Source organism: Panthera uncia, chromosome B4 (genome assembly GCF_023721935.1).
Source record: "Panthera uncia isolate 11264 chromosome B4, Puncia_PCG_1.0, whole genome shotgun sequence".
NCBI lineage: Eukaryota > Metazoa > Chordata > Mammalia > Carnivora > Felidae > Panthera > Panthera uncia.
Window position 1 is genome coordinate 37,916,498 of NC_064809.1, and position 144,179 is coordinate 38,060,676.

Consider the following 144,179-nt stretch of genomic DNA (forward strand, 5'->3'; position numbering starts at 1 on the left):
TGCCCCCCAACTCCATGTGCTGCGCACACATTCGCGCACACCTGGCTGCCCCCGGGGGGGTACAGAGAGGAAACGCCGACTCCCGGGCTGCACCGCGCACAGCGGGGAAAGAGGAGCGCGCACCCCTCGACCCTTCAACCCTCCTCCACCGTACCTTGGGCTTCGCTGCCTTCCCTCTGACCCGCCCTTGCCGTGGGTTCAGTTCACAGCTGTCAGGTGGCCTCTTGCCAGGCGGGGCTGCTCCACTTTCTCCGCCCCAACCCGTGTACCGGCAGCACCAGCCCACGGCGCCAGAGAAGTGGCGGTGGCGTGCCTGGAGCCCCCCACCCCCACCCCCGCTGCCGGCGCCGCCGCCCCCTGGGCACCCTCCAGGATCCGCCCTCGCCGCGCGGTGGGGTCTGGGCCGGCGGGAGGCGACCTCAGCCAGCCGGGGAGCCTGGGTGGTGAGGGCGGGGCTGCTGCTGACATAGCCTGCCTGACTGGTCAGACTTCCCGGGCCCCTCTGCTCCAGTGCCCCTAGGCCCCTCGCCCAGGTTTCAGAATGCTTACAGACCGCACAGCCTGGTAGGGCCCTGCTTTTCTCTCATTTTGGATATGCACCCCTGAAAAACTCCAGGTCCACCCCAAGCCCACCCCTGCTGTTCAGCCTGCCTGGATTTTGTCCTTCATACTCCCCTGCCTCTTCTATACGGTGAACTGTGGGCATAGATGCCCACATAATAACATCCAATACATATGTATTAATAAAGCATTAAATAAATCTCCAGAGGCCTCCCAAGGTTCAGGCTGACGGATGACCCTCAGCCTGGATATAAAACCTTCCTGGGCAAACTGGCCACATGCTCATTTTCCAGCCTCAACCCGTCTGCCCAAGACACACACATGCACCCCAGCTCTAGGCACCCAGGCTGTTGCCAAACAGCAGCCTCTGGGAGTTCTTGCTTTGCCTGGAACACCCTTCCCCTTTCTTGTCTGAGTTTGGAACTCTTATTCATGCATCCAGGCCCCGCTGAAATGTCCCCTTCTCCTGGAATCCTTCCCCATACACTGACCCCAGTAGAACACCCCTGAATCTTCTCTCTGGGTGCACCATTCTGGTGCTGCTCATACCAGCACCCCCTTTCTCCCTTTCCTCTGGTCCTACAACAGGGGTTTTGTTGTGTTGTGTTGCGTTTTGTTTATATTTGGGAGGAGTGCTGAATGCCTCAACACTATGGTTTGGGAGTGAATGGGAAGTGAGGAAATGGAGGAGTGAGGAGGGGCCCCTCTCAGGGAGGCTGGCAGCAGAGGGAAGGAGATAGTGTGCAGGGAGGGGGAGAGAAATGTAAAGGAGACAAAGTGTTTCTAGATCGAGGTCAAGAATCTGATGAAGAAAGAAGGAATGGGGAGAGCAGAGGGGTCAAAGGCCCTGGTTCCAGAAGAGACAGGAGGGCCTGGAGAGCACGGGTGGGGGTGGGGAAACCCCTAAGTCCCAGAGACTGTGGAAGAAGATAGCAGTGGGTAAGGGTGGGGAGTGAGGCCCAAGAGGAAGGTGGAGGGATGTCCTGGGTGACTCCCCGAGTTCTCTAGAACACAGGAAAATAGGTGATGGTTGGAGGGTCTGGGGTAAGCCAATGGGGTGGGTAGCATTTAGACACTTATGCTGCGAGGTGCTGCCTCCTTTGCTGGGGGAGTGGTGGGGGGACACCCAATAAGGGAGAGTAGCAAGTAGGCTTAGAGGGCACGGGACACTTCCAGGAGGTGTGCTTCCTGAGTCACCGTTAAGCTTCATGGCACCCTCCTCCTGTCATCTCTGTGTCTTCTTGCCTACACGCTGTTCTCAACTATAACTGAAGGCGGGTTGGTCTCTCTTGGTACCCCCCAGGAGAACAGTGGAAACATTCACTGTTCCAGTACAGGAATTCCCCTGCTGTCCCTTCTTCCTGATTATGAGTGGCTGTAATTATAGAGTTTCCAACAGGTGGAGGCTAGAAAAACAAACAGACCTTTCAATATTGACTCTCCAGGGCGGCGCCATGCAGAATGGCAGCATCTGCCCCACCTCCCAGAGCCTATCCAGCAAAGTCCAAAGCAAACAGTTGCTGAGGGGGCAGAGGGTTAGTGAGCTCGACTGGAGTAAGTGGACTCCAGGGAAGGTTGCCCAGTATCCACATCTGCCATCTTTCTCCTCTTTGAAAATGCTGGGCTTTGCAGAGGAAAGACATTTTCCATGAGGCTGCAGGGGCCAAGTCAGGCTCATGGCTGTTATTGAAGCATAAAGCCAGAAGTTAGGAAAAATGAGGTCTCCTTGAGGAAATTTATGAAAGGCATGTACTTCCCCTGTGGGGTTCACCAATCTGGAATCCTTCAGAAGCAGGTCAAGCAAGACATGAGCAATGGCTTTCTGCCCTCCCTCCTGCAGCAAGATGGGCTTCATCATTCAGATGGGGTTGTAGTTAGGGAGCTGGAAGAAAACTAGAGTCACAGAGCCAATCCCATCTATCATAAAGAGGGTAACTGTGGTTCAGGGCGACTTGACCAATGGCAGTGGTGACATGACCACTCCTGGCTGTGAATGCAGGATGTCATCCCACCTCCACCCTCTTTAAGTGTGGCCTCTGATGCCACCCTGGGTAGGAGGTTGTACTTTTCTATCAGGCATTTCTGAATTTCACATTTATGGGGCAAGGAAAGAAAAGGTACCATATAGTCAAGTGTGTTTCCTAAAGGACAGTAGAAACCATATCATTACTTCTGCTAAGAAAAAAAAAAAAAAAAAAGTTGAAGAGTCTACCATAAGTAATATGTTACCCAAAAAAGTACAGGAAAATTCAGGTAGAATTAGCTCCGTGGGGATGATTAAATTAATGTTTTATATCTACTATTTTGCTATTTATAAAATGTTTGAAAAAGGAAAGGACAGCTCTTCTGTCCTCACGAGTTTGCTTTCTCGCGCATGCGCACACATTCATGCAAAACCACCTTACCCTGGATACTGACGTCGTAAATAGGGCGATGAGAAACACAGGAAAGTAAAGCAGGGTTCTGGAAGCCAGGAAATGTTTGTAAGCGGAGTTTGGTGGATGGAGCCCCCTTCTAAGAGCAGGGACAACAAAAGGAAGCTGCTGCCTCATGCACCGTGGGAGGCTCCGTATTACCTCATTCCTCCACCATCTACAGCTTGTTAGGAACGTCGCCATTTTGGGAAGATGTTTTGTTTTGGTAAAGGAACAAAAATTGTTGGTGCTGTCAACCAATGCTGGATTTTAGATATCAAAAGTTATACTAGCTGACAATCTGGAATTTGAGAAAATAAAAGTCAAAGGACCTATTGAATAAATAGCAAGAAGAACAAAGCAGCAGAAACATTTGTGGATGCACATTGCAGGGGAGGCAGACTTCACCGATTTAGTCGAGGCAAGTTATTAAACACACACACAAAACAGCACTCAGCGGGGAGACTATAATATGTAGCTACTACAATATACTGTAGCTGGGGTGCAGGGGTACAAGAGCACCTGGTTCTAGGGGTTCAAAACAGATGAGGTTTGGCCACCTGCCATTGGAAAAAATTCAAAGAAATAGAAATGATGGGGCACCTGGGTGGTTCAGTTGGTTGAGCGTCTGACTCTAGATTTCTAGATTTCGATCAGATCATGATCCCAGGATTGTGGGATTGAGCCCCACATAAGGCTCCTTCTGAGCATGAAGCCTGCTTGAGATTCTCTCCCCCTCTCTCTCCCCCTCTAATGGGAGAATGAGAAAAGACAAATAAGTGGAGGTGAGACAGGAAAATAATTTATTTCAGTGATACTAACCACAGGAAGACAGTGGACTAGTATCTCATAGATGGTCTTCAAAGTGCCCAAAATACTTTTGGGTTTATATAAGGAAAATGTGGGACAACGGTGGGTGGGTACATGCAGGCTGGCAATGAAGGTCAATCTGATTGTTGTCTTGGGGTCTTGCTGCCTCAGGGAAGTCCTTACTGCTTGAGGGGATAGTTTTGGTTCCCATCAGGGGATGGTTTGCTTGCACAGTCTTTTGCCTGGGATAAGAAATAAGCTGAAAAGAACTTAATCAATTAGAAAGCTTGAGGTCAAAATTAGAGTAGTTGAAGTCCTCTTTTAATGCTATGTAAAATATGCAGTTTTCAACAAAGAAACTGTAACACAGGCAAAGCAACAAGAAAGTGTGACCCTATACAGAAAAAAAAAAGTCAGTAGGGACCATGTGTCCCTAAGGTGTCAGCTCTATTAGACTAAATCTTTAAAGCAACTGTTATAAATATGTTTTAGGAACTAAAAAAAACAAAACAAAACAAAAAACAAAAAACAAAACAAAATTACTCAAAAATTTAAAGAAAGTAAGACAACAGTTCAACGAATAAAAACAATCTTAATAAAAAGATAGAAATTATACAAATGAATCAATCCTGAAACAATGGATACCACAAAGCAGTGGAATGACGTATTCCAAAGTGCTGGAAAATATCTGTCAACTGAAAATTCTATATCCAGCAAAACCATCCTTCATAAATGTAGGTGAGATAAAGATTGTCCCAGATAATGAAAGATGGAGACAGTGCTTTGCTAGCAGACACACCTTGTAATAATATGAAAGGAAACCCTTTAATCTGAGAGAAGGTGATAACAGATGATGCTTGAATCCACAGTAAGAATGAAGAGCTTCAGAAATGATAAACATGTGGGTAAATATAAAAGACCCTATAAGTATAATTTCTTAGTTCTCCTCCTAACTTGTTTAAAAAACAAAAATTTTACAAAGCAAAAATTTTTATGACGCTGTATTAACTATATAACATATGTAGAAATAGGTATGATAATAATGGAACAAAGGAGGGAAGAAAAGAAAATATACTGAAACTTCAGGGGAGCAAAATTTGTCACCCCAAAAATATGCCTCTCCAGCATAAAGATTATTTTAGGCTGATTATTTTTAAGAAACTGTAGATTCAGGAAAAGCTCTTTACCTCCCCCTCAACTGCCTAAATTTACATTGGAAAGGAGGCCTGTACTAAAAGAGAGCTATTATCAAAGATACATACCTTTTTACCTAAGAAGCTCATGTGTGTAACTGGACAACCTGTTTTCCAAACGTCTCCTCCCATCTTGTGAACGATCTGCCTCTCCTTTGTATTTCCAGACCCCTAACGCCTTTCCTTAACTTAGGATGTTCTATAACTTAGCTCCCCATTGGGGCTCATATTTCTATGGGGCCACCATACGTGAAATAAAATGTGCTTCTTTTTCTTGTGTTAATCTGTCTTACATCAATGTAATAATTAGACCAGCCAAAGAACCTGGAAGAGAAGAATGGAAATTTTTTCCACCCCTACATCTGGCAACTGTGAAAGGGATCTTCACTGGCTGGACACCACTGGTTCTGGGGCTGCTGCTGCTGCTGAGAGATCCTGGGGCCTCTGACAAAAGCTGGCAGAAGGTAAGAATTCTTACCACATCAGTCTCCTGGATCCCTGTCTACAGGGTCTGATGGAGGGGAGAGTGGTGAGAGTCCTCTTCTTTTTGTAAAGTTAGATTGGTAAGAAAGAATATTTGTGTGAACTAGCTCCTTGGGGACAGCAACTCTGCTAAAGATTTGTTATGGGGGTGTCTGGGTGGCTCAGTTGGTTGAGCATCTGACTCTGGTTTTGGCTCAGGTCATGATTTTATGGTTCATGGGTTCAAGTCCCACACTGGACTCCACACTGATAGTGCATAGCCTGCTTGGGATTCTCTCCCTCTCTCTCTGCCCCTCCCCTGCTTTCTCTCTCTCTCTCAAAATAAATAAACTTTTCAAAAAGATTTGTTATGAGCACTTTATTTTGTATTGATCCCTTTTGTCCCAGAGATGGTCATTTTTTTCCTTTGTCTCTGTCTTTTGTGTCATTTGTCATAAGGAGGAAAACCATAAGTAGAAGACAGGCATAGGTCCTATAGCCGATTGTCCAGACCAGCCTTACAGACTGGTGAATTCATGGTTCTTCCAGACTGATATCTGTTTAGACAAACTTTGCTGTGAGTGAACATGCAAATGAGGTAAAGGCTATTGCTAAGGCAATCTTGGAAGTGAAAGCGTGTGGTGGTCAAATCAGCACCTGAAAGCTGATAGAGCTCTGGCCACCTAACGCTATGTCTCTGAGCTAAGATAAGTTGGTCACAAAATGGGTTAGACTGACACTGGGTCGCCTGTCAACCTCAAGAAAATTTCTATGCAGCAAAGTAGACTGTAAAACAACACACAATCCCAGACCCAGCAGCACATCGCCCTCAGATATTAATTTGGTGCTAAGAAACCCAAGGCTTAACTAAAGCTGTTAATGTGAACAGTTTCCTCCGTGTGTGTGTGTGTGTGTGTGTGTGTGTGTGTGTGTGTGTTAAGTAGGCTTCACACCTAGCACGGAGCCCAACTCAGGGCTTGAACTCACAACCCTGAGATCAAGACCTGAGCTGAGATCAAGAGTCAGATGCTTAACTGATTCTTCCTCTCTCATCTTGCTCTATGTCTTGTGAGCTTGGCTTTATGACCAGTGAGTATATTCTCTCTTGTCTCCACCAACCAGAGGATGCACATACTGACGTGCACTTGCTCTCTTGTCTGACTCCCAACTCTTGGACAGTGGGGGATTTGTTATAATGGGTCCAGGCACATACAGGACTTTTGTTGTCTCAACCTCATTTCCACATTAGTCTCATGGGAAAAGGGAAACAGCACTTCACTAATTTGGTAAGACAGAAATGTGGGTTGCATCCCATTTGTGGCTAGATCTTTGTTACACTAACCCTGAGAGTGAAATTTGTGGAACTTTGTGGAAATGGGGAAGGCTGTATCTTTTGCACTCTCCTTGAAGGATGCCTCTTGTGTTCATGGTAAAGCCATAAAAAAGCTTTTTGGTTTGAGTCCTTGTAAGATCCAACTCACTCACTGCCAGATGATGGATCCTTTGAATTGCCTATATTTCAAAGAAAAGCAAATTTTTCAAGAGAACACTCATCCTAAACAATTGTCTCACTAGTACTGTTACGGAACCAGGCTGGACTGCTGGTGAAAAAACCAAGAGGCACTTGGAGATCTTGGTGGATCGGAGATTTATTTAACACCAGTGAGCTCAGAGGAGACCATTTCTCCAAAGACCTGACCGTTGAATGCAAGTGGGAAGGGTAATTTATAGTTGTCAGCTTCCATATCTGTGGGGGTTTTCGCACGCTCAGCAAAGGAAGAAGAACTGGAGGAGGGGTCTCTAAGCTAAAGACCAGAGTTTGTTTTAGCCCCATCGGCCATCTTTGGCGTATTTTATTCACTTCTCCAACAGTACCTGTGGAAAGATCAAGTTAAAACTGGACACAAAAGAGTATGAGGGCTAACCCTAGGAGCTTCCTTATTAAGACAGAAGAATAGAAACTGTACTTAAAACGAAAATTAAAATCCACATCTAACATGAATTTCCTTTCTCCTCATCCCCAGCTCCCTGTCCCTGATGCTCCAGAAGATATTTTGGGTCACTGGGCCCTTTCTCTCAAATCTAGCCTATGACCTCATCAAATTCCCTTAGATCCCCCCCCAATTCCTCCAGTTTTCCCAGAAAATCCTTTCAACACCCAGCTGCTTGGTTTGACTTCCCTTTCTTTGCAAGATTTATGAACAGCATACTCCAGGCCTGGGGTATGCAGGTTACCCACATAAATATGAAAATCAAGAAAGTAATTTGGCAGAAGCACCTGAGATGGGCAGTAAGGCTCACTGTTCTGTCCCTTCTAACTCCTACTTTCTGGGACTCTGTAATCTGGTTCTGCAAGATCAGCCCTTCCTATGCAATGTCTTTGCAGATGTATATTGGACACCCCCCTATCTTGCAAAGAATTCATGTCCCCTGGACAGCAGCTGGTATTCTAAATTATAAAACCCTTTTACCTCCACTTTCGGGATAACCTAACAAATTTAGACAAGGGTTGAAAAGATTAGTGGCCATTCACAATCCCACTCACTGAGACCCCAATTCGCTGTTAAGGGGTGTTCTCTCAATGCATGATTACACTATAGTTATCAGACAAGCCAGATAGCCCCCTGGGGAATGCCCTCTCCCCAAAGGATAACTAGAATTTCTCCCAGGCCTTCCTATAAATGATCAGGAAATGGATCAGCTGGAAGCCGATATTCAGGGACTGATAAAAGCAAATTAAATTCTTCCCCCCTACCCAAGGTGAATTGACCCAAGGTTGAATTGTGTACCCAGAAAGAATGAGAGCACTCGAAGTCCTTTGTTGAATGATTTACACAGATTTTTTCTAAAAATTTTTAATGCTTATTTATTTTTGAGAGAGAGTGAGAGAGACAGAGAGTGCAAGTGGGGGAGGGACAGAAAGAGAGGGAGACACAAAATCTGAAGCAGGCTCCAAGCTCTGAGCTGTCAGCAGAGAGCCCGATGTGGGGCTTGAACTCATGAGCCATGATATCATGACCTGAGCCCCTCATGGTTTAACCAACTAAGCCACCCAGGAGCCCCTGATTTACACGGATTTTTAGAAAGGCATTGTGGGGGCACCTGGGTGGCTGTCATTGAACGTCCAACTTCAGTTCAGGTCATGATCTCTTGGTTCCTGAGTTCTAGCGTGGACTCTGTGCTGACAGTGCAGAGTCTGGAGATTCAGATTCTGTGTCTCCTCCTCTCTCTACCCTTCCTTGGCTTGCACTCTGTCACCATCTCTAAAAATGAATAAACATTAAAAAAATTAAAAAGGCATTCTGCATTAAAGAAATTAATCCTGAAGTTTTAAAACACAGAAGTCTCTGATTTCCATCTTAGTTGGAAATCTCCCTGATATAAAGAAGCAAGTCTGGTTGGATAGGTGGGTTGTTCTGTTGATATTCAAGCTGCAGTTCAATTCTTTGAGGAGTTAGAAACAATTTACTGTCTTACAAATCTCTACAAAACCATAAATGTAACTCTAGAAGCAATGCAAACCTCACTTATCCTTACCAATCCCCAAGCCTCTCCTATTCATCTCAAAATGCTTGTTAGGTATTGTAGAAGATCATATCACTACAAACAGAATTGTCCTGCCCTTAAGAAAAAGAAGGAAAATTTTTAAAAGTAATTACTCTAGACCTCTGATAATAGGCAAATATACCCCAAAATTCCTTAAAGAAAATGTGCTTTTTTGATGTAAATTTTCTACCTCCATCTTCTCTAAGACTAAGAGCCATTCTTTGAAGTGAAAGCTTTAAGGGAGAAGTTTCTCAAGAGAAGGAGGGGAGAAAAGAAGGACTGATTTGGAAACTGGGCTAATGAAAAAAATCTTAAATGTCTTCTCGACAAATATGAGTTAAAGGCTTTAGCTATCTGAGCAGGTGAATTTAATTTATTCCAACTGGCAAAACAAATTTTGGATTCAACTATTATTTTATAAACCAGTTAGTTTTGGATTATTGTACCGGACTCATGGCTAAAAATTTAAAACAATAGCTATAAGGTCTCTCTGTCTGTCTGTATGTAAGTTTACTGTAAGAAATAAGCCTACCAACCCAATCAAAGGAGGGACACAGAGACTCAGAACACAGTGAAGTGAGGCTTTCTTTAATCAACATTCTTGCAAGAGGGGGTGTCTGATTGAAAGGCATATTAAGGGACAGTCACGGCCGGCGACCATTTATCTCCTAGTGTGCAAGTTCCTCCCCTGGTTCCTCATTGGCTGAGTACTACAGAGGTTACAGCCTTACCGGAAGTTGCCTGTGCCCATGTAAGGCAAAAGGTTGTCTGATCGGAACAAATGTGCATCATTCCGTGAGGTGATGCAGAAACTTTCAGTCCCTCCTCCCTTTGTTTTTTGGCACATGCTCATTGCAAAGCCAGAGAAAATAAGCCCGAGAAACAAGAGAGGGGAAGAAGAACCAGGAAGTGAAGTGTCTAAACTTTTGGGACTCCATTGTGGTAGGGGGTTCACGCATATTTCCAATAGGTTGTAAACCTACTGTTAACTAGACAGCACATTTTTATTTGGTATTTCTGAAACTGAATCATCTCCTTTACTTCTCACATTTCCATGTCTCTGGATGTACATATAGTAGATGTGTGACATTTTCCATCTCATTTCCACCTTGGATGGTATTGCCAACTTAATTTATGAAAAAGCTCTATTTAATTGGCTTAAAATTAAGTGCTTATAAGTAGAGCAATCCTAAAGGTCTCAGAAATATAACAGAAACTGACCCAAAATTTTTTCAGGTTTGCATGATCTGGAAAAATATTCACTATTAAAGCCAGTTTAAGTTCATTGGTTTAATTGAAACATACATGTCTTTAGATTTATCAACATTAACTATAACACAAGTAACTTTTATTCGACTTGGGTTTACTAGTCAAATTCATGTTATCTCTTATAAAATTTGTCAGCAAGAAAAATCATTTTAGATGACGGCTGACTTTGTCCAATGTGTCATGAAGTTTTTATAATTAGCATACACATAATTGTTGGGAGCAGTGATTTAGATGCAAACAGGATAAGAATTTATAGGTGAAATTTTTAGCAATAGTTACATTATATGGTATGTGTACTTAAAAATAGCTTCCAAAATCTGTTTGGTAGCTTGAAACTTTAGAGTTATGTGAAGTTAAGTTAAATAATACAAAATTATTGAATATCTAGACCATTTTCAAATAAGGTAAAATAATAAAATATTAATTACTGAGCATAGATTTATATACTTTTGGCTTCCTATTTCAAAGAAACTAAAGATATTTGGGACTATTTGTAAACATGCCCTGTGCCAGAGATTGTGTTATTATAAATGACACATGCAAAGAAAAAAAAGGGCACAACCTTCTAAAAATTATGAAATGAATTCATATATCTGCCAACATAGAGAATGCCAGTGTAACAGTTGAGAAATAGAGATACAGGGAAAAGAAACTAATTTGGTTCAAAAGTGAAATATCAAATGGGAAAGGAGAGAATCAAGGACAAATCAGATAGAAAGCTGGGAAGAGAGGAAGAGAGAGAGAATCTGACCTTGTATGATCAAGTTGGCTTAGATTGAATAAATGTATTATAATGGTTATAAAATTCAGCTTTAAAATCAGTGGTGTTCTTATATAAAACTAAAACTTGATTTTCTCTCATCTGCTAAAAGGACAAAGTTTTCTTGGACTATTGGTCTGCTCCTGATAAGAGATTATGAAAAGTTCCTCTTTACCTTTTAAGTAATCTGCCTAGGAAGAAAAGAGTTTATGTTTTATCAAAATAATTTCTTGTGCTTCATGTTGTCTTAATCAGGTCTTTAGTACTCAAGAAAACAGAAACTTCTCAATATTAGAAGATCTAAGTTTTGCTCACAACTGTGTGACCTTCTGTGTTTGCCTTTGAAATTTGTATTGTTGCTTTGGTTAAATAGATAACTAAGTATTGTTTCATAGTGATCTGTGATCCTCATTAATCAAGGATCTAAACCTTTTGATATTTGTGATAAACTTTACCAAATCAAATTCCAAATGAAGTTTTTTTGACCTTGAACCAACTGTGGAATTTCCCAGAGGATCCCTAGAGGGATCCTTAAAAAGGTTTGTTCTCTCTCTTTATAAATAGGAAAATATTGCACTAATTAGGCTTCTTTAATATATTAAATTACATGAGAAAAATTGTCAAATAAGAAGTAACAGTAAGTCTTCTTTATGTTGTATTTGTTTAGATATAAAACCATTCCAGAATTGTATGAAATGCCTAAAATTCTAGTATGTCCTAGTGTAATAGTACCACTTGTAATTCCAGTTATATCTTACAATATGTGTGTCACAGAAATAACCAAATTTCTTTATCAATAGTATTATAATGAACTCTCCTCAGATTTTTAGCTTTGGCCATTTGTAAGTCTTTTGTCATTTACAGTGATTGTTTTACTATGGTGCATTTACAAAACCATACCCACAAAAGTGCTTCATCTTCAAGCGAATTCATGGAAAGGACTCTGACAAGCACAGGTTTCTGATCATAAAACGGAATGGGTAAGAATTTTCCAGAACTAGTAGGAAAACTGGATTCAAGCAGAACAAGAATTAATGGGCTGAATAAACTGATGAAGATGATTATAATTTTTATGACTTTTTGTTTGAAACTGTCTTGTTTTTCCAGATTTAAGCAAAATTTTCTCTCTCTCTCTCTCTCTCTTTTTAAAGTTTGTTCATTTTGAGAGAGGGGGAAAGAGGAGAGAAAGAGAATCCCAAGCAGGTTCCATGCTGTCAGCACAGAGCCTCATGGGGGGCTTGATCCCATGAACTGCAAGTTCATGACCTGAGCCAAAACCAAGAGTCAGATGCTCAACCAACTGAGCCACCCAGATGCCCCAAGGAAAATTTTCTCTTAAGCTACCTGTGTCTTAGAGCAACTTTGGTAAAGTGTAGTTTTGCATCAAAGATGAAACAATCACATTTTCTCCCTAACTGATCCCTCCAGGATTTGGAAACTCTCAGTGAGTGAGTATTCTTATTTTCATGGCAATAGAGTTATGTGCAAAAGTTCAATAAGAATCTGCTCTCCTTGTAACAGGACAAAATTGGAAACATCTGTTATATTACCAAGGCTTTGACTGGAATGACATATTTGAGAGAGATGTGCATAGAATCAGATACGCCGGACAGCTTCAAGGAACACAGGCTGCCTTTTATGGAGCCAATAATGCCCCTTGGAAAAACAGGCTTGTACCTTGCTTACAGGATTCCTGACAGTCTAAATAGGTGAGTAAGGTAGGTCACTTCTTGGCAGATGAAGGAACCTCAGGATATCTTTGGGACCTCAAAGACAGGAATTTACCCAAATCTATGGTATTGTAGGCAAAGTCTGATGGTAAGCCTTTGGCTTGGCTTCCTAGCCTGGAGAGGCTTTTAAAAGTTCAGTCTGAGATTCCTTATGATAGTTCCAGTAAAGCAGATTTAAAAGAGTCTATGTGGTCAACTGCTATTCTTGCCACGCTTGTGTAAATAATCAGGCCAAGTTTTTTGAACGTAGACCTATTTTGCAAACAAAATAGTCTTAATTTGGCTATCTTTGGTAAAAATAAAAATGATTTTATGAGAGTTGTATATAAATGATGAATCACTGAATTCTACCCCTGAAACCAATATTGCACTGTATGTTAACCAACTAAAATTCGTATATACATAATTACACACATACACACACACACACACACACATCTATATCTGTATCTCTATATCTGTATCTGTATCTCTTTATCTATATATCTGTAAAATGAAAGTGATTTTAGAGAGAAAAATTATGTTTCAGTAGCTCACCTTTGTGGCTATTAGATTTCATGATTGCCCATTGCCTTTGAGGTTTTGTTATTTATCTGTAAACTGGACTAGATCCTGAATTCTTCTACTCTCCTCAAATATCGGGCTACAGATCTTTAATGTTTCCAATTTTTTCCCATCCTTTGACTTGGAATCATTGAGAACTTTTCCCTGAAGCCCTGCAAACTGAAGCTAGACGAGTTGATATAAACTTCAGAAAAATTTCCACAATAGCTCATGTTGAGACAACCTTCATGCCCATTGCTGAATGGGCCACACAGAAAGCTGACCAGTACTATAGCAAGATTCTCTCTCAGATTCGTGACACCGAGGCTTTTTAATTTCCAGGAAGCAACTTTATTCGTGCCAGCACCGCTCAGTTGGGTTCATACCCGAAGAACTGAGAACCAAACGTCATGTGGCAGGTTTTTTTTTAATACCTTTTCTATTTCTTTGTCTCCCATATATGATAACACACACAAACATGTAGTCTGATTAAGTGGTCTCAGTTTACAAGGTCATGAGGGCTGTTGTCACATAGGTGCATAATCAAGTTACCTTGAAGGTTGTTGGTTTTTTTCCTTTTCTCTATCTCTTTTTTTTTCTCTCCTTAGGGTGGTGACCCTACCACAGTATGCCTGATGACATCATCAGAGACATTCAAACTGCAAACCAGGAAAATCAGTCAAATTGTCTCTGTCTGCCTTCATTCCATCTGAAGATGCTTCAAGCCTGGCATTTAGAAATATTCTTGATTGGCAGCTTTCAAGACTCAGGCACTAGGTTTATAATTTGCTGCAACCATTAACCTTTGTTTTTCTTCTGTTTACCTGATTGCTTGCACAACAGAGGCCTAACTTTGGGAGCCCACCTGCAGGACTGCTTCCCAAAATGAGACAACTCTTAAACTGAACTGATCTATTCTCAAGACTGAGTCTGGTTCAAAGAGATTTGGAGCAATCTGTCAACTTAATTTCTGGACTGTGAAACTTCTTATTTGAAGTTTCAAAGACTGTATTGCAGGGGAGCAGAATATGTCTCTTTGTCATCAGGATTATTTTAGGTTGATTACTTTCAAGAAACTTCAAATTAAGGAAAAGCTCTTTACCTCTCCCCACCCCTCAGTGGCCTAAATTTACATTACTTGCTCCTTATATGCTAGGAAAAGAGCTATTGCTAGAGATACCTTTTATACCTAAGAAATTACAACAGGGCAACATTTACTTTTCAAACATCTCTCACTTTCCTGTGAATGGCCATCCTTCTCTTTCTATCCCCAGACTCCGGTACCTTTCCTTAGCTCACGATGTTCTATAAGCCTTAATTACCTGGCTGCCCTTTGGGACTCATATTTTTATGGGACTCCTATACATTCTGCTACTAATCCATCTTATATCACTTTAATTATTGGATCAGCCAAAGAACCTAGAAGGGAAGAAGAAAACATTTTTCTGTCCCTACAAAACAGTTTCTAGAATTAATTATTATTATTAATTAGAATTCTGAATTAGATTGTCATAAGTTGAAATACATATTGTAATATTTAGAGCAAGCACTAAGAAAGTAACTTAAAAATTACAGCAAAAAGGAAAAAAACCAGAAGAATTAAAATGACATACTAGAACTATTTATTCAACACAAACGAAAGAAAGGAGGAGAATAAGAATAAAAAGACAAAATAGAAAGCAAATAGCAAAATAGCAGATGGAAGTCCAACCCTATCAGTAATTCACTAGATATAAATATGGTCTAGGGGTGCCTGGGTGGCTCAGTCGGTTGAGCGTCCTACTTCAGCTCAGGTCATGATCTCACGATTCGTGAGTTCAAGCCCTGCATTGGGCTCTGTGCTGACAGCTCAGAGCCTGGACCCTGCTTCCAATTCTGTGTCTCCCTCTCTCTGTCCCTCTCCCCTTCACGCTCTGTCTCTTTCTCTCAAAAATAAGTAAACGTTAAAAAAATTTTAAAATATATATAAACACAGTCTACTGTGATAGTGTGAGTTATAATAAGAAATATAGATTTGGTCTCTGTCCATAGCTTTCAGCTCACAGGTCCCCAAACTGTTGGAATTTCCTAAGTGAGGAGAGCAATGGTGGTATCTTTCATTATAATATGTGGTCTTTTGTCCTCAGTTCCTGAAATTGTTTCCGAGCCACAAAAGTGAATTGGATGTCTTGTTATTCATAACAATCCCCTTTCCACCACCACCGAGTTTCTGTTAATGAGGTGACTTTTAGAAATCCCCTAAAGATGAAAAGGAGTAGCTGGTTGCCAGGGCAACCAACCATGATCAGAAAGTTAGAACTTTCAGTCCCAACCCATGATTTTCAAGATGGGGAGAGGGGCTGGAGGTTGAATCAATTATCAATGGCTCATGATTTAATCAACCATGCCTATGTAATGAAGCCTCCATAAAACCCAGAAAGGATGGGGTTTGGAGACCTTCCAGGTTGCTGAGCCAGAATGCTTCCACATGTCACCATGTCAGGTCCCAACCATGAGGACAGAAGCTCTTTTATGTAGGACTTCATTCTATGTATCACTTTATCTGGCTATTGATGCATATCCTTTAATATTCTTTGCAATAAACTGGAATCTAGTGAGTAAACTGGTTTCCTGAGTTCTGTCAGCCACTCTAGTAATCAAACCCAAGAAGGGGGTCAGGGGAACTTCTAATTGCCATCCAGCAAGTGGGAAGCACCAGACAACAACTTAGGCTTGCAGTTGAAGTCTGAAGCAGGAGGCAGTGTTATAGGACTGAACCCTGGACCTGCGGAATCTGATGTTGCTTGTCTCCAGATAATAGGTGTCAGAATTGAGTTGACTTGTAGAACATGCAGCTGGTATCCAAGAATTGCTTGGTGGTGTGAGGAAAAAAAACCCACTCCACTCAAAAGACACAGATTGTCAGACTGAGTAGAAAAGAGCAAGACCAAATTCAATGCTGTCTCCAAGAAAAGCAGCTTAGATTCAGAGAAACAAGGAAGAAAAAAGAAAGAAAGAAACAAGGAGATTGAAAGTCAACTATGACATGTAAAAAGCTTGAATTCATCACTTCCATCCTTTTAACAAGATAAAAGCTCAACAAACCAAAGATAAATGACTTAGTTCTAAGACCCATCAGAAAACTGATGTCACAAGGCAAAGTGTCAGCCTGACATCTGGAGACACAGGTAAATACAGAGACTCACAGCCTCAATCGCCTTACCTAAAGGAAAAGCCACTACAGCCATAAAATGGTAGGAATACTTAAATATTTTGATGAATTGCTGGAGGTGTGGATTTGCTGGAAAGTGAGAAGCTCCTGGAGGTGCGGGCAGTTAGGAAAGCCCCCACACCTACATTGGCTTTACCTTTAGGAACCCCATCAAAGTCTCAAGGTGAGGATCCGACAAAAACTCCCTCATGTTTCCAGCAGAAGTGAGGGGGAAAGTAACCATTTTAATATATGCTTCACAACAAAAATCTGCTCTCCAAAGGGCCAACTTTATCAGAGCTTCATCCACCTGGGGGAAGCCAGCTCTAGCTCTGTATTGACTTCCTGTTTCACCTTAAGGAAATTTTCAAAAAGACAATGAAAAACTTCCAAAGGTCATAGCCTAGAGACTCAGGCACACTAAAAGACTGAGATTTAACCATAAGATTACAGAAATCATCCCTCCTCAACACCTTACCAGCACATCAACAGGGCTCTGGTATAATAAAAGCAGACTGCAATGGAAAGGGCTGAAAAACACAAGGACACAGGAGGTAACTGAAGCCTCTGGTAGCCACAGCTACAGTAAACATTAAATACAGCCCAGCAACTAGCCAGATTGACATCAAATCTCACACTAGGGGTCCCTGGGTGTCTCAGTCAGTTAAGAGTGGGACTTCAGCTCAAGTCATGATCTCACGGTTCACAGGTTTGGGCCTTGCGTTGGGCTCTGTGCTGACAGCTGGCAGCCTGGAGCCTGCTTCTGATTCTGTGCCTCTGATTCTCTCTCTGCCCCTCGCCAGCTCAGGCTCTGTCTCTCTGTCTCTCTGTCTCTCTCTTTCTCAAATATAAATAAACATTTTTTTTAATTAAAAAATAAAAAACCTCACACTAAAGGTTTATTTACCTCAGTTCCTATTGCTTAATACATTATGTCTGCTTTCAACCAAAAACTTATAAGTCATGGTAAAAGGCAAGTGAAAACAATCTGAAGAGACAAAGCAAGCATCAAAACCAGACTGAAATATGGCACAGACTTTTAAATTCTGAGATATGGAATTTAAAATAACTATGATTAGGGGTGCCTGGGTGGCTCAGTCAGTTAAGCATCCTACTTCAGCTCAGGTCATGATCTCTCAGTTCATGAGTTCCAGCCCCATATTGGGCTCTGTGCTGACAGTTCAGAGCCTGGAGCCTGCTTGGGATTCTATGTCTCCCTCTCTCTGCTCCTCCCCCACTCACACTCTGTCTCTCTGTCTCTCTCTCTCTCTAAAAAATAAATAAACATTAAAATAACTATGATTAATATGTTAAGGGCTGTAATAAAAAAGTGGCAATGTGCAAGAACAGATAGACAACATGAGCAGAGAAATAGAAATTCTAAGAAAGGATCACAAAGAATGTTAGAAATCAAATATACTGTAACACAAATGAGGACTGCCCTTGATGGGCTCACCAGTACACTGGACACAGCTGAAGAAAGAATCAATGAAAATGAAGATACATCAATAGAAACTGCCCAAACTGAAATGCAGAGAGAAAAAATGAAAACAACTGAAGAGAATACCTAATAACTGTGGGACAATTACAAAAGGTATAACATATGTGTAGTGGGCATACACAAGGAGAAGAAAGAAGGAAAGAAGCAAAAGAAATTGCATAATAATGGCTGAGAACTTTCCAATATTAATGACGGACACCAAACTACAGGAAACTCAGAGAACACCAAACAGGATAAATACCAAAATATCTATATGTAGGCATCTAATATTTAAATTTCAGAAAACCGAAAGCAAGGGAGGTCTTCAAAGAAGTTAAGGGCAGGAGAGGGGAGGGACACTTTACCTACACAAGGATGGAAATTACATTGGACTTTTCCTCAGACACCATGCAAGCAAGAAAGTAGAGTAAAATATTTTAACCACTGAAAGAAAAAACCCACCAACATAGAATTCTATGTCCAACAAAATTTTCCTTCAAAAATGAAGGAGAAATAAAGACTTTCTCGGGTGAGGGAATTTATCACCAGTAGGCCTTCCCTGCAGGAAATGTTTTAAAAGAAGCTCTTCAGATAGAAGGAAAATGATATAATTTAGAAACTTGGATCTATATAATCAAAAGAAGAACCTCAGAGAAGGAATCAGTGAAATACCAAATCAAATTTTAAAAAATAATAAATAAAATTAAATCTTTTACTTCTCTTATTCTTAATTGATTTAATAGACAGCTAAAATAATAATAATAATAATAATAATAACAATATACAGGGTGATTATGGCATTTGGCCAAGTGAATGACTACAATATTGTAAGGAACATGAGGGAGGAATTGAAAATTAAAAATATAGACCCATTTGAAAGTAGAGTTAGATTATTTGTAAATATATATTGTTAACTCTGGGATAACCACTAAAATGTTTCAAAAAGAAGTGTAATTGATGTTAAGATAGGAGAGAAATGGAATATGATAAAATTCTCTATAAGGGGCACCTAGGTGGCTCAGTCTGTGGAGTATGCAACTCTTGATCTCAGGATTGTGAGTTTGAGCCTCACGTTATGCATAGAGATTTCTTAAAAATAAAATATTAAAAAAGATAAAGTAATAAAAATTAAATTCTCAATAAAAACCAAGAGAAGGCATTAAAAGAGGAGAGGTTTTAAAAAATAAAGAAAAAAGCAAGTGCAACAAATATAAGACAGTTATAAATGTGGTAAATATTAATCTAACTATACCAAAATCACTTAAAATATGAATGACATATACAGAAATTAAAAGACAAGAGATTATCACAACAGATAAAAACATAAGATCCAACTATATGTTCTCTATTAAGAAACCTATTTTAGGAGTGCCTGGGTGGCTCAGTCTGTTAAGAGTCTTGATCTCGGCTCAGGTTATGATTTCACTCTTTATGAGTTCGAGCCCTGTGTCGGGCTCTGGGCTGATAGTGCAGAGTCTGCTTGGAATTCTCTCTCCCTCTCTCTCTGCTTCTACCCCACTTGTGCTCTCTCTTACAATGAATAAACTGTAAAAAAGCTTAAACCAATTTTAAATGTGAAGGCACCGATAAGTTGAAGAAGTGAAATAACACTAATCAAAAGAAAGTTGTATTAGCCATGTTAATTTCATACAAAACACATTGTGGAACAAGATAAATTATCAGTGATAAAATAAAAAAGGGCATTACCTAGTGATAAAAGGGTTAATTTCCTAAGAGAACACAATGCTTAATATATATGCACCTAACAACGGGGTGTCAAAATACATGAAGCAAAAACTGATAGAACTGCAAAGACAAATAGACAAATATACTATTATAGTTGGAAACTTGAAACCCCTCTATCAGTAAATAATGGATTTAGTCAGCATAAAATCAATAAGGATATTGCTGAACTGAATAGCACAATTAATCAGCTGGATCTAATTGACATTTATATAATACTTCATCCAACAAGTGCAAAATACACATTCTTCTCAAACTCACATACAATATTCAGTAAGACAGACCCCATTCTGAACCTTTAAGGAAACCTTAACAAATTTAAAGTAGAAGTCATACAAAGTATGTTCTCACCACAACGAGATTAAACTAGAAATCAATACCAGAAAGACTGCTGGAAAAACCCAAAATATTTGGAGATTAAATAACACATTTCTAAATAATACATGGGTGAAATAAATCTCAAGAGAAATTTAAAAATATTTGGAACTAAATGAAAATGAAATACAACTTATCCAAATGTGTGGAATGCAGTAAAAGCAGTACTTATAGGGAAATTATAGCACTGAATGCATATAGTGGAAAAGAAGAAAGATGGAAAATCAGTAATCTAAGTTTCCACCTTAGGAAACTAGAAAAATAAGAAATTAAATCTGAAGTAAAAATCTTAATAAATGAAGATGAAATGTTCATGGATTGGAAGAGTTGATATTGTTAAGTTCTACCTAAATTGATTTATAGAAGCAACTTATTAAAATCTAGGGGCTCCCAGCTGGGTCAGTTGGTGGAGCATGTAACTCTTGATCTTAGGGTTGTGAGTTCAAGCCCCATGTTGGATATAGAGATTATTTAAAAGATAAATAAATAAATAAATAAAATTTTTAAAAGTTTAAGTCTTACCAGGCTTTTTGGCAAAAATGACAAGCTGATTCTCAATTTATAGAGAAATGCAAAAGACCTAGAGTACCAAGACAATTTTGTAAAAGAAGGAAAAAGTGAAAGAATTTACACTACGTGATTACAAAATTTACGAGAAATTTCAGTAATTGATGAAATGATGTATTGGCATCAAGATGGACATATAGATTATTGGACCAAAATTTGGAGTCCAGAAATAAAATGTTAGTATGGTCAATTGATTTTCAACTAAAGTAACAAGGCAATTCACTGTAGATATGATAATCTTTGCAACAATAGGCTGGGATAGGGGATATCCATTTGCAATAACATGAATTTGGATCCTTCTCTCACATAATACAGAAAAATTAATTCAAAATGTATCATAGCTCCAAGTGCAAGGGCTAAAACTATGAAACTTTTCAAAAAAAATGTAGAAGAAAAATCTTTAATAAACTTTATGAAAGTCTTCATGGCTCCAAAACAGAAGCCGTAAAAAAACGGATGCATTGCACTTTATTACAATTAAAATATTTGTTCTTCAAGAAACCTCAACAAAGTAGAAAGACCAGCCATAGGCTGGGCTAAAATATTTATAAAACATATATCTGAGGGAGGACTTATATCCAGAATATGAAAAAAATTTTTACAACTCAACAAGAAGAAGACAAACAACCTGATTTTTTAAAAAAATTTTTTTTAACGTTTATTTTTGAGACAGAGAGAGACAGAGCATGAACGGGGGAGGGTCAGAGAGAGGGAGGCACAGAATCTGAAGCAGGCTCCAGGCTCTGAGCTGTCAGCACAGAGCCCGATGCAGGGCTCGAACTCACAGACCGTGAGATCATGACCTGAGCCGAAGTCGGCCACTTAACCGACTGAGCCACCCAGGCGCCCCAAACAACCTGATTTAAAAACAGATAAAAGATTTGAATAAGCAAGGAAAATATACATGAGTAATAAACACGTGACAAGGTGATCTACATCATTAGTTATCAGTAAATGCAAATTAAAATCCAAATGTGAATCCACTACACACTCAGTGGACTGCTTTATTCAAGAGGACGGTATTGATAAGGGTATAAAAAAGTGGGAACCCTCATACATTCCTGGCAGAAATAAAAACAGTCCATCTGGTTTGAAAAACTGTTTGGTTATTTGGTTATTTCGTTAAATTAAACATAAACTGGGGTGCCTGGGTGGTTCAGTCAGTGGAGCATGCAACTCTTGATCTTGAGGTCAGAAGTTTGAGCCCCACATTGGGTATAGAGATTACTTAAAAATAAAATCTTTAAAAAAATAAATTAAACATAAACTTACCCAGCAATTTCACTCTAAGGAATCTATCCAAGAGAAATGAAGACATGTCCACACAAAGACTTATAAGTGGGTGTTCATGGCAGCATTGTTCACAATGGTCGCAAATTGGAAATAATTCAAATGTCTACCCACTGGTGAATGGTTAAACCCAATGTGGTATATCCATACAATGGAACACTGTTCAGCAATAAAAAGGTATGAAATACTAGTACATGTAACAACATGGATGAACCTGAAAAAAATATACTTAAACAACCCAGACTATATATATTATATAATTTTATTTATATTAAATGCCCTGAAAGGGCAAATTATAGAGACAGAAAGCAGATTAGTGAACACTTGAAGCAGGATGTTGGAGTTAGTATTGACTGCATATAAACTTAATAGAATTTTAGGATAATAGCCATGTTTTAAAACTGGATTGTGATGATGGTTGCAAAACTCTATAAATTTATTAAAAATAATTAAATTGTGGGGCGTCTGGGTGGCTCAGTCAGTTAAGCGTCCGACTTCAGCTCAGGTCACGATCTCGCAGTCCGTGGGTTCGAGCCCCGCATCGGGCTCTGGGTTGATGGCTCAGAGCCTGGAGCCTGCTTCTGGTTCTGTGTCTCCCTCTCTCTCTGCCCCTCCCCCGTTCATGCTCTGTCTCTCTCTGTCTCAAAAATAAATAAACTTTAAAAAAAATTTTTTTAAATAACTAAATTGTATACTCACAATGAATGACTTAAGGTCTGTAATTTATACCTCAATACATCTACAACAAAAGGAAATCCGATGTTCAGTACAGATTTAGCAATAGACACACGACTTCTGGAAGATCGAAGCCCAGAGTGACAAGCCTCTTATGTGTGTAGATAATACCAACCTGCTGTGACACAAAATCTCTCTCCTCACCTGCCTCCCCTCCTGAAGGCACCATGTCCCCAGCCAGAGCTGGTCCTGTTCAGGTAGTGTCCTTCCCAGCTGTCCATTGTCCCCATGGACTCATATTCCACTGCCAGGATCTCTGGAACAGCATGCCAAGTTTCCAGCCACCTGCTCAATATTTCGCAGCATCACAATATGTAGACACTTCTGATACCAGTAGGAGTCCCTGGGTATTATAAATCTAACAAAAATCAATTCTTGACCACTATCTTGGCCTTTGCAAAAAAGAAAAAAGTGAAATATATGTAATATACACATATTCTGGGTGATACCTTCTGCCCTAACCAAGAATACAAGGTTCTAAAACATAGGTGATGTTTGTCCACCTGAAATGAGTGTGTGTGTGTGTGTGTGTGTGTTCCAGAAAACCTAGGTGAAAGATGAGGAGATGTTATACTTTAGTGTCTGAGCCATGGAGTTTTACTTGAGTGATACATCTGTGAAGGAATAGAAGGTTGACATCATCACTTCCTCTGCCAACTTTGTTTGCTGGTTTTGTTTTCATTTTTTTGTTTTTGTTTCTTAAGTATTTCATTGGGGCTGCAGCTGGCTGCCTCCAAAGAGAGATCAAACCAGCACATTTCCTGCTCTTGCCTTTCTCTTTTACTCTGGACCTAGCCACCAGCTGAGTTTTTCAGGGCCCCAAAATGTCTTAACTACTCATTTTATGTTTCTTGAACTACTCGTTTCTTGATTCTCATTCATGTCCCAAAAGATGTTTATTGACCTCCTATTAGGTGCAAAAGACTATCTTAGATGTTATGGGGGATACAGAGATAGCAGAGAATGACCTGCCATTGGGTAGTTTACAGTTTAATTAAAGCAGGAGGTAGATAAGCTATGTGCTCAAATAACTAAACTGTTAGGTAACATGAGATAAAAACTGAGCTATTGAAGTTTTGAAAAAGGGGAGAGCATTTTAGCTGGAACAAATGGGGAAGTCTTTATGGAGAGAGTTATTGAAATCAGACATTAAGGCTGGATACAACTTTGAGCTGCAGAGCTGAGGGAATGGGGGAAATACAGGCTAGGGAGAAGGATATGTGCCTGGAAGAAGAGGTTTGTAGAAATGGGAAAGCGCCATGTGTATTTGGGAAATTCACACAACGTGTAAATGGGAAAGCACACAATATCATTTGGTTAAAATGCAGAATATGCTCTGGGGAGCAGTGGGAAATTGAAACCCAGTGAAGATTTTGATTCATCTCCAGACAGGTAATGTTAGCCTTCTCATGACTCAAAAGCATTTAAACAATGGAGGCACAGGCTCAGGCTGTACCTGGATAAGATCCGTAAGTTACTAGAGGAAAATATGGATGGTTGTACTGGATAACCTTTCCGTCCCATCCATGCTGAGACTGGAGAGTTTGGTGGTTTCTGGGAGGTCATGAGCAGAAAACGAATTCTTGCCTTTTGGTGCCCTGTGTGGCTGGAACTGTGTCTGGCTCCTGAAGGAAAGATCTGGCCTCCCCAAGAGGTGCCAAGGGCATGATTTGCTCAGAAGTCAGTCTGTTCTGGAACTCACCCGCCTAGTGTCTCAAATACCAGGCGGGCTGTCTCCACTGCTAGCACCACAGTAGACACACATGTGGTGTGCGCCATGCTGTTTTCAGGTCTGTCTGATCACTGTTTATTTCACTGTGCACACAGAGTCTTGAGTAATACCCCGTGGAGGAACATGCAGCCCCAGGCGGAATGTCAGAAGACTTTGGGAAGTCTGACAACGCTGAAGACATGATTCAGCTCTCACTCCGAGGGTTCTTCCGAGACTACATGGGTGGCTGGTGCAGTGGGTACAAAACACCCGCTGAGGCCAGGCATCCTGCATCGGAAGCAGAAGGGAAAGGGAGAGAAGGGGTTCATCTATCAGAAGGAATAGAGAGATGGAATAATAACTTGGATGGCCGACTTGTTAGGCTATTAGGCGGGATGAGGGTGGGAGGCTAGTGTTGTCATTTAAAACAACAGAACACACATTTGCTAAAGGCAGTGACTTCTCCACAACTCCCACAGCAGCAGCTGGAACAACCCTGAAATGGAAAGTAATGAGGTTTGGTGCCGTCTATGAAGGTGGAAAATCAAACTGAGCTGATGTGGGGACAAGAGACAGCAGCACCAAACATGCGACCAGTATTCTGAAGATTTCTGCTACTGCCATAGAAAGCTGAGTTCAAATTCAGGGCGTTCAGTGGATTTAATTACCTACACTTTCCTGGGTTCTCTTCCTGATTCATGCATTTGATGAGCCATATTTAACTTGGGCACCTTTTTCCTTAGCCAAACTAAATGACCTCTGAAGTCCTATCCACCTTTAAAACTGTCCATTTCTGGGGCGCCTGGGTGGCTCAGTCAGTTAAGTGACCAACTCTTGATTTCAGCTCAGGTCATGATCTCATGGTGCGTGGGATGGACCCCCGCATCAGGCTCTGTGCTGAGAGCACAGGGCCTGCCTGGGATTCTCTCTCTCCCTCATTCTCTGTCCCTCCCCCACTCGTGCATGCATGTGTGCACGCGCTCTGTCTTGAAAATAAAGAAAGAAATAAACTTTAAAAGGATAAGTAAATAAAACTGTCCATTTCTTTTAGTAAATTTTGCTACCTGGGCTCAAAGTACATGAAGGATCTGAAAAAGTTAAGTTGTTCAGGAGATTTTAAATGTTTTGAACTCAAAACACTTTATATTTTTTTAAATGGGAAAAAATAGCAGAATCTTGATCAGACAGTTAAGTGGGGATATTCACTTGCTAGCATTTTCTTTGATTGTATCACACACACACACGATGCATTTTTAAAAGTAGGAGACACGGAATTGGGAAGTAGAAAAAATCAGCCAATTCAAAAATATCTTAATACATGCCTAAATTGCACAAGTCTGGATTTCAAATGAAAATATGTATCTACAATCTAATTCTACTTGTAAAATTATCTTGGAACCCTAGCCAATTTTACAGATCAAGTCATTGTTTTTCTTAATCCTCTCCAGCCTCGCAGCTCCTACACATGCCTGGTTCATTCTTGCTCCTCCTTCTGAATTTTGCGTTACATCAATGGCATTATTATCCACCCAGAGCAGAAATATCTTTTACCCTTGGTCCCCACCCCCACCCTTCTCTCAGTCACCAGGTCTTACTGATGCAATCTTCATGTACACTGACTGTAACCTCCTCTGGTTCCCATCCTGTCACTTACTGATTTAGTTCAAGCCTTCATAATTGCTCATCTGAACTGTTGCCACGCCCCCCTAAATCACCCATGGTCATTTATTCAAGACACACATTTTGCACCAGGCTCTTTTTTAGGTCCTGAGGACACAGTGATGAGTAAGAGAGAAGTCCCTAGTCTCGTGGAGCTTCTATTGTAGTGGGAGAGCCAGACAAGAAAGGCACTAAATAAGATCCACATATATATATGCCATATATATATATATATATATATATATATATATATATATTGCTGAGAGAATAAGCAGAGCAATGTGAGTGTGAGAAGGAGACTGAGGGCAGAGGGGGGCTGACTCCAGAAGAGGAAATGTGGGAGCTGAGGAGAAGAAGCCAGCCTTGCCCGGGGCATTCCAGAGTAAGTGCAAAGTGTTGGAGGGACTAAGGAACAGGGAGTCTGGAGTATAGTGAGCACAAGCTCATGACTCAGAGCAAGGCTGATCAGACCAAATAACAGAAAGCCCTTTGTCCTCAGACTGGAGCTGGGAAAATTTTTTTTCTAAGTGCATTAGGTACTGATGGATAGATTTTAAGCAGCGGGGCGGGGGGGGTGGTAACATAATCTGACTTGTGTCTTTTGGAAATCCCTCTGATTAGTGTCCGGTCAATGGACTGGGTGGGGGTGGGGTGAAAGGAAGGTAGAGCAGGTAGGAAGCTGGTGTAACAGTACAGGGTCATGTTGGCTTGGGTCAGAGTGATGGTGGGGAAAATGGAGAGAAGTGGATGAATCTGGATATACTTTGGCAACGGTGCAGACTTAATGGATCAGCATGGGACATTATGGAGAAAGAGTGTGTCTGATGGGATGTCCTCGGTAGCCTACCGGATGGGTGGTGGTGACATTTACCATGGTGGGAAAGATGATGGAAAGATTAGGTTCCAGACAACCAAGTGGAGGTGGAAGAGGCTTTTAGGTATTAGCTGCTGTAGGTTGGAGAGATGTCTGGGCTGTGACACAAAATTGACAGTCATCGCTCAGTAGGTCTTGTTTAAAGCAGCCGGACTAAGTGTAATCATCTGACACAGCAGTGGAACAGGATATGGCTAGAGAAGGAAAGGGGAGAAGAGAGAAAGCCCAGGACTGAGCCTTGACACCCTCCAGTGTCAGAAGCCAGGAAAAGAAGGGAGAGCCAGCAAAGGAGGCTCTAATCTTCACAGCCTAAATCTGTCCTACACGTTGAGGCCAGAGTAATCTCTCCAACAGTCAGATCTGATCCCGACTCCTCCCCTGCTTAAAACACGTAAGGGGAACAATCCACCACCTTCCATGGCACACAAGTCCCTTCACAATCTATTTTATTTATTTATTTATTTATTTAGTGTGAGCGTAGGGGAGAGTGGCAGAGGGAGTGCGGGAATCTTAGGCAGGTTCCATGCCCAGCACAGACCCAGAGACAGTGCTCTATCCCACAACCCTGGGATCATGACCTGAGACGAAATCAAGTGTCAGACGCTTAACAAACTGAGCCTCCCAGGCGCCCCAGGTCATGACCTAACTTTCCAGGTTTATCTTCTCGCATCTAGCATTTGAAAATTGTGTTATGATTATCTGGATACATATCTATCTCCATTCTTGGATGTAACTTATGAGGAAGGACTTGCCATTATTAACTCTGCATTTTCAATGCCTGGCACATAGTAAGTGCTCAGTAACATTCGTTGAACAAAAGGAAGGGAGAGAGGGAGGGAGGGAGGATTATTCTCTGTGTGAAAACCTTCACAAAAGAAGAGTGCAGGACAATTAATGTCTGTGCCATCATCTTCCCTGGCATTTTTGGAAAACTATGAACTGAGACGGAATGAGAAGAGCGCCATCTAGAGGTAGAAAGATGCAGGAATTGACTCATTTCGAAGCTTTGCCACAGACGTAAACCACTGACCAGGCAAAGCTGGAACTTACGCCAAAAGCGCCTTTTTAAGAAACCAATTAATAACAATATCTAGGAATCGGTTAACAATGAAAAGTGTATCTCAAATTCTTTATGGGAAAATCAGAATAAAACACTATCGAGCCTCCTGATCTCTGACCTTACAAGGTGTAAGTTGCTGTTCCTCTTTTACAACAGAGCTGCAAATATTGTGACTTTGTACAATCGGACATTGAGAATTTAGTAGGCGATTCTAGATCCTTTCATACATCCTATAATACCCTATCAGATCAGTGGGGAGATGATACCTCTCTGCCCGAGGAAATCAACTGCTCCCGCGATGAGCCCACCTCGGGAGAAACATTCATGAGGAAGGACTGAGGCCCAAGTGGCGTTCACTAAAACACCTGCAGTAATGAGTGACTGGTGTCTCGTCACACGTCTCTGAAGTTCCTAACAAACCCGCTGGGTAACAGCAGCAATCAGCAACTCTGCTGATCGACTGGGAAGTTGTCAACCAGCGATTGCTATCTGTTATCATTTGAGTGGTTTTGCTTTACAATTTAACAACGGGTGGAGAGAACCCTGGCATGTGGACTGCAATTTACACACTGTGCCGTGTCCACGTGAATTATCGCTGCAGAGGATGTCTTGATGCTTCCGTTTTTATTTGAGTTCTATTGTTTTGGAAAACATACAGGTTTGGTTTGGATCCGCAGAATCGTATTTCATATGCTTATTTATAAAGGACCGATTTACACTGTGTTCCATGGCTCAGTTAAAACCACTCAATAGCACATGTAATAGAAAGAAAAGGAGTGGAAAGGCAGAATTCTTATCCTAGCTGTGTAAGCTCAGGCAAGTCCTATATTTTTTTCATTTGAACACTGGATTTTTGAAATGTGAAATATGTGTGTGTTGGGAGGGGGTCACTGCATTCTCCTCTTAGATTGTTGGGAAGAACAAATGAAATAATGCATACAAAAGTGCTTTTTTAATTATTTAGTTTTTCAAATATTTACTTTAGAGAGAGAAAGAGAGAGAACATGAGTAGGGGAAAGGCAGAGAGAGAAGACAGTATCCGAAGCAGGCTCCAGGACCCTGTCAGCACAGAGCCTGCAGAACACAGGGCTGGAACCCACGAACCACAAGATCATGACCTGAGCTGAAGTCAGATGCTTAACCAACTGAGCCACCCAGGTGCCCCTAATTTTTTTTGTTTACTTATTTTTTTTAATGTTTATTTATTTGTGAGACAGAGAGAGACAGAGCATGAACAGGGAGGGTCAGAGAGAGGGAGACACAGACTCTGAAACAGGCTCCAGGCTCTGAGCTGTCAGCACAGAGCCCGAAGTGGGGCTCGAACTCACGGACCGCGAGATCATGACCTGAGTCGAAGTCGGCCACTTAACCGACTGAGCCACCCAGGCGCCCCTTGTTTACTTATTTTGAGGGAAGAGGGGCAGAAAAAGAGAATCCCAAACAGGCTCCACAGTGATAGCACAGAGCCCCACACAGAGCTCAAACTCACAAGCCATGATATCGTGACCTGAGCCGAAACCAAGAGTCAGATGCTTAACCAACTGAGCCTCCCAGATGCCCCGGTGTTTTTCCAATTTTTGAGAACATTTTCCTGAGCTATAGTTTATACACAATGAAATGCACAGAACTTAAGTGTACAGTTCAATAAGTTTTGACAAATGTATACACCTGTGTAACTCACACTTCAATCAAAATACAGAACATTACCACCACCCACACCCAAAAAAATTACATCAGGCCACTCCCCAGCCCCTGCTTCATATGCAACCACATCTCTGATTTTTTTCAGCATAGATGATTTTTCTTGCCTATTCTAGAACTTCAGATAATTCCAATAATACCTTATGCATTCTTGTGTACCTGGGTTCTTCCATTCGTCATGATATCTGTGAGATTTATCCACGTTGTTACATGTACCTGTAGTTTGTATCTTTTTATTCCTAAGTAATACTCCACTATTTATCCATTTTTCATTTTAAGAGTGCTGTTTGATGAGTCTTGACAAATGTATATACCCTGTAACCACCACCACAGGCAAGATAGAACATTTCCATTACCTCCCAAAGTTACCTCATGCCCCTTTACCATCAATCTCTTCTCACATCCATGCCCCTAGGCACCACTGTTCTGTTTTTTATCACACTAGCCCTGCTTTTTCTAGAATTTCATATAAATGGAATCATACACTGTAGTCTTTAGTGTCTGCTTTTACTAACATAATGTTTCTGAATTCATTCACACAGTTGCGTGTATCAGTCAGTAGTCTTCCGATGAATGAATATTTCACCATTTGTTTATCTATTAACTAATTGTTTGGGATGTTTCCAGTGTAGGAGTATTACAAATAAAGCTGCTGGGAAAATTCACATCCAAGTAAGTCTTTGTTGTCGACATGTATGTTCATTTCTGTTGGATACATGTGTCAGAGTGGGGGTGCCAAGGTTTTACAGAAATGTGAGAAACTACCAAACTGTTTTCCAAAGTGGTTGTATTGTTTCTGTATTCCCACCAGCAATGGATGAAAGTTCCAGTGGCCCCACATCCTTGTCAACACTTCATATTGCCAGGGTCTTTTATTTTGGCCATACCAGAGGTGTAATGGGTAACGACATCTCACTGTGGCTTCAATCTACATTTCCCTAATGGCTAAGTGATGTTGAGCATTTTTTCATGTGCTTATTTTCTATTTACATATTTTCTTTATATATCCTATTTTCTAAATATTTAAGTCTTTTGCATATTTAATTGAGTCATTTGGCTTCTTACCATTTAATTGTGAGAGGTTTTTTATTATTATTATTATCCTGGATACAAGTCCTTTCTCAGATACACGTTTTACAAATATTTTTACCTAGACTGTGATTTACCTTTTTGTTTTCTTGACACTATTTTTTCGAGAGCAAATGTTTTACATTTTGATAAAGCTCAGTTCATAAGTATTTTTGGTTTGTATTTTGTGTCCTACTTATACCTACCTACTCAAGGGGACAACGTTTTTCTCTTATGGTTTCTTCTAAACTTTTAAAATTGTAGCTCTATATTTAAGTTTATGATGTTGTGAGTTGTTTTTTTGTTTTCTGTTTTTTTTTTTAAGGAACAGGAAGTTTGGCAAGAAAGTATTCTTTTTTTGAGTGAGAATGAGAGAGGGCACAAGTGAGCAAGGGGCAGAGAAAGAGAGAGAGAGAGAGAGAATCCCAGAAGGAGAAGAGAGAGAGAACGGGGGAGAGAGAGAGAGAGAGAGAGAGCCGGGGTTCACCCGATACAGGACTCCAACTCACAAACTGTGAGATCATGACGTGAGCTGAAGTCAGATGCTTAATGACTGAGCCACCCAAGCGTCCCATGAATTTTTTTTTTATGTATGATGTGACATGAGTCAAATTTAATTTTTTCCCTTATGCTTAATTGTTCCAATACTATTGGATAGTCTTGTTCCAAAGACTATCACTGAATTGGAAACTTTGACAAAAAAAAATCATATATATATGTCTATTTCTAGATTTTCTTTTCTATATTTATTCTAAGATCATACTTGATTACTGTAATTTTTTTTAAAATTTAACTTTTATTTATTTCTGAGAGAGAGAGAGAGACAGAGCATGAGCAGGGGAGGGGCAGAGAGAGAAGGAACACAGAATCCAAAGCAAGCTCCAGGCTCTGAGATGTCAGCAGAGAGCCTGATGCAGGGCTCGAACCCATAAGCTGTGAGATCATGACCTGAGCCGAAGTTGGATGCTTAACTGACCAATCCACCCAGGCGCCCTTTCTGTAGTTTTTAATATGTCTTGAAATCAGGTAGTGCAAGCCCGTGCAAATTTTCTTCTTCTTCAAAATTGTCTTGACTCTTCTAAGACCTTTGAGTTTCCATATAAATTTAACAATCAGCTTGATATTTATTGTGTTGAATCTATAGAACAATTTGAGGTCAACTGTCACCTTAATATTGAGTGAGTCTTCTGTTGATAAACATACCATTCTTAGTGTGAAGGTTTTGTACATACTTTTTAAATTTATTGCTAAGTATTTCTTGTTGTTTGACATTATTGTAAATAAGGCAATTATTCATTGCTAGTACATAGGTATGCAACTGATATGTTGTGTATCGCATTGTCTGTATTGTGCAATCTTGCTAAACTAACTAGTTCTATTCACCTTTTTCACTTTTTCGTAGATTCACCATTTTTTTTTGTATATACAAGGTCATACCAACTGTAAATAAAGATTGTTTTATTTCTTCCTTTCCAATTTACTTCCCCCAATTCCTTTTCTTACTTTACTATAATGCCAAAGACTATATCTGTTGAGCAGAAGTGAAAAAAGCAGAGATCCCTATCTTCTTTCTAGTCTTAAGGAGGAAGCATACAGTTGTTCACTGATAAATATGAGGTTAGCTCTTGGCTTCTCATAGATTCCATTTATTAGTTTGAGGAAGTTCTAAGGTACTCCCAGTGTTCTGAGAGTTTTTTTGTTTTTTGTTTTTTGCTTTTTGTTTTTTTACCATGAATGAGTTTTGAGTTTTCTCAAATACTTTCTCTGCCTCTGTTGAGTTGATTGTATGATTTTCCTTTTTGTCTATTAATATGATGAATCACATTGCTTGATTATTAATTTAGTATTTCATTCTTGAAACAAACTCCACTTTGCCATGTTGTTTATTCTTTTTTATATGTTGCTGGATTCAATTTGTCAACATTTTGTTAAGGATTTTTGCGTTTATGTTCATGAAGTCTATTGGTTTATAGTTGTCTATTCATAACATCTGGCTTCTGAATAATACTGAGCCAATGAGTTAGGAAGCATTCCTTCTTTTCTGCTTTATAAAAGCATTTTTGTAGGACTGGTATTATTTCTTCTTTAATTATTTGATAGAATTCACCAGTGAAAGCATTTGTACCTGAAGTTTGTGGGAAGGCTTAAAATTATAGATTCAAAATTTTAGATAGATATATGACTTTCCCATTTATTTATTTCTTCTTCAGTGAGCTTTCTTAGTTTGTGTTTTTCAAGTTTTTAATTTCATTTAAGTTGTTGAATATATTCACATGCACATTTTCATAATATTTCCTGATTTTTCTTTTAATGTCTATAGAATCGGTAGTGATTCTGCCTTTTTCATTCCTGATACTGGTAATTTTTGTCCTTTCCTTTTATTATCAGGCTGGCTAGAAGTTTATCAATTTTGGTTTCTTTAAATAAAGCTGCTTTTGGTTTCATTGATTTCCTCTGTTGCTTTTCTGTATCATTTTTATCCTTCTGTCCTTATTATTTCCTTCCTTCTGATTACTTTAGGTTTAACCTGCTCTGCTTTTCATAGTTTTGTAAGGTGAAAGATAAGATTATTTTTTTATTTTAAAGAAGTTTTTATTTATTTATTTTTGAGAGAGAGAGAGATATATATATATAGAGAGAATGTGCATAAGTGGGGGAGGGGGAGAAAGAAAAAGGGAGGCAGAGAATCTGAAGCAGGCTCCAGGCTCCAAGCTGTCAGTGGGGCTCAAACCCACCAACTGTGAGATCATGACCTGAGCCAATATCAGATGCTTAACCAACTGAGCCACCAAGGTGCCACTGAAATATAAAATTATTAATTTTATGCTCAGTTGTTGGAGCATCCAGCTCTTGATTTTATTTCAGGTCATGATCCCAGGGTTATAAGATCGAGCCCAGCATCAGGCTCCCCACTGACCATGGAGCCTGCTTAAGATTCTCTCTCCCTCTGCTCTTCTCCCCAACTCACGTGCCCTCTCTCTCTAAAAAAAAAAAAAAAAAAAAGGTATCGTATGTTTTCACTCATATGTGGATCTTGAGAAACTTAACAGAAGACCATGGGGGAAGGGAGGGGGGAAAATAGTTACAAACAGGGAGGGAGGGAGGTAAACCATAAGAGACTCTTAAATACAGAGAACAAACTGAGGGTTAATGGGGGGGTGCGGGGGGAGAGGGGAAAGTGGGTTGATGGGCATCGAGGAGAGCACTTGTTGGGATGAGCACTCAGTGTTGTATGTAAGCCAATCTGACAATAAATCACATTTAAAAAATAATAAATGAAAAAATAAATAAATTCTGATATTAACAACAACAAAAAAAGTAGATATTGCTCCAGGATATACAATATCTATCTTCATATCACAATCTACCTTCACATAATATTTTACTTTCTCATCCGCAGTGTAAAAAACATACATTATATTTCCACTTCCTCTTTTTTCCTTTGTTTTTGTTGTCATGCATTTTACTAGTACGTATTTTATTAATTCTACAATACAGTATTTTTATTTTTGCTTTAATTAGTCAATTATTTTTAGAGACTTAAAAATATGAGAAAAGATGCCTTTTATATTTATCTACATATCCATCATCTTCAGCATTCTCCACTTCTTTCTATTGATAGAAAATTTCATTTGCTATCCCTTGCCTTTTGCCTGAAGAATTTTATTTAAGACTTCTTTAAATGTAGGTCACTGATGATGGGTTCCCTTGGCTTATGATCAGATGAAAAAAGGGTTTATTTTGCCTTCATTTTTGAAAGATGTTTTCCCTGGCTATATAAATCAAGTTTGGCTTTTTCTTTTCTTTTCTTTCTTTCTTCCTTCCTTCCTTTCTTTTTTTTTTTTAATCCTTTTTTCATTTTAAAGATGGTGTTGCACTATCTTCTGATTTGAGCAATTTATAAGTGGTCTGCTGTCCACTGAGGCTTTTTACTTCTTGTTTTCCTGTTTTTTCTTTGTGTGTTTCAGTGCAGTTTCTCTTAGTATGCCTTCAATTTCACTCCTTTTTTTTTTTTTTTTTTTTGCTTTTGTGATTTCTCAATCTCATTTACATCTCTCGAGGTTCTACTTGGGTCTTTATTATATATCCCATTTTCCTCTTCATTATGTTCATGTTTGTCTTTACATATGTCAGCATATTTATAATAGTTTTTCAAGGTCCTAATCTTCTAATTCCATTATCTTTCTCATTTTTAAAATCTGTTTCTATTGATCTATTTTTCTTCTGGCTATGGGTCATATTGTCCTATCTCTATGGATGTCTGGTAATTTCTTATGGTATGACAAACATTGTGAATCTTACAATGTTGAGTTCTGGATATTGTTGTAATCCTTTAAAGAATGCTGGATTTTTGTCCTAGAATATGATTAAATTACTAGAAGATATGTTTATTCCTTTAGAAGCTTGCTTTTAAGTTTGATGAAGTGGGTCCAGAGCAAACTTTAAAGGATTGCCCTTCTAAGAACTCTGCCCAATGTCTTGTGTATTATAATCTCTCTCTGTTCTGGTTGCTGGAATGGGCACTATCTCCAGCTTTGTATGAACTCTAATTGCTTTGCCTATTATTTCTGGTGATAATTTCCTCCACCTCATGAGGTTTTGGTCCGCACAAAAGCAGATCATTAGCCGAAGACTTGAGGGGACCCTTCTGTAGTTGTCTGGAGCTTCTCTGCACCACAAATTCTAGCTGCCTTGGCTTCCCCAAACTCTGAGTTCTGATCAACTTAGTGAGACCACAGGACGTCCTTTGGATTTCTTTGACCTACACTGCAGCTCATAAATGGCCTCCAGTTGGGAAACTGGGCAATCATAGGACTCAGCTAGTTTTGTTTTTCTTCTTCCAGATATCATAGTCCTGTATTCCTTGTTGTGCCAATGCCTTCTAATTCTTTCGGGCAGGAGGGCTGTTCCCAAAGCCATTGATCCTAAGTCTGTTATATGGACATAAATTCTCATGATAGCTCTCTGAAATAGATACAATTATCCTTGCACTCATTTTACAGATGAAGAGACAAGGCATAAAGGAATTTTTAAATCTCATCCAAATTCATATATCTGGTAGAGGTTAGAGGTAGGATTTGAACCTAGGAAGACTGGCCCATGCTTTTAGGAGCTATACTATATTGCCCCTCAAGGAAGAATTAGGAATATAAAAATGTTTGAATCACGCTTAGATATTTGAAAAAGGAGTAGGATGTAGCCTTGATTTCCAGTTTAAAGAAGAGAGTGAATGCAGAGCATTGGCTCTACATAGGAGGTATTTTCATACAGAATGGCTTGGGTCTTGACTCAATCAATGTGGACCAGGTGCAGCTGTAGGGGTAGATGTTCCATAAATACTAAGAGACACCACTGCTAGGCTAGGCAAGAGAGTGAAGTATACTTTCAATATAGAAGAATGCCCCTTGGACTGACCTTGGCAACATCGGCATTTCAAAGAGTGATGTGTTCAATTTGCCCAGCAAGGCTGAGAGTCAGCACTTTGCAGGACAGACATGATTGTCTAGAGAGCAAATCAGAGAGGACACTTTGCAATTAGAGAAGATGCTATGGAAGCAGGAAAGTCAGGGTTCTATACAAAAAGAAGTAACTGCTGACAATATAGAATGGTTACTACCTCACGACTGAAGTAACAGACCTGATGCCTGACTTCCTCTCCTTCACATACAAAGACTGTCTCTATTCATCATCCCCAGACCCATTCCCTTCTGGCAGTGAATGGGGTCTTCACAGTTCATCAAGTGTGTGCCCCTGACTCTGCAAACATCAGTATTACCCTCTCCAGGAATGCCAGGAGTCCAGGAGGTAAATGATATGCTTCATAGAAAATGTTTATCACCATCCATTTGAAAGTAATAACTAAGGAGGCTCCTTAAAAAGTGATCTATCCTGTAATGATTGATTTTTGGCTTTACTTGGTTTCTTACAAAATGAATTTCCCGGCTCTATTAACTCTGTACCAGGCATTTGTTCAGTTAAAAACCTCTCCGTGTTCTGCATCTTTTTTCCACAACAGGCTTCATAACACCTTGTCTTGCTTATCCAATACCTTGGCAGCAGACTGCATTTTACAGCTCTACTCCAAGAGATGCTTTCATGAAAACCTTCGGTTTTTTAAGAGCAAATGCATATCTGAGTCAATTTATCTTCCTTTTGCATGATGATGTTTTGGGCTTCTTTCCATCGTCGGGATAAGATGCACCTGTTATTAATTTAGTATCTTTCAGCTCCAAACTTCAGTTTCACCCCCTGTATCCTGCTTTGTACTACAGGAGCTGGACTCTATGGGCTATATTCTCTTTGCCAGCTGGCTTAATGTTAGGCGTTGACAATAGTAGTGTGGGAGGGACAATGCAAGGCTGGATGAGAAAGGAAGGTCTTTTTCTTCTCCTTCTGGTCTTCTGTTTCTCGGTGTGGCAGGTCACAGATCAGACGCAGTATCCCAGCGGCATTTTGTTGCAGTGGCAGCCTGCCCTTTGCAGCTCAAGAGTGGGCATCCTCCACCCCTTCCCTCTCCCCATGCTACAGGTGGCATGTTCCTGTCACAACCGGAAACTCTTCCCGAGGTCAGGACCCAGCCTTGCAGGGCCCTTTTCTCAGAGTTTCTAAGTTTCTTCCTTGTTTTCTTTTCCCTGAGTCCTGGGTGAAATTCCTGCTTCCTCTAGTTACTGCCTTTCCAGCCCTGAGCCTTCGCTTGTACCTCTTAAAAGTCAAAAACCTTCATAGAGTTAACAAGTCTTTATACTAAAATGTTTCCTGTTGGGATTTCTGTGTGATTTCTGTCTTCTGCCTGGATCCTGATTAATACACCCGCTAAGGACTCATTGGTGTTTGACTTTTGTTTTTGAAAGCTGACAAGAACAAAACACCCTCATTAGGGTCTGTGGGTGTGTGGGTCTGTGTGTGTGTGCGCGCATGTGCGTACGTGTGCACATTGAGTGTTTGCATGTGGCAGTTTAGCACAGTGGTTAAAAGCACAGGACCTGTGGGGTGCCTGGGTGGCTCAGTCGGTTGAGCGTCCGACTTCAGCTCAGGTCACGATCTCACGGTCTGTGAGTTCAAGCCCCACGTCGGGCTCTGTGCCAACAGCTCAGAGCCTGGAGCCTGTTTTGGATTCTGTGTCTCCGTCTCTCTGACCCTCCCCCGTTCATGCTCTGTCTCTCTTTGTCTCAAAAAAAAAAAAATAAATAAAGGTTAAAAAAAAAAAAAAGCACAGGACCTGAAGCCAAATTGGCTTTGCCAATTCCTAGATGTGTGTTCTTGGGCAAATTGTCTTCTCATGCTTGTGTTCTCATCTGTACAATGGGGGATACACAGGGTTGCCAGATGAAATACAATATTCCCAGTTAAATTTGAATTTCAGATGAACAACAAATAATTTCTTAGTATAAGTATGTCCCAAATAGTGCATGGGCATCCGTTCTGTATTTTTATTGGCGAAATCTGACAACCCTAATACCACATCATCAAAGGTCAAGTGAGGGATTACGTGTGAAGAATCTGGAACAAAGTTGGCAGATAACAATCGCGCAGTCGTCATCCATTTGCTTGTTTGTTACAGTCCCAGCACCCCTTTTCAGGGATACTCTACATGAATTGTAATGTTCCTGCTGCATTTATTATTCCCTTTAACTATTGTCCTCTAGCCCATAGCCTGTCACCTTCCATCCTTCAAAGTGGCAAGGCCAGGCAGTATTTTGGGAAGGTATAGCTACTGACTAGATCAGAGTGTGCCTGTGACCTCAGACAGCCCAGTCACAGGCTGGGCATCAGTCCACGAGGCAGCCTGTGGAAATGGTGCTGTCCACTAGTGTAGTAGGAATGAGCTAAGTCTGTCAGAATTTACACCGAAGAATGTAGAGGAGACGGATCAGTGAGGACCAAAGGGAAGAAGGACTGATATGCAAAGATGAGAAAATTTGTCACAAGGGAGACTTTGAAGCAGCGAGAAAGAGGATGGGTGTCTTGAAACTGCTGAAATCCTGATATGTTTTCCAGTTCTAGTGTTCTCAGAAATTCCTACCATCAAACCCTGACCCTTTTTCTCTTGAGCTAGAAGTGAGTTTCTGTTCTTTGCAGACAACCCCCCTCCACAACGCTGTCTCTCTCTCTCTTACATACACAAGTACATGAACATCACTACTTCATATATATATATATATATATATATAATGTGTGTGTGTGTGAGAGAGAGAGAGAAAGAGAGAGAGAGAGAGAGAGAGAGAGAGAGAGAGACTATGTGTGAACAGGGAGAGGGGCAGTAAGAGAGAGAGTCTTAAGCAGGCTCCATGTTCAGCTTGGAGCCCAACATGGGGCTTGATCCCACGACGGTGAGATCATGACCTGAGTGGAAGTCAAGAGTCAGACACTCATCCGACTGAGCCACCCAGGCGCCTCTAACAAATTACATTTTGGGTGCTGTTAGGGAAGGTTGAGAAGCACCCGTCTCCTTTCTTGAATACTAGAGTCTGGAGGTAGGGAGCCCAAGGTGGAGATAGGCGATGATATACTGCTCAGCAAATGTCAAAACTGAGATATGCATAAAATACAGTCAGCTGGGGGCACCTGGGTGGCTCAGTTGGCTAAGCGTCCGACTTTGGCTCAGGTCATGATCTCACTGTTTCCGAGTTCAAGCCCCACGTCGGGCTCTGCGATGACAGCTCAGTGCCTAGAGCCTGCTTCGGATTCTGTGTCTCCCTCTCATTCTCTGCCTCTCCACCACTCATGCTCTGTCTCTTTCTCTGTCTCTCTCAAAAATGAACATTAAAAAAAAAAAACTATGGTCAACTAATATACTTGGTAGGAATACCAAGTTCATCAGCTGGTAAAGTTAATCCTTTCTGAAAAGATATAAAGCATTCTCATGCTAGAAAAATATGAGATGGGACAGATTTTTCTTTCTTTCTCTTCTAGGCATTGAACTACATTCATCATTTGATGTAATGGGATTATTCTGGGGATTTCAGTCACGGAAAGGTAGAGGAACACAAAACCAAAAGCTTCAGGCAGCAGAAGCAGCAAGGCATTTTAAGGGGCACCTGGGTGGCTCAGTTGATAGAACATCCGACTCTTGATCTCAGGGCTGAGTTCAAGTCCCCACGTTGGGTGGGGAGCCTACTTTTAAAAAAGAAGCAAGGCATTTTATACTTTAGGACAGTATGAATACAGACATCATAGTCTTTAAAGTGTATATATGTATAATTACTTACAAAGTTTATGCACGAGTGCATATGTGCATGTATATACATGCATAAAAACTCATATATTGAAGACATACTGAAGCAAAGTGGATCAGTTACAGACGTAATGCTTACATCACAGCTTTTCCCCAGTGGATCACAGAATCATGTTTTCTATGACATCTAAATGTTGGCAATTGATTTGCACAGTTCTTGGTCAGAGGCTTGGGATCACAAGACAGAGGGCGAAGGAGGACGGGGCGGGGGGGGGACCTCGAAGTACCAGGAAGAAAAATACAGCAGAGACCAAAGTCGTACATGAGAAGTGTAGGGGGGTGCTCTGCACACACCTGCCAGGAAGGCCTAGGCCGTTCTAGGCTCCCCAGCCGGCACTCTCAGCACAGCGCCCTCTAGTGGAGCTCAGTGGCTTGTTTACAACATGGAGGAGAGCGTTGCACGGTGAGCAGAGGCTACTTCTCTTGTTTGAAGAACATGCAGGGCCCTTTTCCGCCCCAGGCCTCTAGCTCCTTCTTCATATGCAGGACTCCACGCGGGAATCCCTGACTCCGGAAAGTCAGTATTGTTATAAGAACCTCAAAGAAATATATTTCATTCTCTGCTTGGTCCGTCATTCCAACTTCTCACAATTTGTCATTCTGATCTAGGGGTAGGGGTCCCCTGCCGGGATGATCACAGCTGAGCGGCAGGATGTGCTGCCAGTCATTCCCAAGCATTCATTGAGCCACTGGGCACCAGGTGCTGTGTTAGCTGTAGGACACTTACTATATGCCAGGTGTGTCCCAAGCACTTAATATCAACTCATGTAACTGTCAGTCATGACAGCCCCGGGGAAAAGGGCCATTTTGCCAGTGACTCCTCAGAAGTGCAGAGGAGTCGCGAAGCTTGCTGGTGCCCCTGCAGGTCTGGAACCCAGGCTGCGTGGCTTTGTAGTCTATATTCCTAGTCACTATACCACGCCACCTTGCATACGAATGTATAACATAGAGAATTTGAAAGTTTACTGGGTGTGTCCCCAGAGTTTCTTATTCTTCCACAATGGGGGCTCCAAGTTCCAGCTCAGGGCGCTCTGTTGCAAACCTGGACCAGTGCCATCGCAAGTAAACCTGTAGAATAGGCGAGTCTCCAGTCTACAATAACTGGACCATCTTCTTTGCATATGGAATAACAAAACTTCAATAGACAATTGCTTTAGGGTGATTTATTCGATCCAAGAAAATTACATACAAATTAAACCACACTTTCCCAGGAAATTACACCATAGTTGCAGGCGTAGGGTGGGGAGAATTTATAACTTTCTTTAAAAGGAGTCTGGGAAGATCAATATGTAGCCGAACAGTAAGAACTTCACTGGGAGAACTTAGTGCACAAGGCCTTGTGGGCCGTGTGTGCTACTGGTTTCTGTATTTCTTACTTCTGATATGGCAGCTAAATATATCACAGTCTCGGAGCTCTGTGATCCAGTCTGATCAAAAGTTCCCCCTTGGATTAATGGTCCAAGATCAAAACAAAAGGCAACTGAAGGAGTGGAAAATAAACCAAACCGCACTGTTGACAGAGATCCAACTTCCGGTGGTTCCCATGCCAGAAGGGGAGGGTTGACAGGTAACTCTGCCAGTGGATGAAATGCTAGAGTCCTAAGGTTGCAAGGCAGTGACATACACTCAAATATTAGGGCCCTAAGCAGCTCCATAGCTTCTGGTACCTGGAAACCCCTATCCCAGGAGACAACTAGGGCCTGCCTGCATTTTGCAGGTGCTAAGCAGTAGCTGGTGTAAGGTCAGATAGGCTTAAGGGGCAGGATTCCAGGATTGCTCTGGAATGTTGCAGGAATTTATAAGATTCAATTTATATCTCCTTCACCCCAGAGAATTGGAGTTGCTATCCCATCACTGAAGACTAATGTCTTTGAGTGCTCTCTGTCTGTCTCTCTGTTTCTCTCTGTTTTTCCCTCTCTGCACCCACCTCTCTCTTTCTCAATGAAAGAGCTCATATGACCTTGTTTGAATACTGGGCTTTGGAGTCAGACAGATGTGAGTCTACATTCTTGTTAGCTATTTGACCTTGAACATGTCACAGTCTCTCTAAGCTTTAGCTTATTTGTAAATTAGGATGATTATGCCTAATCCACAGAGTTGTGAGATTGAATTGAAATAATGTGTACAATTGGAAGCAATCACTCTGTTATTAAGGAATTCAGATTCAGGTATGACTATCAGATCTGTGCTTCCAAAGAAAGGCAAAATGGTGTAGTACCAACACAAGGAAACCCAGACTACTAAAATTTCTGAACTAGAAGAGACTTGGGAGATCGCTTGAGCTGAGAAGGGCACTGAAAGGAGGAAGAGGTAGAAAGGAAGGTAAAGAATTGAGGAATTGCAAAGGTAAATTTCATCTGAATTTAATTAATTCACTCCAGAAATCCATCTTGAATATCTACTATGTTTGAGATACCAGGCCAGACCTTCTTCTTGCCCTAAACATTGTTAGCATCTGGTAGAGGGGATAAGGAATGGACCCACCTCGGGATCAGTCTTATGAGACAAGTTCTAAGGACAAGTGCACATCTCCCTAGGGGGAAATCGATGAAGAGTGGCCTCTATGTATACCTGCCCTAGTCCACCTGCCTGTCTTTCTTGTTAAAGATCCTCAAGGCAGGTGATTTCATAGCTGCCCTTGGTTACCAATTCTGTGTCTTAAAACAGTAACAATCAATTCTTTCTGGTGTCTAACTAAAACATCTTGTGCTGTAGTTTAAATCTGGTCTCTCTGGTCTGCTCTTGGAGACAATGGACAGCAGCTGGCCACCATCTTCTGCATAATAACCGTTCAGGGGATTGAGACTGTTAGTAAGTCCCTCTTGGGATCTAGATACGATTACCCATTATGGGTAGGCTGAGGAAACAGAATGCAGACATGATACTCCATTTTCATGGCATATGGGTTTCTGTGGGAATTTAGCAACCCTGAGGCCAGTGCAGTTGCCTTTGTGCACAGACAAGGTGTTGGGGTAGGCAGGTTTAAGATGGCCATGATCTTCTCCCAAAGGCAATAACCAGACTATGATGCATCCCAAAAAACACTTCATCACTGTTAAAACCTGTTTTAGAAGATAAGGGGAGTTTGCTCCCATTCAGAGTCAGTCACCTTCTTAGGGAGAAGCAGGTGGTAAAAGGAGGAGTAAAGAGAGAAACCTATATTATATTTTAACTTGATCTTAATTAAATTGATGTCATTAGGTTGTTTAAAAAAGACATGCATTTATTACTTGTGAAGTCCTCAGGAAATATGCCTCAAGTGGTAGTAATTTTAAACTACAAAGTACTGAATATTGTTAGGGTAATAATGTCCATTGCTCAGGTAATACCTTCTGATCCAAGAAATCCTTTTCTACTTGCAAATATTAATGAATGGTAGCAGAATATGCTGCCCCAGAATATGCCACCTCAGAATATGCTGCCTAGGTGTTATCACTCAAAAACAAAAACAAAAACAAAAAAACAAAAACCAGCAAACACAAGGAGAGGAGTTTTCTGAACAACGCTATCTGCCTAAAGACAGATCCTCCAAAAGGAACTCAATTGTCACAAATCTCCTCCCTGGGAGTTTCATCAACCACGGAAGACTGACTCTCATCACAGGAGAGGAGACTAGAAGTCAACACCACACCCAGACAAACTGTGTCACAAACTATTATACCTCCCATCTGTTCTTCCAAGGGCCCATTCATCTCCCTTAAAACCCATTTACTCTTCCCTAAGATGCCTACATCCCACCCCCTTTCCCCATTAAGATGGTATTTAAGCCTGAATTCCAAGCCGCCTCAGGGAGTTATTCTTTTTTCCCCGAGTTTCTCCCCTTTATACATGGGGTACACATGTTAATAAGCTGCTGTTTGTTTTCCTCTTGTTAGTCTGTCTTTCCTTACATGGGTCTCAGGCAAGAATTCAGAAGGTAAGGGGAGAACTAATTTTCCTGCCCTACATTGACCATGAAGCTTCTTTGTATTTTATTCAGCTTCTCTCCCAGTAGTTCAACTATTTTACAGATATCAGATTTGAAGAGGTATTCAGAAGGTGGCGCATCAATCATTTCCCTGTCTACTGCTGTTCAGAAAAATGGATCTCTCCTGTCCTTCAAGAACTCTATGAAAGGAAACTGGACTTTTGTTAAGCACACACAGTATTTACATGGTATGCAAATATATCATTCTTTTGCTATCATCAAAACGAAAATATCCATGAATGTGCATCTTGATTTGTCAGATTTCCACCTTCTTCTTTCTTGATTTTCTCTCCTAATTTCCATATTGTGCTGTCAGGGCTCCTCAATTCCCATCCAAGTTTCTTTGAGATGAAAATGTCTTTGTTCTAATCTACCTTCCTTCTGCTACAGCTGAATGTAATAGTTCCTTGTTTCAACTACATCTTGTCCTGACATTAGACTAACATGAGGAACTTCACATAAAGCAAATCCCATTTTGCAGACAGGGGAAGCAAGAGTCTTGGTTAAGTGTTTTGGTCAAAATCCTATATTGAGGCACAAACCAAATTCAGGGCTTTTGACTTACAAGCCACTGATGGGAATGCTGGATTATGAGGTTCTTTCTAAAAGGTGTAACACCAAATTTGGCTAGAGGGGTAAAGATCGGTGAAATGGATCTTTTAAGAAGCCCTTTGGTCTGCATGTATTTTCTACTAATGCATTGTTAGAGATTAATACACTGCTTAATGGGCTCCGTGCTGTCAGTGCAGAGCCCAAGGTGGGACTCAATCCCACAAGCCATGATCATGACCCAAGCTGAAATCAAGAGTCAGCTGCTTAACCGACTGAGCCACCCAGGTGCCCCATAATTCCCATTTCTATCACAGAGTAGCATATAGTGACTTGACCTTCCCTAATTCCTAGAATTAGGTAATTTTCCTAAGGGCATATTTGGCAGGCACTCCCAAAATGTAACCCATCACTCACACACACACACACACAGGGACACAGTTACTAATATTTCTCTTTTGTACATATCATAATCTGCCTTTTAAGATTATCTTCTTGCTTCACCATACATACCTCCTTAGAGACTTAGAATCTAGGGTTTTAAACATCAATGGGAGGGGCACCTGGGTGGCTCAGTCGGTTAAGCGGCCGACCTTGGCTCAGGTCATGATCTCTCAGTCCGTGAGTTCAAGCCCGCGTCGGGCTCTGTGCTGACAGCTCAGAGCCTGGAGCCTGTTTCAGATTCTGTGTCTCCCTCTCTCTGACCCTCCCCCATTCATGCTCTGTCTCTCTCTGTCTCAAAAATAAATAAACGTTAAAAAAAAATAAAAATAAATAAATAAATAAACATCAATGGGATATGGTACCTTCCATTTTAGTTCCATTTGTGGTAACTTTCTATCTTTATGATAAAGATATACAAAGAAATACAACATAAGGGATATAAATATACCACAAGAGAGATATAAGCAATGTTTTAGAGAATTTAAAGAAAGAAAGAATCACTTCCAGTTGGGGTGGTCAAGAAAAGGCTTTATGGAGAAGGTACAATTTGAAAGATGGATTTTTAAGACGGGCAGGGAAAGGAAAGATGTTCCAGGTATAGGAACTGGGATTGAGAAACTATTTCACAACTACTAGGATGACTGTAATAAACAAAATGGACAATCACAAGTGTTGGTGAGAATGCGAAGAATTGGAACTTTTCATACATTGCTAGTGGGAATGCAAAATGGTGCAGCAACTTTGTAAAACAGTTTGGTAGCTTTTAAAAATGTTAAACACAGAGTTACCAAAAGACCTAGCAATTCCACTCTTAGGTATTAAGATAAGTTAAAGCATATGTCCACACAAAAATGTGCATACAAATGTTCAAACAGCATTATTCATAATAGCTGAGACAACCTGAATGTCTATCAACAGACAAAAGAACTGTGATATCATCCAAAAAAACAAAATATTGTACAGCAATAAAAAAATGCAGTATATGTCAAAAAAATACACTGCTTAAGTCAAAAATCCCAGTAGGTCTGGGTTACTATGTCTCAAAACTTCAGTGCATTCCTGGATATTGACTGCAGGCTTCTATTCTTGCCCAATAGTATAATCACTTATACCTCCTTTGTGACAGATCAAGTTTTGGATGACAAAATTGTTGGGCAATGCAATTAGGAACAAACGTATTTCTTGAAGATGATAAAGTAGATTTATACCAATAAGATTAAGTTGAGCAGGGACACTCCCTTCCATCCTCTAGAGTGCCAGTGGAAGACTTTTAAGAATTTGTTACAGAGGGTTTAAGTCCAGAATTTCCCTTAACATATGCCATACACACTTTCCTATGCCATTAAATGTACTTCAGGAAGATCATTTTCACAGACATGATGTTATATCTTGTATATATGCTGTAATATATTTAACATTCCCCTATATTTGACCAGGTATATTGTTTCCAATTATTTAACCTTATAGATAATGTTACAATGATCATCTTTCATATTCAAAATAATTTAACAGGGACAAATGTCAAGGCATTTATTTAGGCTCAAAGGCAATCACAAAATTAGAGTTTTTATTTGTCTGGTTTCCCAGCAATTTCTAGGGGAAAAAAAAAAAAGACCTAGGATGTTTTGGTTGCTCACAAGTGCAATATTTCCTAACAGCGTGACTAGTATGCTGTTCAGTATGGCAAACTCTGGCATCCTGTTCCACTGTAGTCTGTGCTAGGCACATGATATTTGAAACACTATGTCTGTTCCAGATACCACCCTTCATAAGCAATGTGGACTGACATTTAGAGGAGTTCAGTAAAATCTGGTATTATCAGATGAATAATGGCTGGAGGAAGTTGAGAGGTTTAACTCTGAGGAAGAGAAGATCCAAGGTTATGAGATCACAGATTTCAAATACAGGCCAGAACATTCTAAAGGAGGAGTAGTTGCTCCCATGACTGAAAGCTACAGGAGGCAGATTTCAGAAGATGTGGCCTAAAGCAGTTTAAAAAATAAATTAAAAGGAAAGCTAGTGACACCCTATGGGCTTTCCTAGATTGCCCCCTCCCCACTGAGGACAGTGAGGTTGGAAGCTCTGGGTAAAATCAGAGATGGCCCAAGTGTGAAACAGCCGGTTCCTCCTCTTGATACTCTCAGATGCTGGCATTCTCCAAGGTTCTGTCCTCGCCTCTGGCCATCTTCTACACTTACCTGAGATGAGGTTGTCCACTTCCAAGGCAAAACAACCACCTTTTCCAAACATGACTTTCCAATCTAGGTCTCCAGTCCTTGCCTTTCTCTTGAGCTCTGTTACTATCTGGAGAAGAGCCTTTTATTTTTTATTTTAAAATTCATAAAACCATTTTATTTAACTTCATATGTTAATCAAATTTCTTTCAGTAAAACTAAATTACCTCCAGTGACAACCATAATTACTGAGAAAGAATAACTTCAGTTGCAATTGCTTAAATAAAGATCCTTAATTTTGGGGTAACTGAACATGTAATATGCCCTTTAAAAAAAAAGTTTTTTCAACATAATTCCACTAACATTTTGTCCATGGTTCAAATTAGAAAATTAACTTATTTTACCTTAATATTCATATATTAAGTAAACAAAGCATGGCATTTTTGTATAATGGACATTAAAATGTAAACATAAAAGCTGTATGTTCAAAGAATATTTGATGACTTGATAAAACGTCCATGAAATATTTCCAAACGGCAAAAACAGGGGCTATGAAATAGTATATGTACAGTGTATCATGTCGCTTTTGTGATATATACATATGTTTGCACAGCCTTTGAATACAATTTTGAAAAGACAGCTATTCAGATGTTCAGAAGAGGTATGTTTGAACAGCAAGATGGCAGGAGATATGTGTTTCTTTCTTTAAACTTTTGCCTTTCAAACTTTATACCATAAATGTCTATATTACTTTTATTTCTTTATTTTTTTAATATAATTTATTATCAAGTTAGCTAACATACGGTGTATACACTGTGCTCTTAGCTTCAGAGTAGATTCCCGTGATTCATTGCTTACATATAACCCCCAGTGCTCATCCCAACAAGTGCCCTCTTCAATGCCCATCACTCATTTTCCCCTCTCCCCTGCCCCCCCAACATCCCTGTTTGTTCTCTGCAGTTAAGAGTCTCTTATGGTTTGCCTCCCTCTCTGCTTTTAACTATTTCTTTTCCCTTCCCTTCTCTCATGGTTTTCTGTTAAGTTTCTCACATTCCACATATGAGTGAAAACATGTATCTGTCTTTCTCTGAGTGACTTATTTCACTTAGCATAATACCCTCCAGTTCCATCCACATTGTTGCAAATGGCAGGATTTCATTCTTTTTCATTTCTGAGTAGTATTCCATTATATAGATATACCACATCTTCTTTATCCATTCATCAGTTGATGGACATTGGGCTTGAAGAAGAGCCTTTTAAACTGTAATGTATCAAGATCAAGATGTATTTTCCTGTTTTCATTAATTAGTACTCTTGGTTGCAAATGTCAGAAATCCAACAGTAACGACCTTAGGCAAAAAGGGTAATTGATTGGCTCATGTTGACCAAACTGCAGGATAGGCAGGAATTAAACTAGCCTCATGGATGCCTGGAGCTAGAGACTGAAAGGCCACCAGAACTCACTTCCCTTCTGTCTTTCATACCTGCTTCTCTCCATGTGTTAGTTTCCATTTTGCTCTACTATAAACACCAATTTCTTCCACATATGATACATAACCACTGGCATCTCTACATTTGCAACTTCACAGATTCATCATCAGAAAAGAAAGATTCTTTCCCTTACTGCCAATTCAAAATGCAGAATTATCAAGGAAGGTCTCTGGGTCACATGCCCACACATTGACCAAACACTTGGAAAAGGGTGAACAGAACAAGACGGTATGATTGGACCAGCTTGCATGTGGCATCCAGCCCCTAGAACAATCATTATAGCTAAGGAAATGGGGTTCTTAAGGAACCTAAAGCTCTCATTAGGTTCACGTATTCACACGGGCTAGGGGAGAGCAAGCAGTTCTGCTCTTCCCAGGAAATCGGCACAGTGTCAGGCAGACAAAACATTGATGCAATCACACAGTCTCCAGCAATGCTTCCCCCCCCTACCCATGACATCTCTACTCAGCCAGTCTTGCAAACTGTCCCTCAGCTTCTTAAAACCTTTGGTCAATTCCTCAAAGCCCACACCCCTCAGCTGGGAAAGCAAATCCCTCCCCAACCTGTATTTTCAGCCTGATCTCCTTCCACTCCTGCCCTCTGCTTTCACCACACAACCACACAGCACCACCACCCCCGCTTACTCTTCCTCAGACACACACATTTGCATGTGCTCATCTCTTTGCCTGCACTGGATTGGCCTTTCTCACTTTTGTCACCTGGTATTTCCCTCTGAGATTTAGGTATTGTATTGCCCTGCCCTTAGGTTAAGCCTTATTCTACTCTCCAGGAACATCTTGTATTTCCCATGACACATTAATTCATATCTCTGACAAGCACTTATTACATGGAATCATCATTTATTTGTTTACATATTTGTCTCCTCACTAGGCCAAGAGCCCTTGGAAAGCAAGTACATTGTTCATCTTTGTTTTTTTAATGTTTATTTATTTTTGAGAAAGAGACAGAGCATCAGCAGGGGAGGGGCAGAGAGAGAGAGAGACACAGAATCTGAAGTAGGCTCCAGGCTCTGAGCTGTCAGCACAGAGACTGACACGGGCTCAAACTCACGAACTGTGAGACGATGACCTGAGCTGAAGTTGGACACTTAACCGACTAAGCCACCCAGGTGCCTCTACATTGCTCATCTTTGAAGTCAGTCCTAGTAAAGGACCTGGTATGTGGATGGCTATCAAATGGCACACAGTAGATGGTCAATAAATGTGGAATGACTAAAGCAACAATTAGCATTTTCTAATTTATAGAATTCATTTGGTAGTTTTATTAACTGAAACCACATATTACCAAAACTAAGAACCAGTTTTGGTAATGAGATGTAACTAAAGGATTATGAGTAGGTTCATTTGGTTTCATTATTTCCACCCAAAATACTGCATTCAAATTTGCCAAATGTTATTGCAATACCCACCACCCAGGCATACACTGAGTGTAGGTCATACATTTTTGAAGCCTTTTGACTGTCCTATTAGCCCAAACTGTATATAGATTTTACCTTCCCTGGGTTCCAGAGTATATACCGCACCACCGGCAGGTAAATGAACATTGTACCTGTGGAGGTACATGCTGAATAGTTCACATACCTGTTGTTTGGTTATGAATTCTCCCCCTAGATGAATAGATTTCAACAGCAAAGATCCCAAGCCCATTGTGAGGTTTGTAACAAGTGAATTGTATTACTAAAACAGAGCCTTTATTTTTGAATGGTATCATTTTGGCTATGTCCTTAGAGTTTATTCAAGATCATTCTCATCCCATCCCTTTGCAATGTGCTTTCCCACAGAGGAGGTGAAGACATGAAGTTCAGCTAGCTGCTGTTGGTAACCATTTAGCACCCAGAGTTGTGTAGTTACAACTTATGCCTCATTGCCCCCAGACACATGGGGGCATTCTTCAAAATCTAGATTACCTGTGAGGGTGTTTCATGCCTGTGAATGTCATCTAACCTGTGTGACAGCAGGGGGAACAGCTGAAATAAACTAGATCTCATGGCCTCCCGTGGTATCATTCCTCTTATTAGAATACAATGGACTCTCCAAGGTCACCTGGCAAGAGGGTCAACTTTCTGTAAAACACCTCTGGCTATGCTACAGGGGCACCTGGGTGGCTCAGTCAGTTAAGCATCTGACTCTTGATTTTGGCTCAGGTCGGGAGCTCATGGTTCTGGAAATTGGGCCCCACATTGGGCTCTACACTGACAGTGTGGAGCCTGCTTGGGATTCTCTCTTTCCCTCTCTCTCCCCTTCCCCACTTGTGCATTCTCTTTCTCTAAATAAATAAATATATTAAAAAATTAAAGTACCCTCAGTCTTTGCTACTTTACCTTTATTTTAGTATATTTTGCTTATTGCTTAGTTTTCTTTCTACCTTCCATTTTCTGGTCCAATTCTGACTCCAAGTGGGAGAACAGTGAACATAAATTGCTTTGCAGAATTGATGTTTTTGTTGTTGGCAGCTTTGAGAGAGTAAAAGCTGTGTATCACAGAAGACAGGAGCTAGAAGGGGCCTTCAGACCACTTCCTCATTTTATAGATGTGGGACCGAGGCCTAGGAGGAGGAAGTGACTAGCCAAGTTGATGGAAGAGCCAAGACTGGATTCAAGTCAATGATGGTAGGTTACTTAACTGCAGTCTATGATAATCTAGAATGAAGCCAAAGCATTAGGTTCTATTGTTGCTATTGTTGGGTATGAAGCATTCTCAACAGCAGGTTCTCAGGCTGGCAGGGATATCCAAAGTCCTACTATCCTTACCCACAATGTTGCTTTGTTCCCAGCCCACTAGAGCTGTCTGGAATGGACAAGACACAGATCTGTCTGGAAGCCAGGGGACAGAAGCAGGGGAAGGAATCTAAATCATAGATATCTTCTTATTTACATCGCTTGGACTTTCTGTGCCTTGCCTTTTCTTTCCTGCATTCCATGTTTCTTACGCTTTTGAGAGGTGAAGGACTGTGTTGAGCTCTGCAGCACTACAGAATGACTTCTCCCACACCTTCTGGCCCTTCCACCATTGCCTTACAGATACCCTCTTCTTGGAACAACTCAACTTGTAATAAAATTGTATCTCACTGTTGAGCAACTAGCACATGCCAGTGCTAAGTGCTTTTCATACTCACACAGTCTCAGGTAATTCTCCCAACATCACAGAAAGACAAAGAGGAAAGACAAGGAAACAGCAACTCTGAGTAACTCAGTAACTCTGAGACAGTTGCTCAGAGGAGACCAGCAACTTCTCCAAGGCTACAATGGCTATAAAGTAGCAAAGCTGGGTCTCTAACATAGGATGGTCTGACTCTAAAACCTGTGTTTTTTTCATTATAGCACATTGTTTTCCAAATACAAAATGCTAAACATATGACATATATTTTCAAAATGTTCATCTTAAAATAGACCTTTTTTTTTTTTTTTTTTTTTTTTTTTAAGGTGATCAGTCTGTGCTAAGATCAGGCAAATATAGTCTCATTAAACAAAGTTATGCTAAAGGATCCCTGGACTGGTAAGCACAATGCCTGTGATTGGGGTCTATGCCGGCTCAGGCACTGAAACATGACCTCAGGGAATCCCTTTGTTCTGTCCTCCACAGTGGTGAATTATTATTACCTGACCCCCCCACCCGCCCAAGCACACTTGAATTGTATGCAATTATACCTTTAAAAAAATTGTAGCGCACCAAGTTCAACTCATCAGAGTTTGAGAGAGGTATTTCGGAAATGTGTATTGGTGTGTCATAGATTCCAATTTTAAGCCAAGTTTATGGCCTCTCTTTTCTGGCACACATGAAGAGTAAAGAATATACGTATTGCTTTCTGAGGAGTTAGCTTTACAATTGTAAGAAACAGTATCTTGTCTGTTTGAAGGAGGATGGTGAAACTTTGGGGCTCCATAACTTGCAAATGATATAGAGCATATATACCCAGGAGATAGAACCACAGGTACATAAAGAGCTGTAGGGTGAGGCCAGAAAGAAGTTAGAGAACAAGAGACTTTATTTTATTATTTCATTTTATTTTAATTTTATCATTTCATTTCATTTCATTTTATGCCTAAAGAGGTAAGGTTTGAAGAGTAACTATCTTTGTGTTTATGGACTCAGAAAGTACCCAATAATTATTTTCTGGACTATATAAAATTTCATATGAAAAAAGGAAATAAAATAAGATGAAATGATAGCATGTGAAGGGTTGGAAGAACTTTCAAATAGGCAAGACTCTAAAATATTAGAAGAGGTCACTATTGAGAAAGGGCCCCCCTTTTCCTAGCAATTTCTACAAATGGGACAAAGGCATAACCAGGTGGACCTGAGAAGGGGCTGTCCCACCTGGTGGCAGAGGAAAGGAAGAGATGGTTTCTGGAGGGTCTCTTCACCCTGCTCTGTAATACACAGGGATAGGAAGGTGCCCAGATCTTGCTGCCAGTTCTGAAGGAAGGTGCTGCCATCTAGTGTATGTAGCTCTCATCGCAATGTCATCCACCTGCCTAGGAACCCCCAGTGACATAGTCTCTGTTCTCCAGCCACGCAGTACAGGCCTATGTTAATAGCAAAGCCATTCAGAAAACACAACCGCATTAAATTATTTGTTGAATGAGAATATTCTTTTGAGAAAAATATGAGTAGTCTTTCAGTACAGCACTGAGATTAAGAATCCAGAGTTTGCTTACACCCCTCATGTGTTGTTGACTCTGTAGATGGGCTACAGGGAACATGCAGAAAACTTGTTCTGTGTGCCTTTAATGGGAGACGTGGATCCAAGTGGTGGAAGACACAGGGAGGGGGTTACAGGTCAAGATAAGATTTTCTCACGCTTGGCCTTAAACTTTTAATATTGTCTCATGGGAGCGGGTGCTTACTGGTACTGTATCCAGACAAAGGCCGGAGAACTTTAATAGGAAAGCTGAAGGAGGCGTTTATACCATCAAAACCATCCAAATGACTGACTGAAGCAGACAGTCTTTAAATCTTCTCTCATGTAGACTTGGAGCTCCTTGAAAGCAGGGTTTTTACCATGGTGCCCTATGCTTGTTGAATGAATGAATATATAACTTCCCCCGAAGGAATAAAACTAACCCAAACAAAACAGTTATTTAACAAGTTGAGAAGGAAAAAAAAGATCAGCCGCTGACATTTGGAAACTGGCCTGGTACTCGTGCTAAGTCATGTTATTTTCCTTTACAGCCTAAACTATCTTCCAGAATTCAAACCCCAGACAAGGTTATTGGAGTTGATGACAAAATGAGACAAAGCAAGGCTACTTCATAATTCAGTCCAAGCACACACAAAAATTAGGTCACTGTGCCACCTGCAGAATACCAAACATCCTGTCTTTCAGCCAAAATGAGAAATTGCTACTGCTTTACAGATTATAGCTTATTCCCTGCCTAGTCTACCCAGCCAGACACGTATGGTTTAGTGAGATACCCAATCAAAGATTCACCCTGCTGTCTGACAGGGTCCAATCTAGGGCAAAACCCCACTTCCTTAGATGCTTCCCCAAATTAACTAACCAAAGTTCAAATCCTATAAGTTCTAACACCCTCTCACTGGGACACTCCATGTTTCCTCATGGTCTATGTTCCCCTTCACTACAACCCAACTTGTTTAACTACAGGACTGCTTCTGGTGGTCTTTGGGTGAAGGCCATTGACCAAGTAAATGCCAAGAAAGAAAGAAAAAGTATGCCCGTAACTCCAAGTGTAATATGAAACCTGTAAGAATCCCAGATCTGGGAGGGTTGAATTAGCTACAGAACACTTCCTAAAAGAGGAAGGGTCTTATAGACCAATACCCACAAACATTTGCTGAAGCTGCCAGGCATTATCAAAGCATTCCACAGGCATTATTATTATTGTTATTATTATCATCATCATCACATAAGGTAGGCATTACTGTTATCTCAATTTATAGATGAGGAAACTGAAACACAGAGAGATTGAGAAACCTCTCCAGGGTCAGAGAGCTGGTAAGTGGTGGAGCCAGTGTTCAACCTGGTCACCTGACTCCAGGGCCCATGCGTCAGAGACATGGGACTCTGGAGGGAGAAGGGAGGTATGCAAGTGTGGGTTCTGGGGGGGAAGCAGCAAAGCATGAGCAAAGGCATGGGGGCAAGAATAAGCAAGCCTACCTAATAAGCATCTTGACTGTGCTAGCATGTTATATAAAGATCTACACCATCCCTGCTCTTGTCTCCACGGACCCTCAGTGGGGGTTCTGATTCCCCTGAGGCTATCCCCAGGGCCAGCTGCAGCTGGGCAATAATTCTGGCTCTTAAAGTGGCTTTGATTCTGTCACCTTAATGTTAATGATAAAAACGCTACAACCTGCCTTCTACCCATACCTTGCTCTTCTCATCTCCCGAAAGCCTGATGTGGCACCCACCACTGGGTGTTGCCGGAGGGACTAAAATCAATCCTTCACCTAATTAACACCCACTCATCTCTCAGGTCTCCACATTCAAATGTCACTTCTTAGGGAAGCCTTCTCTAATTCTCTAGGAGAGGTTAGGTCCCTTTGTGGCAGGCTTTCACAGTGGCCTGAAGCTCCCCTTCAGTTAAGCCCATCGCTCTTGTTACAGTTCAGCGTATGCCCCCCCGCTAGGCGTGGAGTTCCCCCAGAGCAGAGGCGGTGCACAACTTGTCAACCGCCTGGCACACCGCAGGACCTCTGAGTCGAGGAGGGGCTGACTGGCAGTAGAGGGTCAGGGAGAAACTTCCCTTCCTATTCTGTACTCTTGCTTCATAATGCATCGCGATCCCCACTGCTGGACTTTCTTGACCCAAACTCAAAAACCATCTTCAGTCAGGTCAGATGCTGCCTAGAGAAATCTAGCCACGCTCTGTCAGGCCCTTTTACTTTTAACAAGAGTCTTTCAGAAACTTCACCTTCTGAAAAGTGAACCTTCCCCTCTGCTGATTTATCCAAGGTCACGCTGAGTGAAACATCAAAGCTAGAAATAAAACTTGGATCAGCAACTCCCAAGATGGTGCTTGATCTCCTTCTTAAAGGAATAAAGAGGAGGAGCTGGGCTTGAACACTGATTCTCTAAGAGTGTTAATCAAAGGTGAACTTGTAATGCCTGCAGCTTCCACCTGCTATCCAGGAGACATTAAAGCAAAATGAGCCCTTCAGGAAAAGGTATTTTTTTAAAAAGGAACACGGAAACACAAGAATTACAATCTGGACTTAGAATTAATATTGCAAAACTGATTTGAATGAAATCCTCGATTGTGATTCTCCTAAACTGGCTTGTCCACAGTGGAGTCAGCATAAGCCGGAGTCGGTCAGAATCAGTTTACTGTATAACCTCTTGGTAGAGGATACAGCAAGGCTAAAAAGCTGCAGGAAACATAAGTGTCCCTGGCATTGTTCTATGTTCCAATCTCATGAGAAGCCACTTGAAAATGAGTAAGATCAATGTTAAATTCGTAGCTACATCGCCACACAGTGAGAAAGTTCAAATAAAAGCCAAGTTCTCAGCCTGCAGTGCTGAAGAATGAAAGCCAAGCAATTAGAGCTGAGAAAATGGATTACATAATTTTACAGCAGGAGACTTAATTCCGTAACAGCAGGGAATTTACTGTCTCAGGGTTCGGAATAACCAAGACACCTTTTTACCTGGGATGGGTCAGGCGCGAGGCGCGGTTCAGCCTGGGAAGCGGGCAGAGGAAAGAGACTGCAAATGCTCTCTGCCACCTTCTAGCCTGCAGTCTCTGGAATGGGAGAAGTGAGCCAGTCTGCAAAAAAGTAAAGCTGAATGGATGAACTCAGAACATCTTCCTGGATATGTAGGGCTCACTTCTGCACGTATTACTCACAAAACCCAGGCAGCCCCCAAATAATGGTGCTCTTCATGCTTCTTGGAAATGTTGATTTCTTCCACCAGTGCTGCCCCAAGCGATGTTGTAAAATTATTCCTAGGAAACGAGGCAGGGCGGCTCGTTTCACCAAACCTCTTCCTGCATATAGTGCAAAGGGGTAAAAATAAGTACAATCCTTTTGCTCAAGTTCCTAATGAAAACTAATATTTGACAAGGCTTTGTTTGCTTTTCCTTTCCTGGCTATTTTCCATTCCCTTTTATTTTTCCTCTTTACAAGTACAGAATGTGTAATTTCATCTAGAAATAGACTCTTGGTTTTAAACAAAATTCGTTTATCTAAAAGCAAACAGAATATCCTTCTCCAAGGAGAACGGACAGCGTGAGGCTACTGTGTAACCAGGGCCGCTGACAGACCGTTCCCAGTGCTACTCCTGGTGACCTGGGAGGCGACCCCACATCCCGGATGGCCTAGGAACAAAACTTGGAAAGATGTCACATTTCTACATCATCGAAGTTGCATTTTTATCACACTGAGCCTTGACAGTAGGCCAACATTTACACAGACTGCGACATGATTTTAGTGAACAGAAAACCTGATTTGTTTGCACAAGTAGCCTTGATCATTCCTCTAATATTAAGGCAGCTTTGGATAGCTCCCCCCTTTTTCCTTTTTCTTTTCCTTTTTTCTCCTTTTCTTTTCTTTTTTTCTTTTCTTTTTTTTTCTTTTTGCCAACATAAGCTTGAAATGAAATGTCTAACTTGCTTCACAACTTACTGTGGACACACACACACTTCACAACTTACTGTGGTTGGAGATTAGGTGAATTGCAGGAGGCATGTGCCTCAGGTGAATGTAGACTCACCCTCCAGAATGGCTCCTCTGAGGCAGGGGAGCACCCTGAGAGTAAAGGACGCTGTCTGTAGGCACTTGGCCTTGACTGCTTTTGGAATTTTCAATAGCAGAGTAAATGATTTTCCCAGATTATTTGATTAGCTATTGCTCATGATGACTTAAACCAAGAACAAGAGACTTGTCCCATCCGTAAGTGCGTTACATAAGGGTTAGAGGTAACAAACTTCTTGAGGGTTGAGTTTGAGCTACAAATGTAGGCTTAAATAATGCAAGGTGGAGATGAGACGCAGAAATCATAGAAACAAATATATGGCATACACAGACAACCGGGCCCTGCTATGGAAAGCTTTAATCACCACATGTAAAAACAATACATTCACATATCAAAAATGGCTCCAAATGCTTTATCATCACCGTAACAGTCTAGAAATGAAAGTTGCACTAATTAAATAAAAAAAAAAAAGCCTTCCTGTTCATAACCACAAGATTTTGAAACTGTTTCTCATAAACACATTTTTTTTTACCCTGAGACTGATGTCACCAAAGAGAAAAAGAAAAGTCGCGATCAGCTGGAATTTACTCAACATAGACTTTTAAAAGTCATTTATTCATTAATCTGGAATAGGTTCTCTTTACTCTCTCCACACATACTATGTGAGGACAAGAGGAAAAGGTGGCAGATGGTTGTGTCCAGTCTGTTTATATACTAATTACGATTCCTCAACTCAATCTATTGACCAAAACAGAATTTTAACATCAATTAATGCTACACTATCACACTGAAAAAATTTATCAAAATCAGCTCTTTCTTATAAAAGGAGAGTTGGACTACATTGTCAGACGAGAGGAAAAGAATCCTCTCTTACAATGTTGCGATACTTACTACATGTGAGCCAGCTAGGGAAGTTCAGAGTTCAGACAGTCTGCCTTGCAAACCTCAAGTTAGGGCTCTCGGTCACACCTTCAGATAAGGTCTGCACAAGAAGAACCCCCAAATGCTACAACACTTATTCCTTTCGAGTGATGGGAAGGGCAATCGTGTTAAACTGAAAACAAGACATCCATGTTGAAGTGAATGCACACATAGCATTTTGTGTGTGTGTAAATAACAAATACATGGAACAAAAAGATTTTCAAAATCGGAATTCCTGGTGTCTCTAGTTGTTTTCTGGTGAATGAGTCTAGAGCCTCTCACAAGGTTGTCTAGGGACTTTTCCTCCAATTATTTCCATAATAACCTCTGTGTGTTTCTAAAATGGGCTCTTCCTAAATACTCACAGCGTTTCATGGGAGCTGGCTGCTAGGGTGTGCAGCTGGGTCAGGAAGTCTTTGTTGCTGCTTGGTTTCAGAGTGTCATATGTAACAGTTTCCTGTGTACTACTTACTCTGAATTGCCCAGTTACATGTCCTCTGGGCTACAATAAATCTGGGGGTTTATGTCAGTTAAAGAATTACCATGCCTAATCTTGCTCCATTCTCTTTATTTTTATTATTTCTAGATATCTTCCCAATTCAAATGATTGAAACAAGGCACACAGGCCTGGGCACTTACTGGCTTTTTCCTGAGAAGTTAAGTTATGTTCACAACCTCTCGGCCAAAACTGAATGAGGATAATGGGAAGAGAATTCATTATTATACTGAGTTAGGAAATGGTTTTCTGGCCAGGCTTGATACAAGTGTATTCTTTTTTTCAGGAAGAACCATGGACAATCAAGGTTGGGAAACAGCAATCATCTGGCCGATTCCCCCATCTGATACCTGAACTCTGGTATGACATTTCTGCCAAGGTGTTGTCTCTGCCAGAATATCTATAGGGGCGGGAAGCTGTTCCAACATTGCCTATTCTTCTTCAGAATAGAATAATAGCAAAATAGATGAAACAGGTACACAAAGTTGTATTAGGCATGATTATAAATTGTATTGAACTGTTCAAGAGCTCGCAGATTGTCATTTTGCTACTCAAAACAAAGGGATTTCACTTTGAAGGTGCAATGAACACTGTGTGCAGCAAGTCCTACAACCAGAGTTCAAGAGCCCCGGTGGATGAATTGTGGGCTAACTGCCCTCTGCAGTTGTCAACGTGGGGACAAGAGAATGAGACGGCAGCCTGCCCTCTAGACGCAATCAGAAGCAGGACACTCTACCTTGACTTTCTCCCTCTGGCTGGTCTGGCAGCACTGTAAATAATGGCTTTATTTCTGAGTTCTCTCAAGGTACTCAGACTGCTTCAGGGTTTAAAATTCCCACTTCAGGGGGCGCCTGGGTGGCTCAGTCGGTTAAGTGTCCGACTTTGGCTCAGGTCATAATCTTGTGGTTCATGAGTTCAAGCCCCGCGTTGGGCTCTGTGATGATAGCTCAGAGCCTGGAGCCTGCTTCAGATTCTGTGTCTCCCTCTATCTGCCCCTCCCCTGCTCATGCCCTCTCTCTCTCTCTCTCTCTCTCTCTCTCTCCCCCTTTCTCTCTCTCAAAGAATAAATAAACATTAAAAAAAAATAAAATTCCCACTTCAGAAGACCAACAAAGGCAACATACTGATTGGTGGACAATACTCTCAGAATTCAACTTACAAAGGATCAATTCTTCTGAAGGGACACAGTTATGTCTGTTTTTTTTTTTTTATTTTCTCAACATATATATGAATAAATAGAACACATATGTAAACTTTACAGACTCTGAATGATTATGTTAATTGAGACCCAGCTGATTCAGTTTTGAGTGCTATCTTTCACCTCTGTGTTAAAATGGCAATGGTTATCAATCTTTAACAGACAAGACTACGAGCAACGGACAAAAACAGAACAACAAAAAAACCAACCTTCAAGTCAGTATGCCTTTTTATATGGACGCCACTTTTTTCCATATCTGTTTCAAAAGTATCAGATAGTGAACACTTAGTGGCTAGATGACAGGAGAGCAAATCTTCCTGCAAAACAGACTAGAACTTCCTTGACCACTGAGATTTGGAAGTGAAATCAATAAAAATCTATCAAGTACTCAGGGTAGATCTGGTTGGCGTCAAACACCACAAAGATCTTTGGGTTCCAGGTATCATCCACACAGCTGTCGTATAAATTCACATAGCTCCCGTCTTTGGAAGGAGGCCGCATGTATTTGGAGTCTCCGTTTATGTAATCCCCAATTAGCACTCGAGCAAGAAACATAGATTTATACGTTCTGAACAGATGCCGCTGTTGCAGGCTGACGCCATGAATTTGGAATGTGTTTCCGTGCTTTATGTCATCTTTGCAGAAGCGACTGGAGTAAGCAGCATCTCTAGCAAAATAGGTTCCTTAAACAAAAAGGACCAGAAGAAGCCAAGATTACTCTGAAGAATATAGGAAACACAAGCAAAAACACTCTAATTGTTAGGGGAGCAGACACGTGGAATCGTATAACGAAAGGAGATGTGGAATGTCCTTGTCTGCAGATCTTTAAGGAAAGACCAGAAAGCACATGCTGTGGACCACCCCACAGATAGATTTGTTACACAGACCATTCCCCACCACTGACACCCTCCCCCGCTCCCACCAAAACAGAGCTATCAGTCTTCTATTTTCAAAAGAAAGCTTCTAGAGAAATCCAGTACGTAAGACAGATACAGTCTGTTTCCGTGACTAAAAGTAAGGCAAGGCCTGAGTTTTACCTGCTTGAATCTCCCTCCCATTTCTGTTTCCCTCCAGCACTTTCCTCAGCCCACTGCCCTTGGCCAGCATTCACCGAGCTCTGCAGAGCACAGTGGGAACTACTGGTCTATGGAGATTATTTCAAAACCCAAGAAACCACATTTCTATGATATGGGGTAACAAATCAATAATATTTCTGGAGATAGTAACCACCCCACAACCACAGAGAGACCTCTGAAGAGTGCAACACTATTTACATCTGAGCACTCCCGAAGTACAATTTCACAGAGGTTCATCGCCTACATGTGAAAAGTCAATGAAGCATCAAATCTTCCCAAACGGTAGGCCTAGGAGACTGACATCACGAAGGGAATATTTACTCTAAAATATTTGGGAAACGAATCACAAAGTCTCAGGTTACCCAGTGCTGACAGGATTTATGGTAACGCTTTTCTAATCCTCTTACAGTCAGATCAATGGGATGACCTTTCCAGGAGTTACTTTAAAAATTAATTTACTCTTTAAAAATGTAGCATATCTTGATCCTAAGTGGTAGCCAGCTCTCTCGCTGGAGATAAGGTACAAAGTAAGGGCCAGAAAAATAAACATTCACCCCTACTTTTTCTCCTCATTTCTCACCTTAATTTGGTTGAGTAGTAGGTATAAATTTGAGAGCTTGGACTTTCACAGTATTAGAAAAAAAGGTGAGGAGTTCCCCCATTACTCCTTATTGCTCATTAATATCCTTACCTATCATTTTCTAAAAAACAAAATGAACAGAAAATACTAGTACCTAGACCTGGGTACAATGTGACCAATTTATTTTATAGTTCTTTATACATTGGACATAAAACAGTTTGGTATACAGTCATACCTGTATAGGATTTATACATGGAAATTAAATGTAATGCAAAAATCAGCCAATACAGACATGCTGTCCCATCTGAATGACTGGGACTTGGGGAGCTACTTAACCTGGTAGAGGTGTCAAAGTCTTACTTCTACCTTGTACATGCAGGAAGTGGCTTTTCCGTGGCTCAGAAACTCTGAGGGTGTGCCAGGAACCTAGTACAGTTTAACTTTTAACTTAATGACTATCAAACTCCTGAATTATAAAACAATCAATTATCTCTAAAGAGACGAGATTGTCTCCTAGGACTCAAACTGGGCCTGGAATTCTGATAATTACCTTTCCCAAAGACAGCACCATGTATACCATTTATTCTCCAATCGAAGTTATGAATGCAAATTGCTTCCACAAATTCACTGCTGGTACCATGAAAGAGCATCTGTTCATTAATCTGAGGCACGCCTCGTTTTTTCTTGAGCTGAGCCTTTTTCCTAAGCACACAATACACATAGGCATAAAACACACAGAGAGATAGACCATAAGTGGCATTTATTAATTTTCAGAAGAGCCAAGTTCAATAATGAAGGGTAAAACAGAAAAGACTTCTTTAACATAAATCATAGGTGGTAAAAACAGCTCTGGAAAAGAAATAACCTCAAATGGCTCTTGGACACATAATCATCTTACCAAAAATTATTAGTTAAAATTGAGACTTAAGGTTGAAAATTATACTCAAAACTATAGAGATATCCCAGATGATGCCCCATCATAGTCAAGGTAACTGAATGCCTAAGCCAGCCACGCTTTATAGATGCCTAAAAATGACACGATAAACAACGAAATAATATAAACTTCAGAGAGTCTTTAAACAGTGCATTCCTTGAGCAGGGACCATGTCTTAATCTTTTTATCTCCAGAGACTAGAAAATGTTGGTTGGATTGAACTGAATTTTGAATCGTAGGGCTGGAAGGAACATTAACCCATCCAGTTCAACATACTTCCCAGTGAACAAATCTCTTCCAACATATAAAAAGATATTCAGTGCAAGACTGATTGTAACAGTAAAAAACAAACAAACTAAAAACAGCCTAAAATTCTTTCATAGAAAAATGAATAATTATATATCCATACATTAAAGTTAAAATAAACCAGATCTACATGTACTAAATAGACAACTCTTGAAAAATAATGTTGAATGCAAAAGGAATGTTGCAGAAAGAGACAAATGACTCAATACTGTATATTGTATATGAACACATATAGGTAGTAAAAAATATAAAAACATGGGCAAGAAGGTAGAACACCAGCCTCAGGAGGAAAACAGAACAGGAAGGGGATGGGATAAACACTTCCACTGTATTTGTAATGTTTGTATCTTTAAAAAAGCCCAAACAATACACATGCACTCCTATGTTTATCGCAGCATTATTTATAATAACTAAGATATGGAAGCAGCCCAAGTGTCCATTGATAGGCAAATGGATAAAGAAGATGTGGTGTGTACACACACACACACACACACACACACACACACAGTGTAATATTAAGCAGCCATAAAAAAGAATAAGATCTTGCCATCTGCAACAACATGGATAGACCTATTATGCTAAGTGAAATAAGTCAGACTGAGAAAGACAAATATCATATGATCTCACTCACATGTGGAATCTAAAACAAATGTATAAACAAAAAAAAACCATAATCAGACCTATAAATACAGAGAACAAACTGATGGTTGCCAGAGGGCAGGGGGTTAGGGGGCCGGGCAAAATGGGTGAAGGGGAGAGGGAGACACAGGCTTCCAGTCATGGAATGAATAAGTCACAGGAATAAAAGACACAGAATAGGGAATATGGCCAATGATATTGTAATAGCCTTGTATGGTGACAGATGGTAGCTATACTTGTGGTGAGCAGGGCATTGTGTACAGAGAAGTTGAATCGTCATGCTGTATGCCTAAAACTACTGTAACACTGTACATCAACTATACTCAAATAAAAATAAATAAATAAGAACAAATAAACATAAAACTAAACAGTCATGGAGATGAAAAGCACAGCACAGGGAGTAGAGTCAATGATATTGTGATAACACTACGGTGACCGATGGGAATACGTGTATTTTGATGAGCAGCGAGTCACATGTAGAATTGTTGAATCGCTATGTTGTACACCCAAAACTAATACAACACTGTGTGTCAACTAAACTTCAGTAATAAAAATAAAATTTAAAAATACACTAAAAAATGAAAAAGCCCATATACAAAAATGAAGAAAATATTAAAAAATGTAACAAATATCAAAATGTTAAATCTCATTGTCAGGTACAAGGGTGTCTGTGAACTAACTGCAGCATTTCCATATTTCTATGAAATACTTCATAGAAAAGAGATCTTAAAAATTTAAAAATCCCCTCCCCTCATGATATCTCTGATAAATAGCTACTTAACATCTGCTTCAATTAATTCCAGTACACGCTTTGCACGACAGCACAACTCTCTGTGATCAGCTAGAATGGTTAGGAAGGACGTCGCCTGCAGCACTGAACCAAAATCTGACTTCTTGTTAATGTCTACTGATTGGTCCCAGTAATTCTCTCCTGAACACAGAACAACTCCGATCACTTATATGTAACAACTCTGTGATTCTCCAAAATACAACCAATGAACACCAACCTAGGCTTTCTTCTAGAGGTTAAACATCCATTCCCTCAACTATTCTCAGAGGGCATGGCTTCCAGGCCTTTTTCTATCCTGGACAGCCTTTAGTTGACAAGAGTCTGCTGGATACCTTCTAATTTATAAATGTTGGTAAGAAATAGAAAAAGTCCAGATACCATCAGCCAGCACGGCTCTCCTGGTGTACCACCGAGTTCATTTTGCAGCAGAGGCGTGAATTTGTAGTCACTCAAAACACAATTCTGTACTCACTCAGAACCTCCAAGACTTTCTCAAACCAGATCTCTTTTTGGCTTCCTATATTGGTACAACTGATTTATAAACCTAATGTAGTAGGTTCATTTCGATTAAACTTGACATAGTAATTTTTTAAAATACATAATTGATAAACAACATGCAGGTTAGTGACTATGTGGGGGAATGATACTTGCATTTAAACGAGAGAAATGGTGGGGCACCTGGGTGGCTCAGTTGGCTGAGGGTCCAACTCTTGATTTTGGCTCAGGTCATGATCTCACAGTGAGTTCGAGCCCCACACAGTGCAGAGCCTGCTTGGGATTCTCTCTGCCCCTCACCCTCTCATTCTCCCTCTCTCTCAAATTAAATAAACTTTTTAAAAGTGACAGAAATGGAAATGGTCTTTCTCAAGAGTCATTTGACAATATGTATCAAAACTTCAAGGGTGCCTGGGTGGCTCAGTCGGTTAAGTGTCTGACTCTTGATTTTGGCTCAGGTCATGATCTCGTGGTTTCGTGAATTCAAGCCCAGCATTGGGCTCTGCACTGGCAGCATGGAGTCTGCTTGGGATTCTCTCCCTCTCTCTTTCTGCCCCTCCCCTACTCTTGCTGTCTCCGTCGTTCTCCAAATAAATAAGCAAAATTAAAAAAAAAAAAAAACTTCAATGTATATGCTTTGATCTACTGGTGATGGTCTTTCAGATCATTAAGCATGGTGTTAGAAGGATGTGCATGAAACAAATATTTACTTCAGAAAAACCCAGCATGTTTTCACTACGAACAAATTTGCCAACTTTCTTTTTTAGACCTTTAGGTACTGACTTTTGTCTGTTTTCTTATGATACACATTTGTTGCTGTTCTAAGCAAGGAAAAAAATCTTTAAAAAAAAAGATAATTTGTTTTCACAAATTTGTTTCAATCTTCCAAAGTCTTTCTATTCATGATTCATTTACACAACAAATAAGCTACCCTTTCTAGTTTTATTTTTTTTTTTTAACGTTTATTTATTTTTGAGACAGAGAGACAGAGCATGAATGGGGGAGGGTCAGAGAGAGGGAGACACAGAATCTGAAACAGGCTCCAGCCTCTGAGCTGTCAGCACAGAGCCCAATGCGGGGCTCGAACTCACGGACCGCAAGATCATGACCTGAGCCGAAGTTGGCCGCCCAACCGACTGAGCCACCCAGGCGCCCCTACCCTTTCTAGTTTTAAAGCTTTCACAAGCGTGATAAGTAAGCCTTCTACATTTCTATCCAAATTAACAATCGAAATGTTGAAGGTCTCAAGAAGAAAGCATGCATGCCACTCAAGTTACTCTCTGCCCAATACTTGTAACTGGGTATTAGTTTTTCTCTTCATACTACCACTGGCATACATCTATCTTGCCTCCAGCATAAGCACCTTTGTCAACCATATTGTAGAAATCAAGTTGTGTTGTCTAAGGGGCTCAGCTGTCTACCACTATGGTAATCCTCTTAGTTAGCTGGGCACTAGTGAATTTGTACTCTTTTTCCCCAAGTAAATATTTGTTTAGTATACATCTTTCTAAGGTCAAGCTTTACCATCTGTAATGACTAGAATGCACTTCAAAATCAGGATATTCACTCATTAATTTCTTTTAGAAATTAAAATAATTTCTAATTTGAAAATTCACTTGAGTCTCTCTTAGTGTGAGCATTGAAAATCTGCTGAGTCACTGGATTGGATGTGGCATATACCAGTTGAAGGCAGAGTGGCGGGGGGGTGGGGGGCAAAGCTTTGCATCCCCACAGCATAATTTATTCTAGTGCCAACTACTAAGGCACCCATGAAATGTGCAGCCTCACATACTATGGCCTTGAGGTTCCAGAAAGGTTCACATTGAACTCTAGGACCTCTTGGGCTGCAGCTAAACCTTTGGGAAACATCATAGGACTCAAGCTACACTAAGTTCTTCACAACCCTGCCCACCTATGCCCAACCCCACAGTCATTTCTGAACTTACAGAAAATACTGCAGCACCTACTTTTTGAAGGTATCTTACAATTACCCACCATCTCAGGGACTAGGGTGCCAAAAGGGCTAAGTTGCCATGCGTCCTGAATCGCAACAGGAATATCTTCATGCTCCAGATTGAAGGAAGTTCGCCTAGGTTCAGACCAGTGGTTCTCCATCCTGGCTGCTGATTCTCCATCAGAATCACTTGCAGAACTTTTGAAAGGTAAAAGTGTCAGAACACAGAGGCTCTAATTTAGTAGACCCGGGATGGGTGATAGACATTGCCGCATGTTAAAGAGCTCTGCAGGTGATTTGGAGCACCGCTCCCCTAAATCCATATTCTTAGTGAGGTAGCACCTTTCACTGCTCTCATTTCCTTGATGCCGTATCCTGCCCAACCCTGGGTCAACCCAATCACCTCCACTCTCTGCTTTTACATATGGACTGCTGAAATAGATCACACAACATCCCCGTGGTCCCTACTCCAAATTCACATATTCCAACATCAGCTAAACCCTCAGCACTGATGGAAATGCTATGGTCCCCAAGTTAGCTCTTTCTCCCCATTTTCCATAGTGGCCATTCCAAATCTCCCCTCTTCCCCTATCGCTCTCTCTTATCCACATTCCCTAACCCTTCATTCTCTGTAGGTGACCTTGCTTAGTTCACCAAGGACACTCAAAGTTTCAGGAATTCCATAACCTAACCCCTCTCCTCATCCTCTACCTCCACTCATCTATAAACATGACTGGCCCACCCTTGTCTGGCTCCTTCTGTACATTCTAGTAAATTCTCTGAATTCCATGCCATCACACCTCTTTAGGAGTCTAAATGCATCAATTACTCTCCCCTTTCTCTTGTCCTTTAAACTCCCCCTCCCTGGGTTCCTTCCTGTTGTAATTTATACATGCTTAGGTCCCTCCCATCTTTAAATTCAAAAATCTTAGCAGAACAAAACAAAGACACCTTTCTTAACTCCATGGTACCCATCTTCTCACATCCCTCCTCCTCTTCACTGCTAAGCTTCTTGGAAGAGCTGTCACATTTGGTGTATACACAATATAGCATCTACCAACATTGCTCTCATCAAGGGTACCAATGACCTTGTTGCAAAATCCAAAGGAGAAATTCAATATCATCTTGTTTGGCATCTCTTTTGTATGTGACCCTGAGGATGAGACCTACTTGCTTAAACCACTCTCTCCCTTTGGTTTCTGTGACTCCACCGTATATTGTTTTTCTTCCACTTTCTGTGGTTGTTACTTCTCAGTTTCTTTCTTGAGTTTTCCTCTGTTCATCCCTTGCAGAGTTCAGCCCTTGGTCCTCTTCTTTTCTTAATCTACATACACTTCCTGGTCATCTTATCAATTCTACAGCTTCTACTACCTCACATTTCCTAACAACTCCAAAACTTTTATTTCTAGTCTACACCACTCTCCTGAGCTATGACACATGTACCGACTACTGCTTCCTGCCCATCCTCCCTAAAGACAAAGACCAAAATCTGTTTCTGCCCATTTTCCGTTAGTCAACCGAAATGAGTCAGAAACTCTGGAGTTCTCTTTCCCATCTCCTTACCCACACCACTGAATACATTAAATCATGATTCTACATCCTTGATATCTCAAAACCGTCCTCTTCCTCCCAACACAGCACATACCACTTCGGTTCAAGCCACCCAGTGTGGCTCAGTTTAATTACTGAAACAATTTCCTAAACTGGTCTCCCTGCTTCTGATTGTGACCCCTTTAAACCAGGGTTTCTCAACCTTGGCACTATTGCCATTTTGGGCTAAATAATTGTTGTGGGAGGCTGTCTTGTGCACTGTAGGATGTTTTGCACCCACGCCTTCTCCCCATTAGATACCAGTATTAATTCCTCACCCCACCACATGACAATTAAAAGTCATCTCCAGTCATTGACAAATATCCCCTGATGGGCAAAATCACTCCTAACTGAGACCACTGCTTTAGACCCCTTCTCCACAGTACAGCCTGCTAAATTATTTTTCTAAAATGCAAATCATATTGATCATTCTCTTGCTTAAAATTCTATAATGGCTTTCCACAGTCCCAGGAAAAAAAATCCAAACCCCTCAGTTTGATTTATAAGGCCCTGCATGGCCTACTCCTTCAGACTCTCTGACCTCAACTCTGGGTCAGTTCAACTCTGGTAAGGCTACTGAAGAAAATCACACAACTATTACAATGGCTCTACTGCAAACTCCTCCATGCTCAACCTCCTGACTACCTTTCTACCTTCTTCTCTAACCACTCATCTTAATTTTCATTTTTATTTTGTGATGCAATTGTCTGGCTCCTTGTCTAAATTATGGTCCTGTATACTGCTATATCCCATGTGTGCCTAGGAAAGTGCATGTCACAAAGTAGGTACTCTGACATATTTATTAGAAGAAAGGAGAGGGGCACCTGGGTGGCTCAGTCAGTTGGGCGTTCAACTTCAGCTCAGGTCATGATCTCACAGCTCCTGAGTTCGAGTCCTGCATTGTGCTCTGTGCTGACAGCTCAGAGCCTGGAGCCTGCTTCGGATTCTGTGTCTCCCTCTCCCTCTGCTCCTCCCCTGCTCACCCTCTGTATCTCTCTCTCTATCTCTCAAAAATAAGTAAACAAAAACAAAAAAGTTTTTTTTGAAGAAGAAAGGAGAAAAGTAAAAAAAAAAAAAGGACTGAGCGACATGGAAATGGATGTCTGACCACCCATACGGTGAGTCAGAGGTTATGTGACAACAAGATTGACCAGGATTTTAGTTCTTAATGGAGATGTCAAAATAACAGGTTGTCCTTACTACAAGACCCAGTATTTTCTAATGTCATAGCAGGTGATAGGTTCATTTACCATCACAGATTTCTATAGGCCAACATTACATAAAATCATGAAGGGCGTGAACAGAGTGATACTTTTTCAGTGAAATTCCTAGTGTACAATGTTTAAACATGTGGATTTACTGGTACATTTTTACCACTACGATTAAATTGAGACAACTCTAGTTATGAGTTTAGTTAAAACTGAACTCCACTTCAGAGGCCTGATTAAGAATAATGAATTAAGTTTTCATCAGACCATTTTAGAAAAACTCACTTTATCCACTGAGAGAATAAAATTTAAGGGGAGAGAGGCCTCCATCTTCCTCAACAAAAGAATCATGTCAACAAGAACCCAATAAAAGTGAGAATAAACTGAGGTTAAATGGTGGGGGGGGAGGAAGGTGAGGGTGGGTGATGGGCATTGAGGAGGGCACCTGTTGGGATGAACACTGGGTGTTGTATGGAAACAATCTGACAATAAATTTCACATTAAAAAAGAAAAAAAAGAACCCAACAAAACCTTCTACACTCAGTTAAACTCATTACTGTCAGAAATAAAAGTTAGCTTGGTCCAAAGACTCAGGACTATAAAGAATACAAGCTGAAACCCCTTATTTTACCATAAACTATTATGACAATAAAACCAGGAATATATTCAGGCCATATTAACTACTTATCAGGAGCATGAAAGAATTCCATGTATCATTACCAAACAAAAGTCAGCCTAATTTTCAAGTATATGCGAATGAAATGAGTTAAGGTCTGCAATTTTCTTTGAAATACTTCAGCAACAACAATAGAAAACAAAAAAGGAAATGGATTATGTGTGGTTAAATATGTTAAGTCAGGATGATGGATATTCATTATATTAGATTCTATTATTTGAAATTTTCCTGAGCAAATATTAAATGCCTGCTTATATTTAAAAAATTAAAAATCAACTATCCTCATAAATTTAATTTAAATATTTAATAAAAACAAATAAAAATTTAATAAAAATATTTCCACTTATAAACCACTTATTTTAAGTAGCATTTGCTATTAAAAAATACAGCACAACAGGTTAATTTGGACAATACATTTAAGTTTTCTTTAATGGACTTTATTTTTAGATGAAGTGCATACTGAGCAATCCAATGGCTCGTTTATACCCTAAATTAAGCAGTAAATCTACTACCTAAACTTTGGGCCTAACAAGACATTTGAAAGTATGTTCCACAATGTCCTCCAAAACAAAATAAGCAAATGACTAGAGGCAAGATAGTGTAATTGCTTTTTAAAAAAATTTCAGCAATGTTGGGGTGCCTGGGTGGCTCAGGTGGTTAAGCGTATGAATCTTGGTTTAGGCTCAGGTCATCATGTAACGTTGGTGGGATCGAGCCCCGAGTCAGGCTGTATGCTGGGTGTGGAACCTGCTTGGGATTTTCTCTCCCTTTCCCTCAGCCTCTTCCCGACTGGCACATGCACCCTCCTTCTCTCTAAAAAATAAAAAATAAATAAATGAGTTCAACAATGTTTCCAGAGACTTCTAATTCCACAGACAGGTCTGTACCACCAAAGTAATGTCAACAAAACTAAAGAGCTCCCTAGATTCCCTTCTAATGCAGATTTCAGCCAAGACTGCACAGTTCTGCACCTGGCAAGGAGAGGGGGTCTTTGCCCTTGGGGGTAGTGTCACAGGGCTGGAAGTGAACCTGACCTTCACCTCTAGGAAAGCTCTGTGTCACTCCCCGAGAGTGCTGAGGAGGAGTACTGACAGACAGGGTTGAGATACCACAAGAGAAACACACAGCGCATCTCCACAAGTGGTACAGCACCTGAGGGGCAGTCCGGTTAGACATCTATGTTTTGCTATCTCTAAGACTACAAAGGTCTTAGAGGCCAAAGAGAGGGTTCAGGTTGGACACCGTCTCACCTGCAGAAGAACTCCCACAAGTCCAGATTTTGAATTCTCTGAATTCTTTTAATTCTGTGGCGATCCATTGTTTTCCCAAAGAGACTAGCAACTTCATTATACTCATGTGTTTGATTGTGCAAAGGAATAAGCTGGAAAAAGAAGTTTGCATAGTTTTACTGGGGCCCTTTCCGCTCTTCCACAGTGGGGTTCATCAGCTCTGCTCTTACCTGATAGGGCACGTCAGTGTTCACGTTCTCCCAGTGCGGGGGCATGGGGATAGCCTCGTTTTCACAGATATAACTTTACATAGCAAAAGACAAGACAAAATATTAGAAGCTGATAATAATCATTGTCAGTGCTTTAATTTCACCTTTTCTCCAAAGCTGAATTTTCACGTCTAGGGCATTGTGACAAACGCAATGAACTGAAGCTCTCGGCTCTTTATTTTCAAATATTTACTGCATGTCTTCTGTGTGCTACTTTTTTAGGTGCGGAATTGAAAACTCTGGTGGAAAACATCCAGTCTTAAATAACATCAAAATTTCACAAACAGTTGTTTAATGCTGTCATGTTTTTTTTTTTTAATTGTCACAATTCCTTTAAAATGTAAGGAAGATTTTAGATAAAGAAAAGGAATTTCCAAGAAGAAATGAAACTCTCAATTTAAAATCAAAACAGAACAAAACCCTCTAAAAGACTGATACTGCCTATCAAATAAAATCCAAACCTCTTGGCAATACATGCAATGTGCTTCAAGCTCTAACTCACACCTAAGCCATTCTCTGTTTACTGCCCTCTCTTCCCCATACACAGCCTGCATTAATTCACCCAGTGAAGCCAGTGAAACTTTGAAAAACCTGCCCACCAAGTTGAAGCCACTGGATGTAAACACAGAAAAAAAGTAAGTTGGAGGGCTTAATGGCAAAAGGTTGAAAAGGACATACTAATCCTCCTTGGGGACTGGAGGTTACTGGAAGAAAGTCATAAATTTCAAGCCTATCTTTAGCTTAATTTCTAAAGCTCATTTTAATTTTTGAAAAGATCCTACAATCATATGATTTGAAAATTAACACATATAAAGAAACAACACATTTAAAGAAACAAACAGTGAAAATTAGTCTGTCCAATTTTCAACTCTTGCCCCAACTCCAAGTAATCAGTTTTGGTTTTTTGTTTTGTTTTGTTTTGTTTTTTTTAGTCTTTGGGGGTATTCTTCCAGACTTCTTTAGGTTCACACAAGCCAAATTTTTCCCCCACACATAAAATTTACGGGGTTTTTCTGCAGCCATCCCCCCCCCCAACTTAATATGTTCTTAGAGATCTTTCTGCATCAATAGATAGAGAGTAACCTCATTCCCAGCCCCTACCACAGAACCTGGCTCATGCAATACCTACTGGTTGAACAAATGAGTGCGATCTATTTTGCAGATGCAGAAAGTTCCATGGTACCGACATACCATAATTTATGTATGTCCCTTGTTGATGGTATTTAGCATGTCTCTGACTTTTTGCTACTGTTAAGAATGCTGCAAAACCACAAACTGATTCTTTTGCCATCTTACCTGTCTACTTGTATATCTGTAGGAGGACATCTGTGAGATGGAATTTCCGGGTCAAAGACTATTATTTAGATTCTGGCAGATACTGTCCAAATGCCCTCTCTGAAGGTTATGCTCATTAACATTACCACCAGAAATGTAGAGAATCCCTACTTCCAACAACCTCTCCAAAAAGGCACATTATCAAACTTTTGAATTTTTGACAATCTGATAGTAAAAAATTGGTGTAATTTGTACTTCTCTGATTCTGAGTGAGGCCAGATGTTTCTAATGATTTGCTGGTCTTCTACCATTCAGAGATTCCTAGGAGTACTTCATATATTACAGAGATGAGCCCTTTATGATCATGAGTAACAATACTTCTCCCAGTTGTTGCTTGTTTTTTGTTTTTGTTGGTTTTTTTTTTTTACTTTGCCTGGAGTACCTTTTAGCTATGTAAAAGGGTTTTTTTGTTTGTGTTGTTTTAATTTTTATGTAGACCGTAGCCTTAATTAATTGTAATTTCCTGGCCAGTAGGAAATGTGAACTATTCACCTTGTGTAATACACACTTGATATATTCCTGCGTAAATAATTTCTGTATCAACACCCACTTACCAGCATCGCTCTACTGTGGCATACCTAACTGTTCTCCTCTGCTATTAACCTGCTTATTCTCGTCCATTCTGGTTAATTCTCTCCCTCTCCTGTCTTTGCTCTATGATTTGTATCCTCTGTGTCAGAACAAAGTGTTCGGCCCCATAGTGTTGTTGCTTCTCTCCTCCAAAGTATACCAGAAATAATAACGTACAATTACAATAACATTTTCCGTTATTATGTCCCATTTTTTCCCTAGATTACATACCCTTGGGAAGCTAAGAAATTCGTTTATTATATTCCTTGTGCCTAAGAATAAAGATATGATGTGGTGGGTAAGAAAATAATATCCTCCACATTCCACAGCAGTACTAGGGCATTTGTTATAAAAGTGCTTACATAACTTTTAAATCAGGATGCTAAAATATAAGCCAAAAGCCTTAAGAAACAGACTGATAGAAACTTAAAGAATTTCTTTCCTTATTTGAATCCTTGTTTCAAAATATCTCCTTGGAAAGAGTAAAGGGGTATCCCTTCCAATTCACATGCTACCATTTTTTTTTCTGTTTTATTTTATGTTCTTTGAACAGCAATATTTACTTGAGGGACCATGACAGAAAGTAGGAGGTATGCTCCCGAAGATTTTCCCCTTCAATTTCATTCACAGGAATAACAAATACTTACTCTTTTCTGGCATCTACAGCTCTCTTTTAGGGCTGTGTACCGCCAGAGAAACCAAACAGGACAATGTGCGACCCAGAGCCAGGAGCAGAGGGCTGTGCTGCCGTCCCACAGAGCTCACACCTTCTTTAGGTCTCCTTTAGTCATTACAGATTTAGAATCACTCCCAGGAGTTGCCCAATGGGGCTCAGTGGAGGTAGAGAAAAAGGGGGCAAGTGCCTAGGAGTTATAAGTAGCCCATATAACTGGATGGCTCTAGAGTCTTTACAAGTTAATTCAAACCTACTTCAGCAAGCTATTTTAAGGATTTATAGCAGAGACCATATGGCATTCTGTGACCATCCTAAAGACATGAAAAATGTAAATACAGAAGGGGAAATGAAGAGCATAACAGGAAAGGAAACAAGGGCAGACAACCATCATACTGTACTTCATCAACTAATGCAAAATTCAGCCATGAAAAGACCAACATCAAGATCGTTAAATAAGCTACCCAAACATTTTCAGCCTATTTGTGCCTCTGTCAAATACTCAAAAAGAGGAGGAAAGCCCACTCTCTCTATCCCTGTTCTCTTTACAATACCTGAAAGCACTGATAGAAAAGGGGGCTCTTTTTATTAAGCGCTGTTTTCCAGTGATGAGATTCATTTGCTTCATTTCTGTAGGCAAAGACAAAGATATTAGATAGGCGGTAGGGACAGATTGTGCTACAAATAGTCACGAAGATGTGTAGCCACAGCACATGGTGATCCGGAACCATGGCACTTGGGGAGGCGCTGGTGAGCACAGTGTATCAAGGACCCCTTGCACACATCTATTCATGACATCCTAGGAGCGCTATTCAGGGAACATGGCTTCATCATTCGCTCACACACAGGATGCTAGGCTCAGACTGCTCAGTACACAGGGTCTGCACCTTTCTGTAGCACACTTAAGCTTAAGCTGATGCTACGGTGCAAGACTTAGGAAAATGAAGAGTATTAGAAAGAGAATAAAATTATAGTACCGAATCTTCTGGTCAGGTTATGAATGGGAAGTGTACTTTGATTGCTCCAAAAATTTTGGGAATGATAAAAAGATACACTACCACTATAAAACTGAAAGAATTCACAGAATTTCAAAAATTGGTACACTTCTGGCCTTCTCTACACCATATACCAAAACCAACAATAGAAAATCTAGCTAGACTAAATACGTGCTTCTTCAAGAGGTTCTGGTGAGGTAAGACTAATAACTAAGTGGAAGTGTCATCTTCTTCTCTCTTCTGTGCCTTAGCTGTGGCACTGTTACCAGATCCATGTCTTCGTTCCCACAAAGTTTAGTGCTGAGGCTTACTTTGAGATCCCAGTCAGTGTATCTTATCTAATTGGCATCATTCCATTCCAAAATAAAGAGCTTCACCCATCCAGGCAAATGCTGTAAAATATAAAGTGTGCCCTGCCCTTTTCGGATTCCCCTAGGTTCTGCACACACACTGGCATCACCGCTGTGCAGGAAAAAGCAAGATCACCTCAGTACAGGAGGCAAAGGCTGCAGGGTCTTCTACTACCTCACTCTGAGTTTCCTCTTCACCATTTTTACCAAGAGCACCTGAATCAGCTTATGGCAAAACAGTTGGAGCTAATTTTGCAAACAGTACATTCGAAATGCTGATGATACCTTTGATGCAGTATCATCATATAGAGGGGCTGCTGGAATTAAATTATTGAATGTGACTCCTATTCTTTGATAAAGACATTTTTTAACAAACTGTATGGTCGGAGAGAAAGCTCTCCCCAAAATACAGTTTATTAGCAAATATTCTTTCAGAAATGTGTGGCTTGCTGAATTAAACGTGTTGATAAACTTCATCCTCTACATGAAGCCTGATGTGTGTGCGTATCACTACGTCTTAGTATCGCTTCAAACTGGCACTTGTACACAAGATGTCTGAAAGGTCTAGCAAATACCTTCTGTCTATACTGCAGCAAAAAGACAAATGTCAGGGCTCTTGAAGGCAGTAATGTCATAAAAAAGCAGTTATAGGTTAGTTGGGAAGAAGAATATAATGGTTTTAATTCTCAATAATTAAATAAAAACTTTGGGGGGGGGACAATAATGATTAGAGATTTGGTTGCATCAATCTCTTACTGGACAAATCCCCTTCACCATTTCTGGGCCTTAGTTCATCCAAGGGAATTTTCTTAGTGTCACCACCCGCCCACACCACAACACAACACAACTCTGCCATAAAGACACTACTCATAGGCCAAAATGAACAAATCAGGAGACTATAGATGCTGGCAAGGATGTGGAGAAATGGAAACCCTCTTGCTCTGTTGGTCGGAATGTAAACTGGGGCAGCCGCTCTGGAAAACAGTGTGGAAGTTCCTAAAAAAATTAAAAATAGAACTACCCTATGACCCAGAAATAGCACTGCTAGGAACCTACCCAAGGGATACAGGAGTGCTGATGCATAGGGGCACTTGTATTCCAATGATTATAGCAGCACTTTCAACAATAGCCAAATTATGGAAAGAGCCTAAATGTCCATCAACCGACAAATGGATAAAGAAGATGGGGTTTATATATACAATGGAATACCACTTGGCAATGAGAAAGAATGAAATCTGGCCATTTGTAGCAATGTAGATGGAAATGGAGAGTATTATGCTAAGTGAAATAAGTCAGGCAGAGAAAGACAGATACCATATGTTTTCACTCATATGTGGATCCTGAGAAACTTAACAGAAGACCAGGGGAAGGGGAAGGGGCAGGGGGAAGTTACAGAGAGGGAAGGAGGCAAACCGTAAGAGACTCTTAAATACTTGAGAACAAATTGAGGGTTGATGGGGGGTGGGGGAGAGGGGAAAGTGGGTGATGGGCATCGAGGAGGGCACCTTCTGGGATGAGCACTACGTGTTGTATGGAAACCAATTTGACAATAAAATATATATAAAGAACAACAACAACAACAACAAAAAGACACTACTCATAGAAACTAGGACAGAACATCTATATGACTGAACCACGTGGCAGCCAAAATACGCTTTATTAAGAAAGCCTTCCAGAGCACCTGGCTGGCTCAGTCAGTACAGCATGTGACTCCTGACCTTGGAGTTGTATGTTTGAGCCCCACATTGCGTGGAGAGGTTAATTAAAAATAAAACCTTAAAAAACAAAAAGGCTCCCCTTCTAGGTCTTGTATGCCTCTATGCCACAAACAGCTGAAACCAACAGCTTGAAACTAAAAGAGTTGAATCCGACAGGTTTTTCATGGGATACCTACAACCATGCCCATAGATCATGGATGAAATCCAAAGTAGGACTGATTTCCAGATTAGCTGGCTGTTCTGTGAAAGAGCCAATGAAATCAGAAAATGGCAAAAGGCAACATCCATTAAAGAAATAGTTTTCTGGTAAAGACACTAAGAGATGGGTCGTTCAGCTGAACTTTGGTCTTAAAACTATCACCAGCTACCTATGACTTTGTTACTTAACCTCTCAGATGGATCCTTAAAATACAAAGATTCCCAGATATTTCAATGATGAACAAAACAACAGCTAAAAAGTGTTTTGTGTTCCTTAGAGGAAAACTGTTACATAAGCTCAAAAGATATGACAATCTTCATACATGTTTTGTATGATGAGCATACAAATATTCCTTTACAAAAGGTAATGGTGTGCAAGATTTTAAATCTTGAATTTTTATAGAGAGATTTTTGTGTATGACAAAAAGGATTTATTTCACTGTGCACAAATATATTAACTAATTCTCATCTTCACAACTGTAGATTTTACTGTATCAATATGCTAAAAACACACAACTATTAGGGAAAAAAAACATACCTGCAAAGTCTATCTTGTAGCTGAATTTGGAAGTAGTAAAAGAAATGGCGCCACAAGGGTTTGTTTTGAAGCTTTTTTCGATATCTTCACTGCTAACTGTACACTGAATGTTGGTGTCCGGCTTTAAGACAAACCAGAGAGTGTCATTTACCAGCTGTTCGTGTCAATGACTTGGCCACAGAGGCGGTTCTGTGGTCACAGAGACAGAGACTGGAGTGATGAGGGGAACTGACTGAGCTGAGCGCCTGTTCTAGTTTCCACACACAGGGAGAATCACCGCTAAGCAGGCGTGTGCAAAAGGGTGTAAGGACTTCCAGCGAAGAAACTCCAGCAACTGGTGAGAATCCCTCTCTCCAGATTGTTACAATTTCTACAAATGATTACAAATTACAACTTCCTAACCGGCTCGACTTAAATCTTCTTTAGGTAGGCTTCTAAGTAAAGAAAGACCACCAAGCTTCTGGGTACTGGCTGAAATTCACTAGCCGTGACTCTGGACAGATTCCGTTAGCCTTTCTGAGTTTTGCTCTTTGACCATGAGACAGAGTGTTAACATCTGCTTCAGAGCTGCTGTGAGGCTAAAGTAGAAAATATACCTGCAACATCTAACATAATACCTGGCGGACACAAGGTGCTTAATATGGGCTTGCTCTCTTCCCCTCCTCCTCGTTCACCAAATGGAATTTGCAGTTGTTCAGCCATACTGAGACTACGCAACTCAGTCACACTCGCCTCTGTACACACAGTGAACTCGCACTGCTTCTTCTAAATACATGATTGAGGGGCGCCTGGGTGGCTCAGTCGGTTGGGCGTCCGACTTCGGCTCAGGTCATGATCTCACGGTCCGTGAGTTCGAGCCCCACGTTGGGCTCTGTGCTAACAGCTCAGGGCTTAGAGCCTGCTTCAGGTTCTGTGTCTCCCTCTCTCTCTGCTCCTCCCCCACTCACGCTCTGTCTCTATCAAAAAAATGAATAAACGTTAAAAAAAAATAAATAAATACATGATTGAGAAAACCTGGGGAAAGGAGAAGGAAAAGGACTAGAAGAATTTCTCATTTTTCTTTTAGTCAAGCTACCTGATTTCCTTAAGGTTTGATTTCCTTCCAGGTCTGCACTGCTACTTTGTGCGTCAGCAAAGTGATGCTGACTGAAGGGGACGCCCTTATGCTACATTCATTCTGGAAAGGAGGTACCTGAAACATGTGCCACTTCCCGCACTCCGCCAAGTAAAACCAGCCCCACTGGGTGTCTGACGTGTCCATCTCATCCATCTCACTATTTGCTGTTCTGGGTAAAAATTCTTCTGCTTTGTGAAACATCTCCTGAAAAGCCAGAAAGGGGCAGAAGAAGAAATATATGTTTCTTAACAATCAATGTACTTTTTATACATCTTTTTTCTTCTTACAAAGAACTGTATTCCAAGTGTCCTTACTACTGTGACACTTCAAAAATACCATCCTCTGGGGTGCCTGGGTGGCTCAATCAGTTAAGTGTCCAACTCTTGATTTTGGCTCAGGTCATGATCTCATCATTTGTAAGATTGAGCTCTGCGCTCAAGGCTCTGCGCTGACAGCATGGAGCCTGTTTGGGATATTCTCTCTCTCTCTCTCTCTCTCTCTCTCTCTGTCCCTCCCCTGCTTTTCCCCTCTCTCTCAAAATAAATAAATAAACTTAAAAAATAAAAATACCATTTTCTCTGGCATATTGACTCTGAAGACAAACATTTAAAAAGGCTGAATATCACTGCTTAACAAATAAAACAAATAATAATACACTTAAGTAAGATATATCAATGTGCCAATGATTTAAGATATTTCAATATCTATAAGCACTCCAGATTCTCAGTACAGAGCCAAGAAATTTCTGTCTTACCATATGTTCACATATTTGGTCAAAAGAATCCATGTATCACATTAGTTAAAACCAAATACACCTGAGTTTTGTTTTAAACATTCATTACTTCATTTAATGACATGGAAAGATGTTTGCAATCTATAGAGTTAAGTAAAAAGGAAGATTACAATACATAGAAATAGTATAATCCAATTTTAATAAAAAAATTCATCTATATTTACCCACATGAATGTATTTGGATGTACATGTATGTATGTGTATATATACACACACACATATAGGCACGCACACACACAGAAGAAAGTTTGGATGTATATACAATTTATCATAGTTGTTTTCTGAGTGTTAGGATAATTTGCAGTAACTCTTATCTAGCTCTTAAAATATGCCAAGAACTAAGTGCTGTACATATAATAGCTCATTTAGGACTCACAACAATCCTGTAAAATAGGTATTATTATCCCAAATTTATAAATGAGGAAACTGGAGCACAGAGAGGTCATACAAAAAGGAAGCCAGGATTCAAACCCAGGCAGTCTGGATCCAGGGCCTGTGCCTGTAACCACCATACTATACTGCTTTGTACTTCATCAATGATGACTTTATAATCATCACTATATCAAGTAACTCATGTACACGTAATCTTTGAAAAGTTTTAAACATTCTTGGGTAGAGACTAGGATGAAGAGAGGGTCACCAGAAAAAGGGCGATGAGGTTAGCCAATGTGTCCTCAGGGTTTCTGAATAAATTTAAATTGCACAATTAATATATGAAAATACTCTCCTTGCAAAAAGTCAAAACATTCAAGATAAAGCTAAAAACGTTTTTGACCATCATCACTTCCATTTCTGATATCTTCTCTCCTTCCTTCCTCAGGGTTAACCAAGACTATCAACTTACTATGTGTGTTTCAGATGTGTGTGTGTGTGTGTGGCGGGGTGGGGGGGGGGAGGGTTAACCATATACACACATACAAACATATAGTTATCAGTGATTTGTTAAAAATTGTATTTCCTACAGCTTTGATTTATTTTACAAAGAATATGTAACTACTTGAGTAATTTATAAAATATTTGTTTTAAATTTCATTACTTAAGATGGTCCACCCTGTATCCAGAAGCTGTATAACCTAGGATAAGTTTCTAATTACCTCGTCTAGGCCACAGTTTCTGCTTCATAAAATGGAGATTAAAGGCTCCTTCCTCATTGGGCTCTTGTTAGAAATGAATGAGATAATTCAGTAAAGTACCAAGTACAGTACCTGAGCTCAATGAAGGGGGCTTGTTAATTTTTATTCATGTTTGGAAACTTCTCCAAGGAATGCTTTACGATTATTTTCTGGATTTTTCCTTCATGTTTTAAAGTTGATTGGCTGCTAAGAAATGAAAAATAGAACACCCTAGGGTCAAGAGCTTCAGGTACAGGACCCACTATTTGCCTTATACCTTTCAATCAGAAAATAAAGCCAATGGTTTAAAATTTAAGACCAATTGTTCATATTAACTATTCCAGCTCCTGCTCTTTCTTCTATTATTGTTCACATCATTTGTTCATTCCACTGTGAGAAAGCAAGAATGACCTGAATTTATTTTTTCTTCTGAAAATAACTCCCAAAATTTAGAAAGATGAGTTTAAAGGTAATAGTTAAGGTAAATATTTGGCTTAGGAGTTCTATCTTTTTTTACTAGAAGAGGGAAATAAAAACAAGAAATGGGAAACAGAAAATACCCTTTACACAGTATACATGCATCACTTGTGCTTTGGTATGTCACACTGTCCCAAAGATCACACTTTAAGCCAGGCTACAAATGTAAGTACTTTACCAAAGTCCTTCCAGAATTTCCTGTCATAAATAGCTTTGGGTGGGACCTAGGATAGACTCATATTTATCCCTATTTTGGAGAGGGCATCTCTATAGGCAGGTGCCACCGTAGTGAACATTTCTAAAGCACTTCAAATTCCACAAAATATTTTGTCTTTTATAACCCCATGTGCAGGAAAAGTCACTATCTTCCAATCAAAGTTAGAGAAAAAATCAAGCAGGGAAAATGCAGTTATTTTGTCTAGAATCATAGTTAGTGGGGGGTGGGGGGGCTAGGGTGGTGGAGTAGCAGGAGGACCCTAGGCGTGCCTCACCCCTCGAACACAGCTAGACAAATATCAAATCATTCTGAACACCCAAGAAATCAATCTGAGGACAGAACAAACTGCACAACTAGGGGGAGAGAAGAGGCCACACTGTGGAGGGTAGGAGGTGCAGAGACATGGTTTGGGGGAGAGAAGGATCACAGGTGCTGCAGAGGGGAAGGAGCCATGGTCATGGAGAGACGGAGAGAGGGAGAGAGGGAGAGAAAGAAAGAAAGAAAGAAAGAAAGAAAGAAAGAAAGAAAGAAAGAAAGAAAGAAAGAAAAGCACAGAGGGAATCGTACAAGGAAAACACTTTCCCAGTCATTGACTGGGAAAACAAGAGGGGCTGATTATGGCGAGTTTTTCTAACCAGTGGGGCTCAAAGACTGAAGTTTTCGAAGTCTGCACTGTGGCTGGTGTGGAGCCTGGTAGGCCCTGTGGTGCTCTTGTGGGAAAGCAGGGCAGAGGCCCAGGAGCAGACAGTGTGATCTGAGGATCCCCTGGATGGACTGGGAGAAATGGTTCTCCCTTCTTGGAGCACATCTGGGAGAGGTGGTGGTGCCTCTCAGGGGACAAAATAGCCAGCAGGTGCCATTGCACTGCCCCATTTATTAGCATAAGGTCGGAGACACCTGCTGAGGGTGGCTAACCTGGGCACCAGCTTTTTGCTGTGCTTTACTCTAAACTCCAAGCTCCTGCACTTCAATGCCACTGCCTTTCTGAGACAAACCAGCACCAGCCCAGTGAGACCCTTCTCCAGAGGACCAGTGCACATCTGTGCCACACTGTCCCTAAAGTTTAGAGTTTTATAACTCAGTGGGCCTGCCTGGGATACAACACAGGTGCACTGTACTGCTGTGTAGGCAGATAGCTGGGACATAGGGTGAAGGCAGGGATCTCAGGGACACTTGGAAAACAGAGAGACTGTTTGCTCTTCTCGGAGGGCTTCCCAGACAGTGGTGGGTGCAAACTCCCCTTTCCAGTGTGAACGAGAGGGCTGGTGCCATTTCCCTCCCCTGTCCCACAGCATAAACTAACTTCAGTAACAGCACAGTGCCAACAGTGGTGACCTAAACCGCTTACACCAAGCTCCACTCCCATGCACTCTGCAGGTGCTTCTTTACTACGGCAAGTGTGCCTGAGAACCAGAGTAGTGGGCCCCTCCCCCAGAAGGCCAGCATAAACACCCCCCACCCCACCAAGTCTACTGACCACAGTGTGCTGCAAAGCCCTAGCTTTAGTGGAAATAGGATCTGGTCTCTTTTAACAAGGAGACCAGAGCACACCCAGTTAAAATTTGCCACACTCTGTTCAAGGTCCAAACACTGCCTACTGTAGACAAGGAGAGCCTCTGCAGATGACTAGTCTGAAGGATAGAGTAACTAAGACACAGAAGCAGAGTGAACACAGCACACACCAGAGAAACTCCCTGAAGCACAAGGACCTGGACACTATGTGACCTCTTCTTCAAAAAGCCTCAGGAACAGGAAACATAACAGGCTTCCCTAACACAGAGAATAAGACATAGACCTAGACAAAATGCGAAGATAGAAGAACTCATCCCAAAAGAAAGAACAAGAAAAAGTCATGGTCAGGTATCTAATCGAAACAGATGTAAGTAATATGCCTGATTCAGAATTTAAAGCAACAATCATAAAGATACTAGCTGGGCTTGAGAAAAGCATGGAAGACACCAGGGAGTTGCTTACTGCAGAGATAAGACCTAAAAACTAGTCAGGCCAAAATAAAAATGCCAAGATGCAAAACTGGTAGGATGTAATGAGCACAAGGATAGAAGAAGGAGGGGAATGGATAAGTAATGCAGAACGATCAAATTATCAGGATGTCTGGGTGGCTCAGTCAGTTGAATATCTGGCTCTTGATTTCAGCTCAGGTCATGATCCAAGGGTCATGGGATCAAGCCCCACATAGGGTTCCACACTGAGCGTGCAGCCTGTTTAAGATTCTCTCCCTGTCTCCTCTACCTCTTTCCCTGGCGTGTGCTCTCTGTCTCTCAAATAAAAGAAAAAAGAATTTAAAAACAAGATAAAATTATGGAAAATAATGAAGCAGAAAAGAAGAGGGAAAGAAATATATTGGATCATGAATGTAGACTCAGAGAACTCAGCTACTTCATAAAGTATAACATTCATATCATAGGAGTCCCAGAAGAAAAGAGGGAAAGGGGGGTAGAAGGTTTATGTGAACAAATTACAGCTGAAAAATTCCCTCATCTAGGGAAGGAAATAGACATCCAACTCCAGGAGGCACAGAGAATTTGAATCTAAATCAACAAAAGCAGGCCAACACCAATACATATCGTAGTAAAATTTGCAAAATACAGAGATGAGGGAAACATTTTAAAAGCAGCAAGGGAAAAGAAATCCCTAGTTTACAAGAGAAGACAAACAAGGTTAGCAGCAGACCTCTCCACAGAAACTGGGCAGTCCAGAAGGGAGTGGCATGATATATTCAACATGCTAAATGGGAAAAATATGCAGCCAAGAATATTCTATCCAGCAAGGTTGTCATTCAGAAGAGAAGGAGAGATAAAGAGTTTCTCAAACAAAAACTAAAAGAGTTCATGACCACTATATTAGCCCTCCAAGAAATATTGAAGGGGACTCTTTGAGTGGGAAAGAAACACCAAAAGCAAAAAAGTCCAGAAAAAAAAACAAACAAAATCTCCAGAAACAATGACTTAACAAGTAAATCAATGGCACTATTCATATCTATCAATAATCACTCTGAATGTAAATAGACTAAATGCAAAAGACACAGGGTGTCAGAACGGATTAAAAAAAGAAAACAAAACAAGACCCATCAGGGTGCCTGGGTGGCTCAGTCAGTTAAGCGTCCAACTTCAGCACTTCAGCTCAGGCCACGATCTCATGGTTCATGAGTTCGAGCCCCACATGGGGCTCTGTGCTGACAGCTCAGAGTTGGAGCCTGCTTCAGATTTTATGTCTCCCTCTCTCTCTGCCCCTCTCTCATTCATGCTCTGTCTCTCCGTGTCTCTCAAAAATAAATAAACATTAAAAACAAAAACAAAAACAAGACCCATCTATATGCTGCCAACAAGAGACTCATTTTAGACCTAAAGACACCTCCAAATTGAAAGTGAAGGGATAGAGAATCATTTATCATGCTAAAGGACATTAAAGAAAGCCAGAGTAGCCATACTTCCATCAGACAAATGACATTTTTTTTAAATGTTTATTTACTTATTTTGAAAGAGAATGAGTGTGAGCAGGGAAGGGGCACAGAGAGAGGGAGAGAGAGAATCCCAAGCAGGCCCTGTGCTACCAGAGCAGAGCCCAAGGCAGGGTTCAATCTCACGAACTGCAACATCATGACCTGAGCCAAAACCAAGAGTTGGATGCTTAACCAATTGAGCCACCCAGGCATCCAGGCAAACTAGATTTTAAACCAAAGACTTTCACGAGAAATGAAGAAGGGCAGTATATCATAATAAAGGGGTTTATCCAACAAGAAGATCTAACAATTGTAAATACTTATACCCCCACTTGAAAGCACCCAAATACATAAAATAATTAATAACAAACATAAAGGAACTCTGATAATAATACAGTAATAGCAGGGGAATCTGACACCCCACTCACAGCAATGGACACATAATCTAAGCAGAAAATCAACAAGGAAACAATAGTTTTGAATGACATACTGGACCAAATGGACTTAACAGATATATTCAGAACATTTCATCCTAAAGCAGCAGAATACACATTCTTTTTGAGTGCACATGGGACATTCTCCAGGATAGATCACATACTGGGTCACAAATCAGCCCTCAATAAGTACAAAAAGATCGAGATCATACCATGCATATTTTCCAACAACAATGCTATGAAACTTGAAGTCAACCACAAGAAAAAATTTGGAAAGACCACAAATACATGGAAGCTAAATAACATCCTACAAAAACAAGCAAATGGGTTAATCAGAAAATTAAGTACAAAATTTAAAAAAATACATGGAAACAAATGAAAATGAAAACATAACCATCCAAAACATTTGGGATGCAGCAAAAGTGGTCCAAAGAGGGAAGTATATAGCAATACACGTCTAACTCAATAAACAAGAAAAATCTCAAATACACAACCCAACCTTACATCTAAAGGAGCTAGAAAAAGAACAACAAATGTAGCCTAAAGCCAGCAGAAAAAGAGACATAGTAAAGATTAGAATAGGAATAAATGATAGAGACACAAACAAAAAAACCCAAGAAGAACAAATCAATGAAACCAGGAGCTGTTTCTTTGAAAGAAGTAATAAAATTGATAAAACTTCTAGGCAGACTTATCAAAAATAAAAGAGAAACGACCCAAATAAATATAATCACAAATGAGAGAGGAGAGATCACAACTAACACCACAGATATACAAACAATTAAAGGAGAATATTATGAAAAATTATATGCTAACAAACTGGGTAGAAGAAATGGATAAATTCCTAGAAACATATAAACTACCAAAATTGAAACAGGAAGAAATAGAATATTTGAACAACTAATAACCAGTAAAGAAATTGAATCTGTAATAAAAAATCTCCCAACCAACAAAAGTCCAGGACCAGATGGCCTCCCAGGAGAATTCTACCAAACATTAAGTGATTAGTTAATACCTATTCTTCTCAAACTGTTCCAAAAAAGAGAAATGAAAGGAAAACTTCCAAACTCACTCTATGAGGCCAGCATTACATTGATTCCAAAACCAGACAAAGATCCCACTAGAAGAGAAAATTACTGGCCAATGTCCTTGATGAACATACATGCGAAAATTCTTAACAAAACACTAACAAATCGAATCCAACAGTACATTAAAAGAATCATTCACCAGGATCAAGTAACATTTATCCCTGGGCTGCAAGGAGGTTCAGTATTTGCAAATCAATCAACATGACACACCAAATTAATAAAGAAAGGCTAAGAACCGTGTGATTCTGTCAATAGATGCAGAAAAAGCATTTGACAAAGTACAGCATCCATCCTTGATAAAAACCTTCAACAAAGTAGGGATAGAGGGAACATACCTCAACATCATAAAGTCCATATATGAATGACCCATAGCTAATATCATCCTCACTGGGGCAAAACTGAGAGCTTTTTCTCTACAGTCAGAAACAAGATAGGGATGTCTGCTCTCACCATTGTTATTCAACATAGTACTGGAAGTCCTAGCCTCAGAAATCAGACAATAAAAAGAAACAAAAGGTATCCAAATCAGCAAGGAAAAGCTGAACTTTCACGATTTACAGATGACATAATACTCTATGTAGAAAACCTGAAAGACTCCAAAAAATTGCTAGAACTTGATATATGAAGTTCTATATGGTATCAGTAAAGTCTCAGGATACAACATCAAGGCACAGAAATAGGTTGCATCTCTATACACCAATAATTAAGCAGCAGAAAGAGAAATCAAGGAATCGATCCCATTTACAATTACACCAAAAACCATAAGATACCTAGAAATAAACCTAACCAAATTGGTAAAGAGACCTGTACTCTGAAAACTATAGAATGCTTATGAAAGACACCGAAGAGGAAACAAAGAAATGAAAAACATTCCATTCTCATGGGTTGGAAGAACAAATATTGTTAAAATTTCTATACTACCCAAAGCAATCTACACATTTAATGCAATACCTATCAAAACACCACCAGCATTTTTCACAGAGCTAAAACAAACAATCCTAAAATTTGTATGGAATCACAAAAGACCCCAAATAGCCAAAGCAATCTTGAAATAGAAAAGTAAAGCTGGAGGCATCACAATTCTGGATTTCAAATTATCTTACAAAGTTATAGTGAGCAAAACAGTATGATACTGGCACAAAAACAGACAAATAGGACAATGGAACAGAATAGAAAACCCAGAAATGGGCCCCAACTATATGGTCAACTAATCTTCGACAAAGCAGGAAAGAATATCCAATGGAAAAAAGACAATCTTTTCAACAAATGGTGTGGGAAAACTGGACAGCTACATGCAGAAGAATTACACTGGACCACTTTCTTACACCATACACAAAAATAAATTCAAAATGGATGAAATACCTAAATGTGAGATAAGAAACCATCAAAATCCTAGAGGAGAACAGAGGAAGCAATCTCTTTGACATTGGCTTTAGCAACTTCTTACTAGACACATCCCCTGAGGCAAGGGAAACAAAAGCAAACATGAACTATCAGGACTTCATCAAGATAAAAAGCTTCTGCAGAGTGAAGGAAACAATCAATAAAATTAAAAGGCAACCTTCAGAATATTTGCAAATGACATATCTGATAAAGGGTTAGTTTCCAAAATCTATAAAGAATTTATCAAACTCAGCACCCAGAAAACAAACAATCCAGTTAAGAAATAGGCAGAAGACATGAAAAGGTATTTTTCCAAATAAGACATCCAGTGGCTAACAGACATGTGAAAGTATCATCAGACTCAATATCACTCATCATCAGGGAAATACAAATCAAAACTACGGTGAGCTACCACCTCACACTCCTCAGAATGGCTAAATTTAACAACACGGGAAACAACAGATGTTGGTGAGGATGTGGAGAAAGGGGACCCCTCTTGCACTGTTGGTGGGAATGCAAACTGGTGTAGCCACCCTGGAAAACAGTATGGAGGTTCCTCAAAAAATTAAAAATAGAACTATCCTATGACCCAGCAATTGCATTACTAGGTATTTGCCCAAAGGATACTAATTTGAAGGGACAGACACATGCACCCCAATGTTTACAGCAGCATTTTCAATAATCGCCAAATTAATAGAAAGAGCCAAATGACCATCGACTGATGAATGAGAAGATGTGATGTGCATATAAACAAACAAACAAACATACATAGATACATACACACACACACAATGGAATATTACTCAGTAATAAAAAAATGATATCTTGCAATTTACAGTAACATGGATAGAGCCAGGGTGTATTATGCTAGGCAAAATAAGTCAGTCAGAGAAAGACAAATACCATACGATTTCACTTATATATGGAATTTAAGAAACAAAACAGATGATGATAGGGGGAAAAAAGAGAGAGAGAGGCAAACCATAAAACAGACCCTTAACAACAGAGAAACAAACTGAGGGAAGGTGAGCAGTGGATGGGTTAAATGGGTGATGGGTATTAAGGAGGGCATTTGTTGTGATAAGCCCTGGGTGTAAGTGATTAATCACTGAATTCTACTCCTAAAACTAATATTACACTATATGTTAACTAACTGGAATTTAAATAAAAACTTGAGGGACGCCTGTTTCATTCTTAGGTTAAGCACCTGACTCTTGGTTTCTGCTCAGGTGACGATCTCACAGGTTCATGAGTTTGAGCCCCATGTCCGGCTCTGCCCTAGCAGTAGGGAGCCTACTTGGGATTCTCTGTCTCTCCCTCTCTCTCTGCCCCTCCCCCACTCACGCTGCCTCTGTCTCTCTCAAAAAATAGACGTAAAAACAAAACAAAACAAAACCTTGAAACTAAAAACAAAAACAAAAAACAAAGTAAAAAACAGAATCATAGAGTTAGCAGTACAAAGGAGATTAAAGAAACACCCAAGACCTCCTGAGCATCAGTTCTTCCCTAAACTGCCAACGTGGATGGCTTCATTTTCATATATGGACAGTTGCTCCTTCTCTCCTCTATTGTGAAAGCTTAATTTGGTTGCTTTACTTCTCAGACATTATGGCTTTTTCCCAAGAGTTAGTTCATAAGACTAAGTCTTATAGTTTCCTACAATAAGTTACTCCTCCAAAGGAAGGGCTATTCTGTATAACGAGGCTCAAAGAGTAAGCCAAGTTTAAATTAATAACTTTACAATACATTAACCATAGTAATAATGGACCTAGATTAGAACACATTTATAGGCAATAAGAGGAATGTGAGCAAGCTGTCTGTCGTGGAGTAGGCAATTAATAAATGCTAGCTGAACAAATTAGTTCAGCTACCATGCCAATGTTCAGTTTTTAATTGGCAGGATTGATGCTTCTGGCACACCACGCCATGAAGAAAAGAAGCTAGTATAAACTGGAAAAGCATTTTATAAATTTTCAAGTGCAGTGGGTATGCTGGTCGAATCTGTCTATAATGCTATCTATCCAAAGAGACTATATGGAACCTGGGAATAGTCAATCTGGGTCATCAAATAGAAAGGCTATGTGGAAAAGTAATTTAACATCAAAATCCCAGTCTATAGGAGAAAAATAATGCCATCTTCCAGACCAGTTAAAAGCTTTCTGATAAGTTTATTACAGTGAATAAAATATTACAGTGAACAAAATGCTAACAAAATATTAGTATAAACACAGTATCTTCAGAAAAATCATATTTGGTAATGAAAACTTTCTTGTCTCTAAGACAAGAAATCTTCTTGTCTAAGAAGAAGATCCAAAGATCCAAAGCCTGCTATTAAAAGCTTAAAAACAAGGTGGAGCTTTTGGAATGACACAGTAAGGAGTTCAGTGGGCCTTCCCAGCAAAATTGCATTTTAGTTGGTGAGCATCATTTTAAAAACCAAAGCAAACAAACAAAAACATGTAAAGTCTCTAAGGGCATATAGCAAATGGAGAAACATTTATTCAGAAAAAATCTACTAAATCTCAGAACAGGTGAGAGTGTGGCATTTGAGCCAAGAAGATCTGTTCCATTACCCCATTCCTCCAGCACTGTTACAGAAGCTCTACCTCAGGTCTGTGCAGAGAAGAAGACAGGGGTTCCCTTTCCCTCCATATCCTAGTCCTGGGCTAGTTTCATCCTGGAAGGGGCAGGCTGTTGGTGTTTCTCATCCCCTTCAGCCTAGAGGTTCTGGGCAGGCCATAGATGGGACGGACCTCCTGGTTCCTTCACCCAGTCCTAGCTCATGTGGTGGAAACTCTACTCCAGGCCCAGTAGATTAGAGATACTGAGCCCTGATTGCTATCACTCTAGTTTACTCATAAGGTGGAAGTTCCATGTCAGAAGGAGTAAGTCAAGAAGACCCAGGGCTACCAACACCCCTTCCACCCAAAGACCAGGTATCAATCACTATGGGAAAAGCCACTCCCACCCCAAGCCACAGGTATAGTGGCAACAGGGTTCTACTGAGGGGGAAAGGCACACTGTAGGGACAAAGAGCTCCATGTCTCTGAGGGGACTGACTTTATTTGGAACAGAAAATAGAGAACCTCATGCCAAAGAGCGTTATTGAAAATAATGGAAATATCCAGGAAAAGCAATGAAGAGGCCCAAAGCTCCGATACAAGCCAAATGGTAGAGCATACAGAAGTTTAATATAGAGAAACAGGGATAACTAAGGAAAGCCCTCCTGGGATTACAGTTAACCATGATAGTCAGGAAGGCTGTGTACAAGCACCAGGCTGTACCTACCCGGGAATGATCAGAGCAGGTCATGAGACAGACTTGAAAACATTTCCTAAGCTGCATATGGAGGGATCAACACAGAGTGGAAACCTCCACTGGCACAAGAGGCTTAAACACAACCTCTGACCAAACATCGAACAACTGTCCTTTTTCCACTTAATCCTTTTATTAAAAAACAATAAATCAGTATCTATGTTGGTGGGTCTATTTCTGGATTCTGATCTATTCTAATAATCATTTTCTCTATCTTACTGCTAATACTACAGTTTTGATGACTGTAGTTTCACAATGAATCTTTAAATCAGGTAGTGTTAGTGTTCCAAATTTGTTCTTTTTCAAAATTGCTTAGCTCTACTAGGTCCTTTCAATTTTGATTGGGATGGTGTAGTATGTGACCCATTTGGAGATAATTGCCATCTTAATAATGTTGAGAATTTCAACCCATGAATGAGGCACATCTCTTTCTTTCTTTCTTTTTTAACATTTATGTATTTATTTTGAAAGAGAGAGCGTGAACAGGGGAGAGGCAGAGAGAGAGCAAGAGAACTCTGCAGGCTCTGCACTGTCAGCACAGAGCCCAAGGCGGGGCTCAATCTGACAAACTGTAAGATCCTGACCTGAGCTGAAATCAAGAGTCTGATATTTAACAGACTGGGCCACCTGGGCGCCCTGAGGCATATCTATTGACTTGTTTTAGGTCTTCTTTACCTTTTTTTCAGTAATGTTTTATAGTTCTCAGTGTATAGGGTTTGCACATCATTTATGCAATCTTCATGCCTAAGTATTCCACATTTTTTGTTATTGTAAATGGAATTGCATTTAAAATTTCAATTACTGGTTGAATGTTGCTTATATATAGAGGTACATTATTTTTTGTACATGGATCCTGTACTCAGCATCCTTACTAAACCTTCTTATTACTTCTAGGTTTTTGGACATTCCATCAGATCTTCTATACAGGCATTTCTAGAGATAGAGAGATAGAGAGATACAGATTGCCTTACTTTGTTTTAGCATATAGATGACTGCTATTTCTCATGCCTTCTTTTTCTTGCCTTATTGCAGTGATTATAATCTCCAGTGCATATTCAATGATGAATAAAGAATGGGCATCATTTGTTCCTGATCTAAGTGAGAAAGTATTCAGTCTTTCACTCTTAAGTTTGATATTAGACACAGGTTTTTGTAGATGCCCCTTATGTCAGGGGTTCCCACAATCACCCTCAGGCTCATAGGAGAAGGACTCACAGGACTCAGAAGTTGTTCTATTCATGGTTACAGTTTATTACAGTAAAAGTATACAGAGTCAAATAAGCAAAAGGGAAAAGTGCATGAAGTCCAGAGGAAAATGTATAAGCTTCCAAGTGTCCCCTCCCAATGGAGTCACATAGGACACACTTAATTCTCCCAGCAACCATATGTGAAAACAAGTACAAAGGGTTGCCAACCAGGGATGTTCACCTGAGCCTACATGTCCAGAGTTTTTACTAGGAGTTAGTCACGTAAGCATTTAGCACCCTATGTGACTGACCTCAGCTACAGACATTCCAGACCTCTAGAGAGAAAGCAAATGTTCACCATAAATCACACTGCCAGTATAAACTATCTAGATAAATTGGGATAGCATGGCTCAAGATCTCAGGCATGCAAATATACTCATCAGACTAACTATTTTAAGAGCCCAGGCCTTTCTTGAGAATGTACACTGTTTGAGCACCCCAGGCCTGTTGAGTTAGCCCTTTTCTGCCCATCCGTTATCAGGTTGAACAAGTTGTCTTCTACTCCCGGGTTGGAGTTTTTATCAGAGATACTGGATTTTGCCAAATGCTTTTTCTGAATACATTAAAATGATCATATGTTTTTTTTATTTTAGTTTGTTTATATGGTGAGTTACATTGATTGCTGTTCAAATATTAAACCAACCTTCCATTTTGAGGATAAACACCATTTTGTAATTATGCATCAGTCTTCTTATATGTTAGACTCAATTTGCTAAAATTTTTCTTAAAATTTTTGTATCCGTGTTCATTAGCTGCTTATCATGTCTTTGGTTTTGGTATCAGGGTAATGCCAGCTTCATAGAATGAGTTGTGAAGTATAACCTTCTCTTCAATTTTCTGAAAGCTTGTGCAGAATTAGTATTGTTTCTTCCTTAAATATTTGTTAGAATTTACCAGAGAAACCATCTGGGCTTGGAGTTTTCTTTGTGGGTAGGCCTTTTCCATAAATTTGAACTCTTGAATAGATTTTAGGTTATTCATGTTATTTCTTCTTCAGTGAGCTCTGGTAGTTTGTGTCTTTAACGTTAAATTGTTCATAACATTCCCTCACTACCCTTTAATGTTTGTAGAATATGTAGTGATGTCACCTCTCTTAATATTGATAATTTGTATTCTTTTTCTCCTGATCCGTCTGGCTAGAAGTTTATCAATTTTATTTATGCTCCTCAAAAAAAAAACAAAAACAAAAACAAAAACAGCAACAACAACAAAAAAACCAGCTTATGCATTCATTGATTTTTCTGTTTTCATTTCAGTGATTTCCACTCTAAATTTTATTTCCTTGCTCCAGCTTGAGTTTAATTTGCTCTTTTTCTAGTTTCTTAAGGAGGAAGCTATGGTCATGGATTTGTGACATTTCTTTCCAATACAGGCATCAATTTAGCTATAAATTTCCCTTTCAGTACTGTTGTAGCAGCTTATCACAAGTTTGATCTGTTACCTTCATACTTTCTACCTCTTTGACCGATACGTTAAAGTGCTATTTACTTACCAGACGCTTGTGGGTTTTACAGATCTTTCTTTTACTGAATTCTAATTTAATTTCATTTTGATCAGATAGCATACTTTATATGACTTGAATTCTTTTAAATGTACTGAGACTTATTTTATAGTCCAGAATGTGGTCTATCTTGTGAAATGTTCCCTGTATAGTTGAAAAAAAAAAGTGTATTCAGCTATTGTTGAGTGTAATGGTCTATAAATGTGAATTAGGTCAAGTTGATTGACTGACGGTATTGTTCAAGTCTTCTATACCTTTTCTCATTTTTATCTACTTATTCTGGCAATTATTAAGATAGGAGTAGTAAAGTCTCCAACGATAATGGGATTTGTCTATTTCTCCCTACAGTTCTATTAGTTTTGGTTCATGTATTTTGGAGCTCTATTATCAGGTATATAAATGTTTAGGGTTGTTACTGATTAACTGACCTCTGTATCATAGGAAATGACGTTCTTTACTCTAATATCATCGTCTTTGAAACCCACTTTAATATACTACTCAAGCTTTCTCTTGACTGCTGTCAGCACCACAGATCTCTCTCCATTCAGTTTTATCCTACTTGCATCTTTATATTCAAAGCGTGTTTCTTGTAGACAGCTTAGAGTTGGGTCTTACTTTTTACTCTAATCTGACAATCTGTCCTCTAATTGAAGTGTTTACAGCATTTACTATAGTATGATTATTGATACTAGGTTTAAGTTTATCATCTCGCCATTTGCTTTTTACTTGTTCCTTTTGTTCTTTATTCCCTTTTCATCTTTTTCTATCTTCTTTTGGATTCAGTACACTTTTAGGATTCCATTTTATCTCCACTGGTGGATTAACTAGAACTCTTTGCTATACACACCTTTTCATTTCCTCCCTTTCCATTCACTGTAAAATCCACTCTAATTTAGTTTCTCTAGCTTCTGGCCCAATACCTCCCGCCACCATCACAAACAAGCAAACAAACGTACTGGACTTGCTAGGATTTCCAATCCTAGCTTCATGTTGCTAAACCCTATGCTCTTTTATCAGCCCTCATCTTACTTGACCTCTCTGTAACATTCCACAGCTTACCCTCTGTCCTGAATTACTCTTTTCTTGATTTCCATGAAATCATACTTTCTAGATTGTCTTACGTTTTTCGCCACAAAATCTATCGCCTGCAACTTTTAGGTTCTGTGGGCTCACTCAGTCCTAGCCCCTTTTCTTGTCCTTCTCAGCAACTTCAAAACATGATCAGTCCTCAAGAATCATGAAGTAGTTCACAGGCATTTTCAGAGGAAAAATTAAAGAAATTTGCTCATATACATTTTGTAAAGTTGAAATGTATGAGTAATAGTGATTTTCATGGGTTTCTTTAAAGTTACCAACTTGCTATGTCAGTATGTTCAGTCTCTGCTGATCAGTGCGTATCAGCTAGTGTTCAGCAAATATGGTGGTGTAGAACCAAGTGAACTTTCACCTCATCTTCAAACAAAGCCTCAAATCAATTTACTTTGTTGACAGGGTAGAGAAGAGACCAAAACTAGAGGCATTCCTCAGCTAAAACGGTAAGGTCTTAATATTCCTAAGAAGCTGTTAGCCCAAATTTAATGCCCAATTTAATTGTGGGGGAAAAAAAAAACAGCTATTGACAAAATTTCTTTATTATAGGACTCTGCTGGAAGTCACATAATATCAATGGCACATGATATGAGAGAGCAATTATTATCACATGAGTGTTTCAGCGTATATTTTGTTTTAAAACTGAACAAACTACTTGTGGAAAAACACAAATCGGTCCGTGTAGTATATGTACTCTGTAATGAGGTAGAAGTACTCAATAACTTTTTGTTCTGCTTATCAGTGAAAACTCACGGCACAAGGGAAGACAGTTTTCATTTAGACGATGATGCTTTTGTGAGCCGTGACGTGGGCTGGAAAAGGTGCACCCCGCTCAAAACCGACAGAGCATGAGCTATACAAACAACAAGAAAAGGTGTTGCTGCATTACTAAAAGGCGTTTTAGACACATGGAACAATTAGAAGTCAACAATATGCCTCCTGATTGTAACTGAGTGTTGAAGGAAATAATGAAATTGAGTGTCAGCAAATCTTGACAACTCAGTATGTGCTCTTGGCTGTGTGGAAAGAAATGGCAGTGTTTGCAAAATTACCCTTCCTACTCGAGTGTAAAGGGTGTCAAGGAAAAAAAAGCGCTGACAAGAGTTTCCACAGGGAGAGACGAGATAAAAATATTTCTTTGTGATGCTGATAATACGAATAGCCATTCCTGATTTCCAGAGGGCTGCTTAGCTAAAATACACCCAGCAGCTTAACTAACCTGAACCATTACTTCAAGGCCAAAACATCTCAGTTTTTAATGAGGAGAATAAGATACCAGATTTGCTGGTCACGAAACTATGCTGCAAATGGTTGAATTGCTAAGGTGTGACTCCTTCCCAGAATTGGATGGCTTTCTTCACTCAGCAAAGTGAGAATGATTTTATGCTTGTGGATATATAAAGAACACATCCAAATGTTACAACAAAACACCAACAGATACTTTCCAGAGACTGAAGTACTCAAAGAATGACTAAGAATCCATTTGCTCCTATCTTCCAAACATTTAGGCTGGTTGAAACATTCACCCCTACAGTTACTTAATCTTTTAAGTGTGTCAATTTGGCAACTGATGGAGCATTAGGAATAGTCTTCAGGGAAAAATCTCATGCTTTCTCAGTCTGTGTTTGGTCTTGGCATCCCAAAACATCTGACAGAGCCAGCAAATACCAGTTGCAAATCTTGACAATCTATAACTCTAGCATGGAGTCTCCTAATTTAGTAGAAATACAGGCAGGACAATTCAGAGTGTCTGGATCTAACCTACATCTCAAGCTATCTGTCAACAAGACAGATATATACTTTGTAAGAGGCTGCAAAAATATCATCCTTTTCAATACTGAAAACAATTTTTTAAATACTACTTTCTTGTTTAAAATTGGTGATCTGCATGGGTGTTCAAAGTTTGAGAAACACTGTCCTAGGAGCCTCACTTACTCTCATGACTTTAAAAGCCATCCACATAGATTAAGTCCAAAATGCCATTTCTAGCTCAGTCTTCTCCTCTGAGTTCCGGACCCAACTACCCAATAGCCAATAGCCTCTTTGACTTTCCTGCTTGAGTGCTTCACAGGCACATTAAACCTAGAACAGGCCCAAAACCAAACTCTTGATCTCCACCATAACTTCCACTTTCCCAGTCTCCCCATCTCAGTGAAAAGTATCTCGTTCCTCCCAGCTGTCCATGCCAGAAATCTGTCACTCCTCATCCAAAGCGCAGCATGAACTGATCCACTTCTGTCTCTCTCTGTCCACTACCATCGATTTAGTCCAGATCACCTTCAACTTCACCCTGGACTACACTATAGATCCCCAAGTGGTCTTCCAACAGCCTTTCTGATGCCCCTCTGGATTAATTTTCGATTGTTGAGGGAACAAATTACCATAAACTCAGTGGCTGAAAACAACACAAATTTATTATCTCCCACCTATGTTGAAGTCTGACATGGAACTCACTAGGCCAAAATCACCGTGGGCCTGATTCCCTTCTGGAGGCTGTAGGGAAAGCATCTGTTTCCTTGGCGTTTCCCGCTTTTAAAAGCTACCCACAATCCTTGCCTTGTGTCTCCCTTACTTCATCTCCAAAGCCAGCAATGTTGACTGTTCTTCCATAGTAACATCTCTCTCTGGCTTTTTGTCTCCTTCTTCTGCTTTTAAGGATGCTTGTGATTGCACTGGGTCCACCTAGATAATCCAAATAACCAATCTCCCAATCATAAGGTCAGCTGATTAGCAATCTTAATTCCCCTTTGCTATGCAATCTAACATACTCACAACTTCTAGGAATTAGGATGTAGGTATGTTTGGGAGGTCATTATTCTGCCTAACACCCTCCCTAATACATAACTCATGTTCCCCACAGCAGTCAGAATGGTCTTTTTAAAAACACAAATATGATAATGCCACTTCCTATATAAAATCCTTCAATGGCTTCGCACTCCTCTAAGGACAAAATTCAAAATTCTAAACATGCCTGGCTAGTTCCTGCCTACCTACTGGCCTCATCTCCTGGTTCACTGGGTTCCTGCCACACATGGCTTCTCTCTGCCTGAGGCACCAAGTTCCTTTCTGTCTCAGGGTCTCTGCTCACACTATTTCTGTTGTCTAAATAGCCCTCCTGGCCTCCCATCCAACCTTCACCTGGCTGACTCTTGCTCAATCCTTCGGATTGCTGTAAAAGTGACTTTCACAGAGTGGACTTACCCGGTCTCTCAATCTAATATTAGCTCCCTCTATGATACATTGTCGTTGTTGTTGTTGTTGTTTTAAGTTTATTTATTTTTAAGAGAGAGAGAGAGAATGAGTCGGGGAGGGACAAGAGAGAGAGAGGGAGACACAGAATCCCAAGCAGATTCTGCACTGTCTGCACAAAGCCCATCTCTAGGCTTGATCTCAGGAACCGTGAGATCACAATCAGAGCCAATATCAACAGCTAGACGCTTAACTGACTGAGCCACCCAGGCACCCTCACTGTTCTTTTTCTTTCAAAGCTTTTACTGCAGTTGCAGTTAAATGTTACTTGTGTGATTAATTATTGGCTTAATGTCTGCCTCCCTGCACTACACTGCAAGCCCATGAGGGCTGGGGCCTAGTCTGTTTTGTTCACCACTGTAAGTGCGGAGGCATAGAACTGACTGACTTATATTAAGTGCTCAATAAATAGATGAGTGTTATCAGATACTATTTCAAAAACAGACCTAACTCTTAGGGGATGAGTTGCATCAACCAAAGACCTCAACATTCTGCTTGAGAATTTTAGAACAGGTGGGTCATACTCAGCATTTCCCCTCACCCCATCCTTCAAACCTGTTGCAAATGTCTGCCTGCAGCCTGTATACCAAACTCTGAGACGCCAAAAAACATTCGACTCATTTCCTCGGCCATGTGCTGCATGTGCCGTGCCAATCCTGAGGAGGCTGTATCATTTCCCTACTCGTGCTCAGATGCTGCACCACTAGAAACAAGTTCTAAACACATGAGAGTCTGTGTCACAAAAAGTTCATGATTTTCTGCAGCTCAGGAACCCTTCCTTATCTCAACTCCCTGTGACTTTCCTCACAGGTCCTTTTCTTTTACTTTCTTTTTTTTTAATTTGCACTGTTTATTTATTTTTGAGAGAGACAGAACATGAGTGGGGGAGGTGCAGAGAGAGAGGGAGACACAGAATCTGAGGCAGGCTCCAGGCTGTGAGCTGTCAGCATAGAGTCCAATGCGGGACTCGAACTCATGAACTGTGAGATCATGACTTGAGCTGAAGTCAGCTGCTTAACCGATGAGTCACCCAGACACCACTCTTCTTTTTTTTCTTTTCTTTTTAAAATTTATTTATTTTTGCAAGAGAGAGAGAGAGCAAGCAGAGAGAGGCAAAGAGGGGAACAGAGCATCCAAAGCAGGCTCTGTGGTGACAGCAGACAGCCCAATGCAGGGCTTGAACCCACAAACTGTGAGATCATGACCTGAGACAAAGTGAGATACTTAACTGAGCCACCCAGTCGCCTCACACAGGTCCTTTTCTACCCGCTTGAAATCCCATATGTTAAGTCCGACTGGCAAGAGTATGTGTTCTGGAGCCAGAAAGTCCTAGATTTAAAACCTGTTTCCGTCCTTATTCAGAAAGTTCACCAAACTTTGAGACTTAGTATCATCACTAAAAAAGTGAGGATAATGATTTAATTCCTACCTCGCATGGGTATTAGATAAACTCAGTGTGCATATACTTTGTTTACCACCGCTTCAGCCACCAAACACTGGCACGTCACTACTCTCTAAGCTTAACTCAATCCACTACTGGGACGATTACAAAGAATGCCAACATACAGATTATCAGTATATGAACCCATGACTGTCTGTTGATCTAGGAACACATCTTCATAGACACTATGTTCGCTATAGAACTTCAATTTCCAGGAACAAATCTTACCTCCATCGTCCCCCAGGCCTGAGGGACGCTGCCTGACTCAGAAGAGATAATACACAGATGTTAGTCACCACCACCCACAACCCCTTCATCCTCATTCTCAAAATGCCCATACTGAGACTCTACTCATCAGGTATGCACTCTTCCCATTTCACTCCATTATCCAAACTGTACCTGTTGTTCTCTTTCACCTTGGTGGTCTATGGTCATTTTGCTCTCCTCACCTTCCCATAAGAACACTTCTATAACTTTGACACCTAGCTCAAATGTAACTTACGCTACTAAACCCTCCTAGTCCCCTGTATGCTCTGGTATCACCTTCTCTCCCCCAAACCATATTGCAAGACCCCTAGGAGCAGACTCTGACTTGATCCATGTCTGTAATCCTCCTCCCTAGTGTCTAGAACGTTTTATATGTAGTAGATACTTAGTAAATATTTGTTGAGTGGGTGAAATAATGAATCAATGACTGGTTTCTCTGGTAGTCTGGTTCTGACCTATAGTTGATAGTTGGAACTATCAGAGAGACAACCAGTAGAGGTGTCCATGACCTCGCTCAGGAATAGGCTCAGGACTGAAAATGTACATTTGGCAGGCATATTCACTACGGTAATATCTGAAGCCTTAGAACTCACAAGGAAAAAAAAAAGATGTGCTAAGAGAAAACAAAGGTTAACAGTAAAACATTTCAGGGGTAGAAGAAGGCAGTGCAGTTAAGATTATTATTCAGAAATAAATCACAGAAAGGAAAAGAAATCCAAAGGAGTATACAGTCCCAGGAGAATAAAAAAGACTCCTGAGAAACACCCCTAGTGCATTAATGTTGCAGAAGGAAGAGGCTGGAGGCATAAAGGTCGCTTCTGTATGTGTAGATTTGAAAATTCTTGGTGACCATTAGCCAGTAAGGTGTTAGGGGCAGAGGTGGGGCTGGCAGAGCAGAGGTATGGATAAGAATGACAAAAAGCCTAAGACTATTCTTTCAAGAAGTTTGACAGGAGAAGGAAAGATAAAAATCACAGTGCCAAGTGAGTCTGGTGGCAGCTGTGAACATAAAATAACAGAGAAAAAGACGGTTCAGCAGGTAAAGCACTGCACCAACACACAAATGTTACCACTGCTACCACCTCATAAGACAGGACGTGGGCACTAATATAATTCTGTTGCTCACTCACCTGTGTGATCTTGAGAAAATCATTTTCTCCTCCCTTAGCTAACTCATCAGATCCTAACAGTATGAGTAATATGTGGAAAGGAATTATGGAAGAGTTTATCATTGAAAGTAAGGTCTTAATACTGTAATAAATGGGGTTGTAACCTCACAGATGTTTGTCATGTTTCAGTTTCCTTTCTCCGTGTGATGGAGGGAAACTGAAACTCCTTCATATGTAACAGTGGTTACTTATTCCAACCCTGGAAAAGAGGAAGAAGACAATGACAAAGGGGCGGAGAAAGGCAATTCCTCTCTGCAGACTTTGCCCCTTTCTTAAACTGGGGGACATCAGTCAAGGGCTACCTCCACCAGGTGGATGAAGAACTGCCAAGAGCTCATATCAGAACTGAGTGTGCCTGCTGCTTCTGTCAACCAGATCTGCCTTGGCAGGGACATTATGCTTACCTCAAGGTGCCTGGTCAGTGAAAAGCTTGAGTAGATAGCACTGACCTCATGACTGTCTTGAAAAATAAAATAAAATTTTGTACTGAGACAAAGTTTATTTATAACTCCTTGGTTATCTCGTAGTTTTCCCCCCTGAGGAAATGTTGCAAGCTCAATGGTGATTTTCCACACTCAAACTATGTCACGGAGACTTTTCGCTTGGAAGGGGCAGCTGCTTTGGAGTATTACCACGGCCAGCATCAGTGTAACATCATCTCAAAGCTACTTGTGAGTAGAATACAGTATCATGCTGAAGGTGTATTTGCAGTAGGAGGCATATCTGTAGCTCATAGGTGGTCTATTAAGGCCATATATGCTACCAAACATATACAGGGAGAAAAGAGGCAGAAGACTTCAATTAAAGTAGTTCACAGTGGCCTTTCTTCACAAAGCAGAATTTACTATCTCATTCAATGGCAAGAAATGGTAAATAGGAATTTCAGTTTATAGTAAATTCAACTGTGTAATGCAAAAGTCTTCTGCATTTATCTTTAGAATACATTGTGGGTTGTGTTTTGTTTTTTTTTTTAATTCCCAATGTGTTTGGCTTAGGGTAACATTAAAATTAATTTCCATTCTATGACCACAGCTGGACAAACTGTCCAGATGCCTCTTGTATTGATATAAGATAATAAATTACACGAGAAACACAAATACAGATGTTGATTGTATTTTCAAAAACTAAACTGTCCTCAGGGCGCCTGGGTGGCTCAGTCGGTTAAGCGTCCCACTTCGGATCAGGTCATGATCTCAGGGCTTGTGAGTTCAAGCCCTGCGTCAGGCTCTGTGCTGACAGCTCAGAGCCTAGAGCCTCTTCAGATTCTGTCTTTCTTTCTCTCTCTGCCCCTCCCCCACTCACACTCTGTCTCTCAAAAATAAATAAACATTAAAAAATTAAAAATTAAAAAAGCTAAACTGTCCTTATTGATGGGATTCATATGCTCATCGGAAGAAAACCAGTACTAGTAAAAAAAAAACAGTAGCATTAAGACATACTAAGGCGGCATGATAAAAGTCAAAGAAGAATGTGGGATTGTATGTGGAAGGTTCACCACTACTAACAAAAAAGTCAGTCTGCTCTACCGAAATCAAACAAAATCATTAGGGTGATGTCAGAAGAAACAAAGAAATGAGATAATGATATAGCAAACTAAATATATGAAACATTCACTAATATCTTTATAATCCTTACAAACTTACAAATAAGCCAATAGCAGATGCTACTATATATGTGACAGAGGAGGCAGAGTGAAAAGTAGGAGCCAAGGACTCTCTCTAGTCCTAATCCAATCACCTTTATTAATTCAACAATTATTTACTGAGTGCCTGCTAAGTGCCAGGCTCTGTTCTCTAGTCTGAGGATACAAAAATCCTCACAAAACAGACAAAAATCCCTGCCCATCTAGAACTTAGCATATAGTGAATAATTTGAGCAAGACATACTGCGGTGACTAGAAAGTTTGTACAGAGAAACCAAGACAAAAGGGACTGTTAATAAAAATTGAATACACACACACCAAATGTACACATATACATGCACACATATACGTATAATGATATAAAATGAAGACTGTTGATGACAGTGAAAATGAATATAAAAGCAGAGAGCACATTCTCATAATCCTAAATTACTTTTGCTAAAACCAAATGCCAGCAATCACTTTTCTCTGATGAGGCCTGACACTGCACAATTATATGTATGAACAACAAAAACCTTAGATGATGACATGATGGGCTGGGATGTACAACCAACAAGTGCGGACCAAAAGACTAGTTGCTACTGGCCAAAAACTTAAAAACCATAACAGAATTAACTGATAAACTCTCCAACTCATCAGGCAATATATTCCAGAAATGGGAAAAAATAAGTGTTGATTACAGCAAAAGACTTGTTGCAAGTATGTAGACGGGGCTGTAAGTAAATTTGGGCAGTTATCTCAGCATAGGGGGTAGTTTCACACAGTCCAACAATTTGGCAAAATGTGATTCTGCCATTTCCACGGTCAACTCGTACGGTGTATATAGTGTACGTCTGCCATGTTACTAGGCGATTTCAACTCTAACAAGAGATTAATGGAATATTCGGCAAACGGGTTCCACTCTTTGAGGGCGGCACATTAAATAAATGTATAAAAAGCAAAGCAGACAAAAATACGTGCAGACACAACGCAAATACCGGAGTCAAACAAGAGAGAGAGAGACAAGACTTGCAGTTGAAAAGTCCCGGGTCATCAGTTCTGGCCACTGAAAAAAAAAAATCTAAGAACTTCCCCATCTAGAGGCTTAGAACATACACTCAGTCCCCCAAGTTTGAAATGACTGTCCACCAAGAAGGGAAAAGGAGTACTGATGGTTCCTCTTAGGCCCATTCAAGACACGGGGGGTCGAATCCCCCTCGCTTTGGATGGATGGGACTGGCAGGTACACCTGAGGCAAAGGAAGAGTAACAGGTCCGAAGCCCCGTAACTCCGATCAGGAAGCAGAACACAAAGTTTAAAAAGACAGTGAAGGGCGGAAGGCAGAGAAACCACAGCAAGTCAAATAACTGTAACAGAAAGAAATAATGCGTTGGGGATCCCACGGAATCATCTCTACCATTCAAAAGGCCAGAGACTGTAGAACCCACAAGGGCCGGGATCTTCGGGGTCCCGGAACTCAACACCCAGCCTGAAGCGGGTGAGGGGGAGCAGTTCCCGGGAACCCCCTCCCTCCCCTCTCGCCTCAACCCCGCCCATTGGGTCCGCCCCGTCCCGCCCGGCTACTCACCGGATTCGCTTCCCACATAACGGTGGCGAAATCGAGCGGAGAGAGCCTGGGGGAAGGGGCTAGCCGCGGGACCGGGGTGTTGGGTTTTTTCCGAGGGTCCCCGGGAGCGAAGGGATGGAGAGGCAACCTTTATGTAGGCCTTCCTTCTACCCCGCCCTGTCACAAGCCAGCTTCTTCGGACCACCGACCCTCCCGACTTCCGCCCGAACCGGCCAACCAGCGCTGGCCCCGCCCCGCCTCCGGAAGCTCGTCCCGCCCCAGCCGCTCCCTTCCGGGCGGTGGGCGGATCACGGTGGGCGGGGCTTGCGAGTAAGGGGAGTGTAAGGGAATTTAAAGGGCTTCTCCAACCACCTTTCCGGTGCTGAGTCCCCACGGCAACATCTCCTCCCCGAATGATCCTCAAGCAGCGGATGGTTGTATTTCCAACGGTATTTATTGATCACTACGTAGTGAGTGTCGTGTCAGAGTGCCAAGAATCAGACAGGCCTGAGAATTAATCCCAGAGTGGCCAGTGGCTTTTGGGACAAACTTCACAGTCTCTCAAGTTCCTCCTCTTCAGAATGGAGACAGTAATAGTACCCGCCTAAGGGTGTAGTGAGATCATTTAAAACACCAACCACAGTATTTGACATGCAGTAAGAGCTCCCAGACAGCTAGCTAGGCTCTGGCATGCTAGACTGACCCGTAGGCAGCCCATGCCCTCGTAGAGCTTAGAGTCTTAGGGAAGAAAGCAAAAGGTAATTTAGGTAAATAAAAAGGTACAGTATGGTTTATAGGTAGTATGGCAAGCACAGGGTTCTTGGTAAGAGAGCCGCTTACCTAGGACAGAGTGTCTACTTTCCTTCTTCCTGCCTACGGAGTTTAAGCTAAGACCTAAAGGATACACTATTGAACTTACCTGGATAAAGAACCCTAAGAGATGGGGAGAATCTTCTGGGCAAAGAAATAGAATCTACCCAGGAGAAAGGAAAAAGAAACCGTTTGTTTATATTATCCTTCCGGGCTTTTCTACATAGCTCTACACATTAAAAAAAATTTTTTTTTTTTTGATCAAGGAAGACCTATAGATTTAGAACCTGGTTCTTTCACTTAATATCATATGGATAGCCTTCACTCCAATGCATTTAAGCCTATTTCATCATTTTGAAGGAGACCCATGGCATTCCGCGGTTTGTATGTATATCTTACACACACACATTTGAAGTAATTCATTGTGTTAAATATTTAAGTTGTTTTCAATTTTTGCTATTCTAAAAAGTGCAGCAATAAACATTCTTGTACATTTGTCCACTTACCTCCTTGGATTAGTTCTTATAAATGGACTTGTTCAATAAGAGATTATAGAGATTATAATCTAAATAAGAGATTATAGAAATTTTGGTACATATTGCCAAATCACACTCAAGAATAGTATCTAAATTTGAAATCTCTAATTTTTTCTTATAAATAGATTCAGATAGATATCTTCACCTTATTTTTTCCACTTTACTTTTTACAAAATAGTTAACCAGTTGCCCCAATATCACCTATTGAATAACCCATTTTTTCCCCAATGCTTTGGAGTGGCACGTTAATTACAAACTAAATGTGTGGGAGGGAGGCATATCTGTTTCTGAACATTCTTGTCTATTTTATTATCTGTGTATTACCCTGCCATGTCACACTTATAATCGTTGTAGCTTTGTAACATATTTGCTGTTTCATAAAGCAAGTTCTCTCCTAATTCCCTTCTTTTTCAAAATTTTCAGAATCGTGAGTCTTCCCATTCAGGAATACATCTCTTCATGTATTTAGTTATTTTATATTTTCAAATACATACATATTTTTTCACAAAGATTTGCACAATTTTTGTGAATTTTGTTCCAAGATACTTTATAATTTTTTTGGTGTCATTGCAAATGAGACATTTTTCATTACTGTAAGTTAGGGAAACTATTGATTTTTGTCTATTTAACATGTAACCCTACACACTGAAAATGTCTTATTAGTTCTAATAGTTTGTAAGCTGATCTCTCTGAATTTTTATGTCAAAACTCATTTTACCTGCAAATAATGCAGTTTTTTCTCTTACTATTGCATTGGCCAAAACCTCAGAAAACTTTTGAGGAACACATGACAAGAGAATGAACATTCAGTCTACAATGCAGTAAAACAAGCATTTGTCTCTAGTTCGTTCTTGATATCCTTTAAATACACTGTCAACTTAGGGTGCCTAGCTGGCTCAGTCGGTAGAGCATGCAACTCTTGATCTTGGGGTTGTGTGTTTGAGCCCCATGTTGGGTGTAGAGATTACTTAAAAATAAAATCTTAAAATATGCTGTCATCTCTCAATTTTTTTTCTTTATTTGTTTTCAGAGTGCGAGTGGGGGAGGAACAGAGAGAGAGGGAGACACAGAATCTGAAGCAGGCTCCAGGCTCTGAGCTGTCAGCACAGAGCCTAACGTGGGGCTCAAACCCACGAACCGCAAGATCATGACCCCAGCCGACATTGGATGCTTAACTGACTGAGCTACCCAGGCGCCCCTAAAAATACAGTCATCTTTAAAGAAACTTCCTTCTAATCCTCGTGTCCTACAAGGTTTTAGGTAGGAAAGGAGGTTAAATTCTATGAACTGTCTTTAAGCTCTATTACTATGTTCACTTTTTACTCTGACTTGTTAATATAACTGTACTAGATTTCCTAATGTCTAGCCCACCCTTACATACTTGAAATAAACACTCCCTTTGGTGTGTTCACTACTCTTTGAATACACTACTGGATTCCATTATTTAGGATTAAAATTTATTTATAATTAATGAAATTGGCCCATTGTTACTAGTGTTTTTTGTGTTCATGTTCAACAATTTTTATTAAGTGAATACTATTTAGCTCTTTTTCAAAGATGGGGATTTTTATAAAGCAAGTTAGGACCATGTCCTCCACCTTTGTGGGGCTGGGACTATACTTCATTTCCTTGAAGTCTTAAGAGTTGCCAGTGGTGGTGATCAAAGAATGGAATGGAGAGAACACAACTGGTTTGAATATATATCAGCTTTTAAAATATAAACTGCTATATCTCAAAGTAATATGAAGGGAGCATATTTCATAAATTGAAAATAGCTGTGCAAAGTTTAGTATTAAACTTTTTTCCTATCATTCTTGATTTATGACCACTGAGAGAACAAGAGTGGGAAGGGAACTTAATGACCATTTAGTCCTGGGGTCGCAAACTGATAGCTAATGAGCTTTAGCACACACAGAGTATCTAAGTTTAGGGGGTAAGTTACTGCCATTTTAAAACTAGGAAATTTCACATTCAATACTGTGACTCTGGCTTCGCTTAGACTCAGTATTCCATATGCCAACAACTGGCTAAAGTCTTGCTGATCCCGTCCCACTAGGAATGGCCTCTCAGCTTTACCTGAGTTACCAGGCCAATATCTCTCATCCTTAAATTACCTACTTGGGCCATCTAGGTATTTGAAATTGTACTAATAAGGCACCTCTTATTTGGCTAAGGAAATGCAATGGATCTGGGACTTTCTAAAATATCCTCATAGGAAACAGCTTGACTATACTTTTCTATACCTCTCAAGGACGGGCCCCATCACTGGGGCCCAGCCTCTCAGTCTTTCAATAGATTACTCTCTGCATGTAATGCTTGAAATGTCTCCTGTCACACAAGGTCTGGCACTGGGAATGTTTCCCTCTACATTATGGCTCTGGGCAATGTGCCACGGCAGTAGAAACTATGCTTACTGCCCATGGTCACTGGCTTTCTCAGGAAGACCAAACAAACAGAAGACAGTTTACTTTATCTTACGTGTTTTCTATATGTGTTCTGGGTGGAAGCGTCTAGAGCCATGCTAACCCCAGCCCAAGGATACTGAGTGCTTGCAGCCCCCCTTCCACCTGCTTGAGTGTATTAGATCTTTGAATACCAGGAGAGGAGGGAGGAAATGCCTGAGGGGAAAGGAAAGAGGAGAAGAAAAGGAGCAGTGGAGACCTGTCACTGGAAAGCATGAAAATGATCAGAAAACCATTAGTTGAGTGGCAAGGGAAAGTGGTGAAAACCAAATGTCACATAAAGACAGTAGAGGGAGAAAAGAGAACCAGTAAGTGGTGAGATGCAAGATATAGCATCACTTATAATTTTAATGTAATTTTCATAATTTTTTTTATTTTTAAATCTTCATTTACAGCCAGAAATAGGGGAGTGCTCAAAATGCACATGGAAGACAGGCTGGATTTGACAGAAAGGAGGAGCCGGAGACCGGAAGAAGGCGCAAAAGGAACGCCGAGGGGCCACAAGAAGGTACCCGGAGTAAGGGAGAAAAAGCAGCATTTGTGCCCATCAGCCTTGAACATAAAGACCCAGCCTCAGCCTGAAAAAGAGCCAACAATGAGGCAGCCCCAGAATCAGCCCTGCTGTTGAAGTCTGACGCATTAACAACCCCGACAGGAATTAAGAGGTGAAACAAGCAGATGAAACATTTGCTGAAGCCGAGATAAGCATTCCTGGGAAGGAATTTTTCAAAAAATCAAAATGAATCCTGTAAATCTTCCTAATTAGGAAACATGACCAGAAATTAAATTCAACTGAAAAAAAAAAATGAAGTGCTAAATAACTCCCCCACTAAATGGCAAGGCTCTATTGAAAATACCACTGATTATTAGTTTTAGCTGCTCAGGGAAATTATCTGGGCACAATGCTGGGCATCAACATGCAGCTCACAGCAGCAGTCAAAAGCAGCAGCTGAGATGTGTGGCCATCCTAATTAGAGGATGGAGATTCTGAAAAGGCTCTGGGGCTGTGACATTCCTGGCTGGGGCTTTCCTTCCAGGAATGCCACATTAGGGTTTTGGTCATCACATTGTCAAGAAGGACTTAATAGGACTGATCCGGAAAGGCACAACAGAAATGACTTAGAAAAGAGTGTGAGAAGCTTTGAGGTTAAAAGCAGAAAGCAGGAAAACACTTCCATAAGAAATAATTTTAAAAATTAGGAGACAGGGAGGCAAGCAAAAGCTTTGGGTGATGGAAAGAGTGGCCGGAGGGTGTCCTGCCTGCATTAGGTCATTGCAGGCATGTGGGGCTTTCTCTTGTTCCTAATGAGCATGTCCAGGGAGGTCAACAAATTAGAACAAATTATCTGATATGAATTACTCTTCAGTTCTTCATTTGACAAATATTTACCAACCACCCTCCATGTTCTAGGCACTGTCTCTAGCTTTTTAGGATAGATCAGTGAACAAAATAGAGAAAAATCCATGTCCTTGTGGAATTTACATGCTAGGGGGGCAGGCACAACATTGTGCAGTATGTTATAGGGTGATGAGGACTACAGAAAAACAAACAAACAAGGTAAGGATATTGAGAGTAATCAGGATGGTCCTCATTGAGAAGGTAACATCTGAGGAAAAGTCTGGAAGAGGTAAGGGAGCAAGTGTGATGTATATTTGGGCAAAAAGTATTCCATACAGAGGGAACAGTTGGTGCAAATTTCCTAAGAGTGTGAGTGTGTCTGAGTGTGCATGTTTGGAGAGCAGGGAGCAGATAAGATGTGCAGACTGAACTGGGCCTGGTATAACAATTAGCAAATACACGGCACAAAGTATGTGTTTGACCCTGTTATAAGCTCTTTCTATATACCAACAAATATAATTCTCATAACAACCCTATAGAGTAAGTGCCCTTATTACCCCCTTTTACATGTAAGGGTAGTGAGGCTCAGAGAGATTAATTACCTTGGCCCAAGACCAAAGATTCAAACCTAGGTGGCTGGCTACGGAGCCTGTGCCCCTAATTACTACTCTATGCCAGTTTTCAATGTGGTTTCAACCCATCTACTTCTGACACCAGACCTGATTACCCAATTGCAATTGGAATTCAAGTACTCCCCCAAGATAAATTTATGTTCTTCTTTATAAAAAGGCAGTGTTACTTGTTGCCTTACTGCCTACATCCCTTTCCCTGACCGTTTGCACCCTTCGCCTACCAACTCGAGGACTGCTCTTTTCTGCAAGTTCACCATGAAGTCCATTGCTTTCGTCCAGCAAATCAAGTACGTGTCTACGGATAGAGCTTTGATTCAGTGTGGGAGGGGGGGTTGGTGAGCAATAGAGGGGGCTTCTGTAGATTAATAATGCCCTATAGATCACTAGGAGGCAGGACAGAGCATACACTGCATTTAAAAACTAGATATGTATTGTCTTTCCTTCCACTTTAAAAGGCACCGTGTGGAGGAGGTGTGTTTGTAATACACTGACCACTGGCTGTTCTCATGCTTTCTTCCCGTTCTCTCAAGATAGAGTGCCTTTATACTAAAAACCATTGAATTATGCACTTTAAATAAAGGAATTGTACAGTATGTGAATTACAGCTCAAAAAAAGCTGTTAAAACAATTCATTTTTTTAAAAATATAGGATCTTTGCTTTCACATCCATGGTTTAGCCTCCTCTGGCCTCCTTCACATAGCTTTAGGGAGTCCAGAACCATACTCAGAAAGATGTCCACCAGTCTTAAACCCCAAGCACTCCACCCAAAGTTACAACTTTGTTTTGACTTCCATGCTTACAGCATTATGCCAAGGAATAAATGACTTTCCCATTATACCTTCGGTACCAATTTTCCTTATTAGAAAACAATAATTCTAACATTTGTATGTTGAGACAAGCACGTATCTATTATGCAATAGAAGGTAATATTCGCATACATGAGAAGGCAATATTCACATACTGTTAGAAGCAGCTTCTTGCTTGTGGCTGACTGTTTCCAGCTGAGGGTTAGGGGGCACGTGTTCCCTGCCTTTATGGGAGAGAAGCTTGAGATGACATGTTAAAGTCTAGAACAGTCAGGAGACTCAGAGGCTGATCCAAGCTCTGGTCGTAAGTAGCTGGGTAATGTTGCACAAGTCACATCCCCTTTAGGGGCCTCAATTTCACATCTAAAAGATGAGATCATTGGACCAGGTGATCTCCAATGTTGCTGCCAGATCTCACAGTCCATGATTTGGTGTCATAATGAGACAGATCAGATGCTGGGCTAAGATATATCAGCACCATGATGCCCAGACATTCAGGAAGCAAAAGATAAACTCCCTGCCTTTGAGGAACTTTTAATCTATTGGAGGAAACTAAAAAGAGAATTACATGTAAGACTTGTAAAAGATATCAAGTAAATACACAAGCCATCCAAAGAATGCAAGGGACAGGAATCAGCTAAGAATCAGTTCTCCTGTCCAGATCATTTTGCTTTGACTCACCTGTGCAACTAAAGAAACAAGGAGGCTCTTACTCTGTCAAACCGTGGGACCTCTGAGACAGGTACCCCTGATACAAAGGCACTCCTTGTAGACCTTGTGGATGGACTCAAATCACAGAATAAGAAACTTTCAGAGGAGAAAATGAACCCTAGCAAACATGTAATCCAAATCCCTCCATCAACATTTAACATTTGTCGATGATGCTTTCTCATGTTTACATTCTTACATGATAGGATACTCTTAACATTATCCATGATCCTGAATAATTCTAAAACTGGAATAGGAATGCCTGTAATATCCTTCCCTTCAAAGTCCGGTGGGTGAAATGTGGAATGGCTTTAAGACAAGTCTGATCATTACCACAGAATTGAACAAGATTTGCCTGGGAATCACTTCTCAAAAACCACTGCCCTGAAGAAAGTTAAGTTCCTCCCCTCTATCGTAGGGCGCTTGTACATTTTCCTATGTCATGCTTTCATTTCGCATCCATTCCCACTCCCTGAGGCTATTCTAAGCATTTCTGCAGGTCTCCAGTCACATGCCTTTGCATGTCCTCACTTGCCATGACTTCTTAAAAAAAAAAAAAGTGAAACTAAAAACAAATAGAAAGGAAAAAATCAGCGTGATCTCTACCATTCAATTCGTTCATTTTCATCTGTCCTGGGAGGATATCTTTCAGCCTGGGCTCTGCTGGGTGAATACTTACTCTGGGACTAGACTAAAAATCACTGTCTCTGGGAAGGATCTTGGGGAAGGCCTGCCTGGATGAGCCGATGATACAAGCCTGTTAAATATTTGTCCCCTGAGGTATCTTCCACTCCAAATATTTTGGGATGCAGATAGGAATGGTGGTCCCTCAGATTGTCTGAAACAGGGTTTTTACTCCCTGACTGGAAATGTGCTCATTTCATCACTAGATGGCGCTGGCACACAGGCAAGAATGGCTGTGATTTAATTTAAAAAAAAAAAAAAAAAAAGCGAGCACAAACTTTCTAATAAGCCAGAGAATTCCTTTGTTTCTGGGTGGGCAAGATCAGCTTTTGTCAAGCACATTTAAGAATAGCTGTCTGGAGTAGCAATAATCTAATTGTGCTGCTTTACCCCAAATCAACCAAATGGTCAAGACCGAATGAAAGCAGTATAATGTGTATTTAGGAGTAAAGGCATTTATAAAAAACTACAGATCTCTTAACTATGTAGTGTCAAAAAGAGATAGGTGGTCAGGAGGCTCAACTGTGCAGTATAATTAAAAGTGAGAAGTTTTACATTCTTGTTCTGATATGGATTGATATGGATGGACCTTTGCCAGTTAAATAATACTGATATAAATTCAGGTAGCTACAAATTCAATTAAGAATTAAAGTAGAAACTTTCCTATTTCCCAACAAATCATATTGTTTGAACATATTTGTATCTGTTTCAGGATTGGTTGATGGACCATTTGATAAGTTATTCACTATTGGAACCATAACCACTAACCAAATTCTGCTAAGATAACATCTAAGTGGAATCTTAGAATTTTGGATTTGGAAAGGAGCTTACATGACCTCTGTCTTCCAGCTCCCACACTAACCTCTTCCACATTAACAAGGGCTCACTCCGTCTGTTTAAACTCTTATAGTAATGGCAAACTGGCCACTCTGAGAAACTGCCCATCGTATTTCCAGAGAATTCCAACAGAGAGTCCTTTAGGTTGAACCAAAGCATGGCTCTTTATAACTTCTACCCATAGATTTCCATTCTTCTTTTTAAAGGAATTCTGAGCTTTTTTTCATATGACTTGTTTTTAAATATGTGATGCTTTAGGGGGCTCCTGGGTGGCTCAGTCAGTTAAGCAACTGTCTCTTGATTTTGGTTCAGGTCATGATCTCATGGTTTGTGAGTTCGAGCCCAAATCAGGCTCTGTGCTCATGCACAGGGCCTGCTTGGGATTCTCTCTCTCCCTCTCTCTCTGCCCCTCCCCTGTGCTCTCTCTCTCAAAATAAATAAAAACATGTAAAAAATTTAAAATATATGTGATGGTTTAGGACTTCTCAGCCCTTTCTTCAACCATGTTTTATATAACATGGTTTCTGAATTGATTTTGGTTGCCTTTTTCTGATTTATCTTAAAACGTGTTCTGATCACATAGCCAGCAGGACCATTAGCTGTCTTGGTTCAAACACTGTGTTTCTATGAAGAGGACCCACATTTGGTGAATTCTCTTCACCGTTTTCTTTTTGGAGCCTGTGGCCAACTCCTAGGTCACTCCCATGGACGTGGTAGGTCAGACCGGCCCAATCCTTGTATATGAAATTAATTTTTTAAGTTATAATGCATGTGTTCAGCTCTGAGATGTGGCACAGATTTCAGTTTCTGGCTGTGGTCTGTCAAAATTACATAGATTCATTTAATTCAGACTCCAATGCCAGACATAATGGGATTCAAAATTTTGTTCCTCTGCTCATGAACTGTGTCATCTTGGGCTAGTGACTTGATCTCCAAAAATGTCAGTTTCTTTATGTCTAAAATGGAGATCTAATATTACCACCTGCCTCAGAGAGTGGTACAATTTAAGTGTGATAATTTTGTGGAAAAATATTTAACACAGTTCATGCAATATAGCAAGTGTTCGCTAAGTGTTTGCTATTATTATTATTATTATTAATATTATCCAATCATCCTTCATATCAGCTATCCCTCCTTGTTCATGTCATATGAAAATCTGATAAGCATCTCCTGTAAGACACAGACAAAAATCCTTTCAGAGACGTGTAAAAGAGAGACCTCCGGGGCTCACCGCCGTGGCTTCCCTTCAGGCTGACATATGTACTAATCAGCAGTCTTTAGGTATAATTCTTACACCAGCCGTGGTTGTACCCATTGGCTATCAGCCAGGTCATGTCTCATCCACAAGGTGATTATGATAGATTTCGTCAGATGCCATGCTGAAAGCAAGTATGGTTTTGATGCCTCTTCTTTCTGCCAGTCTAATATCCCTACCCAAAAAGGAATAAATGAAGACATGTTTTGTTTTCTGAGATTTCGGGTTGGCTCTGAGTGATCTCTGCTTTTCTAAAGACTTACAAAGAGTCTACTTAATAATCTGTTCAGTTGATGGGTTAAAGTGGGGAAATTGTGGGTTATTTCCCCCTTCGTTTCTATTATTATAATAATGTTTGTGGAGTAAATAGCTTTTTAAAATTCTGTTCTAGAATTCTGCCAGGGATAATTGTCAAGCTGACTGGCTTATAGTTTTTATAATATGCCCCTTTCCCCCTTTTTGAGAATTGGGACAACTTTGTTCTTCTCTTGTCTGTTAACAGTTCTCCTATTCTCCATGCTTTTTCAAAGATTATTGACAATGGTTCTGGGAGTTCTTTGAGCAACCTGGGATGTGATTTGTCAAAGTCTGGAGATTTGAATTTATTAAGGGGGGTGAAAAGAACACCACACTAGTTTCTAGCTCTGGCTTTGCCCTTTACTAGCTGAGTGAGCGTGGGTACGTTTTGATTTTATTTCAGCTGAAACGTCCCCATCTGTGAAATACGGCATTGGGACCAGATGATGTTGAAGGGCCCTTCAAGGTCTGATGGTCTCTGTTCTATGTCTCAAGTAATCTAACATTTTCTTACTAGCTTTTTTCATTGATCTCGGCTTTCAGTTTCCTCTCAATAAAATTTATTCTACCCTTTTTTTTTTTTTTTAACTTGGAAGATACATTTTGGTTTAGAATCCAAATGTTGCAGTGTGGCACTCAGAGTCCGACATATCTGGCCCCAGCGTTTAATTCTGGCTGTGTCCCCTCCACCCAGGTGCAAGCCTACTATCCATTCAGATGGACCATGCCGTCTTCCAGGTGCACAGGCCCTTCCATCCTTTTGCTAAGGCCACTTCCCTAAGGTGAAATGTGATATGTGATTCCCAGCCATCTCTTTCAGTGGGCTTTCACCGGCCCTTTAAAGCCCAGTGCAGTTACCAATCCTCCTGGGCAGTGTTTCCTAACCACCCCCAGGCACAGTGCTCTCCTCTCTCCAAATCTCTGATGCATTCAGGCAGTTGGTCTGCCACTTGATCACAATAATCCTTGTGGCATTTGGGTGTGGGTGTTGAATTGTGTTGTTATTGATTTGTGTGTCCTGGGCTGCTCCCTTCTTCCCTCTTCCCCTCTTCCTGTTGAGCAGTGTCCAGGGGATACTCCAAAAAGTTTGGTGGGCTATTGAATGAATTCCAAGCCATTGACAGTGTTTCCTAATCAGAATATTTAGGTAATAATCTAATATGCAGAAATTTCTTTTTTATCTTAGGAGTCATAGGAAGTAAGCCCACATAGCTCAATACTAGAACACATTTCATTTTAAGGCAAGAAAAGGATTTTAGTACACAATTGATAACAAAGCCCAAATAGCTCACTTTCATCCCTATGCTATGAAATTTGAGAAAAGTTGTTGAATGGACAACTAATTGCTTCAGGATCAATTTGCATCATTGGTGCCCATCCTATTCTAATCCAACCCTTCTTCTATTGGCCAACAGCCTAACGCATTTATATTTCACCAAATAAATGGTATAGTTACATTTCTTAACAATGGAGAAACTACTGTTGTGTGTCCTACATAACATCAAGTGCATCCCAGGGAGAACTGGCTTCTCCCCTCAATGTTTGTGAAATAGTTCTTGATAGTAAATTATAAATTGTCATGAGTAATCTTAACAGAACACTTCAGAATCACACCACTGTCATAAAAATACAGCTGACCCTTGAACAGTTTGGGAGTTAGGGGCACCAACCTCCTGCACAAGAAAAAATCCATGTATGACTTTTGTCTCCTCCAAGCCTCAGCTACTCATCCCTTCCTGTGGACCGGAAGCCGTACCCATAACACAGCCGATTTACACGTATTTTGTGTGTTATATGTTATATTATATGTAATGTGTATATACACATATGTAATATGTCATATTACATGCATGTATTCTTACAAAAAAGTAAGCTAGAGAAAAGAAAATGTTAATGAAATCCTAAGAAAGAGAATACATTTACAATATTGTACTGGAAAAAAATCTACATGTATCTGGAGCTGTGCAGTTCAAACCCATGTCGTTCAAGGGTCAACTTGTCCTATAGTTGTGGGCAAGCCTTGGGATGAGTTTGTGACAGAGGAAAAATAAATTCTTTCCAAAAATAAGCTGCTCCCAAAGCATGTCAGAAACAGAGCTGAGAAAAGAAGTCATTCTTATGTTCAACACACACTGAACATCCACTTATGTACCAGACCCTACTGGGGACATTGGCGTTAGGCACGAGGAGATAATAGAAAGGATATCTAGATTTTGCTCATGAGGAGCTCACCTTCTTGGGGGAGAGAGCACCAAAGAAACAGATAAGGACTGTGTGGTAAGAAAAATGCTATGTCGGTGATTTGTGAATCCACTGGGGCCAGGGGCCTGGGTAGAATGTAGAAGGCAGCAAACATCTTTGTTCCTGTGTAGGACTCCCAACCTCCCGAAACCTCCCCACACACCTGAGAAGAAGCTAAGTTCTCTGGTAGTCACTACCCCTGCCATCTTCCAACACCAGGAAACAGTTGGGAACTGGGAGGCTGAACCATGTACTATTATAGTGAGAGCTGCATACTAACAAGCCAGCCTGAGGCTTATAAAGCAGTGTTTGTACAGCTCACTCATTGCCCTGGTTGGGGGTGATAAGCACAAATTTCCCAGGCAAATACAAGTAAAGCCAGTGCTTAGTAAGCTCGTAATAAATGGGAGTGTTTACAACTGTTAAACATAATGATAACACTGGAACTCTTTACAGGAAAGCAAAAGTAAAAGTGTGTGAAGAAACAGCCCAGCCACATGCATTGCTGGACGCATCATCAGCCATGGGAACATAAACTCCTGCTCGCCAGTAACAGTCATCCAGAAATTACACCACTGAAGCCACATCTCCTTCCCTTAAAGAGCACTGTCAAGAGCACTTGTCACTTCAAATCAAGGAAAGTACTTTCCCTGGCAAATCCCATCCCTGTGAAGCCAACCTTATCTCTCACATGCCTGAACCCCTGACCCCCCCCCCCCCCCCCCTCCAGCCTTCACCGGGTTGCAAATTCCAAGCCGGCCCATTGCCTGGACCATGGCTTCCCCACATTTTCTCCTTTTCTCTTCCAGCTTGGTCTCAGATGACTGGGCAGGGCTCTTTCCCCCCACCCCCACCGTACCTCCCCAGAGAGGAGGATGAGATCACTTCTTCCTTCCACCTGAGGAAACGGAGGCCCACGGAGTTTTGCCACTTGTCTCAAGTCACACTTCTAGTAAGGGCCCCAGGGAACCCTGAACAGGAATTGTGACCTGGCCTGTTTTGCAAGCCTCTGAGCTGTCTGCACATCCTGCCCTTCACCAGCAGGGGGCTCCATTGCTGCCTTGTCTTCCCTCTACCCACAGAGGTTCTCAGTATGGAGGAAGAAGGGGGTGGGGTGGTCCAAGCTCCCTGAGAATTGTAGCATCACTGGGGGAGGAGGAAAGGGGACCCAATGGATTTCCCAGAGGACTTCCTCCTACAGGGAAACCCCTCATCCCCACAGCCATGAAGGCGAGGCCGCCATGTGAAAAACTGTTGACCAAAAACCATGGGGGATTGCAGTGGTGTAAAAACACTTTCAGTGGAGCAGATTGGAAATGGGACTCTGGCTCTGCCATTTGCCAGCTCTTGGTCTTGGGCCCATGAATGTCCCCGAGGCTCCCTTTCCTCATCTATAAAATAGCTACAGTAAATACCTACCTCATCAATTTGTTCTGAAGATTCAATCTGGTGATGCGGGTCAAGCACGTGGCCCCATGACTGCGGTTATTTCAAGTACTTGAAATCTGTTTTATTTCGAGAAAATGACTTGCCTTAGGTGGAGAGGTGATTTTTTTTAACTTAATTTTCTGCACTTTAATGTATTTATTAAGTAATGTGTTAATGGGGGTGCCCGGTGGCTCAGTCCCTTTCACCTCCAACTTCAGCTCAGGTCATGATCTCACGGTTCATGAGTTCGAACCCCACTCGGACTCTGTGCTGACCTCTGGGACCCTGGAGCCTGCTTGGGATTCTGTGTTTCCCTCTCGCTCTTTGCCCCTCCCCCACTCGTGCTCTTTCTCAAAAATAAACATAAAAAAAGAAATGTGTTAATGGATTAATAAATAAATGCATGCATCTTTAAAATGTAAGAAAAACACGAGTTCTTTCCAAAGTAAAAATGTTCAGTGTGCTTTAGTCCTAAAAGCTTCATGAGACCTTCTGTAAGAATGTCAAAGAGCAAACTGGAGCAGAGGGGGCCTGAAGCTGTTTTGTTCTACTGTGGCTGAAGTTTTTGGCTCTCAGTGTCAATAAAGACCTCCACAAGACATAGCTAGGAGGAGGCTTTAGGACCCAAAGCACAATATTTGTCATTCTCCAAAAGTTGTAGGGTCCATCTCTGATGGCGCCATCCCCAAGAATAAACTCCTGGACTTCTCATGTGGAATAGGAGCCTGTTAGAAAAACCCCTCAAAGACACACATTTACAGCCAGACTTAGAGGCCTGTGGGAAAAGTAATTCAGAAAACAAACAAGGAAAGCAAGAGAAGACTCGGTATCTACATGTCCTGCCTCCTATCCTCTTCTCCAGGCCATGAAAGACAGATCCCGGGGGATTTTAGGGCACAGCACATGTTGCTTTCCCATTTGCTTGGTGTGTACAATCTTACCAGTAGGCTGTGTCCTTCCACCTGCGCCGCAGAGTTTCTGGCTATGCTACCAGGACAGCCCAGCCAGAAACAGTCTGAGGACTGTGCAGGCACAACACTCCCTCCAGGGTTCTCTTGCCCTCTCCATAATTCCCTTTCCTCACGTCCTCCTGGATATCCCTCAAAGTGTTTTGCTTGGTTTTTAGAGACACTATATGGTTTCTCATAGAAGTTTCTTCATTTCATGGGAACATTGTTTCAATGTGTAAAACCTTACACCCACCTAGTGTTTCCATTTCTTTTTTTAATTACATCTTAAGCCCCTGAGACTGGGCATCTACCCAACTTCTTCCACTGTTCCCCTGAAAGCCAGTGACCTTCTTCTTCTCAAATCTGGTGACTTTCCTAAGCTACCCTCCCTGCCCCCTTTCTCAGCCCTGGGGCCTCCCTGGGTTTGGTCACCCAGCTAAAGACTCCTTTCTGAAAATACTCTTCATTCCATCCTCTCTGGCATGCTTGGTTATCTTCACTCCCTTGAGCAAGAAAGTAGGTATGAACTCACAAACCAAGCAATGCCTTTTTTCTGTGTTTTCTGCCTTCCCACCCCAACACACACACACACACACACACACACACACACACACACGTGCACGCACAGCTCCCTAAGTGTGGGTGTCCTGTAACACTTACTCCTTGGGCCATGCCCAAAAAAAGGAAGACCTTTTTTTGTCTTTCTCAGTGAACTCATCCCATCTCATGCTTTTTAGCCATCAGCTCAGATGGCAGTGCCCACAGTCTTCATCTCTAATTGTGACTTTCAGAGCTTCTGGGTTGGTGAACACATGGAGATTTCAAGAGAATGGAGTATCTGTATATAGAATGGAAGCTCCATACCCCTTCCCTACACCTTTTCCTATGCATCTCTTCCATCTGAATGGTCATCTGTATCCTTATCATACCTTTTAATGAACTGGTAAATGGAAATATTCTTGGAATAGGAAAAAGAAAACAACAACAGAGAAACTTTCTGCATGGCAAAAAGGGGTCACTTGACCATCAAAGACCCAAATACTCTTTTTGCCTTTGAAGCAAGAGGACATTGAGAAGGTGGAACTGTCAGGATTAAAGAAGATTGTGCTGGCATTAGTTCCTAAAGGGTCCCTGGCCTTGGAAGATAAGTCTCTGACATTTATGATGGTGTGGGAGTTGAAGAGAACTGCAGTTATGAGTCTCTATGAGTGGCAGTGTCCAGAATAAATAAATAAACGTAAAAAAGAAAAAAAAAAAGAAGCATGACAAAGGAGAAATACCTATGGTCATGGCGCCTGAAGTAGACCAGCTAATTGTGACCCTCAGGTCTACTCTGTCTCATGACTTAGAGGATGCCTCCACTTGGTGTCTTCTCAGATTCAGTTAGTGGAGTTAAACACATCTATCCCTTACCAACCTCTTCATGGGTATTTCAGTCTGGTTTTCTAACTTCTCCCTGTCTTACACATTTTCAACTTGGTGGCGAGACCAGCTATAGCTACACGTTTTTGTCACCCCATGTACCAACATATCTGTATTACAACTTTATTTTTCTCTTTTAAAATTTTTATCTTACTTATTTTTGAGACACAGAGAGAGAGAGAGCACTTGTGCGTGTGAGGGAGGGAGGGGCAGAGAGAGAGAGAGAGAGAGAGAGAGAGAGAGAATCCCAAGCAGGCTCTGTGCTGTCAGCATGGAACCTGATGTGGGGCTTGATCTCACATCCCTGAGATCATGACCTGAGCCAAAATCAAGAGTCAGATGCTTAACTAAGTCACCCAGACACCCCTGTATCTCACCTTTATACCACTGCTATGGATGAGCTGGCCCTGGTCCTTGCAAAGGCCACTTTCTCCATGCACACACCAGATCCCATCCTGCAAATTTACTCAGACATTTTCCTAGCAATTCTCCTCTCTGTTCTGGAGAATCACTTCTCTGCTCTCTACTGGATCTGTCCCATGAGCATTCAGACATGGCTCTATCTTAAACACACACACACACACACACACACACACACACACACACACAGGAAACCTCCCTAACCCCACTTCCTCCTCCAGCTGCCATCCCGTTTCTCTTCTTTACACAGCAAAACTCCTTTCAGTAGTTGTTTATACTCATAGTCTCCAATCTTTCTTCTCCCATATTCTCTGTTGAACTCGGTCTCATTAGGATTTCACAGCACCCTACCCTCCCATGCCCTCCCACGCATGCCATCACTGCCAAGACCGTTCCTATGAAAATCACCTATAATTGCCTCACCATTGCAGTCTGCGGTCATCCCAAATAATCACTGTGCCTGACCCCTTGGCAGCATTTGGCCAAGTTGATCACTCCATCCTTCTTTAATACACTCTCTTCACTTGGCTTCTGGGAAGCCACCCTCTTCGGATTTTCCTTCTTCCTTCCTGGATACAGCTTTCCAGCTCCTTTGTTGATTCCACCTTATTCCCCACTTCTTACTGTTTGAATGTCCAGGACCCAGTCCCTAGACTTCTTTCTAATTACTCTCTCTCCCTGAGTGACCTCATCCAGTCCATGGTTTTAAATATTATCAATATGCCTATGATGCCTGCATTTGGAATTGCATGTACATGTATCCAATTGCCCATTCACAATCTCTATTTGGATGCATAAGAGGCATCTGAAGGCATCCAAAACTGAATTCTGGTCTTGATACCAAAACTTGGTCTTCTCACAACCTTCTCCATCTTAGTCAATGGCATTCTTCTGGTTGGTGGGGCTTAAAATCTTAGAATCCAATCTCCTTCCTCCCCCCACCCCCTGCTCCCTCTCTCTTCTCTCATATTCTATGGTGATTCTTCTGCAAATCCTGTTCTCTTTACCTTCAGCGTAATGTGCGTAATACAACTGCAACCCACCACTTCCAAGGTACTTCCTTAGTTCAGTCACCATGTAATGGCCTCCTAACTCCCTGCTTGTGCCTGGCTGCCTACATGCTATTCTCAACAGAGCTCTCAGAGCAATCCCGTGTAGCCTGAGTTTGTCACTTCCCTGCCTCCCACGATGACCTGAACAAAGATCAAAGTGTCTACAGTGGTCTGCGAGTCCCTCCATGGTCTGAAGCCCTGTTGCCTGTTGTGCCCCATTTCTAAATTCTCTCCCCCTTGCCTTCTCCACTCTACCTATGCTGGCCTCTGCTCCACCTCAAACATGCTGGGTGTGGTCCCACCTCTGGATCTGCCCTTGCTCTTTCCTCTACCCCAATACTCTTCTCCAAATATCTATATGACTTGCTTCCTTACTTCTTCAGGTTTGTATTCCAATTTCATCTCCAGCTGAAGATGTCCCACTTACTCTATTTAAATAGCCCTCTTCCCAGTCTCAAAGCTCCCTAACTCCCTTACCCTGCTTGGATTTTTCCACAGCCTTATCACCAACTGTCATTATGTATATTTACTTGTTTTTCTTTTTCTTTTAATAGCCTACCTTTCCCTTTTAAAATGTAAGCTCCGTGATGGCAGGGATTTTTGTCTGTCTTGTTGACTTCTGAACCCTCATTGACTAAAATGTGGACACATAGTAAATACGTGTCAAGTACCTGAATGAGTGAATGGATTTCTCCCTTGAAGATGATTTTCAGGGGTGCCTCAGTGGCTAGTCAACTGAGTGTCTGACTCTTGATTTCAGCTCAGGTCATGATCCCAGGGTCATGGGATCAAGTCCTGTGCTGGGCATGGAGCCTGCTTAAGTTTCTCTCTCCCCCCACCCCCACCCCTGCCGCTCCTTCTCCTCTCCCATGCTTGCTGTCTCTCTCCCTCTAAAATAATTTTTTTAAATGATTTTCAGATTTCCTCTTATATTCTCCATTTTAGCTACCAGCCCTAGTTTAGAACTTATTTTCTCAAGTCTGTATTACTATAATATCCTATGCCCTGGTGTCCTTTAGTAACAGAACCAAGACTATTAAACAGGTTTCCTGATTCTCAGCCTAGATTACCTCCACTGCCTGGTCATTCCAGCCTCTAAATATTTTTAATGTTCTGTTAGTAGTGCCCATCTATGATGGCAGGCTTAGCCAGAAACTCATGGAGAACATAAGCTTTGATTATGCTTGAGAACCCTGTTTAAGCAGTCATAGGAACAAACTTTTGCCCCCATTCTTAGAGGTTCTAACGTCTTAAATTATATTCTTGTCAGACTTTGTGGTTAAAAAACCACAGCACAGAAAGTGAGTACATTATTGGGAATGGAGGAGCTTGGACAAGCTGAGTAACATAAATACATTCTTTTTGGAACCCCTGGAGTTTCTGGGAGCCCCTTTTCCAGGAGAATAACAAGGCTGAATTGAGTGTAAGAGACATATCTGTGATTTTCATAACCTTTGCTCCCTCCTTTTCCATGTGGCAGAAGGCTTTCTCTCTGAAACCAGGAAAAACAATGGAGCCACAGCATGGCCCTGGGCTTTGCAAACCCAAATACCTAGCAGGACCAAGTAGAGAATGTAAATGAGGAAAGAAGTACAGATCATGAAGACCTGGGGAGGGCATGATCTCCTTAAAGGGATCACCTCTCTTCAACTTGGCCAGTGGTTGCCAGGGGAAAAATGTGGGTCCACAAATTTTCAAAAGAAGCTGGAAATCTGGAATTTGATGATGGAAAAATCTCCTAAATTGTAAATGTTGACAATATATTCAATTTTTTTTTAAATGCCATATGGTTCACAAAACACATCTCTGGGCTATATTGGTCCTGTGAGCTGCTTTCCCTACAACCTATCAGGCAGGAAAAAGAGAATAAGCAGTAGGGTCATACAGATTGAATTAGACTCTTGGCTAGATCTATTAGATCACAGACAATGTTATTTCAAGTTACTTAAACCAAGCTTCATGTTTTCCATCTCCAAATTCAGGACAGTGCTTACAGGAGTGATATACAAATTAAATGAAATAGTGTTGTTGGCACTCAATGTTAATTTCCCTTCTTTCTTATTCTCTGCCCTCTCCCCTCTTTCGCATTGCACAATAAACTGGAAAGAACAGCTCCTCCACATTCTTATTTGAAGCAAGTTAAGCAACATTTTTTATCATTTGTCATACATTTTTCTAGGCAAATTGAACATGATGAGCCTAAAAGTACACCAGTTGTTTACCAGACCTCATTTGCATCTGTGATAGGAAGCAAACCTGAAGAGGAACTTTTTGGTTGTTACTCTGTTTCGCTTTATTTTATTGTGTTTTATTTTTAAAGGACAGGAGGACAGAGGATGTATTAAAGAAACATTCTTCCCCAAATTAAATCAAATTCAGAAAACACGATGTCCAGCCGCAAAGGGGACCCCGGCACAGCCAGAAGAGAAAACTCCACAGCACTCCTTAGGTTTTCAAAAAGCCTTTACAAAAGTGGGAGGGAGGGGCACAGAATCAGAGCAGAAAAGCAGAGTGTCACTTGCTTGTAGCCACCACGTTAGCAAGTCAGGGGCTCAGAAGGAGCTGAGACTTGCAAAAAGTGCTCAGGAACAGCAGAAAGGGCTTTATGCAAATATGTTCTGCTCAGGAAGACTAGGGAAGGACAGGTCCAGTGCTTAGGGCAGAGGATGTAATGCTAGCAGGTGAGAGATACAAAGCAGAGTTACTCAACTCCTACTTAGCTTCCATCCTATCTCCAAGAAGGATCTTTAAGCTGGAAAGAGTATAAACATGGTGAAGAGGAAATTGCAGCCCTAGGTGCGAAGCTCCTTAGAAAATAAATACCTGGCCTCTCTAAATAAGCTCAGGTCTCCAGGCCCTGACAAATTACATGCCTGGGGACTGAAACAGCTTGTAGATTTAATCACAGAACCATTGTCAGTAATCTTTCAGGAATCTCTGGAGGGATGCCAAAGAAATAGTGATGGGCAGCTGTCCTAGTTGTGAAAAGGGAGACTACGTAGGTTCGGGAAAGTTTGCACTGTTCAGTTTAATTTTGATCCCAGCAAACCCTAACCTGGGTTATTAAAGAGTGAGATTATAATCATATCAAAAAGGAAGTGGTATTCTCAAGAAGCCAGTACAAATTCATGCAGAATAAACCACATCATACTGACATCATTTCATATTTTTTACATTTTTTTTGAAAGGTTACCAAAACTCACCGGAGTATTCCAGAGGGAGCGAATCTTTCAGCAGGGCTTTTGACAAAGTTTCTCATGGTAAGATGAATAGATAAGGACCAGATGCTTTCCAGTTGAGTGAAGGTACAACCAGGCAAACCACGGCATCCAGAAAGCATTGCACGATTGAGCGAAGTCACCCAAGGAGAGGTAGATACAACAAGATGCCTCTGGTCCCTGTTTGGGACCGGTTCCGTTGAAAATCTTTCAGTGACATGCACTATATGCCAACATGTAAATATGGGCTGACACAAAATGAAATATAAATAATATGCTGCATGACAGAAACAGGATATGGTCTGCCTGAACAAGGAGCCAAAACAAACACAGTGGAATTTAATGGGGGGGGGGGGGAGAGGAATGAAAGTTTTTCATTTTGATTTAAAGAAAACAACAACTCAGTTATTAAAACTGTTGACAATAGTTAATGTAAAGAAGTCTTGAGGACTTGAGCTCAAAAAGCTCAACATAAGCCAAAAGTTCTGACATGGCTACAAAAGACTAATGTTCATCAGGCAACAGAGAGGGAAGCATAGGGCGCTCCCCTGCCCCCCACCAGTCATGAGCATGCCATTGGGCCACTTCCCTCAGGGTCTCAGGGTTTGCCCTAGGCACTGGGTTTCTCCTTCATATTAAGCTTTGTGGGCCTTTGTCATTTTTTTTTTTTTTTAGTTATAAAATCAAAATATAATCATTAGAAACTTAGAAATGTAGAGAGGTAAAAAAAGAACATGAAAGCAATCTAGTTCTCTCATCAGTTGAGGATCACTACTGATTTCATTTTGGTATGCATCCTTCAGATCTTTTTTAGTGTAAGGAGGAGGCAAAGGGGAGAAAGTTTTAAAAAGGGGAAAACGTACGGGCACCAGGGTTGCTCAGGCGGTTAAGTGTCCTACTGTTGATTTCGGCTCAAGTCATGATCTCATGGTTTGTGAGTTCGAGCCCCACGTCAGCTTCTGAGCTGACAGCATGGAGCCTGCTTGGGATTCTCTTTCCCTCTGCCCCTTCCCCCAGGATTGCATTGTCCCTCCCCCCACCCCCGGCCCCCACCTCTCCCTCTCTCTCCCAAAATAAATAAAACTGTGGCTTATGTAGTTTTATATGGTTTTAAAAAGTAACGCCGTATCCTGAATTATCTCCCCAACTCATTATATATCCTTTAAAAACACAGCTTTAATAGTTACACATTCTATTATCATATGGATATGCCTTAATCTGTTTACATTGACTCATTTAGGTTGTTTACATTGTTTACATTGACTCATTTAAGCTGTTTCTTTTTAGAGGTGTGGCAGGGAGATGACACCAGATTTTAAAGGGGATACCGACAAAGCAGTGAGCAACTCAGGGTGGGCAGCAAATTAAGAGAAGGCTCTTGGAAACCTTGTCGTGAGAGGGGCAGTTAGAAAATGAGAATGTTTGTCCCAGGGAAGGGCAGACTGAGAGAACCCTGAAAGTTGTCTTCAAATCCTTGAAGAGCTGTCACAGGGGAGAGAGAGAGAATTAGTGCTGTGTTGCTCCAGAGGTTGAATGAAGAGAGTGGAAACAGGTTGGGGGGAGTCTGATCACAGCTCCATCTATCACGATTCCTGCTGCCTACCAATGGCCACCATGGGAAATGCTCAAGCTGAGGCAGGATGGCCACCCGGGGCAGGAATTTGTGGACCGGATTCCTCCATGGTGTGGGAGGCAGAAATAATAACCTCAAAGATTTCTTCCAACTGGAAGGTTTGGTGTTGCTTTCTAAGTAACAAAACTGCCCTTCGGTGACCTTGCTTGCATGAAGAATTTATGGCAGGTAAGGAGGACAGAAGTCGATGTCATTAATTTTACTGCCAGGGTGAGCACTGTAGCTCAGAGATACAATATACATCTTTGTGCTCTGTATTGGTTCTCATCTAGATAGCAGTTTACAGTCAACAATGTGTTTTTCATATACACCTTGTAATTTCATTCTTGTAACAGCTTTGCGAAGTGGGTGTTATCATTCTCCCACATTTAAAAACGAGAAAATTGAGGCCTAAAGTGCTCAAGTGACACAGCCCAATCCTCCAGCTCCTGTTCCCTGGTACTTTCCACGATAAGATGTCACTCCTCTGGTGTGAGTCCCTGGGCGGTCTTTTATGGGCTCCCATAGGAGGGTCTTTTGTCCTTTACACCGTGTGTATTTCATAGCTAGGCTGCTAGATTTTAAAAACCCATTCGGGTAAGATTATATGTTATTTTTCTTTTTCCATGCCATCCTCCTGTTACTCAACGATGTCTCTAGAATGCAGATCCAACCATGTCAGCCCCCTGTTTAGATATCTCTAGTTTCCCGTTGTCTCCCACAGTGACTCCTAACCCAGTTGGGAGGGGACATTTTGGAATCTTAGCAGGAAATGAAGCATGGTTCAAAGCATCAGACATTATTTGAAAAGAAAAATTAAAGCTCTTGGCTCATAAATACATTTCCTGCTTGGTAGTGATATATAGGCAATACTATAGCCCTCAATCCTTTTGGGAGAGCATATTATTTTGAGAGTGCAGATGAGTGCATGGGATTTTAATTTTTATCAAAGGGACCAATAAGGTTTTAATGCTGCTGTTTGAGAAACACTGATGAAATAATGCCACCTCTTTCACATATCAGATTTTTAAATACAGTCAGGCTTATGTCTGGGCTCTCTATCTTCTATTGGTCTAGGTTTCTATGTCGAAGCAATTCCATCTTTTTTTAAATTAATGTTTTAAAGTGTATTTATTTTTGAGACAGTCAGAGAGAGTATGAGTGGGAGAGGGATAGAGAGAGAAAGGAAAGAGAGAGAGAGAATCCCAAGCAGGCTCCATGCTCCTCATTGAGCCTGATGCAGGGCTCGATCCCACAACTGTGAGACCATGACCTGAGCTGAAATCAAGAGTCGGACTCTTAACCCACTGAGACACCCAGGAACCCCAAAGCAATTCCAGCTTAATTATTGTGACTTGATAGGATGTTTTGACAGGACAAGCGCCTCTAATGTTTTTCCCTCCAAAATTGTCTTAGCTATTCTTGGCCCTTTGTTCTTCCATATTAATTTTAGTATGAGTTTTTCAAGGTCCTTGAAAAAAAAACCCTCATTTTAATTTTGGTTGTCACTGCACTGAAATCATGGATTTAAATTGGGGGGAAAAGCTGACAAGCTAATGATATTGAGTCCTTCCATCCATTTATCCAGGTGTGGCAGGGTATGCTGGTCACCTACTCATTAGCGACATGCCCTACCCCATGCCTTTCTTGTTGGTAGAACAACAAGCCCCATGATAGAGGCTGCAGACAGGAGATGCTCTCCCAGCTCCCTTACTGGCAGGCATGACCTCAGGACGTCCTCCTGGGCAGTGGGGCATAAGGTGAAGATTTATGAGAAAGGTTTGATAATAATGGATGTGTGAAGAGATACTTCTACGTCCTTCAGAACAGGGCTATGTGAGGAAGACTTTGCACACAGACTAGAGTTAGGACATCTAACCTGCAACCCTGAGAAGACAAATCTGAGGATAAAAGCCTTGCTGGAGAGGACACAGCATAAAGATGGAAAGAGCTTGAGTGTTTGATGACATCTTGAGTGGCAGAATTAAACAACCCTGGACCTGCTTATGCTGGACTTCTTATGCAAAATAATAAACATTCTCTGATTTAAGACATTTTTGGTTGGGTATCTGTTACTAGCATGTGAAAGCATCCTGATGAATGTAACAGGCATTTTTTTTTTCCATTTCCTTCAGTATTATTTCCTAATTTTTGCCACAGACACTTCTTACATTTTTGTGAATAAAACATTTTAAAAATTATATTTCTTATTATCTGCTACTGATGATGAGGTAGGCTACTGATTTGTTTGTTGGTCTTATATCCAGCCTTCGTGATCACTTTTATTAATTCCCAAAAGTTTGTCTAGAAAATCTCATACTATCATATCATCTGCAAGTAGGGACAGTTTTCCTTTTGCTTTTAAATTCTTGTGTCTATTACTTATTTTCTTTATCTTATTGTATTACTTAGGCTTTCAGTAAAGTATTGAGAAGGAGCAGTTACAGTAAGCAGTCCTGGCTCCTCTTGACTCTGATAGGAATCCTTATGAAGTTTTATATCTTAGGTCTCAGTGTGGCATGACTCCAGGGGACTCCATCACGTTACTCTGCCATTATGTGTGATTTTGTGATACATTTTTATAAATATTCCTCATTTGGTTAAGTTATTCCTTTTTGTATCAGTTTGCATTAGGCTTGGCTGCAAGTAACACAAGTCTAAATAGCAGTGGATTAAACAAGATAGAAATGTATTTCTCACATTCAAGGTGTCCAGAGGTAGTCCATTCAAATGGCACACAGCAAGCGCATCGCAGTCTGAGAGATTCTGGTTTCTACTTTCACATTCCACCATCTTCATGGGAAAGGTGGAAAAGCTTTTCCCAATAGGTGAAGAAAAAGCATTTAATAGAATTTATCACAGACATGGGGCACCTGTGTAGCTCAGTCAATTAAGCGTCTGACTTCAGCCAGGTCATGATCTCATGGTTTGTGAGTTCGAGCCCCGTGTCAGGCTCTGTGCTGACAGCTCAGAGCCTGGATCCTGCTTTGGATTCTGTGTCTTGCCCTCTCTCTGCTCTTCCCCTGCTCATGCTCTGTCTCTCTCTCCTTCAAAATTAAACAAACATTTAAAAAATTAAAAAAAAAGAATTTGTCACAGACTTGTGATTTTTTTTTAAACCTTAACAAACTAGGACTAGAACATATGGCCAAGGTTGTTGACTTCATCCAGTATTTATTCTCCCCTTCTCCCATTGTAAAAATAAACTTCAACCTTTTCATCTGAATTTTCAAGTTTATTTGCATACATTTATCTATTTTCTCCCCATGGTTTGTTTACTCCATATCTTAATGTGGTATGCGTATGTTCTTTTTTTGTTCTTTTCTGTTGTACTTCTCAATATTGTTTATTTATGCCTTTTTTTCTTGGGTAGCCTTGCTAAATATTTTTCTTTTATTCAAAAAATCCAATCTTACTCATTGATCTTTTGATACAGTTTGTTTTCTAATTTATTGATCTCTCTTTTAGCTTTATTATCTCCTTCCTTCTGGTGTTTCTAGGCTTTTTCTGAGTTGAATTGATTGTACATTCATGTAATTTTCATCTTTCTTTTTATAAATTAATTGTAGGTTCTAATTGTACCTTTTTTTTTACATAGCCCTGATGAAAAGTTCAGAATCAGAATAAAGAATATCACACAAAACAATTCATGAAAATTAAATACAAATCCCTTAATGATTATGAAACAAAAGGATCTAGGCAATGGGTTTGAAGGGACTGAATATGTACCATTATGTAGCTCTGTGTACAAAATTATACCTTTTAATTTCACTCTAGCTGCATCTTACGTTTATATGTGACCCTTTCATTTTTATTTAGTTTAAAATATTTTAGACTTTCCACTGTGATTTCCTCTTGAACCCAAAAACTATTTAGGAGAGCATTTTTAAGCTCCCAAACATGTTTGTTCCTTTGTTTGTTTTTAACTTAAAAAGAAAAAAACAAACCCTGGGGGGATTCCTAGGGAGTTCAGTCAGCTAAGCATCTGACTCTTGATCTCAGCTCAGGTCATGATCTCAAGGTTTGTGCGTTGAAGCTCCTCATTGGGCTCTGCTGATGGTGCAGAGCCTGTTTGGGGTTCTGTCTCTCCTTCTCTCTGCTCCTCCCCTGCTTGTGTTCTCTCTCTCTCTCTCTCTCTCTCTCTCTAAATAAACTCAAAAAAATCAAAAAAACAAAAAACAAAAAAGAACAAAACACCTGGGCACCTGGGTGGCTCAGTTAAGTGGCCAGCTTCAGCTCAAGTCATAATCTTCCGTTTCACGGATTTGACCCCTGCGTCGGACTCTGTGCTGACAGCTCAGAGCCTGGAGCCTGCTTTGGATTCTAGGTCTCCCTCTCTGCCCCCCGCCCCCTGCTCTCACGCTTTGTCTCTCTCTCTCTCAAAAATAAATAATTAAAAAAAAAAAACAAAAACAAAAACAAAACCTCCCCTCTGGCTTATAGGTGTCTAACTTAATCACACAGTGATCAGAAAATATGTATAATTCATTTGTAAGTAGTGTGAATTATTATTATCCTTCTTTTGTCTTTTTTAAATTTGCTTTTTCCTTTTCTATGTGCTTTTAGATTGATAGCTTTTACCACTACTTTTTCTTCTGCTTATGGTATGCATTTCTATCCTTTAAAATATTATATTTATCCTTAAACAGTCAACAATAATATACTTTTTTAAAAAAATAACAAATCTCAAGGGCGCCTGGGTGACTCAGTCAGTTGAGCATCCAACTTTGGCTCAGGTCATGATCTCACGGTTTGTGAGTTCAAACCCTGTGTCGGGCTCTGTGCTGACAGCTCAGAGCCTGGAGCCTGCTTCCGATTCTGTGTCTCCCTCTATCTCTCTGCCCCTCGCCTGCTTGTGCTCTATCGCTTTCTCTCTCTCAAAAATAAATAAACATGAAAAAAAAATTTAATTAACAAATCTAAACTTTTTCAATATTTTTAAACTTTTTTCAATATTTTTATTCTCGTTCTGATAATACATAAAATTCATCTATAAAACTTCTTCCTCTTCCATTTTATTATTCTCTTGAACTCTACTGTCACTGCTTTATAAATAAAAAGTATTAATTTTATTGTCAGTAATTCACTATATTTAGTGACATATTTAATTAATTTCTGTATACTCGATTATTTTTCCATTTTCTTGTCAAAATATAACTTATAATAAGTTCTGCTAGTGAGGATTAGTTGGTGGCAAGATTTTAGCCTTTTCATTTCTGAAATGTTTCTATTTTATACTGTATTTTTAAATTTTTATACTGCATTTTGACTCGGTTAGCTGAATATAAATTTCCCTTAGCACTTTGAAGATACGATTCCTATATTTCTTGGCTTCTATTGCTACGGGTGGAAAGTTGAAGGCACAACTTCAGTCTAATTGTTAATCTTTCACAAGTAATCTATTTTTTCTTCTCTGGTAACTTTAAAGATTTTTCTTTTATTGAATTCGTTACACAGTTTCACTGTGATATAGATGTATCTTTATCCTGCTAGATACCCAAAGTGCACTTTTGATTTGAATTCTCATGCTTTCCTTTAATTCTGGAAAATTCTGAGCTACTCTCTTTCAAAAAAATGGCTTCTCCATCACTCCTTCAAGTTTTCCTTTTGCTGGTACTCAAATTAGAGATGTGTGTTGCAACCTCTCATTTAATCTTCCATTCCTTTAACTATTCTCTTTAAAATTTTGTATTTCTTTGTTTTATTGTACTAAATCTGGGTGAATTTGTCAGCACTATCTTCTCATTTACTAATGATCTCTTAAACTGTGCCCAAAGGATTTATCCTGCCTATTCAGTTTCTTATTCCATTCAATAATATATTTTTAGGTTCCAAGATTTTCAGCAGATCATTTTTGCATACCTACATGTGGTGATTTGCAAAATGGCCTCAAATTCATCCCATTCCTACATGCATGTCCCTTTGCAATGTGACTTTGAGGTTCTCCTCATGAAAAAGTGGATTCTCTTTCTCCATCCTTGAATCTGGGATTAGCTCTGTGACTCTCTTTGACCAGGGGACATTGGCAAATATAATTCAAACAAGGGCTTGAGAAGAGCTTGTACACTGGAGCTTGTCCTTTTTTCTGGCTGCAGGAAAATGCTATCTCCGTGCGCAGAAGCCAGGACTGGCTTCCTAAAAGATGAGAAAGCACAATAAGAGGCCACCTAGCTGTCCCAGTGATTCCAGCTGAGGCCCCAAGTGTGCAAATAAGGCCATCCTGGACCATGCAGCTCCAGCTAAGCCAGTTCAGATCAGAACTGCCTACTCAACACAAAACCGTAAGATACAACACAGGTTTGATTTTTGAGCCACTGAGTTTTGGGGCGGTTTGTGATGTAACCAAAGGTTATTGATACTAAATCTATCTAGTTCAATTTCTCCCTGTTATCTGTCACAACTTTTGCTCGTTGTAAATGTATCTAATTTCTTTTTAATATCTTTAATCATCTTACGTGAGTTCTTGTCAAATTGCTTCATAAATTGTTTTTTCACTGGAGTTACGGATTGATTTTGTTGATTGTCTCATTTCTACATACATTCTGGAAAGTTTGCAGACTCATTTTGCATGAGAGGATTTCTGTTTTGTTTGTTTTGATCTCTCTTGCACCCAATTGAGAAGTTTTGCGGATGCTTTCACCCAGGACCCTGCACTCTCGGTCCTTCACCAGTTTATAGTGATGTCGAGGGGCTCCTGCCCCACAGTGACAATGAGAGTATTACAGAGTCCGTCGCAGAACCTGGATCAGTTCCTAGTTAGGAGGTTGGGTCTTAGATCTTCCTTCCCTGGCCCCAGATCTTCTGAGAGAGTCAGACCCTGTCTCCAGGGAGTTAGCCTGCTACTATCATCTTGTGCATAGAGGCTCAGTCCTGGTTGCCCCCAAAGGAGTTAGGCTTCTTCCTGCTGCTGTCTGATTTGGACTTGGAGCCCCACAAGCCCATGGCTCCATCCACTCTCACTGCTCTGCAGTGATCCAGAAAGATATTGTTTTCTAGTATTTGAGTTTGGCTACATCTTATTATGTTTGCTTTTCTTTTTACACCTGTCGTTTATTGCTTTATGCTTAGAGAGCAGGGAAATATAAAATTAAGGAAAGCCAAATTAACAGGATATCCATTTCAGACAAGCTTCTCCCTAAAAATTGAAACATAAACTCCTTAGGCTGCCTTTCAACATCTTTTGCAATTCAGGTCCACCCCACTTCCACTGCCAGGCGTCCCACACTCCATTGACATGGGGTTTCCTGCTGTTCCCTGAACATTCATGCTCCTGTGCCTTTACACCTCTGTTCCTTCTGTCAGCATGGCCCTCCTGCCACACCTTTAACTTTAAGACCTTGATCAAAACTCATTTCAACTGGGAAGCTGGCTCCAGATCCTACAGGCTAAGCTATTTCTATTTCCTCTCTGCACAATGCACTCAATACATATAAACTGAATGAATGAATGGATGAATCATATGATAAGCAAGATTGAGTGAACACACAAGACATGTGACTTACTGCCATATTGCTACCTCTGTGGTCAGTTGTTGTTTATCTAAGTGTCTGCTCTGAGCGACTGTGTAAGTAGGGGGAAAGCAGTGGACACAGTTTTTCCATGAAGGTTGTCTTGTATCATGGCCATTAAGTTAATTCTGCATGAAGCCAGTCAAGATAGCCTAATATACTTTTGTAAAAGTGTGGCCTTTACAACTATTAAGGCAAGACGATTAGGGACAAACCGTCTCATTTCCTTCCTCAATTTCACAGCATTCTTTTTTTTTTTTTTAACGTTTATTTATTTTTGAGACAGAGAGAGACAGAGCATGAATGGGGGAGGGGCAGAGAGAGGGAGACACAGAATCTGAAACAGGCTCCAGGCTCTGAGCCATCAGCCCAGAGCCCTACGCGGGGCTCGAACTCACAGACCGCGAGATTGTGACCTGAGCTGAAGTCGGACGCTTAACCAACTGAGCCACCCAGACGCCCCAACACAGCATTCTTTTAAAAAGAGAAGAGATGTTAGCATGAGCGCTGGGTTGGTTGTTTTTTTTTTTTTTTTTTTTTTTTCCATTTCAGGAATGTTAAAAATATGATGGAAAAAAGCTTAATTACTTCAAGGTCTAGTATGTTTAAATGCTTTAACATCTATAAAAGCCCAATTGTATCTTTCTGTTCATTATGATTCTATCTCAGGAGAAGGGTTACATTTTTTTGGTCCCTTTTTGACAAGGAGAAGATAATTTATCAAGGAAAATGGCACCAAATGGCATGTTTTTTGAGCAAAAATATTTACTTAATTGTCCAACTTTTCTGGACTCCTTCAGGATACTATTTCTTCCTCAGGAACAGAATGAAGGCTCTGTGACACGGAAAAAACAAAAAACAGTTTCAGTCTGGGTGCGGGATACTTGTGCTTTCTTTTCCTCCAGCTCAGTTGCTCGGCTATGGCAAAAACAGAAACTCAACTGAGTAGCATTTTTGTTCTAAAAACATCTAAAATTCATCTTGAATCCGTATCTCTTCTGGGGAGAGAAACTAAATCCATTCTAACAAGTAATTAAGCAAACAAACAAAAACTCCCCTAAAACCACAGTCTCCTCTGGCACCTGTCTACGCCTGCTTCCTGCCTGCACCTCCGCCCCTGGAGCTTCTTTGGGAGCCACCTCCTTCTGCACGCGCCATCTCTCACCTGGCCCACTGTCACGGAGGGCTCACTCCGGGACACAGGGCTGAGTCACACCAAAGCTGCATGCGGGAACTGTGGGTAAGACAGCTGAGAACGAGAAGTGGTCGTCCCATGTCACGTTACAACTTTATTCCTGATTCCACTAGTCGTCCCAGCTTCCTGAGAACTCCAGATGAAATTTATTCGAGATTTCATATCCCTGGTAATTCGGGGGGGGGGGGGAGCCTAAAATTGTTCTCCAAATCTCTATTTCCCAGCACATTCTTAATTCAGGCTCAAGGCTTTATTCATTCAATTTCACTTAACAAAAAGGCATTAACTACTTCCTCTGCTCTGTGCTGTATTTCCTATAGATATTGACTTTGAATCCATGGTAAGCCCTCAGAAAGGATTTAGAGTTTGGACAATTTAGAATTTTTTTTTAAAACATTTTATTTTTAAGTAGTCTCTACACCCAACACTGAGCTGAAACCCACCATCCCGAGATCAAGAGTCATGTTCCGCTGACTGAGCCAGCCAGGTGCCCCTAAACAATTTAGAATTCTGAATCAACTTCACCATCTACAAAAAGGATCCAAAGTTAATAAATTGTCTTTTCTACTTGTACAACCAACTATCTCACTGTACTTGAGCAATTATGGCATATCCCAGAGAAGGAGATAAGGGAGAGGGACGTGGGGAATTTTTTATTTACAGAAAAAGTATCTAGGGGTATCTTTTGGCTCATTGTCTTAATTTTTTATGCTAAGTATCTGTATGAATTTTTGCAAAGGAGAACAAGATTCACGATAGAGGTAAGTCAAACCATTATACTGTACACCTTAAACTTATCCAGGGATGCATGTCAATTATATCTCAATAGAATGGAAAAAAATAAAAGAACAAAAATTACAGAAAGAAGTACTGCTGAAGGAAAGGGTATCAGCCACAGTTCTTAGACATGTCATTGTGGTACATTTAGTTTCATCTCATTTCAAGTCCTGTATATGAGCACCTGCTAGGTGCTAGGCACTGCATTAATGTCGAGAGTAAGTTCTATTTCTGCCCAATAGAGATATAATGCAAGCTACACGTGTAATTTTAAAGTTGCTATAAGCCACGTTAAAACCATTACAAGGACATAGGTGAATGTGGTCTGGTCTGACCGACCTTCAGTCTCACCCTACCATTCCCACCCTCTGCCCCAGAACTTCAGCCTCCCAGGGCCACTAAGTTCCTCCTACAAGCCCGTCTGTTCCTCCTTGGGCCTTCCACTAGTTCCTGCCTCTGCCTGGTGGCTCCTCCCATGTTGTTGCCCCGAATTCTTGTCATCCGGTAGAGTAATGCAGTGATTGCTGATAGGAGCCTGGTGTCGATGCAGCCCTGGTCACGATGAAGGAGGGAACACTACTTTCATCCAGTCATAAAGAATGGAATCCAAATGGTGGAACTTTGGACTCCATGACAACAGGCTTTCATCTGGGAATGTGTAGACTGTTTTCACCGAGGAACTTGAAGCTAACAGGGTGGGTGACACCATAAACCCATTCTACCCTCTATCCGCTAAGCCATGTACCCTGGCACAGAGCTGCCATCTTCTCGAAGGAAAGAATGATTTTTCTAACTTCTACAAAGCCACTGTATTGGCCAGTGGCAGCTCTGTGCTGCAGGTGGAGGAGGAAAGAGCCCTCACCAGCCCCTCTTAAAATGTATCTTGCAAGTGGCTCCCTACGTTGTTCTATGTAGTCTGGGATACACATATTTGTGTATTTGTGATAATTCTTACATCTCAGCTATAAGATTCACACGAGGAGAGACAGAAAAAGAACAGAAATATCAATCATTTCACTAAATCTTATTTTGGGCCCAACATGAATCATCTGCCCTCAAGACTCTGGTTCCCTGACATTCAGATGGAGTTTTCCATGACAGCAGGAGGCATGGGCTTCTGTCTCCTACTTTCTCAGAAATGAGCCTTAACTAAGAATTAGGGGAGAGCAGAGTCACATCCAGATGTAAGGGGCCTTCTGGAGAAAAGTCTGAGACCATGGGTATTGGAGATCACTATTGTGGTGGTGTAAAACCTCCTTTACAATATCACCCACACTCCAGAAATCCACACCATTCGTTTAAAAAAAAATCCTGCTCACTGAAGCTACATTAGAACATTTCTAAAGAGATCCCTTAACCTTCTCCCTTCCTTTCTTCCTCCTTCCCATATGCCAATAATCAACCATTAACAAAATGTTCTTATGCCTACTATGTGCCAGTGGTGACAAAGGAAGACACAGCCAGTTTCTGGTCACATGGAGCTTAACACAAGCTTGTTTCCAAGTTGGTTTCTCCAAACAGAACATTTTAGGTCTGAGGTGGTCTCTGGGAATTCGATGATGTTCACATCTCCAGAACCCCTGGTTCCCCCTTCATGTTCTGTGAGATTGAGATTGAGTTAGAAGTCACTGATTGTATGCTGAGGAGAAAAAAATTCCTCACCTGCACCCAAAGAAATGAAGCTGTGTCTTTCCTGTATACTCTTACCACCTGGCAAGTACATTCAGATTTTCCAAACACCAAATCAAAGACACTGACCTCCAGAGAGGACCGCAGCTCCACACTTATCAAACTTCCTCTTCTCCATGCCTCAGTTATTAAGCACACCATTTAGGTTTTCTTAACTCACTCTCTTCAAAGATTGCATGCTATCTGTTTAAATATATATGTTTCATGTTTGTTTACCATCATGTATGTGCTGAACATCTGTACTAATTTTGCAATGAGTTTCTGTAAACAACAAAAGTGATAAAACATCGTCCCTGCCATTTTTGAACTCATGGGCCAGTGGGAAGACAGAAAGTAAGGCCATGGTAAGTCCTGTAGAAAGACAGCAAACCTAGCCACTAACTTTAACTGGTGAAGCTGGGAAGGCTTCATGGAGGAACTGATTTTTGAACTGAATCTTAGAGAATGAGAGTGAATTATCCAGGTAGAGAAATAAAGGGAAGACAACTCTAGGGAGGGGGAACAGAGTGTGCAAAGTGCCAAGGAAGGTGTATTCTATAGAGAGATGGACACCGTTCCCCCAGCACAGCTCGTTTCTATCTGAAAACCTGGGAATTAAAGGGACTAGCTATCTGTACCCCTCTGCCACACCCAACATTCAATCTTAATCACAGGTGTGGGATAGCCGCTATAGACACTCCACCCAGAAAGGGGGAAAACAGGAGGCAAATAGGAGTGCAGGGTCTAAAGTAATTCTGTGGCAGGGCACATGTGGCCAGTCCTCTCATGAGAGATAAAGCCCTGGGAATTATTCTCTGTGGCTCTTGGCTCTGCCCTCTGTCACATTCTTCCTTTTCTGTAAAAGGTAGCCCATATTTGCTACTGAGTTTTCTCGGCCCTATAGAAGTTTGGAGATCCAAAGACTTTTTTTTTTTTTTTTTGGTACTTTTCTTTCTCTCTTTTAGTCCAAACTGGTGATGTTTCTGTTTTTACAATTCTCTTTAAATCTTTGGGAGCCTCCTGTGAATCTTATTGTGGTTCATGCAATTAGGGGAAGGAAAAAGGCCACATTCACAAATCTTTTCATGATAAACCATTCTGTACCTCGGGCTTCTGCTGAGGCTGCCAAGGGTCCTTAAAAGTCCTGTGTTTTTGTTTGTTTTTGGTTTTGCCCAAATAGTTTCCTTAGTTTAAATCTTTCCAAGGTCTTCACAAAGGACTTTATCACCACCATCTCAGTTTCATCTTTCCAACGTGTTATTCTGAGTATTCCCTGAATTGTATTTTTGTCTAGAAGTCATTCTTAGTTTAACGTTGCTTTTCAGCTCGAAGAGGCAGGGGATAGTCCAACAATGCAGATTCGCCTCCTTTATATTTAACTTTATTTCCCTCCTTGAGCTTATCCCTCTCCTGTCAGATTTTAATACAAGCCGCAGGAAGAAGCCAGGGAAACCTTGAATGGTGTCCGGAAATCTCCTCGGCCAGGCCACCCAGTTCTTGAGGTACCTTTTCTATTTTCCACATCACTGCAGGCAAGAGTGTGGTTAACCTCTCTGCCACTGCAAAAGAGGGATCCTTTTCTCTCTAATTTCCGGTTACCTTTGCCTCATTTTTCCTTAATCTTTGATGCTTTCTGGAAGGATATCAGGCTTCTGCTAACAGTGTTTTGGAGATCTTTTGGATTTTTACCAGTACCCTCATCAAGGTCTTTCCAGCTTCTGTCCTCCACTTTCCCAAAGCCACTCTCATAGTTTCTACTTTTTTTTTTAAATTACAGCAGTGTTTCACTCCTCTCTCACCTTCTGCGCCCCTACTTTGAGCCCCCTTGCCCATTTACACCTCCAGCCACTGCCCATCAAGCCTGCTTCTGGTCCCCTTCCATGCAGGGGAGGCAGACAGTTTTCTTCCAGAATGCCTGCCCCTTGGGGCAGTCCTGGGAAAGAATTCTCACATATCGGCCCGGAGATCAATTCCTCCGAGGAGCTTCTCTTGGGGAAGGTCTGGAAGATGAGGTGAGTGAAAGACTTTATTTGATGTCATCCTTCAAAAACCAACCAACCAAGCAACCAAACCCTTTCCAGGATACCAAATGTTTCATCTGGCGAAAAGTGTCATAATTATATGGGAAACATTTTAAATGTTCTATGGGCAAAACCCAGAAAGTGAATCTGTTTCTAACATTTTAGGAGAGAGAATGAAAAAATGTCAGATTAAATGTACATCAGGTTAATATGGGTTATGAATGCTTTACTTTTATTTTTGAAGAGCACTGGCCATGGAAGGAGTGCGTGGCCGAGTGGGAAAGACTGCTGGCCGAGGCCTCCTGCGAACATGGCTTAGTCTCTTAATTCCGCCAGCCCCAGTATTTCCATTTCTGAGGTGGAATTCTAATCACAGTTACCTTACAAGGTTGATGTCAGGAGTAGAAGACACATAATGTATGAGCAATACACATATGCATAAGCCAAGCAGAACATCTAGCAGATGTTTAGTAAACCACTCTGGACCCACCAGTGTGGAAAACCACAGAAACGACTCCTTGTCGTCTCTCTGAAGGCTGTGCTGGTCTTTCCTGAGGTGTTTAGAATCAGGAATGTAGGCTCCCGCTCCCTGGGAGGTGGGGGGTACAGGAAGGGAAGCTTCCCTCGTGCCCTTTTAGGAATTAGGTTCTCTCCCACACTATAACAAAATCTCAAATTTAGGACCATGGAATGTGAAATCTCCAGGGACCACATTAAATCTGTTCCCAACAGACTATGTCAGGGAAGAAACAAGACCAGTTTAATTTAATTTAATTTCTGCCTCAAATCCACCCTTGACCTCATCTCTCTGGGTCTGTCTCTTCTCTGGGCCCAATCTCCCTCGTCGTGCTTCCCAGGAGAACCCTTCCACACTTCCCTCCAGCAGCCCTGGGCAGTAGGATGTCACTGTGGAGCCCCCTGGGAACAGCAGGGAAGCGGAAAAAGGAGAGAATATGGAGGTGAAAATGAGATCTGAAGGAGAAGGAATGTTGGGGAATGGAGAGGAAAGTTTGAAATCGCTGGGAACATGCCTGGGGGAGGAAAGTAAGGGGGGGAGGCAGCAAAAGCAGAGACATGCAGAGGGTGTTAGACACACTTCTGGGTGTGGAGGGAGTTAATTACACTTGCTAGAATTCTGAAAGGTTTCCTCTCCTTGCCTTTCCCACACCTTCCTCTCTAGGTGATTCTACCTTTTTATTTTATTATTTTTTTAATGTTTTAAATGTTTATTTACTTCCGAGAGAGAGAGAGCATGAGCAGGGGAGGGGCAGAGGGAGAGAGAGACACAGAATCTGTAGCAGGCTCCAGGCTGTGAGCTGTCAGCACAGAGCCCGATACGGGACTCCAACCCACAAGCTGTGAGATCATGACCTGAGCTGAAGTCAGACACTTAACCGACTGAGCCACCCAGGCGCCCCTGATTCCACCTTTGTAGATAGTCTGCCTTCTTTGCTCCCTCTGGCATAGCTCAGACCAGGTGGCCTGTTGCTTCAGAGATGACAAGGCCTCCTAACCAGCTGGTCCTCACCCCACGCCCTGCCCCCCAGTCTCCTCATCTCATAACCCAGTAATTTCCCTTTCACCTGATCTTGTTCCTGACCCACCCCAAGCTTCAAGCACTTATGATGGCACCAGTCTGTCTCTGACGCTGGGAAGAGAGCAGCTTAAGGACAGAGACCTTACCTTATTAGCATCTAGAACAGCTTGCATGGTTTCTGGAAGGTAGCACAGGAAGGGTTCCATCATGGTGACTGAGTGAAAAGATGGATGGATGAATACCCACCTGGTGGAGAAGAAGAGAGAGTCTGGAGGATCCAGGGAAGGAACGAGACTTGGTGAGGAAGAAGAGTATGAAAACTCAATAAGTGTGTGGGTAAAAGGAACACATTTATTTTTGTTGGGGGTGATGAGTTCTGTTTTGGGAGACTGCCACATTCAAGCAGCACACTGAGTTCTTTCTGCTGTGACTGAAGGAAGAATAGGTATGGGAAGGGGATAGGTCCCAGACCCTATAAACAGCACCCTTCAGGATTCATCTGCCTCCCCATCCAAGGCCTCCCTCCCTGGGCCCACAGATGTGTAACTTCCTTCCCTTGATACTAACTCTGTCCCTGTCACTCCCTTCACCGCCCCCCCCCTCCGCCGCCAACCAGGGACAAGCTCCCCCAGACTTCTCTCTTGCTTCGTTGCCCCTGCTTTCTCCCTCCACTTCCACCCTGCCTTCTTCTTTCACAGGCTTGCCTCTCCTCGTCCCAGCTACCCTAGTTCATCCATTTTCTCATGTGCTAGGAGCTCCCGCTTGTCCAAACCTCCACCAAAAGCATGCTGCCTCCACTTTTCAGCTTCCTCACGCTACCAAAGACTCCCAAGTTCTGTTAAAACGATCAGAATATTTATGGACCATCATTTTTTAAAGCTTCCGAGGCACTAAATTGTACCTGCCCACGATACCACTTTGACTGAACTTTTCCAATGTTGCAAGGCAGGCCCTGTAGCTGAAGATTAATGTCTCTGCTGGTCGAGGGTCAGTTACTCCTGGGGTTTTACCAGTGTAGGCAGGGTGGAAAAGGAACAGAGAATCAGATCAAGGGACCCTGCTGCCCCTCCCAGGCTGCCTCCGATCCTCTCTCCTTTGGTGCAAATACTGTCCACAGAGCCAGAACACCACAGTTTATTTTTATCTGTTTATTTTGCAATTAACAAAGAGAAGGAGCCTCTTTTTGATGTGCTGGTTCAGGGGTTCAAAGCATCTAGCTCCCTTGACCCCTTTACCAGCCTCCGACGTCGCAGTACGGCTGCCCAACTGGGAAAGATTTATACTTATTTTTATATAATGGAAAACTCATTGCTGGACATCGAGTTACTCACTTTGATTTGTTTTCTTTGGAAGAAGCGGCCGGCGGCCGCGGCAGCGCCCCAAGCTGGGTCATTAACATGGCAGCAACAGCAACAAAGACCTTTACAGCCGCTGCCTGTAAACCGTGGATAAAGTTCAAGCATTTATTCTGTTTGAGGCCTCCCAGTGTCTATAAAAGCCCAGCACGATTATATGATCAGTGTCAAGACCCACTTTCCCCTCTTTGTGCTCCGGGATGCATTTCCTTGCCCTGTCCCTCCGCGATGCCATGCAGCTGCTCTGGCTTTAATAGCAACCCAAGGCACACACTATTGGAGTGTTCCTTGGGCTTTGTTTTAAACATGGTTTTTGCTTGTGTTAACTACCGCCTGGCTCTCTGACACCCGTGAATGGGGCTATGCGGGGCTGTCAATCAACAACAATAATAATGCCATCTGGGTTTGAATAATACTAATGAGAAGAAGAAGAAGAGGGATACTGTGTATTAACATAGCACCTTTGTCCCAGAAGCTCAGAGGGCGTTCAGGATAATAATTCATTCATGCTCTGAGCACTGCTTGGCGGTAGATATTATGATCCCACCGCGGGGGACTGAGACACAGAGAGGGCTAGTGGCTGGCCCCAAGGTCACACAGTAAGTCAGAGATGGCATAAAACTTAGCTGCTGCAAGTCTCCCAAAGCATCCACCCCGCAGGATCACACTGAACTCTAACTCTCTGTGCATCTGTTTTTAAAATCCAGACGTAAGAGGAGCCATAGGATCTTGTTGTTCCATACCTGATGGGATAGAAAAAAAGAAATGAAAAGAATGTTCTAGGATGGAGGAGAGACCTCAAAGATCCTCAGTGTTAATGGTGAGCCTATCCAAGCCAGGGGCAAA

At 40.9% G+C, this 144,179-nt stretch overlaps 2 protein-coding genes and 2 long non-coding RNA genes across 12 annotated transcripts in view; 1 reads left to right on the plus strand and 3 right to left on the minus strand.

The window, feature by feature from the left end:
• Nucleotides 1-323, minus strand: part of CRACR2A (calcium release activated channel regulator 2A) — a 132,570-nt gene extending 132,247 nt beyond the window's left edge. For all 6 annotated transcript variants that reach the window (XM_049624919.1, XM_049624918.1, XM_049624914.1 and 3 more), the window contains exon 1: nucleotides 155-323. The gene's annotated coding sequence lies outside the window, so the exon portion shown is untranslated. The remainder of the gene's footprint in view (nucleotides 1-154) is intronic.
• Nucleotides 324-47,736: 47,413 nt separating this feature from the next.
• PARP11 (poly(ADP-ribose) polymerase family member 11) lies at nucleotides 47,737-104,798 on the minus strand. 4 transcript variants are annotated; one of them, XM_049624924.1, is made up of 9 exons: nucleotides 104,584-104,798; nucleotides 81,131-81,244; nucleotides 79,208-79,336; nucleotides 78,016-78,136; nucleotides 74,771-74,846; nucleotides 71,600-71,672; nucleotides 71,391-71,521; nucleotides 62,099-62,250; nucleotides 47,737-60,575 (listed from the first exon to the last, which is right to left on the minus strand). In XM_049624924.1, the coding sequence occupies exons 3-9, from the start codon at nucleotides 79,331-79,333 to the stop codon at nucleotides 60,259-60,261; spliced, it is 996 nt and encodes a 331-aa protein (XP_049480881.1). In that variant the 5' UTR covers nucleotides 79,334-79,336; nucleotides 81,131-81,244; nucleotides 104,584-104,798; the 3' UTR covers nucleotides 47,737-60,258. The 4 variants fall into 4 exon arrangements, with proteins under 4 accessions (XP_049480881.1, XP_049480878.1, XP_049480879.1 ...); XM_049624921.1 differs by lacking the exon at nucleotides 81,131-81,244 and adding an exon at nucleotides 96,002-96,101; XM_049624922.1 differs by lacking the exon at nucleotides 81,131-81,244.
• A 73-nt stretch (nucleotides 104,799-104,871) lies between these two features.
• LOC125918739 (uncharacterized) lies at nucleotides 104,872-110,074 on the plus strand. The gene is made up of 3 exons (XR_007456572.1): nucleotides 104,872-105,011; nucleotides 106,939-107,168; nucleotides 108,766-110,074. It is a non-coding gene; the product is annotated as an uncharacterized LOC125918739 (long non-coding RNA).
• Nucleotides 110,075-135,525: 25,451 nt separating this feature from the next.
• Nucleotides 135,526-136,848, minus strand: LOC125920396 (uncharacterized). The gene is made up of 2 exons (XR_007457044.1): nucleotides 135,946-136,848; nucleotides 135,526-135,615 (listed from the first exon to the last, which is right to left on the minus strand). It is a non-coding gene; the product is annotated as an uncharacterized LOC125920396 (long non-coding RNA).
• Between the last annotated feature and the right edge of the window lie 7,331 nt (nucleotides 136,849-144,179).

What these genes read in the sequence shown, in the direction of transcription:
- PARP11 (XM_049624921.1), bottom strand. Translation starts at nt 96,025, where the DNA reads ATGAAAACTGTCTTCCCTTGTGCC. An exon ending in TTTTCTATCAGTGCTTTCAG is followed by an intron (nt 71,673 to 74,770) that starts GTATTGTAAAGA and finishes TGCTATGTAAAG; the next exon opens with TTATATCTGTGAAAACGAGG. An exon ending in TTGTGGGAGTTCTTCTGCAG is followed by an intron (nt 62,251 to 71,390) that starts GTGAGACGGTGT and finishes TTGTGTGCTTAG; the next exon opens with GAAAAAGGCTCAGCTCAAGA.